Consider the following 144,179-nt stretch of genomic DNA (forward strand, 5'->3'; position numbering starts at 1 on the left):
ATGTTGCGGAGGTGAAGTCTACAAGTTTTTGACAATGATTGGATTTGGGGCTGAAAGGACTGGTCAGAGTCCAGGATTACACCTCGTACCCTGGCATGAGGGGAGGGATTGATGGTTGCATAGCTAGTTTTGATGGAAAAGTCATGGAGGGGGGCATGGGCGGGAGGGGGAAAATTACGAGCTCAGTTTTAGGGCCCTTTCACACGGGCGCTCCGTATGTCCGCAAATAATCCTATTTTTTTGCGGATGATATACGGACATAATGTATGTCAATGGCATTGCGGATGTCAGCGGATGACCATCCGCTGACATCCGATTTTCTTCCTTTCAGTTCTGTTCCGTTTTTTGGAACGGAACAGAACCCTATTTTTGTTCCGTTGAAAAAACGGAAAGGAAGCAAAATCGAATGTCAGCGGTGTCATCCGCTGACATCCGCAATGCCCATAGACTTACATTATGTCCGTATATCATCCGCAAACGGATGGGATGATATGCGGACATACGGAGCGGATGACACAAATGTCATCCGCTCCGTGAAAAAAAAAAAAAAGCACTGGAGCGGATCGCAATGCGGTCCGCTCCGTGTGAAAGAGCCCTTAGAGAGATTTAGTTTGAGGAAGTGGTGTGACATCCATGTTGATATGTCAGTAAGTAAGTCCACTATCACTGAACCTCCATCTGCCGCTTCTCACTGGGGCACAGTGTACTCCCTTTAGGGGTGCCCCAGGGGAACTGGCTCCCGCCCTTTTTTGGATATTGGTCCTTACAAACCTTTTACCTTTATATGTTGTTTTACCAGCATTGCAATCACCTGTTGACCCATTCTACATCCTTAAGGCCCATTTCACACAGGCGGACCGTTCAGATCCGCCTGTCTGTTTGTTTGGCGGATCTGAACGGTCCCCCCATGCATTCCTATGAGGGATCGGATGTCAGCGGAGACATGTCCACTGACATCCGATCCGATCAGTCAAATCTGGACGGATGGAAACCCTATTTTCCATCCGTCCAGCAGATCGGATCAGATGGGAACGGACCCATCCGATTCCCCCATAGAGATGTACACAGTGCGCAGGGGATCGGCGGATCGATCCCCCGCTGAGATAAACAGAGACCGTCCAACGGACGGACAGTGTGAAAGAGCCCTAACTTGTTACACCAAAACTGTGATCTCTTCGTTCTTAGAGTATTGATTCATGTGTAACCTTGCTGTTTGATAGCCTTGTATTTGAAAATTATTTTTTGTTATCTTTTTTGCAAACTCAATAAAAACTATTTAACATAAAAATGCGCAAAAACAAACATGGACCCCTGCTTGTAATGGATGTTCGGAAGAGTTTTACACATAAATTGCAGTCTCCTCCTGAAGCATGAAAACGTATGATGTATAAAAACACACTGATCATCGCACCATGGAGCAGCGCTAGTGTGCACGTCACTGAAGGAAGAGCAGACATTCCGTGTTATTACTAATCCTCTTCTATATATACTTCCAGAGACGAGATCTGACCCCTCCCCTATCTCCGCCCACTGCCAACTCTTCACTGCCTCATTCAGTCCAGCGACTACTGAGTGGGAGAGGAAGGAGAGCGGAGAGGGAGGAGACAGAGGGAGGGAGGAGATAGAGAGAGGGAGGGAGGGGACGGAGAGCGGAGAGGGAGGGCACAGAGGAAGGAGAGGGAGGGGACGGAGAGCGGAGAGGGAGGAGACAGAGGAAGGAGAGGGAGGAGACAGAGGAAGGAGAGGGAGGGGACAGAGGAAGGAGTGGGAGGGGACAGAGGAAGGAGAGGAAGAGCACGGGGAGGGACAACGGAACAGAAGCCTGAATGAGAGCATCTGAGGTCGGAGTGGGGCCGGCAGGGGGCGGGGCCATAGTCCGCCCAGTATCATCAGTTCATAGAGTACATTCAAACGATAGTCCGCCGTACGTCAGAGCCACGCCCACACCACTCCTGACCCGCCCTGTTCCCTGGACAGTACCGTACCTGGCAGAGTGCGGTGTGAGCGGAGAGCGGGATGTCTCCGGCGGTCAGGTCTCCGGTATGGCTCCCCGGTGGTTATCAGAGAGTCGCTCGCAGTGCCGGTAAGTGAAGCGGCAACACCCGGGGACTGGAAAACTTCTCCGGGCACCCTGCAGAGATGACTTACCTGTGTGTCCCCCCCTCCTCCATCTACTATGGAGACTTCTCTCCTCATTACAGGGGACACCCGCCACATGACTCCCCATATTACTGCTTACCTTTTCTTTTGGCGTTTCCCCCTCTTTTTTTCACCTGTGATCTGCCCAGGAACACACCTCCTGTATTAGAGGAGCTCTGGAGGAGTGAGAACAGGAGGCACAGCAGGCGGCAGCATTGTCTATGGGGGGGGGGGGGTTAGATGTATTAGCAGATTTAAATACACTAACAAAGCCAATCTCCAGCTCACAGTTTATAAGCAGTTACAGCAAACTGTTTTTTCCTTTTGGGATAATGGTCTTACTTGAGTTAATAAAAGCTGATCATTGTAAGCGCCCCTGTCAGTTGTGTGTGGTTTGTTTTGTCTCTGTAAACTGATACATTCTAATAGAGAGCGTGAGCTTTTGAAAAGCAACAGACTTGCTGACTGGATCACCAGATGGAGAAAAAATAAAAAAGACAAAAAAAAAAGGAATGTGGCCATCAGATCTAAGATTTGGTTAGCTGCAATCTAATAAACGTTTGCTTTTTGTGCCCTCTGTATGGGCTCTGTGTGCCCCCTGTATGGGCTCTGTGTGCCCCCTGCATGGGCTCTGTGTGCCCCCTGCATGGGCTCTGTGTGCCCCCTGCATGGGCTCTGTGTGCCCCCTGTATGGGCTCTGTGTGCCCTCTGTATGGGCTCTGTTTGGGCTCTGTGTGCCCTCTGTATGGGCTCTGTATGGGCTCTGTGTGCCCCCTGTATGGGCTCTGTGTGCCCTCTGTATGGGTTCTGTATGGGCTCTGTGTGCCCCCTGTATGGGCTCTGTGTGCCCCCTGTATGGGCTCTGTGTGCCCTCTGTATGGGTTCTGTATGGGCTCTGTGTGCCCCCTGTATGGGCTCTGTGTGCCCCCTGTATGGGCTCTGTGTGCCCCCTGTATGGGCTCTGTGTGCCCCCTGTATGGGCTCTGTGTGCCCTCTGTATGGGTTCTGTATGGGCTCTGTGTGCCCCCTGTATGGGCTCTGTGTGCCCCCTGTATGGGCTCTGTGTGCCCCCTGTATGGGCTCTGTGTGCCCCCTGTATGGGCTCTGTGTGCCCCCTGTATGGGCTCTGTGTGCCCCCTGTATGGGCTCTGTGTGCCCCCTGTATGGGCTCTGTGTGCCCCCTGTATGGGCTCTGTTTGGGCTCTGTGTGCCCTCTGTATGGGCTCTATATGGGCTCTGTGTGCCCTCTGTATGGGCTCTGCGTGCCCTCTGTATGGGCTCTGCGTGCCCTCTGTATGGGCTCTGTATGGGCTCTGCATGCCCTCTGTATGGGCTCTGTAGAGGTGGTGGTGGTGCAGTGCTTCTCCTGTGTATGGTGATTGGTGGTGATGGGCACTCTCACACATCATGTGATCTCTCTCCTGTCATCAGATTTGGGGCTGTATGTCCGGAGATCTTCTTATTACTAGTAAGGGCTCTTCCACGTTGATGTGCTTTTTCATTTTGGATAGAGCAAGGGTGGATTATAACAAATGTCAGATATTTTTTTCTTTTGCTATCTGTGTCCCATTGTAGAGATTTCCCTTTACTTCCTGTCCAATAGCCAAACAGGAAGTGAGAGGAAATCCCTGCAAATTAAGAGAATTCTTTGAACGGGTATACAATGTACGGTTAAAAGCAAACACACACATCATAGGTTGAACTGGATGGACTGATGTCTTTTTTCAACCTGACTAACTATGTAACTATGAAGACCCCCAGAAATAGTGTCCCCATTGGAAGTCCCCCTCTATTACTTTTTTGGGGACAACCCAAAGTTTGGCACTTTCTTTACTTTACCTTTCAATGATAATGGTAAACAGGACAAATAGAGTGAATCTCTGTGACGGGGGACAGGCAGCAATAAAAGCTGCCAGGGGTTCTAATCCATCTCCACTCTATCCAAAACTACAAAAAAAGGTTTTGTCTTTAGTTATACTTTATTGGGGAATTGTTTTCATGCACTTTTGTCACCCTGGAAAAACACGGCAAAGAGCACCAATGTTAAAGGGGCGCTGATATTTATCATGCCCCCCCCACCCCATATACCCACTTGCCCTCCAGAAGAGTTGTACTTGTCTATCTGCAGTCTTGTCTTCTCTACATTTATTCAAAGTCCAGAATTTATAACTTCTACGCTGGCAGGAAAAAAAAAAAGGGGGCAGAAAGCTGAAGTGATACTCTGCAGAGCTCTGAGAGCTGATTGGAGGGAAGGGACACACCCTCTCCCCCTTCGCACAGCTTTTAGGAGCAGAGCGAGGCTGTCAACCACAGGCTGTGTGTTGGGGCTCCCTCCCATGTCACCTTTTTTTCTCTCTTGGTGTCTGGAAAACTTGTCAGAGGCTTTTATGCTGATAGCAGAGGAATGAGGCAGCAGACAGAAATGACACTTGGTATTCTTAATAGAGACAAGTACACACTACACAAGGATATGCTTTGTTCATATTTCATGCCTGATGTTTATAACCACTTAAGGACCCGGCTTGCCTTATTTCTGACACTTGTTGTTTACAAGTTAAAATCAGTATTTTTTGCTAGAAAATTACTTAGAACCCCCAAAACATTATATATATATATATATATATATATATATATATATATATATATATATATATATATATATATATATATATATAATATTTTTTTTAGCAGAGACCCTAGAGAATAAAATGGAGATCGTTGCAATATTTTATGTCACACCGCATTTACGTAGCGGTCTTACTAACGCAATTCTTTGGGGAAAAAATACACTATTTTGAATTAAAAAAATAAAAAGCAGTAAAGAGAGCCCAATTTTTTTTACTATAATGTGAAAGATAATGTTACGCTGAGTAAATTGATACCCAACATGTCGTGCTTCAAAATTGTACGCGCTCATGGAATGACGACAAACATTGATACTTTAAAATCTCCATAGGCGACGTTTAAAAATTTGTACAGGTTAAAATTCATTACAACAGGGCTTGACAAATTTTCCTGAAATCTAGGAGCCAGCTAAAAAAGTTAGGAGCCAGTTTTTTTTTTTTTTAAACTAACAACCAAGCTTTATTTAATAAAACGGATACTAAATTTACACATAAATACGACTAGAACCCCACTCTCCTCTAGCGCAATTGGATGAAAACAGACTGTCTGTCTCTTTCCATCCGATGCCATCTGATCCGATCCACGGGATGGATAGAAAATAGAACCACCATCCGTCTGCTTTTGGCGGACAGGATCAGATGGCCGCAGATTACTGCTCCATAGAGGAGAATGAAGGGTCCGATCAGGTCTGCCTGAAAAACTGACAGGCGGACCTGATCAGACAGCCCGTGTGAAAGGGGCCTTCGGCTGTGGCATGGCGATGAGGAGAAAAAAAAAAAATAATAATAATAATATTATATATATATATATATATATATATATATATATATATATATATATATATATATATATATATATATATATATATATATATATATATATATATAATTATTATTTTTTTAATAATAATAATTGGAAAAAAAATATATTTTTTTTAATAATTAAAAAAAAAAAAAAAAAATATTATTTAGTTTTTACATTTAAAAAATAAATTAATAATAAATAACCACACTCCCTGTCAAAGGTAACTAACTGGACAGGGAGATGGCATTGTGAACAAACAGGCAGTGGAAACAGTAATTACAACAGTCATTACTCCCGGCCACCACAAGAGGGCGCCAGTTCCCCATTGGAGGCCTCTCATCTCAAGTAGGCCGAAAAGCCGGGGGCCTCAATTTTCGGACGGCCCGGAAGTCCGTGCACTCCGTGCGCGGAAGTCCGTGCAAAAACGACAGGACACCTTCTGCAGGCCACCCCAGGCGCCAGGTCGCTAATTCTAGTCGCAAATGCGACCTGGCGCCCGGGTTTTGTCGAGGCCTGCATTACAATGTATATTTTCCCAAAAAACTGCATTTGAAACTTCTGCGCAAATACAGTGTGACATAAAAGATTGCAACGATCGCCATTTTATTCTCCAAGGTCTCTTGGAAAAAAAAAAAAAAATATATATAATGTATATATACACACATATATACATACAGTGGGGATCGAAAGTTTGGGCAATTTGTATTAATGTGCATAAAGAAGCCAAGGAAAAATCTCCAAAAGGCATCAAATTACAGATTAGACATTCTTATAATATAAAATTTCATAAGTCTTTTGATAGTAAACCACAATCTGAAGAGGGTCTTGTTCGTGCTGATATAAGGATCACCACAAGATATCACCACCAGTGCTGGGAATATGGCCAAAAAACGCACTCACCGGAAAGCCATGCCTAACCACTCTCATGGAATAGGCTGAAAAGGCATAGATAAATCAAACAACTTCCTCCCGGTAATGTTGGCCGATTATTGTTTCGATTAATCGACTTGGGACAGCTTTCTTCAAGTGTTTCTCCCTCATTCGTCTGCATGGGAAAGAAAAAAAATCGGTGTGCAAAATGGTGCAGAATCACACGCAGATATTGTCTCTCACCAGCTCCGCGTGTGACACCAGCCAGCAAGGTGAAAAATCCTGGGTACAGTCAGTGTTCAGAGCAAGACAAAAGCCCGGTCTCCTGGTAACTCCCACCTCCGCCAACTCCGCGCACCCTTGCCTGACTGCACCACAACCAGGGAGCAGGTTGGCATCCGATTTGCGTCCTTTCAGTTCTGTTTCGTTTGTTTGGAACAGAGACAATTGAGTACTGTCCGTGATACTTTTTTTATTTGCACTAACATACAATTTTTCAGGACAAGCTTTCGGGCTATGTCCCCTTCTTCAAGATCCAAGCAGTACTGTTCAGGATGTGGGTGCTTATTGGGATGCTGCATAGACACAGCTGCTGGTCCCAATTAGACAGATGTGTGGATGCGTGTCTCCAAAGAGTTTGCATTCAGGGACCCACACCTGCATGGCTGTCAGATTGGGACCAGTGGCTGTGGCTGTGCAGCTGCTGCATCCCAAAACACATCAGTGGGACTGCCTGCATGCAGATGCATGGAACACCTGTGCATCCTTTGCGGGTAATGGCAGCCCTTTGCATGGGTGTACGGATAGGTATGTCTCTGTTGATGAGGCCTAGGGCATTGAAGGGATCATAACCCTAACTTGTGAGCATGAAGAGTTTTTATTGCAGAAGAGACAGCCAGGCAGAAGATGTTGGCTCTGGTAAGGAAGCTTGCAGATGTTGCATTGCTGGAAAGGAGGTGAGCATAGGAGGGGTTAGTTCCTTTAATTGATATACACCTATACTCTTTCCTTTGTTCTGACATAGAGGCACTTGGCTTTTATACACCTGTACTGCCTTTTGTCATGGACTGAAACTCAAGCAGTATCTGTTCTTACTTTCAGCATGGAAATATGTATTTAACCACTTCTGCACTGAAAGGGTTTGCCCCCCCCCCCCCCCCCAAATAGAGCTTTCTTTTGGTGGTATTTGATCACCACTTGGTTTTTATATTTTGCGCTATAAAGGAAAAAAAGACTGAATATTTAGAAAAAAAAAATGCATATATATTTTTTTACTTTCTGCTATAAAACATATCCAATAAAAAATTAATAAAATCAAATTTCTTCATAATTGAAGGCAATATGCATTCTGCTACATATTCCCAATAAGCTTATAGTGATTGGTTTGTGCGAAAGTTATAGCATCCCAAAACTATATGGTGTGTGTGTATACTGGAATTTTTATTTCTCTTTCGTTCATTGACGGACGCAGCTCCTGATCTTCATAACAATTGGGTTATACTGCCCCCTACAGGAGTGAGACACTAGGCAGTAAAAGAATCTGGCTACGCCTATGGGCAGTCCCAGGGGGTATACTCCCTCTACTTCTATAGGTACTTTTTTTTCTGCCTAGTCAGGAGTAAGGACTTAGTTCCTTGCTGGGATCTCTGGTCCTGGCAGTTTTTTCCTTTTTAGATATAATATTTTTCTCCTGGATTTTCTTTTTCCTGTGAGATCTACAATGCCGGACTGGGCTGGATAATCTAGATCCAGTGGTCATCCCAGACTGGCCAGCGAGCGCATGCAGACCTCAGCTCCACGCTGGGTAAGCCACGACTTAACCCCACTGGAAGGGGGCTGGCCTGCGAGTTAAACGCCTCGCGGGGTTGCATATGACCGGGTCTCTTATCGCAGCACAGCCGGTGTAACATTAGAAAAGCATACCTCATGAAAATTCCATACCCACGTCACTTCCTGTCAGAAACGTAATGGAACAGCTGAGGAGCTTACAAGTGCGCATGCTCACAGCTCCGGATACGTCATTGAACAGCTGAGGAGCTTACAAGTGCGCATGCTGCGGCGGTTACATTAAAACAGCTCAGCTGCAACAGGAGTCATCTCCGCTCCTACCCCTGTCACTTCCCTGATCTCGGCTACTAAATGTAAAAGCGGCGGGTGTATGAAATCTAAATGACGGAGATCTCGGCTCCGTGATTTATATTTTCATAGACCCGCTGCCGCTTTTACTTTTAGTAGCCGAGATCAGGGAAGTGACAGGGGTAGGAGCGGAGATGACTCCTGTTGCAGCTGAGCTGTTTTAATGTAACCGCCGCAGGCGGTGTAACGTTACAACACACTACCGTGAACATTCCATACCCTCCGAGCATGCGCACTTGTAAGCTCCTCAGCTGTTCAATGACGTAGGTGCACCGGAAGTGACGAGGGTATGGAATTTTTACGGGTATGGTTTTTTCACAGAACACCGGCTGTGTGTGTCCCCTTCCCGGAAGTGCTGGATCATGTAGTAGTTACGTGATCCAGTGCAGGTGAGCCGCTCTGCCACCGTATTCCTATGTAAGGCATTAAGCAAGCTGGTAAAGCACAATTCCCATCCAAAACATTTCATTTTGGCTAGAGAGGGGAAAGATTAAAGCTTGTGCTTATTGTTGTCTGTGTCATTGCTGAATGTATCTAAAGATATAATAAATTGCCGCTTACTGGTCCTCCGGTGTGGTGGCTGCATTCGTTTTCTGTTTTCAGACTAAAGTATTTTCTCTACAATCTGAAAATGTTCTGTCAGTCTTGCTAGGAATACAGCGTCCTTGTCATTTACGCTCCTCTCACACTTGTACGATTTGTCCTGCGATTTTGGACATCAGTCGCATGACAAGTTGCACCCTATTCTTTCCAATGGCTCCTTTCAAAGGTGCGACTTAGAAAAGGTGGCTGTACTACTTTGGTGCGACTTTTTATGTAACTTAGATCCATTAAGTGTAAATTCTTTTTAAAGTCAAACGGAAAGTCGCTTAAGGCCCCTTTCACACTTGTGCAACTTGTCCTGCGACTTGTGACTGCAAAGTCGCATGCCAAGTTGTACTCCATGATTTCTAATGAGTGCCATTCATATCTGTGCAACTTCAATGTAGGCCCTGCACTACTTTGGTCCGACTTTAATGTATTTTGATGTCCATAGACATAGCCATTGCTTTAGGACTTTTAGGCTGCGCAAGTGTAAAAAAGGGGCCTAAATGCTGGTACACACATATGCGATTTTAGACATCGCATGTAATTCGCAGTGTACTGCTCTGCAAATCACATGCGATGTCTGTGCGTTGTGAATTCAGCCATACAGATTGTATGGCTGAATTTGCATTGTATTCGGACCAAAGTCTCACAGGACGCTTTTTTTGGTCCGCACCAGAATCGGATCGCATGGGTGTTCACACCCATGCTATCCAAATTATGTCTGAATTGACAGCTCGCACTGCGATATAGGAACTGATCTTGGGGTGTCGTTAACTTTCTACTGACACACCCAGCTATTCCCATATGGCAGTGTGAACAGTCTGGGAGTCAAGTGCGATGCATGCGGGAATTCGCAGGGTTCCCACATTGCATATGTGTGCATCGGGACTAAAAGTCGCACTGGAACTCTGGCGACTTTGGAGACGCATTAACCACTTGCCGACCGCTCACATTGAGCGTACTGCGGCAAAGTGGTTCGTTATCGTCCAGCAACGTAGACCTACGTCGCTGGACCCCTCCCCTTTGTGGGCGGCGCACGCGTGCCGCCGGCCGGAGGTTGGCTCCCGCTGTATTCAGTCACAGCGGGAGTCGGGCCAGGGGAGGAGCGGCTGCGATCACTGCCGCTCTTCCCCGATCGCCGGGGATCAAGTCACCAAGTGACAGACAGGGACAGATTACAGGATTCAGCATAGCTGCACCTGCGATCTGTGCCTGTGTCACACAGTCCCCTCCCCCCACACACACGTCAGTAAGCACCAGGCATACATTAACCCCTTGATCACCAATAAAAGTTAACCCCTTCCCTGCCAGTGTAATTTTTACAGTAACATTGCATATTTATAGCACTGATTACTGTAGTAATGTCACTGGTACCCACAAAAGTGTCAAAAATGTCAGTCAAGGGTCCAATCTGTCCGCCGCAATGTCGCAGTCCCGCAAAAAAAATCCCAGATTTTCCGCCATTACTAGTTAAAAAAAAAAAAAAAAATAAACAATAAAAATTACATAAATTTCCCGTAGTTAGTAGCTGCGATAACTTTTGCGCAAACCAATCAAAATACGCTTATTGCGATATTTTTGGTAAAAAAAAAAAAAAAAAATGTAGCAGAAAACAAATTGGCCTAAAATGTTAAAATTAGATTTTTTACATTTTTTTGGGGAATTTTCATATAAAAAAATGTGAAAAATATTGTTATTTTTTCAAAATTGTCGCTCTTTTTTTTTTTGTTTATAGCGCAAAAAGTAAAAATCGCACAGGTGATCAAATACCACCAGAATAAAGCTCTATTTTGTGGGAAAACAAAGGACATCAATTTAATTTGGGTACAGCGTCGCACGACCGTGCAATTGTCCGTTAAAATAACGAAGTGCCGAATCGGAAAATATGGCCTGGTCAGGAATGGGGTAAAACCTTCCGGTCTTAAAGCGGTTAAACGCTCATTGAGAATTTTTTTTTGTCAAAGACATGTAGCTAAATACATTTTGGCCTAAATATATGACAAAAATTGAATATATTGGATATTTTTTAACTGTCAAAGTAGAAAAATATTGTTATTTTTCAAAATTGTCGCTTTTTTTTATTAATATCGCAAAAAATGAAAAGCGCAGAGGTGGTCAAATACCACCAAAAGAAAGCTCTGTTTGTGGGGAAAAAAAGGACGTTAATTTAGTTTGGGTACGGCATCGCATGACCGCGCAATTGTCAGTTAAATTCGCACAGCGCCGAATCGCAAAAAGTGGCCTGGACGTAAAGCAGGAAAATCCTCCGGCGGTAAAGTGGTTAATGTGAATGGAGTCTTACTGTGAGCTGAAGAAAAAGCACAAACGCGTTTATCCTAATTTTGTAAACCTCTAATCCCATCAAATCGCCATGTAATAGAGATGAACATTCAAAGAAGTCCAGCCTGTGTGACCACTTCCATAAATACAGAGAAATGACTGGAAGTGTGAGATTTACAGGATTACCCAATGAAAATCGCAATTGCAGCCATCACATCTAAGGACTGGTAGGCGGCAGTGTATTACATATTTTTATTCTTGGGTGTAGCTGCACTTAGATGAGAAGTTTATAACAATCTACTAATCCCTGGAACCAGTTACACAAATAGGATATCTTATACAAAGATAAAAGCGATCTTTAAACATGCCCTTTAGACTCTGCATACCAGGGTGCTTTTCTCTATCCGACAACCTCCTGGAGAGGAGCTAAAGTATTTTTTATTTTTCATGTTCTTGTTCAGTATTGTTTTCCCTGATGGTAAGGATTTGCCTGTTTGAAAACAATACTTTATCTGCAGTTCCTAAACAATAAAAAACGCATGCCACACTTTTGGCAGCCGGACACCATGTCAGTTTGCCCAGGCACATGAAGCTCGGGAGCGGTGTGACTTAATTTTCATAAAATAATAATTTATGGTAATATGTGCCTTTTTTTGATTCACAAAAAGGAAAAAACAAAATATTTTACTACTGATCACTATCCTTACATTTTGTCAACTGCATGCGGTTATCAGAACAGTCTTTTGTCAATAATGGTCCTTTAACCGCTTGTCAGCCAGCATGTTTAAAATTCCTTTCTACCGCCTCCTTTTGTAAACAGTGTTGTCTGCTATAACAACCGGGAATGCGTTATTTTTTTTTTTTTTAAACCCCCATCTACCAGCCCGTTGTCTAGACACTATTATTAAAATGATTGCTGCTAGTTTGAGTCCCGTGCCAAGTGTCTGCACTGCTGCTTACGAAACACAGGAGGTTGCTCACCTTCGGTGCGAGCGACATTCTTTGGAACGCTTTACAGCTACTTAAAGAGGAAGTAAACCCTCCCCAAAAAAATGAAAGAAAGAAAGAAAGAAAGAAAAAAATAAACCCTGTAAGGCAAAGGCATAATGAGCTAGTAGGCATCGCATACTAGCTTATTATGAAATACTTACCTTAGAACGAAGCCCCCGCAGTGCCGCCCGCTCAGCGACAGGATGGCTGACATGTTCGGCTGTCCTGGTTCGCGTCCTCTGGCCATCTGATTGGCCGGAGGCGCGATTACATCACTCCCGCGTGGGAGCCGCCGTTCACGGCACAGGGCTCTGAAGGAACGGCACGGGTGGCTGTTCCTTCAGAGGGCATGCGCCGATAACTTCATCGGCTGAGTAGATACCTCCTAATCGGTGCAAGTTTAGGAGATTATTTTCAGTAAGGTAAGCCTTATTAAAGGTTTACCTATAGGTACACATTCCAGGAGAGGGTTTACAACCTCTTTAAAGTAGAACGATAGGCGAAATGTTTTTGTCATTTTGGATAGAGTATAGGAGGATTATATAACCCCTGTCAGTATTTTATTTTTCGCCATCTGTGTCCCATTGTGGAGATTTCCCTTCACTTCCTGTCCTATAGCCAAACAGGAAGTGAGTGGAAATCCCTGCAAATTAGGGGAATTTCTTGGGGACCCCTAGGTCCCCAGAACTAGTGTCTCCATTGGAAGATTTCCCCTCTATTCCTTTTCTGGGTACAACCCAATATTTTGGGATTTTCTTTTACTTTCAATGATAATGGTAAACAAGACAAATAGGGTAAATCTCCGTAACGGGGGCACAGACCGCAATAAAAACGGATGGGGTTTCTAATCCCTCTCCACTCTATCCATAACTAAAAAAAAAAAAAAGTTTTTACTTTAGAGCCCTTTTAACACTGAGAAGTTTTTCAAGCGCTTTTGCGTTTAAAAAAAAAAGCGCCTGAAAAAGTTAGTTAGACTTTTAAAGAATGCAAAGTGTTCTCTGATGAGGTGGAGACTGTGATGTCACCGCCCTGCCTCTCCACCTCCTCTAATCAGAGAAAGCTTTGCGTTCAGTCAGTGCAAATTGTTCCCTGAATAGTGCCGTGCAGAGCGCAACCTCCTGTGTTCACAGTACAGCAGGGCAGGTGCTTGGCACGGGACTCAGAAGCTAGTGGAGATCGCTGTAGTAGCGTTGCCTGTACTGGAACATCCAGTCAGAACGAGGGAGCTCCCACCTGGCCGTTTATATACAATGGCCGTGTGGGAGGAGGTTAAAGGCCTCATTTCTATTTGAATGATGGGCTTTACCAAAAAGCTGTGATTTAGTTTTGATTGTCCACAGCACATTCTTCCAAAATGGTTTTGGCAAAGTCTTTGGTTTTGATTTTTTTTTTTCTCTTTCTTCTTCGTCCAGGGAAATTAGGCACAGTGCCATGGGCTGTGAACTTCTTGACAGTTGAAGAGACAAGAACTCACTGCTCAAGGTGGTGTAATTGCCTGATGACTCACACCGGTGCATGCCCCGGCTCTGTGGAAACTTGATAAAGGAAAAGGAATTGGCAGCACTCCAGGTTGAGTCAAAATCCAGATTTATTGACTGGACATCCAAATATGACAATCGTGACAAGGTAGACGCGTTTCACACACTGACTGTGTGCTTAATGATTTGGATGTCCAGTCAATAAATCTGGATTTTGACTCAACCTGGAGTGCTGCCAATTCCTTTTCCTTTATCAACTTCTTGACAATGTTGTGCACAGTGGACTCAGGAACATTAAGATCTCTGGAGATGGACTTGTAACTTAAAGCGGAGTTCCGGCCACAAAATCGATTTTGGGCCATCCGCTTGCTAAGGGGAACCTGAAAGAGAAATGGATAGTGACGATTTTTTTTTTTTTGGTCACTTACCTTATTATAGAAAAAATATACTCGCCTTCCTTCCACTTCCTCCCTCTGCGGGCGCGGCCCGCGCCGTCGCCTCCAGTTTGTGATGATTCCTGGGAGCTGAACGTCATTGCTCCCAGGAATCAATGCGCCTGCCCCGCTCGTCACTTCCGGTGCAGGCGCGGCATTCACTGCTAAACTGCTTCATGGATGCCGTGCCTGCACCGGAAGTGACGAGCGGGGCCGGTGCAGTGCATTGTGGGACTCCGACATCACAGAAGAGGACACGAAGAGGGACGCTGTGGCTTCAGCTGCCCACACCTGAGATGGCAGCGCTGGAGAAGAAATTTTCAAGGTAAGTATTTCTTCTTACAGGTAAGTGCGACCTCAAATTGACCCCCGAGGCCGGAACTCCGCTTTAAGATTGTCCATGCTTTTCCACAATTGTTCTGAAATCCTTAGACCATTCTATGCTGCTCTTTCTCTTCCCCATGCTCCGTGTGGACAGACATTTTAACTGGTTGGCGGTATGATTTCTATACTGTGAGTTTAATTACAAACTATAGGATCATCACAAACTTGGAATGCAATTATTTCTTACAGTTTTGTGAAGGTGACTATAATATTGTCAAGTCTATTTTTGGAGTTTTGCGTAGAATGTGTCAGATTTGGCTTCTTTTTGCCCCACTTTTTTGTGTCCTACCAATACAAAGAAAAGGAATAAACATGAGAATGCCTAAACCTTTGTAATTGCAACAGTTTTCTGGGTGCAATGGTGCATTACCTGATAGAAATGCAGGGTTGGCTATATTTTTGGCCTTGACTGCATTTTTCTGCTCCACGAGTCACGCGTTTGCATACAAATACAAAAGTACAAATACTTTGGGCCCGGGAGCACAGGGATTTGCATACAACTGCAGCCGGGTGCCAATATTTTTGGCCATGACTATATATTGTCCTCCGTACTGATATGAATGAGCCCTTAGGCTGGATTGCACAGTTCCATGTGGGTTGAAGTGCATGTGGTAATGCAGTACATGTGTAGGTGTAAACGGGCCCACTCACACTAGAGGGCTGAGAACTCACATGTTACCCAACATACACCTTCCCTTCTCACTTCTGTTGCAGTGCATTGCAATACACTACTGTGCGCTGCACTGCTAAAAATTCTGCATTCACAATTTTTTCTCATTTGTGGTGTGTTGGGCAGCCCATTTAAATTAATTTCGGAGGAGCACTACGCAGAAGGGCATAGATGTAAACCAACTACATAGAAAAGAATAGGATTTTTACTTGAATGATTTGCCTAAAGCATAGGCGGAACTTTCCTGACTAGTCTAAGTTTAGGCTGCAGGAAATGTGTTTGCTAAACACGTCAAGAGGGTTTGGTGTTCATCGGTGTGCCGATCTATACGCTCCCTGAATGTAATCTCATACAGTACATGCTCAGGCTAAATATTTTGAATAGTTGATGGTATGCCACCATACTACGCCAGTGAACTTTACCAGTGTGTGATGGCTTTCTAGCTTTGTTTGGTGATGCCATTGTCCTGCTTGTCACCGGGTCACTTGATTCTGTCGGAATATTTGGCGTAGGTTTGGTCTTCTCCTCCCACAATCTCACAATGCTTTGTCTAGCTCTGTCACTCTTTCTGCTTCATGTGTTTCCTGTGCTGGAGGCTGTCATGGCCCTCGTGATGAGAGGCTGAACTCGCTCTTCGTTTACAGTCATATGTCCTGATCTATGTACAGTCAGTAGGTTCAAATAGCAACTCCTAACGTACTTCTGAGGCATCAGTAACTATAATCTGGCTGATAAACATACGGTATCTATGAAGTCTTCTACAAGTCTTTGGACATTTATAAACCACTTAAAGCAACTTGAAAGGAGACCAGGAGGTTCACTGCTGGTCAAATGCACCTGTCAAATAATGTAAAATGATCTCAGAACTGTCAAATGTAAAATGATCTCAGAAGCATCTCAACTGGTGTCATAAACACAGGCCCCAATTCTGTTCATGTCCACAATTATTAAAGAGGAGGTCCATCCCCCCCCCCCCCCCCCACACAAAAAAAATTAAAAGTCAGCAACTACAAAGCTCAGGGAGCAGAGAATCTGCAATGCATGGAATAAAGCAGGGATTTTCTTTACTTTTTCAATACGTTTTTTTTTAGAGAAGCGAATACAGGACATGAATGTATGGAACTTTGCTTTATTTTTATTGATTTAATGCTTATGCGATTTCTTCTTTTAAGCAAATATCACATACAGGTGTATTCTATATTTGCTTTCACAGGCAGAATAACTTCACCTTTCTGATCACCAGCATATTTTACTCAACTCAATTATTTACAGTATCACAAAAGTGAGTACACCCCTCCCATTTTTGTAAATATTTTATTATATCTTTTCATGTGACAACACTGAAGAAATTACACTTTGCTACAATGTAAAGTAGTGAGTGTACAGCTTGTATAACAGTGTAAGTCTGCTGTCCCCTCAAAATAGCTCAACACACAGCCATTAATGTCTAAACAGCTGGCAACAAAAGTAAGTACACCCCTAAGGGAAAATGCCTAAATTTGGACCCAATTATCCATTTTCCCTCCCTGGTGTCATGTGACTCGTTAGTGTTACAAGGTGTCAGGTGTGAATAGGGAGCAGGTGTGTTAAATTTGGTGTTATCACTCTCTCTCTCATACTGGGAGGAGAAGACCAAACCCACGCCAAATATTCCGACAGAATCAAGTTACCCGGTGACAAGCAGGACAAGGGCATCACCAAACACAGCTAGAAAGCCATCACACACTGGTAAAGTTCATTGTTGTAGTATGCTGGCATACCATCAACTGTTCAAAATATTTAGCCTGAGCATGTACTGTATGAGATTACATTCAGGGAGCGTATAGATCGGCACACCGATGAACACCAAACCCTTTTGTTCAACATGGCACCTCATGGCAAAGAACTCTGAGGATCTGATAAAAAGAATTGTTGCTCTACATAAAGATGGCCTAGGCTATAAGAAGTTTGCCAAGACCCTGAAACTGAGCTGCAGTACAGTGGCTGAGACCATACAGCGTTTTAACAGGACAGGTTCCACCCAGAACAGGCCTCACCATGGTGACCAAAGAAGTTGAGTGCACGTGCTCAGCGTCATATCTAGAGGTCGTCTTTGGGAAATGGATGTACAGTGCTTTGCGAAAGTATTCGCCCCCCTTGAACTTTGCGACCTTTTGCCACATTTCAGGCTTCAAACATAAAGATATAAAACTGTAATTTTTTGTGAAGAGTCAACAACAAGTGGGACACAATCATGAAGTGGAACAAAATGTATTGGATATTTCAAACTTTTTTAACAAAAAACTGAAAAATAGGGCGTGCAAAATTATTCAGCCCCCTTAAGTTAATACTTTGTAGAGCCATCTTTTGCTGCGATTACAGCTGTAAGTTGCTTGGGGTATGTCTCTATCAGTTTTGCACATCGAGAGACTGAAATTTTTGCCCATTCCTCCTTGCAAAACAGCTCGAGCTCAGTGAGGTTGGATGGAGAGCATTTGTGAACAGCAGTTTTCAGTTCTTTCCACAGATTCTCGATTGGATTCAGGTCTGGACTTTGACTTGGCCATTCTAACACCTGGATATGTTTATTTGTGAACCATTCCATTGTAGATTTTGCTTTATGTTTTGGATCATTGTCTTGTTGGAAGACAAATCTCCGTCCCAGTCTCAGGTCTTTTGCAGACTCCATCAGATTTTCTTCCAGAATGGTCCTGTATTTGACTCCATCCATCTTCCCACCAATTTTAACCATCTTCCCTGCCCCTGCTGAAGAAAAGCAGGCCCAAACCATGATGCTGCTACCACCATGTTTAACAGTGAGGATGGTGTGTTCAGGGTGATGAGCACTGTTGCTTTTACGCCAAACATAACGTTTTGCATTGTTGTCAAAAAGTTTGATTTTGGTTTCATCTGACCAGAGCACTTTCTTCCACATGTTTGTGTCTCCCAGGTGGCTTGTGGCAAACTTTAAACGACACTTTTTATGGATATCTTTTAAGAAATGGCTTTCTTCTTGCCACTCTTCCATAAAGGCCAGATTTGTGCAGTATACGACTGATTGTTGTCCTATGGACAGAGTCTCCCACCTCAGCTGTAGATCTCTGCAGTTCATCCAGAGTGATCATGGGCCTCTTGGCTGCATCTCCGATCAGTCTTCTCCTTGTATGAGCTGAAAGTTTAGAGGGACGGCCAGGTCTTCGTAGATTTGCAGTGGTCTGATACTCCCATTTCAATATTATGGCTTGCACAGTGCTCCTTGAGATGTTTAAAGCTTGGGAAATCTTTTTGTATCCAAATCCGGCTATAAACTTCTCCACAACAGTATCTCGGACCTGCCTGGTGTGTTCCTTGTTCTTCATGATGCTCTCTGCGCTTTAAACGGACCTCTGAGACTATCACAGTACAGGTGCATTTATACGGAGACTTGATTACACACAGGTGGATTCTATTTATCATCATTAGTCATTTAGGTCAACATTGGATCATTCAGAGATCCTCACTGAACTTCTGGAGAGCGTTTGCTGCACTGAAAGTAAAGGGGCTGAATAATTTTGCACGCCCAATTTTTCTGTTTTTTTTATTTGTTAACAAAGTTTAAAATATCCAATAAATTTCGTTCCACTTCATGATTGTGTCACACTTGTTGATTCTTCACAAAAAAATTACAGTTTTATATCTTTATGTTTGAAGCCTGAAATGTGGCAAAAGGTCGCAAAGTTCAAGGGGGCCGAATACTTTCGCAAGGCACTGTGTGTGTGTGTGTGATATATATATGTGTATGTATGTATGTGTGTGTGTGTGTGTGTGTGTGTGTGTGTGGCACCCTAACAGCAGGGTTGTGATTCTCTAGGTAGAGTGTCAGGGCTTCCTGATGTGCCTGCTGAGGGGAGAAGTGTCCCCACTGGCTCCTGTGAGAGGCTTCTCATAGGGCATTGTGGGAAGACCAATCAGGGGACACATCCCAGCTTGTAACTACCCCAGAAGGCGGATTATGCTGCAAAGGGTTCTGGGAGTGGGTATAAGTATGGAGGGAAGTGCGTGACACAATGTCTTTGGCAGTAGCAGAGTCCCAGGAAGGAGAGTGCGGCTGTCTCTCCTCCTGTCTGAGGAAGGTGGATGTCTCGGGGTGTCGCCTGAGTGTCCAGAGAGAGAGCCGAGTTGAGCTGTGGGGATCCAGTGTGCCTGCAGAGAGAGAGAGGGGTCCAGTCCCAGGAAAGCCTACACAGGTCGTGAGTACTGCGCATTGCCCCTGGGGGTCTGCCTGAAGTTAGAGGGGACAACTCCGGAAGAGATTCTGGGATCCAATGTCAACTAGCTGTAAAAGGTGTACATAGTCAGTGGACCCTGAAGAGTTCAAGGTTAAAGGGGACACCTGTAGTTGGGCCCTGAAGTGTGCAGAGTGTGTCAGTTAAAGCTACAGCCATACAGGATTCTACATCATACTGCCTCAAGCCAAGCAGGGCGAAGGAAAGTATTCAGTGACTTTTACAGTAAAACAGGGCCAGAGGTACTACAGTTCTTAGACCTGGATCTTCTGGACTACAAGTCGAGGATTCAGCATTTTCATTGTTCTACTTAGCGAGCGTTGGCTGGCGCCGGTTGGTGTCAAGGAAGCACCAATGGGCATTTTTCAGAAGCAAAGTCCCAAGTGTAATGAGTTGGAGCCTAAAGGAGTATCCCACTCATTCCCTTCTCCCATCCCCTTAAATTAAATAACAAAACCACAAACAAAGATGCCGGAGTTGTCACTGCTTCAGTTCTCACACCCAGGGTCGCAGCCCACATGGCCTGGAGAGGTTGCTGGTACTGATGGCAGACCCACATCAGGCCATAGGCCTGGAAAACTTGAGAGATATATATATATATATATATATATATATATATATATATATATATATATATATATATATATCCTAAAAATAATAAATGAAAATAGGTATACAATATATTGCTTTATTCCAACAATTGGAAATGAAACACTTGAGATCTAACTCCATGTTCAACCCAGAAAGGCTCATGGTTCCCAAACGATGGATCCACTGTGTTTCGTTTTGGGAAATGGCCCTTTTTAAATTTCCTCCCTTGCAGCGGGGCGCAACCCTGTCTATCCCATTAAAACTCAAACAGTAGGATCTTTCCCATGATGAAATGATTACATAGGCTACGATTTCTATAGCCCTTTATGTTATTTATGTGTTCTCTAAGCCTAACTCCCAGCTTTCTAGTTTTTCGGCCCACATATTGGAGCCCTCAGGGACAGGCTAGGAGATATTGGACATGCGTGGTTTGACATGTGATACATTTTTTTTTTTTTTTTTTAAAGGACTCCCCACGTGAATGTGATTCAAAATGTGTGGTTTTTCTCTTTCTAAATATAGAAGTTCTACAAATCATACATTTGCCACAACTATAAAATCCCACATTATGAGCTAATTTCAAACTTATTGTTGGGGGCTTAGTATAAATTAACTGTGGTCTATCTGGCAAAACTTTCCGTAGTTCTACATCCTTTAACAATATCGGCCAATGCTGTTTGATAATTTTCTCTATCTGTTTATATTGTCGGGTAAAGCCTGTCATAGAAGCAACTCCAAAATCTTTTTTAAACAAAGCCTCTCTATTCATATCGCCTACTGTTCTTTTAACTTGCTCTAAATCTTTAACCCCATAGCCCTTCTCACAAAACCTTTCCATCAAAATATTTGTCTGCATATCATAATCATCCCTTTTATTACAATTCTGTCTTACACTCATCATCTGGCTTTTGGGGATGGCTCCCAACCATCTGGGGTGATGGCAACTCCCCAAAGGGATAGATCCTTTCCTATCAACTTCCTTTAAAAAGGGTTTTGGTTAAAAGTTGATTATTCCATTTGTATACTACAAGGTCCAAAAAATTATGTTCTAAATCAAAAGTTGCTGAAAATGAAATGCCATATCTATATCTATTATCACTAATTACATTATTGTAGAAAAGATTCCTGTGACCCCCCCCCCCCCAAACCTCCCCATTTGTAAAACCTCAATTGTGGGATGCTATTATCAAATATGGCATGGCTTCCTTCTGCCAATGACTCATGAAAAGGTTCACCACTGATGGGGCATATTTGGCACCCATGGCCACTCCTTTCTTCTATCTAAAGAATTTCTTCTCATGCCAAAAGAAGTTGTGGCTCATGGCCAAATCTATTAATTTCAGTAGGAACTCTTTTTGTTTTGTTTTAATATTGGTGCCATTTAAGGCTCACTATACTGCATCAATTGCATGTTGTTGAATGTTGCTGTATAGGGAATTTGACATATTTTTTACATATACATACATCTACAAACTATGGTGTGTATATACTGAAATTTACGCAATCTATGAGGCTATACTGGTAATGGTGGTGATCAGCGACTTATAGTGGGACTGTGATAGTGTGATGGCCAATCTGGCACTAACAGAGATGCACAAACTGACACTGGCCTTTAATAGTGACACCAATACAGTGATGAGATATGATACTATGCACTGTATTAATGACATTGGCTGGAAAGGGGTTAACAATAAGGACTTGCTGTGTGCCCAACAATGTGTGTAATATGTGTTTTGCTTTTACTAACAGATCTGGCTGCTTTTGCTTTCTGCTTTGCAGGGAGAAGAAACTGCTAAATCACTGATCTGTGTACAGACAGAGCCCTGTGTGTTAGTAAACACAGGACTCAGCCTCGGTTCACACTAGGGCGACCTGTGAGGCGACCTGGTCGCCTCACAGGTCGCCGCAGGTCGCCTCCCATAGGGAAGCTGCGGACCCCTTCTAATAGGAGCGACACAAGTCGCTCCGACCTAGAAAAAGGGTCCGGAGCTTCTTTGGGGCGACCAGGAGGCGACCGCCATAGACTTCAATGTTATGAAGTCCGTGGTGGCCGCTCTCTCGGAGGTCGCCCCTGAAAGTAGCGTCGCGCTAGTGTGAACCGGCGCTCAATGCTGTGTGTGGCTAAAGCCGATCAGCAGGTCTCAGCCATAAATCATTGGCCACGACCTTCTGACAAAATCCCTCTGTAGCCAGTGACAGCGCAGGTTATCAGTGGGCACACCCATGCGTGCCCCTAACTTGGAACAGGCTGGATCATGTACATGTATGTGCCCCTGCTGCCCTTCAGTAAATTTATTGTGAACAGGCGGCAAGCAGTTAAAGTGACGCCAACTTAAAACGTCAACCATAAATCCAATCTTTATGTAAGAAGATTGCATGTTGGTGAGAATCCTTCATGCAGTTTCTGAAATGGTTCTAACTATCTTGTCCCTGCAGTGCCCCTTTTTATTAATTGCTTCTTCTGACTCACAGATGTTAAAATGATATGATTCTTGGAATTGCCTCAGAAATGTTCCACAAGCCCAGATTGGAATGTGACTGATGGATTGGCAACCACAGATAATACCACAGTGAGAGAAGGATCTTCACTTGATGCTGCCAGTCTAAGCAGAATTGGACAGTAATTGCTGTGTCTGTAGGATCATTGAGGTCTTTGCAGACTCCGCTGCTGCGTGGTCGGATTGCACTAACCAGTATTGCTTCCTCAATATAATTCCCTAGCAGTGTCTGTTTGTGTTACAAATTATGTGTATCTATATTCAAATCTGCATAAGTAAACATAGCAGCTAGTAACGTCTTTTCACGTAGCATCACCTGCTGAAGCTGTAAAGAATTTGCATTCATTGCGTAGAAAAGGAAATCTAAAGTTCCGTGTTTTACTCTTAACTTCAGTACAAAAATGTTTCAAATACTTGTCATTGTCAAAAGCTGAATTTTTCCTGTTTTATAGATTTTGATTTATCCCCCCCCCCCCCCAAGCTGGCCTTTTTTTCTTTTTCCCAGTAATGCTAATAATCTTCCAGAATATTGTTATGCTTCTTCCCCAAAGACTTTAAGGCTGGGTTCACAACATAAATGCGAAATGGATGCGTTTTTAACTACTTCCATTTGGGATAACATGCGAGTGTAACCAGCTTTCAGTGGAGCTGGTTCACACATGTCTGGGGCGGTTGCGGTGCAGTTTTAAAAAGGGTCCTGTGCGTTTTTGGGTTTGGTTCAGGTGCGAATTCAGGAAAAAAATTGCACATGAATCGTTGAACAGAAACGCACAGGACACCAGACTGCAAACCGCAAATATGTGAACCCAACCTTTACTTGGTTTTTATACAGCCCTTGGGGCACTTTTGACACCAACAATGAGGCATAATTCATGCTACTGACATCAACAATGGAGGACTATTTCTCCCACTGACACCAATAATTGGGCACCTTTCCTCCCTCGGGCACAAATGACAGGGCACCATTCCTACCCCTAATACCAAAGATGGGGAACGGTTTACTCCCACTGGTGCCAGGACAATTACTACTCAGTCACAGTCCAGCCCTCCCCCCTCCCCCCCCCCCCCCCAAAAGTCTGAAGCACAGTACACTGGCGCTTTGTTTAGAACGTGTGAAAAAGGTGTTTAACCACTTCAATACAGGGCACTTTCCTCCCTTCCTGCACAGGCCAATTTTCCCCTTTTAGCGCTGTTGCATTTTGAATGACAATTGCGCGGTCATGCAACACTGTACCTACACCAAATTTATGTCATTTTCCCCCCACAAATAGAGCTTTCTTTTGGTGGTATTTGATCACCTCTGGTTTTTTCCTTTTTGCTAAACAAATAAAAAAAGACCAAAAAGTTTGAAAAAAAAAAAAAAGTTTTTTTGTTTTGTTATACAATTTTGTAAATAAATACGTTTTTTCCTGCACTGACGGGGTGGCACTGATGGGGTGGCACTGATAGGTAGCACTGATATGCAGCATTTGTGGGCCCTGATAGGCGGCATTGATGGGCACTGATAGGTGGCACTGACGGGCACTGATAGGTGGCACTGATGGGCACTGATAGGCGGCACTGGTGGGCATTGATGGGTGGCACTGAGCGCGGCACTAATGGGCACTGATAGGCGGCACTGGTGGGCAATAATGGGCACTGGTGGGCGACACACAAATCTGGCAATGATGGGCACTTGTGGGCAGCACTGATAGGGAGGGCACTGGCGGGCAGCACTGATGGGGAGGGCAATGGGGGGCTCCCTGAGCCCTTATTGCCATCCCTGGTGGCCATGGTGGGAACCCCTGGGGTCATGGGTGGGCATCCCCCCCGAGGGTCTGCACTGGTAATCAATGATCTGATTACCAGTGCCGAATGTCAGGGGAGCCGCCGATCGGCGCTCCTTTACTCATGCCTGTCAGCACGAACTAAGAAAAGCCGATCAACAGCTGTTCCTGTTTACTATGTGACCAGCCGTGATTGGACACGGCTGATCACATGGTAAAGAGCCTACGTCAGAGGCTCTTCCCCGATATCGGAGATGCAGGGTGTCCGGCTGACACCTCGCATGACCGATTGCCGCTCTGCGCGCCCCCATATGACGTCCGGTCAGGATAATACAACCACATTCCCGCCGTCAGTCTGTTATAGGGTGGGCGGGAAGTGGTTAAAGGCTCATTTACATCTGCGTCCCTCTCTGAAGAGAGCAGTGATCTGCGACTGGCAGTCATTCAGGAAGCAATGCTGCCACCTCCTGAATGCTTCTTTTCTTAGTGTGACAGCCAAACTGGCTTCTTGAATAGGAATACCGCGCCACAGCTGCAAGCCTAATGTTTGGCTCGCTGTTGCGGCACAACCTCATTCCCATAAAGGGGTTGTACCGCTGTTCCGCGCCTACAGCAGGGCTGCAAAGGCTGCTCTTCACAGAGCTGTAGCCACGGGTGAGCAGAGATATAGTTATGTCCTCTCTCACCGCCCACCCCCCCCCCCCCCCACGTGTGGAAGTTTACCCGCTTGATGGCCGCCGGGGAGAGGCTGCCAGAAGTAGTGTAAGTAGTAACAAGCTGCATTTGGGTGGCAGGTGACAAAATATAAAATAAAAATAACAGTGCAAACACTCAAGGCCAATTACAAAACACCTCCAAATAAGCTAATAAATGAAAATAGTGCAGCGCAAGAATCATTCATATTTTAAAAAACATATAAATCTTATAAAAAATATATGAGAAAATCCAAAATGTCCATAAAAAGTTCATAAAAAAGGTCCCCGATGGTGCAAAGTGGTGTCTCTACATTGAACATATGGGTGTCCTAATGTGCAGCACCTCCACCATACAGACAGATGGCCGCTCACCTTAGGACCATGACCGCCTGAACCAGCAGGACAGTCAAACAAGCATTCCCATGAAGGGATCTACTAGTCTCCCAATGGTTAGAGTTAATCCACAACTGCCAATGGAATCGTGGATAGCGATATAAAAGCAAATGGAATTTAGTGCTCTCTGTTATTTATTCATTTATTCAGTAAATGTAAAATCATTGAAAATTCTGGCACTTGTCACAAGTGCAGAAACGAGTGCTCTGTGTATATGCATATACGATAAGATGGCCATGGGTAACGTCATGCGTGGCTCAGTCCCCAGTATGCGTTACATCCTAGACAGGCAAGTGACACGCTGCATTTGGGTGGCAGGTGTCTGTGGCAAGTGAAATGCCGCATCTGGGTGGCAGGTGACGATGATGTACAGAATATCGGCACCTGTGAACTATCGGCCTGAAAGGTGGTCAAAAATCAGTCTCGGCCCTGAAAACCATATCGGTTGACCCCTAGTCAGAATGGCAGTCTGCCTATGCAAACAAGGCAGAATGCCATTCTGTCAGTGCAGAAGGCATGGATCCTGTGTTCCTGTAAAGCAGGGACACGGATCCATGCCTTCCACCAGTAAAAGCACCCCCCCCACTACACTGAAACACCAGCTAGGAACACATTTAACCCTTTGATCGCCCCTGATATTAACCCCTTCCCAGCTAGTGACAGTGCATGTTTTTAGCACTGATCGCTGTATTAGTGTCACTGGTTCCCAATAAAGTGTCAGTTGTCCGATTTTGTCCGCTGCAATATCGCAGTCCTGCTATAAGTTGCTGATCGTAAAAAGTAGTAAAAATAAATAAAATAAATAAAAATTCCATAAATATATCCCATAGTTTGTAAACACTTTAACTTTTGTGCAAACTAATTAATATATGCTTATTGGGATTTTTTACCAACAATATGTAGCGGAATACATATTGGTCTAAAATAATGAAGAAATTTTTTTACATTTTTTTTATTGGATAGGTTTTAGAGCAGAAAGAGAAAATGTCTTTTTTGTTTATAGCGCAAAATCTAAAACGCTAAGGTGATCAAATACCACCAAAAGAAAGCTTTTTGTAGGGGGGGGGGAATAAAAAGGACATACATTTTATTTGGGTACAGTGTCGCATGACTGCACAATTTTCAAAGTAACGCAGTGCCGTGTCGCAAAAAATGGCCTGGTCAGAAAATCTTCAGGAGGTCAAGTGGTTAAACCTTCTGCATTCAGAACCATATTAACCGGTTGCCGACCGCTGCAAGTACATATACTGCGGCGGTCAGCCCCGTGCAGGCAAAGTGACGTACCGGTACCGCACTCCCGCCCCCCGCTCACTCTGATCCCCGCGCGCGTGACCGGTGGACCCGATGCCTGCCGGTCACTCGCGATCGTCAGTTACAGAGGGAGAAAGGCAGGCGGCTAGTGTAAGCAAAGCCGCCTGTCACTCTCCCTTGTGTAACAGCAGAGATCATACGGTCCTGCTATGTAGGATCGTATGTCTCTGTAGTTACATCAAAAGCCACGCCCCTTTACAGTAAGAAGCACGCCCCTAGGGGCACACTTAACCCCTGGTTGTCTAATAAAGGTAACCCCTTCCCTGCCAGTGTAATTTTTACAGTAACAGTGCATATGTATAGCACTGATTACTGTAGTAATGTCACTGGTACCCCCAAAAGTGTCAAAAATGTCAGTCAAGGGTCCGATCTGTCCGCCGCAATGTCGCAGTCCCGCAAAAAATCGCAGATCGCCGCCATTACTCGTTAAAACAAACAAAAAAAAACAAAAATGACAAAAATCTTTCCCTTAGTAAACGCAATAACATTTGCGCAAACCAATCAAAATACGCTTTTTGTGTTTTTGTTTTTTTTTCCAAAGATATGTAGCAGAAAAATGTTTTTGATTTTTACCTTTTTTTTTTTTTGGGAATTTCATATAAAAAAATGTGAAAAATATTATTTTTGCAAAATTGTCGCTCTTTTTTTGTTTATACCGCGTGATCAAAAAATCGCACAGGTGATCAAATACCACCAAAAGAAAGCTCTTTGTGGGGAAAAAAAAACGTCAATTTCATTTGGGTACAGCGTCGCACGACCGCGCAATTGTCCGTTAAAGTCACGCAGTGCCGAATCTCAAAATACCCCCTGGTCAGGAAGGGGGTAAAATCTTCCGGGGCTTAAGTGGTTAAGGAGGCTGAAACACTGGTCCTTCTTGGAGGAAATTCTACTCCTGGCCTTGGCCTGTGTTGAAGAGGAGGTTCTGCCTGTCTGTTGCTCTGCTCACACTTTTATGTGAATTGGGTGTGGATTTCCCCGCATCCAATTCGCATGGAAGGAGAGCATGGGCATCCGCAGAACTTTTTTCAGGGGGACATCATTTTAAGGTCACCCATGCTCCGCCCCTTTTCAACAATGTAAGGAAGGGGAGCGGCTTAGTCATTCTACTCATTTTGAGTATTTTTTTTTAAAGAGCAAACAGCAGCATTTATTTTTAAAGCATTTATTAACCTAAAAAAAAAAAAGCATGTTATACAGCACAGTGCTTTGCTGTGTAATTTGTCCTCTTCTATCACCTAAAATACCTGGCTGATCCTGCCTGGCTATGTCCTCCCCGCTATAAAATGACCACGGTATACCATGGCTGCTGAGACCTGACACTGTGCTCAGTTTATGTGCCTCCATCATCCTCATCCCTCCTTTCGTCCTTTTGTCCTCTCTCCCCCCTCTCTCCCGGCCTGTCTGCTCTGCTCCTGTGTCAATGCCCCCCCCCCCTTCTCTCCTGCTGCTGTAGTTTCATTTAAAGTTTCATATCCTGTCTACAGTCTGTTTAATAATCCTTTGTGGCCGTGTCTGTGTTCTATAAAAATAAGCCATTCTTTACAAGTTTTCAGAGCGCCACTCACCACTCATGTGACCCGCTGCCTCTATCCTCCTCTCCCGACTGACATCAGTCAGGAATCCTCTTCCCCGCCCCTGCAGGCAGCTGTCAGACGGGGAGAGGAGAGAGCCGATGGGTCACGTGGGCGGCCCTCTGAAAACTGGTAAAGAACAGCTTATTTTTTTAAAACGCCTACACAGACACACAGGATTGTTAAACAGACCAGGCAGGATGGTATAAAGTGGCTTAACAACCACTTGAAAGGGGAAGTTGAGATTCCAGGGGGGGCATTGCCCCCCCCCCCCCCCGCTTGCCCCTACCTGCGGACGCCCATACAGGAGAGTGTAGGTTGCTCTCAATGGAGCCGGTTCACACACCCCTGGGGCGGCCGCGATCCACCCTGTAAAAGGGTCCTGTGTGTCATTGGCTCCGCTTCAGGTCCGAATTCAGGCAAAAATTTGGACCTGATTCACACCTGAAACCAAGAACAGGGATGCACCGTACCCCTGCTGCGAGTCGTGGGCGCATCTAGTGTGAACCCAGCCTGGAGCCAGCTCATATGACCAAATTCTTGATCATTTGGTTATGTGAGAAGCACTGAAGGGAATCTGGAGCACCATTTTCTCAAAGTATTCATATATAGTGATTGAAAAAAATATTTGATCCCCTGCTGATTTTGTACGTTTGCACACTAACAAAGAAATGATCAGTCTATAATTTTAATGGTTGGTTTATTTTAACAGTGAGAGACATAATACCAACAACAGAAATCCAGAAAAAATGCATTTAAAGTTATAAATTAATTTGCATTTTAATGAAAGAAAGAAAAGTATTTTATCCCCTATCAATCAGCAAGATTTCTGGCTCCCAGGTGTCTTCTCTACAGGTAACAAGCTGAGATTAGGAGTACTCTCCCGGTTCACACTGGGGCAGCTTGTCAGGCAACTTAGCCGCCTAAGGCTGGCCATACACTATACAATTTTCTTGTTCAACTTTCCTTTAGATTTACCAAAACCATGTAATATAGGGTCAAACCTAAACATTTTCAATTTGTATGCAGTCAGGCAGGCCCTTGCACTACGTCGTTTAAGGTAAATCTAAAGGAAATTGAATAAGAAAATTGTATAGTGTATGGCCAGCCTAACAAGTCATGCTCCATTTAGTGCAATGGAACCGTTCTTATCGGAGCAACTCAAGTCGCTCCGACTTATAAAAAGGTTCCTGCACTACTTTAGGGGCGACTTGCATTGACTTGTATTAGAGAAGTCATTTGCAAGCCACGCTGAAGTCGGGCGACTTTGAAGCCGTCCCAGTGTGAACCGAGCCTTAAAGCTAGTGCTCCTAATCTCAGCTTGTTACCTGTAGAAAAGACACCTGTCCACAGAGGCAATCAATCAGATTCCAAGCTCTCTACCATGGATAAGACAAAAGAGCTGTCCAAGGATGTCGGGGGCAAAATTGTAGACCTACACAAGGCTGGAATGGGCTATAAGACAATCGCCAAGCAGCTTGGTGAGAGGGTGACAACAGTTGGTGCGATTATTTGCAAATGGAAGAAACACAAAATAACTGTCAAATCTCCCTCAGTCTGGGGCTCCATGCAAGATCTCACCTTGTGGAGTTTTAATGATCATGAGAACGGTGAGGAATCAGCCTAAAACTACATGGGATAATTTTGTCAATGATCTCAAGGCAGCTGGGACCATAATCACCAGGAAAACAATTGGTAACACACTACGCTGTGAAGGACAAATCCTGCAGCGCCTGCACGGTTCCCCTACTCAAAGCACATGTACAGGCCCGTCTGAAGTTTTCTAATGAACATCTGAATGATTCGGGGGAGAACTTGGTGAAAGTGTTCTGCTCAGATGAGACCAAAATCTAGATCTTTGGCATCAACTTGACTCACTGTGTTTGGAGGAGGAGGAATGCTGCCTGTGACCCCAAGAACACCATCTCCAACATCAAACAGGGTGGTAAAAAATTATGCTTTGGGGGTTTGCATTTGAAAATGGGTCGTGGATGGGTATTCCAGCATGACAGTGACCCAAAATGCACTGCCAAGACAATAAAGGAGTTGCTCAAGAAGCACATTAAGGTCCTGGAGTGGCTTAGCCAGTCTCCAGACCTTAAACCCAGAGAAAATATGTAGAGGGAGTTGAAGGTTTGGGTTACCAAACAGCAGCAGCCTCGACACCTTAATTACTTGGAGAGGATCTGCAAAGAGTGGTACAAAAATCCCTCCTGAGATGTGTGCAAACCTGGTGGCCAAATACAAGAAATGTCTGACCTCTGTGATTGCCAACAAGGGTTTTGCCACCAAGTGCTAAGTCAGGGCTCGACAAACCCCGGGCGCCAGGTCGCATTGGCGACTAGAATTAGCGACCTGGCGCCTGGGATGCACTGCAGGAGGTGTCCCTTCTGCTCCTCCTACCCCCTCCCCGAGTGCGCGGACTACCGCGCCATCCGATAATTGAGGCCGCGGCTTTTCGGCCTTATTCAGTGAAAGACACTTCCAACAGGGGACTGGCGCCCTCTTGTGGTGGCTGGGAGTTTGACAAGCAGTCACTAATGGCTCTATTTCCCCTGCCTCTTCCCAAGAGGAGATGAGACTAATGTTTTTGCAGGCTTCATCTCCCTGTCCACTTACCTTTGCTTAAAGGTAAGTGGACAGGGAGTGTGGTTATTATTCATTTATGTTTTAAATTATTAAAAAAAAAAAAAAAAAAAAAATACATTATTTTATATATATATAGTATGTATAATTTTATTTTTTATTTTTTTCATCATCGCCATGCCACAGCCACACAGCCGAAGGCCCCTTTCACATAGGCTGTCTGATCAGGTCCGCCTGTCAGTTTTTCAGGCAGACCTGATCGGACCCTTCAGTCTGCTCTATGGAGCAGTAATATGCCGCCATCTGATCCTGTCCACCAAAAACAGACGGATGGTGGTTCTATTTTCTATCCATCCCATGGATCGGATCAGATGGCATCGGATGGAAACAGACAGACAGTCTGTTTCCATCCGATTGCCCTATAGAGAGTCAGGTTCTAGTCGTCTTTATGTGTAAATTTAGTATGTTATGTTTTTGAAAATAAAGCTTGGTTGTAAGTAAAAAAAAAAAAAAAAAAAAAAACTGGCTCCTAGCTTTTTTCGCTGGCTCCTAGATTTCAGGCAAATTTGTCAAGCCCTGTAGTCATGGGAAGGGGTTCAAATACCTATTTCACTCATTAAAATGCAAATTGATTCATAACTTTTATGAAATGCGTTTTTCTGGAAATGTTATTCCGTCTCTCACTGTTAAAATAAACCAACCATTAACATTATAGACTGATCATTTCTTTGTCAGTGTGCAAACATACAAAAACCAGCAGGGGATCAAATACTTTTTTTCCTTACTGTAGGCGGGGGTAATTATTATACATTGGTAATACCAGTACTCTGAGCATCTGTCGCTTGGGTGACAAATGGGCCACAGCAAAACCAAACTCTTTGAGAGTTACATTCAGTGCCTGTTCACATATATGTGATACGGTAACCCTGCAAATCCACGCATTGCATTCAAATCGCAGGCAGTTCACACTACCGTATGCGAATCGCTGGGGGTGTCAATACAAAGTTAATGACACCCCCAGATCAGTTTCGCATATCGCAGTGCAAACTGTCAATTCGGACATTAATCGGATCGCATAGATGTGAACCACCATGCGATCCGATTCTGCTGTGTACCCAAAAATGGGTCCTGTGCGTGTTGTGTCCGAATCCCATCTCAGTCATACAATCTACAAGCAGTCTACAAACACTACACACCAAAAGAGCTCCTTTATTGGCTAAACATTTTTGTGTTTTTTAAAGTAACACTCCATTTTTTTTCCTTCTTACAGCATATAAAATTGCTAGACATACCTTTTTGTAATTTAATATTATTTCAATATTGTTGTATGTTATATATAGGTTTCCCCATTATTCGGCTTGTGGTCCCTTTTAAAGGGGGTGATTTTTAAGGCATTGCTACACTGCGCCTCCTTATTGCATTAAATCTATTTGATGGACTGCTATTATAGATTGGTCCTCTTGTTTAACATGTGGTAATTGTATGTTTTTTAGAAAATATAGTTAAAATGTGTGAATTTTTTTTCAATGTGTTGACTACGTTTATTTGTACTTTTTTTTTTTGTTTTAAAGTCCTAAGCTCTCATTTGCTTTTGAAAGCGTTGCTTTTTGTCCTGTGTCCTATGTACCTGGGATGTGGTGGCCTTAGGACTTGCCCCAACCAATCCATTCTTGTTCCTGTGATTTGAAGGCAGTTTTGGAGCCTCCAAGGATGATTCGGAGGCTTAACCCACCTTCAAGGGCGCCCTAAAAATGAAGAGGAAACATCCAGCAGGTGTCTGTGAGGTGGCGTGTGAGGCAGAACACACTCCCACACAGGTGACAGGAGGGTGGACTTCTGTGACTGAGACCCTGCTAAGCAGCTGGTGACCTGGCTTTTGAACCCCTGAAGCAGGCAATAAAGTAACCCTGCTAAAGAGCAAGTTTTTACAGGCAGTGAGCGGAGTTTTGACTTTCGTACCAGGAGTTTGAACAGTTTTGTTTTCCGTCTGACTGTTTAATCTTTTTATTCTCTGATTCAACCCTTCTTTTACTGTCCCCAATCCATCTGCTGATAGCACAGAGCCCCAGGAGGCACTCTGCATGTGCTCAGTTTGCTGTGTATTACTAGAGTGTTTTTTTGGGAGGGTGCATGTGATCAGCACAGGGCCAATCAGTACTGTCCAGTCAGAGGGTCAGGAGTCATGCAGCCTCATAGGACAGTCAGAGTAGAATGAAAACTCCTACAAGCTTTACCGGACACTGAACGAAGTCACATGACTGTTATATATTGCTGATGAGAAAAGGTATTCAGCAGTTTATATTTACTAAAATAATTGCATTTCCATGTTGTGTGTACTGTGGGAAACCAGATATATTGAATGCAGAGTCCTGGGTTTAGTAACACCTTAGGGCCTCGTTCACACCTGTGTGTTTTAGGCCCTGTTCACACCTGAGCATTTTTCAGCTCATAAATCGCTCATCTCTGAGGTCTCAAAATGCCCAACAAGCAAAATCCTATTCATTTTAATGGCCTTTTTTCACATATGAGCGTTTTGTTGTCTGAACAAAATGCCTGAAGCTCAAAGTACATGAACTTTTTTTTTTTTTTTGCTCGATGGCAATGCCTGCCTCCAAACACCTGCAAAAAATGCCTGAAAATGATACGCTCGGCTGTGAATGGAGCCTTTATCCGCTTTTCAGTGCAGTGCAAACCTATTTTATATAGAGTTCAAATATAATGACTCCACATCTGTGCAATCTGTTTTACAGAGGATTTAAACATGCCATGGGTATATGTGAAATGACACCCCAAAATACATTCTACTGATTCTCCTGAGTACAAGGATACCACATGTGTGAGACATTTTGGGAGCCTAGCTGTGTAGGGGACCCCGAAAACCAATCACTGCCTTCCAACTTTTCTAAGGGCGTTTCGGATGTGTCAAGATGGCACAACCCCCCCCCCCCCCCTCCCAAATTAGCCCATTTTGGAAAGTAGACACTCCAAACTATTTGCTGAGGGGTATGTTGAGTCCATAGAGTATTTTATATTTTGCCAGAAGTTTTGGAAAAATGAAAATTTTTTATTTTTTTTTTTTCACAAAGTTGTCACTTAAATTGTTGATTTTACTCCTCACTACTTATCACAGTTTCGGAGGCCATAAAATGCCAAAATAACACAAAAGCCCCCCAAATAATCCCTTTTGGGAAAGTAGACATCTCAAGGTATTTACTAAGAGGCATGGCAAGTATTTTGCAGCTGTCATTTTGTTTTGGAAAATGAAGAAAGAAAAGAAAAATGTTTATTTTATTTTTTTTCGTTTTTCATTATTCAAAACTATGTGACAAAAAAGCAAGATCTGCAAAATACTCAACATGCCTCTCAGCAAATAGTTTAGGGTGTCTACTTTCTGAGAAGGGGTCATTTGGGGGGGGGGGGTTTGTGCTATCTTGGCATTTCATGGCCTTCGAAACTTTGATAGGTAGTGAGGAGTGAAATCAACAATTTACGCCCTTAGAAAGCCTGAAGGCGGTAATTGGTTTTCGGGGTCCTGTACACGGCTAGACTGCCAAAAAGTCTAGCAAATGTGGTATCCCCAAACTCAGGAGAAGCAGCAGAATGTATTTTGGGGTGTCATTCCACATATACCCATCCGCATGGTGGTGGCATCACTGTATTAGTGAGACTTCTTATCCTAAATAGTTTTCAAAGATGCATATCTACATATCCCTACTTATGCTGGACACCAGCGGTTTCTTTGCTTTATGGTCACAGACGGGCATTATCAATTTGTGGCGTTGCCCTTTGGTATCGCCTCCGCTCCCAAAGTGTTTACCAAGGTCTTAGCATCAGTATTGGCATTGCTGCGCCAGCGGGGGGATTGCGGTACTGGGGTACCTAGACGATCTCCTGTTGAGAGCGGACTCTCCTTCAGTCTTGTTGGGGGATCTGGCGGTCACTGTCAGAACTCTGCAGGATTTTGGTTGGAACATCAATTTCAAGAAATCTGCACTGACAACTGTCTTGCGACTGGATTATCTGGTCTTGACTCTGGATTCAGCCTTGGTCAAGGTGTTTGTTCCCCCAGACAAGCTGCAAAAGTTTCAGGAGGCGATTGGGATTTTGTTGCCGAACAATCTGTACTCCCTTTGAGTTTGTATGCGGACCTTGGGTATGATCCGAGGCAGTACCGTTTTCTCAGTTCCATATCAGACCTTTGCAAAGGGAGATTCTTGTCCTATGGAACAAGGATCCAAAGTCCTTGTACTCTGATTCGGTTAAGCCATAACACAAGGTCTGCTCTGTTGTGGGGATTCAGTCTCCAGCACTATGCCAGGGCAAGTCTTTCCTGCCGTTGATTTGGACGGTGGTGACCACAGATGCCAGCCTATCAGGCTGGAGCAGGGTGCTGGGGAAGCTCCGTGCCGAGGGTACCAGGACGATGGAAGAGTTGAAACTACTGATAAATGTTCTCGAGCTCAGAGCATTAAAGCTTTGTCTGAGCCATTGGACTAGTCTGCAAGATTGTCTGGTTCGGATTCAGTCAGACAACGCCATGTCTGTGGCTTACATCACCAGGGGGGCACCAAGAGCGTCTTGGCAGCCAAAGAGGTGGCCGAGAATCTGGCCTGGGCGGAAATTTTTTTTTCCAGCCCTCTCTGCTGTACACATTCCAGATGTGGAGACCTGGCAAGCAGATTGCCTGAGTCGTCAATTGTATCAAGGGGAGTGGTCCTTGCACCCGGAGGTGTTTTTATCTCCTGTGTGTTCAGTGGGGGACTCCCAAGGTCGATCAGTTTGCTCCTGGCCTCAACAAGAAGGTTCAGAGATTTGTAGCCAGGTCTTGAGATCCTGGGGCCAACGCCACAGACGCTCTGGTGGTTCCTTGGGGTCAGTATCGGCTAATTTATGCCTTTTCTCCCTTGAAACTCCTGCCAAGGCTTCTCCTTAGGATAGAGGTGGAAGGCATTCCGGTCATCCTCGCCGGTCTTGGTACGCGGACCTGATAAGGTTGGTTCCCGACGCTCCTTGGAGACTTCCTCTCGGGAAGATCTGCTATCCCTTGGCCCTATCCTCCATTCCTGCTTTACAGTCGCTGGCTTTAACGGCATGGCTGTTGAAAGCCAGGTGTTGAGAGATAGAGGTCTTTCTGACTTTGTGATTCCTATGCTGTTAAAGGCTAGACAGTTGACTACTAGGAAGATATATCAGCGTACATGGAAATCGTATATTTCATGGTGTGAATCACTGAAGGTGAACCCTTGCTTGTTTTCAGTAGCTAGGGTCTTGGTCTTTCTGCAGAAAGGAGTTTAACAGCGGTTGGCTTTGGGCACTATCAAAGCAAAGTGTCGGCTTTGACTATATATTTCCAATGCCTGTTAGCTAAGCATGCTTTGATTCGTACCTTTTTATACAGGGAATGCGCCATATGGCTCCTCCGAGAAGGTCCCTGCTACCTCCGTGGGACCTCAATCTGGTATTATCTGTTCTTTGCAAGCCTCCTTTTGAGAACATTCGGGAGATTTCTCTGCTTTCTTTGCCCCAGAAGGTTGCCTTCTTGGTGGCTATTACTTCCGCTCGCAGAGTATCTGAACTGGTGGCGTTGTCCTTCCGCTCACCTTATCTGGTGATACACAGAGATAAAGGGGTACTTTGACCTAATCAGTAATTTCTTCCTAAGGTTGTTTCTGATTTTCATCTGAATGAAGACATTGTGTTGCCTTCACTCTGCCCTAAGCCCAAACATTCTAAGGAATTTGCATTGCACTCTTTGGCTGTGGTTCGGGCGATCAGGTTCTACCTGGAGACCACTGAGTCTTTTCGAAAATCAGACGCTCTTTTTACCCTTACCGAAGGTTCTCGTAAGGGATTGGCTGCGTCTGCGGTGACCATATCCAGATGGATCAGGCAGATGGTAGTTCAGGCTTATTCACTGAAGGATCAGGTTCCTCCTTTCCTGGTAAAGGCTCATTCTACGAGAGCAATGAGTGCCTCTTGGGCTTTTCGCCATCAGGCGTCAATGCTGCAAGTCTGCAAGGCGGTAACTTGGTAGTCTGTGAATACGTTTACACAATTCTACAAAGTAGATGTGTTGGCATCTTGGGATCCTTCTTTTGGCCGCAAGGTTTTGCAGGCTGCTGTTTAAAGAGAGCTGTTTTTTTTTTTTTTTTTTTTCTTTGAGGGTGTATTGTGTTTTCAGGGTGAGCTCCAGTTGTTCCTGGTTGAGCTCTATGTTGGCTAAGTTTAGCCTTTGGGGAGTTATGTTTCCGTTTGCGTTGTCTTCCCACCCCTTATGAATATACTGCTTTGGGACATCCCTATAGTCTCTGACTAGATGGAGCTGCGTCTGTCGAGGAACTATAGAGAAAACTGGATTTTTGTAAGAACTTACCATAAAATCCTTTTCTCTGAAGTTCGACAGACGCAGCACCCACCCCTCTCCTTCTGAGTGAATGGGGTCTTATCTATTCTAAACACTGCTTGCAACTAAACTGTTTGCTAGCAGGGTGTGTGGGGTTATGCCTGCAGGGACAGCCCCCATTAGGTTTGGTTAAGATTTTGTCCTGCCTGGTGCCTATTCCTGATAGGAGGAGCATAACCCTATAGTCTCTGAGTAGATGGAGCTGCGTCTGCCGTAAAGGATTTTAGGGTAAATTCTTATAGAAAAAAAAAAAAAAAATCCAGTTTTTCCGAAACTTGTGGCAAAATATAAAATATTCAATGGAGTGTCTACTTTCCAAAATGAGGTCATTTTGGGGGGGGGGGGGTAAACCGTCCTGGCATTTTATGCCAAGTATAAGAAGCTTATGCCACACATCACCCATTTTTCTAACCACTTGAAGACCTAGCCCTTTTTGATACTTAATTTTTTTCATGTAAAAAAAAACTTTTTTGTGCTAGAAAATTACTTTGAACCACAAACCTTTATATATTTTTTGAAAGCAGAGGCCCTACAGATTAAAATGGTGGGTGTTGCAATTTTTTTTTTTTCACACAATATTTTTGCAGCGATTTTACAAACGCAATTTTTTTGGAAAAAAACACATTTCTTTAATTTTAATGCACAAAAATGCACTATATTGCCCAAATGTTTAATAACATATATAAAAGATGATCTTCTGCCGAGTACATAGATACCAAACACGACATGCTTTAAAATTGCGCACGCCTGTGCAGTGGCAATAAACTAATTACATTTTTAAAAGCTTTTACAGGTTACAGGCGGTCCCCGGGTTACGAACACAATAGGGACTGTAGGTTTTTTCTTAAGTCGAATTTGTTTGCAAGTCGGAACATGTACTTTTTTAAGTGTAACTCCAGCCCAAAAAATTCATAAGGATCCAGACAGCAGTACAAACCTCATTGTGGCTCTAACCCCACACCATACAGTACTGTACTAGCCAAAACTAAAAGGCTAAAAGAGACCCAGAAGGATAGTTACATTCAACATAGCTAGAAGTACAAGTACAATACAGTGGTCCTGCTCCCAATACAGAGTAATGTAATCTCACCAGTTTCCAGACAGTTCCACCAGCTTCTGCCTGTGCAGTGGGTTGCTTCTGGGCAATCAATACATGCAGTACATGCAGCGTGCATTGTGGCCGGCACTAAGATGGATGCTATCCAGCACAGGAGCGAGAAGAAGCCGGAAGAAGCCAGCAGTGACGTCAAGCGGGCGCCGCCACCGTTCGTAAGTAGGAGTCGTTCGTCACGCCCCCGTTCGTAAGTAGGAGTCATTCGTCACGGGGCCCCGTTCGTAAGTAGGAGTCGTTCGCAACTCGGATGTTCGTAAGTCGGGGACTGCCTGTACCACTTTAGATTTACAGAGGAGGTCTACTGCTAGAATCACTGCCCTCGATCTGACATTCCCAGTGATGCCTCGCATGCATGGTGCAACTGCTGTTTTCATATGACACGAGCACGGGGGGACAGGAGTGCTTTAATCTTTTTTTTTTTTTTAATAAATTTTGCCTTTTTATTTTTACACTGTCCCTTTCATTTTTTTATTTATATTTTTTTATTATTTTAAGTGTAATCACAGGGAATGTTAACATCCCCTATGATAGCAATAGGTAGTGACAGGTACTCTTTTTGGAAACATTTGAGGTCTGTTAGATTTTAGATCTCTCCTCTGCCCTTAAAGCATCTGATCACACCAAGAATGGTGTGATAAGATGCGTTCCCGATTTTCCCAATGGCGCTTTTTATATCCAGGAAAACCGAAGTCATGAAATGCTCGTAGCTTCCGGTTTCTTAGGCATTAGAGAGGTTTGGAGCCATTCTGGTCTCTGATCAGCTCTATGGTCAGCTGGCGGAACCACCAGCTGCATTCTCGGGTTCCCCAGTGGGACAGGAGAGCCCGAGAAACCATGGAAGGTGGGGGTGGGGGACATCCCCATCCATTCCCACTGCTTGTAAAAGCAGTCTAGCCACTAATTAGTTGCTAGGATTGCTTTTACATGGAAGCTGGCTGCTGGCTGAAAAAAACAATACCAAGATGAGGTCTAAACCTGCAGGCATAATTCCGGTATAACCACTCAAAAGTCCAGCAACATACCAGTCAGTACATTGCTGGTCCTTGTTGGGCATATATTATAATGTTCTTTTTTTCATGCAGCAGGTGGACTGAACGAAAAAAGAGAACCTAACAGATTCCTCCATTCCAATCGATCGATTAGTGGTATACCCACCATTAGAATACCGCCCTGCATCCACCCACTTCTAATGATTGGCATACACTGTTCTTTTTTTTTTTCGGGCTGAACAAAAAAAAAAAGAACAAACGGATTCCTCCATTCTCGATCGATGTCAATGAAGAAAGCTCTGCCAAGAAAAGTGAAAAAAAATATATGCTGAAGCATAGGGGAGATCCACCCCATCCCCTATGCTTCGTCATATATGCTTTTTTTTTTTTTTTTTTTTTTAACTGTGGTGGTGAAAACGCCTCCTACAGCGATGGAGTCACAGATTTATGTATCATAATAGCAAACCCTGTTGCTCTGAAAATAAATTGGTGCTGCAGCTGAATGGCGTACCTTCAAAGCAAACAGTTAATGATAAAACACAGTATCAATTAAACATTGCCTTAGTCTGTGCCAAAAATAGTAAAAAAAATATGGTGAAGTATAGGGGCAATCTGCCCCTATGTCCACCCCTGCCCCTATGCTTCGCTATATTTGCTCTTTTTTTTTAATCACCCCCTTCAGCACTGGAGTCGCTGAGTTTAGGTATTGCTAGAGCAAACCAGGTTGCTGTCACCATATGCAAATCAGTGCTGCAGTTGAGTGGCGTACCTGCAAAGAAAACAATGGTTAACAATAAAACACAGTAATAGGCTTGTGACGGTATCAGATTTTCATGCTGTGATTAATTGATTAAGGTTTTGCCACGGTATACGCTATTATCACGGTATTCTATTATTAAATTTAAATTATTAAATTTCTACCTCACTTCAATTTCATTGCTGAATTTAGGGGCTTTGGTTCACTTATGCACATTATTATATAGTCAGTCAGTACAGACTCTGTGAACCAGGCCTAAAATAGGTCATCAAGCAGTGTCTGGCCTAACTGGTGATAACTGGTCCTGGCGCTCGGCTCCGATCCGATGGCCTGGTCATTAAGAGGGCAAATCCTTGTGGTCAAGAAGTGGTTAAACCTGAAGGAGGTGTTGTTTATAAATTACTTTACTATTGCTTTAGGCCTGGTTCACATGTATGCGGGTTGGCGGTTCACATGTATGCGGGTTGGCGGCCCACATTTGCACAGACATAGCAGCCCATTGATTTGAACGGGCTGCTATGCCCTCATTTTCCGCAGAAAAAAGGTGCATGCAGCATTTTTTTAAAATTCAGTGGCCTTGAAATCCATCCTGCTTTTGCACCATGCGACTAACCTGCAGTTCCTGCTCTGGCAAGCTTTCTGCATTTTTTGTATACGTGGGCACGGCATTTAAAAACAGTTTGCGTGTGCAGCAACGGCAGGTAAGTCGCATGGTGCAAAAGAAGGATGGATTTCATGGCCACTGCATTTTTTTAAATTCTGCATGCACCTTTTTTCAGCTGAAAACGCAGGCATAGCAGCTCAAGCCCATTCACATCAATGGGCTGCTATGCCTATGCAAATGTGGGCCCCCAACCCGCATACATGTGAACCAGGCCTAAAGCAATAGTAAAGTCATTAATAGATAAAAACACCGGTCCTCCTGCAGGTTTAACCAATTAATGACTTTACTATTGCTTTAGGCCTGGTTCACATGTATGCGGGTTGGGGGCCCACATTTGCACAGGCATAGCAGCCCATTGATGTGAATGGGCTTGAGCTGCTATGCCTGCTTTTTCAGCTGAAAAAAGGTGCATGCAGAATTTAAAAAAATGCAGTGGCCATGAAATCCATCCTTCTTTTGCACCATGCGACTTACCTGCCGTTGCTGCACACGCAAACTGTTTTTAAATGCCGTGCCCACGTATACAAAAAATGCAGAAAGCTTGCCAGAGCAGGAACTGCAGGTTAGTCGCATGGTGCAAAAGCAGGATGGATTTCAAGGCCATTGAATTTTAAAAAAATGCTGCATGCACCTTTTTTCTGCGGAAAATGAGGGCATAGCAGCCCGTTCAAACCAAAGGGCTGCTATGCCTGTGCAAATGTGGGCCGCCAACCCGCATACATGTGAACCAGGCCTAAAGCAATAGTAAAGTCATTAATAGATAAAAACACCGGTCCTCCTGCAGGTTTAACCACTTCTGGATCGCAAGGATTTGCCCCTTTAAAGACCAGGCCATCGGATCAGAGCGCCAGGACCAGTCATCACCAGGTAGGCCAGACACTGCTTGATGGCTATATAATAATGTAATGTGGGCTGCTATGCGTGTGTGTGTGTGTGTGTATATATATATATATATATATATATATTAGAGCTGCACGATTCTGGCCAAAATGAGAATCACGATTTTTTAGCTTGGAATAAAGATCACGATTCTCTGTGTAACAAAAAAAAAATTGGGATAACTTTACTGTTACGTTTTTTTTTTTTTTTATTCATTAAAGTCTATTAATTGCGTTTGAAAGACTGCTGCGCAAATACAGTGTGACATAAAATATTACAACAATCACCATTTTTTTCTGTAGGGTCTCTGCTAAAAAATTATATAAAATGTTTGGGGGTTCTAAGTACTTTTCTAGCAAAAAAAAAACTGATTTTAACTTGCAAGCAACAAGTGGCAGAAAAAGATCCAGTCTTTAAGAGGTTAAACTTCCTTTCTCCCTGTCAGAGGGAAGGAAAAGATACAATGTAATCATTTTTGTTTATAGTTACTGGGAGACTTAATGCTGAAAGGCTTAGCTGTGTGAGTGAATGAGTCATCCAACTCACTGAAATGTATCAATTCACAAGTCAGACCCAGGAGCAGAGAAACTCGGTATTTTAAAAATGCCACAATAACAATACCGTGGCTATGCAATACCGCGATATATCGAATTACCGAAAACCGGCATATGTCTACACAGTAACAGTACAGTAAAACCGTAAAATAACTTGCCTGCAAAGCAAACAATAAAAAAAGTAACAATAAAACGTTAGAGTATAGCAGAAAATACAGTAAAACAGTAGGAAGAATAAAACGACAGAAGAATAAAACGACAACTATTTTTGGCTTTTTTTATTTATTTACTTTTTTTTTTAAAATGTTTTTTTTTATTGCGCTTTTATTTTCAATTGTAAAACGTTCCAGGTTAGAGTCTCTAAAAATGCGATAGCTATCTAACATCTTTTGAGACCCTGTGTGTAAGTGTGACCTAGACTGTGCCGTGCTGTACCCTATATGAATAATCCACTAGTGTGTGGTACCAGGTTCGCCAGGACAGGAGGGACAAAAATGACGGGTTTTACGCCTATATCCGCGCTTGCTACAGACACTGCATCTTTTTTGGCGTGTTCTTTGGGTAGGGGTACTCAGGAGGACATCCGGAAAATGACTCTCATGCAGCCGTCTCACTGCATCTTGATCGGGAAGTTGGGCCACAGCACCTCCTGGATACAGAAGGGCTGTGATCTCTTCCTGGAATTTTAGGAAGAATCTAGTTCATCCAGACGCTTTGTATAACACATAAGCGTTGATAAGAGCCAATTGAAATAAGTACACAGACACTTTTTTGTACCAGCATCTGGTCTTACGGGCAATTAAGTACCTTCATCTGGTCGATGAAGTCCACCCCTCCCATTTTATGGTTGTAGTTGTGGACACAGATGGGCTTCGCAAAAAAACACCAGTGACCGTAGTAATTTGTACGGCCGTGTCTGGGTGAATTTCCGCAGTGAAGTTCTGTTTATCCCTCCACTTCACTGCGAGCAATTCATTGCACCTCAAGCAGGCTGTCTCCCCCTGACTAATTAGGGTGTTTACAAGCCGTTTGGGGAAGCCCGGCGATTAGATCACATGCACCAATTCCTAATTGAAAGAGGTGTCTAAAAAGTGGCATACATCACATGGACTCGCCACATCACCAAGTCTTACTGCAGTGCTGGTATGTTTAGGACCTGGGTGTACTAGGCCCCTGGTGCTTGCCAGCTCACCAGAAGGTTGATCAACACTAGTACCGACACTCTGCTGCATACAAGAACAATGCTGTTGTTGCACCTCAACAACAGAACAGGGGTTGGGTAAGCCTGACCTTAGCATGGACCACTCCATCCTCAGAGCTATTTGTCAGCATGCTGCTGCTGTTTACAGGTTCATATATACTGAGCCTGATTCTGACCATGAGGCTTCCCCATCACTCTCATGGTCATAGGTCATGCTCCGTATCCTGTAGGCTTCCTCACTAGTGTACCTCTGACTTGACATTTTGGCCAATAAATTTAAAGGTACCTAGTGTGACTCATAGGTAAAAAAGCACCTGGTTGTCAAGGACTGTTTGAACCGCTACAAAAAAAACTGCTAGTGCTAGCAGAGATCAGGCCTGACTCTGCTAACGCTGCGGTTTTGTGTGTTGTGTACAGATGCACAGAAATTTGGGCGGCCGAAAATAGTGTTTTCGGCATTTTGCTGATTGAGAGTAAAAGGTGCCGATAATGGCGCAGAAAACGCAAGTAATTTTGCTGCCATTTTTACCACAATTTTACTGTGCTTATGGTGTGTTTTTTCATAGGTCATTTGACTCAAAAACATAAGATGGGTGCGGTATTGATGCGTTCTTACTGCATTTTCAATGCATGTCTGCGGGGTGGTGCGTTTTTGGTGTGTTTTTTTTAACTGACCAAGAACGCAGCAAGCAGGATTTTTAACACCAACGGAACCACAATAGACCAGTGTGAAGATATACATAGAATTTAAAGGGATGCATTTTCTTAAACTTTCTTGCGCTAAAGCTGCCGATAATGGCAAACAATACATTTTATATTCATTTTAAATTCATGATATGGTTTAAAAAATCGAATATAATACTATAATTTTATTAAAAAATATATATATTTTTTAAAACTGTCAGTTTCGGCCAAGTGCATCCAGAATGTTCTGTTTTGGCACCAAAATTTCCATTCGCCAAAACCTCCATTCGGTAAACCTCTGACAGGTATTCTAATCCCTCTGCACTCTAGCCAAATATAAAAAAATACTTTAAGACAGGGCTTTAACAATTTGCCCTGACTCTAGGAGCCAGCAAAAAAAAGTTAGTAGTCATTTTTTTAAACTAAAAAATTATATGGGAGGAACATGTTGCATGTTCCCGAAGGTGAACTTAACCTTTAACCGTTTCACACCCAGAGTTGTTTTTGCATTTTTTGCACACGTTTAAAAAATCCTTTTAGGTCCGAAGATTACATAAACCCCCCATACATGTATTTTCGGAAAGCCAACACCCTAGAGAATAAAATAGTTATAGTTCTAATTTAAGTCACATGATATTACCGCAAAGGTAAATAAACACATTAAAAGTAGATTTTAGGGGGCACAAAAACACAATTAATTACCCAATTTTTTGGTAAAATATAAAAGCACCAAGTAAATAGATACCCAAAATATGTCAGAACCCTATATTTTTCTTACGTCCTCTGACAGTCGCCGCCCATTCATACAGTCTTCACGGTTGGGTATTTGCCTTCTCCGCAGGAGCAAGCTAGGCAGTAATTTTGTTAATACAACAAACATTAACATATAGACACACCCACAGGGGGACGTCCCTCTGGCTTATATCCTCCAGCCAGTACCACTCTAATCCAATTATTTGCTGCCTAAATTCAGGAGTAGGCTAGGTTTTCCCTGCTGGGACCTAGTGTCTCAGTATTTTTTCTTGTTTTATTTCTGAAAAGTGTTTTTTTTATTTAATAGCTTTTTATTTTTTCTCACCTACGCTAGTTAGTCAGAATTTAGAGGACTACAAGCATCAGCAGAACTGGGCCTCATACTGGTTAATATAGAACCATATGGAGTCCCAGTCTGCCATCGAGTGTTGCAGGCTTTTGGTACGCCCAGGCCTCGCAACGACAGTGCCCCTAGAAGCGGCGACGAGCCTGCAAAGTTTTTCTATCTTCGCTGTGATGTCTCAACGTCGGAACGCCCAGCGTTGCTAGCATCCTTCCTGGCTGACGGCACCCCCACCCAGGTGGGAGGTGTCCCGTGTCTAAGCGGTGCCCACGTTTGCGGTATGGTGAGTACTACTACCCCTCTGTCCCTGGGAACAGGTTTTTGAGGGGGTATTGAATGGGCCCACTCTGGAGATGGCGGTACATGTAAAGTTTGCTTTAATATCCCTCTCATGGCCGTGGGATGGCCCCCTGTGTCTTACCTTCCCTGTCCCTGCAGGGACGCTCCTGCGGTGCAGGCTCTGCTATGGGGCAGAGATCCTTACCAGGTGGGACAGGCATCCTAAGTCTTGGAAAGAAGGATTTCTCTAAGCCACCAGGTGAGATCGGATCTTTTGTGGTGGCTCCAGTCACCGATTCTGACACAAGGCAAGTCCTTACGGCCGTTATTGTGGACGGGGCTCTCCACGAATGCCAGCCTGTCGGGCTGGGGTGGAGTTCTGGGCACGAGTTGTGTCCAGGGGACGTGGTCGTGGGAGGAGTTTTCCCTACCGATAAATGTCCTGAAGCTCCGGGCAATCAAGCTCTGTTTGTTCCGTTGGTCGGCTCAGATTCAGGGCTGCCCTGTAGGAGTGCAGACGGACAACGCCACAGCGGTGGCGTACATCAATCATCAGGGGGGCACCTAGAGTGCCTGGGCGGCCAGATGGCCGAGATTCTGTCTTGGGCCGGATCGCACATTCCGGCGATTTCGGCTATCCACATTCCAGGTGTGGAAAACTGGCAGGCATACCCTTGACCAGGGGGAATGGTCCTTACACCCGGAGGTGTTTCACCTTCTGTGTATCCGGTGGGGGTCTCCGGACGTGGATCTGTTCTCATCCCGTCTCAACAAAAAAGTGGAAAGGTTCGTGGCTCGATCTCGCGATCCTCTGGTGCACGCCTCGGACGTGTTAGTGGTGCCGTGGCATCGGTATCGGCTGATATATGCCTTTCCACCGATTCAAATGTTGTCCAGGTTCCTCCGCAGGTTAGCCTCAAGACGGATGCTGGTGATTCTGGTAGCAACAGACTGGCCGCGTCGGTCTTGGTACGCGGACATTATGCAGATGGTTGTCGAGCCTCCCTGGCGGCTTCCACTAAGAAACGATCTTCTGTCTCAGGGACCGATCTTCCATCCTGCTTTACAGTCGCTGGCTTTGACAGCTTGGCTGTTGAAAGCCAAGTCTTGAGAAACAGGGGTACCCTGTCGGCTGCCATTCCTACCTTGCTAAAAGCTAGAAAAGCTTCCTCTGGAAAGATTTATCATCGCACCTGGAGGGCATATTTTGCCTGGTGTGAGTCACAAGGTCTTCATCCCCACTCCTTTTCAGTGGTGAGGGTTTTGGCCTTCCTACAGACTAAGGTGGATCAGCGCCTGGTGCTGACCACGATCAAAGGCCAATTGGATCAGACAGACGACTGTGCAGGCCTATTCGATGAAGGGTCGGGTTCCTCCCGGTAAGTGCCTCTTGGGCTAAGCCCACCAGGTGTCGGTGGCTCGGGTGTGCAAAACGGCGACCTGGTCGTCTGTACACACCTTTTCTAAGTTTTACAAACTTGATGTGTTGGCATCGTCGGATGCTTCTTTTGGCTGCAAGGTTTTAAGTGCGGCAGTGGTTTAAAGAGATATGCTATTTTTTTAATGTCTCTTAGTCATGGGGTTTATTTCATTTTTTCCCTGGGTTAGCTCCTGTTGAGCTTTACTTACCCCACTGGTTCAGTTCAGTTTTTTTCTCTGACCTGGGTGCTACGTTGCCTATTTTAAGGTTGTGTCTTCCCTCCCCTCACATCTACACTGCTTTGGGACGTCCCAATCGCGAAGACTGTATCAATGGGCGGCGACTGTCAGAGGACTCAGGAATTTTACGGTAAGATTTTACAAAAATTCTATTTTTCCATAGACGACACTTTAACAGCCCCCCTTAGGTCATCAGTTTGGCGTTTACGAAGAAGGTCTGGAGCTAGAATTATTGCTCTCATTCCGGCATGTGTGGCGATATGTAACTATTGCAATTGACGTTTTCAGGCATAGGTGCATTTGAACATTCGTACATGTGGGGGTTGGGGAGGAGGAGAAATTTTGTGTGCTTGGGTGTTTTTCATTTTTTACATTAAAATGTGTTACTGACAAAACTTCTGGGCAGCCTGGCGCCTGGGGGTTTGTCAAGCCCTGCTTTTATGGTATAAAAAAAAAAAAAACTTTACAACCGCTTTAAACTTCTTTTTTTTTTTTTTTTTAGATTTTTTGTTTGTGGAACGGTTTAGGATGCAGTCTAATCTTGTAATGACACCCTCTACTCTGTATGCAGAAACTGTAGATATCTATATTTCTGCTGGGAACTGATAACCTTCAGCGCAGATACTGTAAAAGCAGATCTAAAAATCTCAAGTACCTATAAGCTAATATGCTTATGTTCGTTTTATGTACTTTTTGGTTTCCAAATTTTATGGAAAATATTAAGTACAGAAAATATAAATATTAGCAACAGCAATTTTTTTTTTACCTTCAAAGGACCTCATGCCAAACCTTAACTTTGGGTCGTATGCTCATTTGCCCATGGTTGGGAAAAAGTAACCTTTTTAAAAATATACACAAAGTAAAAGTTAACACACAGCAAAGGATATCCAAAGTGCTATAAGTCATAAAGTAGAAGAAAAGGCATCACAATGCAGCACCAGTTAAATGTTTCTCCCCCTTTGCTCTGGTCCTCCCTGTATACATTTTGGTTAAATACTGTCTTATTGTTTTTTTTTTTCTCTCCCTCTCCCTTTCCCTCCCCTCCCCCTCCCCCATTCTATTCTAACTGCTCAACAGTTCTGGGTGCTCTTTGTCAAATTTTTCTAGTTCAAGATGCGCCAAACATTTTCAATTGGTGAAAGGTCTGGGCTGCAGGCAGGCTAGTTAAGCACCTGGACTCGTCTGCTATGAAGCCATGCTGTTGTCATAGATGCAGTATGCGGTTTAGCATTGTCCTACTGAAATATGCAAGGCCATCCCTGAAAAAGTCTGTCATCTGGATAGGAGCATATGCTGCTCTAAAAACCTGGATATGTTTCTCAGCATTGATGGCGCCTTTCCAGATGTGCAAGCTGCCCATTCTAAATGCAGTAATCAGAGATGCAGGCTTTTTCAACTGAGCGCTAATAACCACTCGCAAGGCCCCTTTCATCTTAAGTTCAGAGGATACGGCATCCTTGTTGCCATAAAATGTAAAATTTAAATTTGTCTGATCATAGAGCAGTTTGCCACTTTGCAACAGACCATTTTAAATGAGCTTTGGCCAAGAGAAGACAGTGATGTTTCTGCATCATGTACAGATATGGCTTCTTCTTTGCATGATGTTTTCACGCAGTGATTTTTGGAAGTATTCCTGAGCCCATGCAATGATGTCCATCATAGAATCCTCCCAGTTTTTATTTTATTTATTACAGGTTTTTTTTATAGCGCCGACAATTAATGCAGAGCTGTACAAATATATTGTACATTCACATCAGTCCCTGCCCTCAAGGAGCTTACAATTGAAGGTCCTTATCTCACATTCATACATACACATACTAGGGACAATTTAGATAGGAGCCAATTAACCTACCAGCATGTCTACCCTAGTGCTGCTAGGCGGAGATGCTAACCACTTAGCTACTGTGCAATGCCATCTGAGTGCCCGAAGATCACAGGCTTCCAATATTGCATTTCGGCCTTGTCCCTGGGCCTTGTGCACAGGTTTTTTTCCCGTTCTTGGAATCTTTCGACGATATTATGTACTGTTAATGATATATTTAAAGACTTTGCAATTTAACATTTTTCAGAAATTGTTCGACAATTTTTAGACACAGCTTTTCATAGATGGTGAACCTCTGCCCATCTTTACTTCTGAGACACTCTGACTCTCTAAGATGCTAAGATGATACCCAAATCATGTTATTGACCTGTTGCCAATTAAGCTAATAAGTTGCAAACTGTTCTTCCATATCGTCCTTGTTAGTGGCAGCTTTTTATTTGCCCTGTCCAAACTTTTTTCATACGTGTTGCTGCTATCAATTTCAAAATGACCTTATTTTCTTCCTAAAACAGTACATGTTCTCCGTTTTTAAAATTTGATATGTTTTTTATATTGTGAATAAAATATGAATTTGAGATTTACAAATTGTTGCATTCTGTTTTTCTGTAGATTTTACACAGCGTCCCAACTTTTGTGGAATTGGGGCTGTACATTCCAAAGAAGACTGCAAGCAGGCCAGGTAGGTTTCTTTTATGGCAAAAGTCACATTAGGGTAGATTTACTAAAACTTTCACTCAGAATCTGGTGCAACTGTGCATGGTAGCCAATCAACTTCTGACTTCAGCTTGATCATTTAAGCTTTGACAATAAGACCTGGAAGCTGATTGGTTTCTATGGAGAAGTGAGCCGGATTTTGCTCTCTCCAGCTTTAGTAAATAAACCGCACTGTGCTTCTCTTATGCATAAAAGAGCCTGCCTGCTCGCAGTTTATGACAACGGTGAATCGGACAAACCACAAACGTTCTTTGCAGAAGAATCTTCCCATGTCTGTAAGTTTTTTTAGATGACTGTGATTGATTCTCCTCCTAAGAAAGTTCACATACAAGGCTTTATAATTAGATCCTCCTTTTTTTTGCTTTTCTAAAGCTTTTAGTGTGTGCTGTGCCAAATTCTGGGATACCATGACCTGTGTGACCTGCTTCTTGCCAGCTGGAGCACTGAGGGCAGTAGACTTTTGTCCCTGTAGCAAGTGCACAAAAGGCTGTAAAAATCCACAAACGTTTTATTGCTAACCTTGGAAAACAAGAGTTGTATAATGTCATTTTCTCTCTCCTGTACCTAGTTGGCTTCTGTCATTTTAAAGCTGGTTTCAAAACAAAATCGATTTTGGGCCACCCGCTTGCTTTAGGTCACCTGAAAAACAAATGGATAATTACGATTTTTTTTTTTGGTTTACTTACCTTGTTATTGAAGAAAATATACTCGCCTTTCTTCCACTCCCTCCTTTTGCGGGCGCGGCCCACGCCGTCACTTCCTCCTTGCATTGATTCCTGGGAGCTGAACGTCATAGCTCCCAGGAATCAATGCGCCTGCACCGGCCCTGCTCGTCACTTCCGGTGCGGGCACGTCATTCCCTGCTAAACAGCTTCTGGGCATGCCCAGAAGCTGTGGAGGGATGATGTGCCTGCATCGGAGGTGACGAGCGGGGCCGGTGCAGGCGCATTCTGGGAGAAGAGGACACGGAAGAGGATCGCGCTGGCTTCAGCTGCCCACATCTGAGATGGCAGCGCTGGAGAAGAAATTTTCAAGGTAAGTATTTCTTCTAAAAGGTAAGTGCGACCCGGGACAGTTCAGAGGCTATCCATTGTGGAATGTACTAGCCCTGACTGTCCTCGGGGTATTTTTATCTAAATTTCACCCCCGAGGCTGGAACGCCACTTTAATGTGGAGATTTCATATTTATAAACATCTGTAAACTTGGAAGCTGGGCCAGATGACTGGGGGAGTTCACAAATGTCAGATGCTTGGAAGTAAAGGACCACCAACACAAACAAACGCCAACTGCTAAAGCGCTCATTGCTTTCAAGTGGCATCCTAAAGATCCAACCTTCAAGATCATTGCATAAACATGAAGGATCGCGTGATTAGCGTATAGTGCTGTCAGTCCCCCTCCCTGTCTGTGCAGGATATGATAAGGGCTGATATCAAAACAAATTCAGATACTTGCAGTAGTTGTATGCTAAAAATATATGCAAATTTAAAGGAAACTGCATTCAATTTTAATTTTTTTTGTGCTTTCTGTAGGGAGGGTTCAAAACGATGTCAGTGTTGTTGTTGCCGTTTCCCTGCAAGGGAGATTCCATCTCTTTCACTCTGATAATTTCCTTTCTGCTGAAAAAAGTTTTTTATTAATCATTTTTTGTGTCTCCCTTGTGGAATAGACTCCTTTCTTCCTGTCCAAGTAACAGATGGACAGGAAATGAGAAAAATGTCCCCGTAACGCTATTTCACTAAATTTAAAACCATCATAATCTGGCATCTGGTTTTAAGCAGCAGTCTTATGGGAATCTTATTATGGATCTAAAAAAAAAAGATTCTAATTTATTGAAATTTGCTGATAATGAGGGAGTAAGGGGAAAAAGGTATTGTATAGGTGATGCTTTTTACTCCATACAGGATGCATGCTTCAGCCTGATAAATCAGCTGCTTGGAAAAGAAGTAGTCATTAGGACAGAGCTATATGTGGCACATACTGGACGCCCTTTTCCCGTTGCAGTATGTGGCCTTTCCTGATGGTTCATTGACTTTCTAAGGGGGAACGTTATCTGGATGATATATTACGTGAACAAGAAATTCTGTGAAAATATTACAGGAAGTTACAATTTGTGATAACAGTGCAATCACAAATTTCCCATGCATGCTTATAATTGGTGTTCAAGTATTTATTACCTTTTCAGCATGTCATGGCAGTATGGAATAGAAAATGTTGTGCGATTTATTGTCTGATTCACATGCATTTTCCCCCATCACTGCTGTGTGGCTTATCATAGTGACATTAGCATGAATTCACACAGCAGCAGTGCGGGAAACCCACTGCACTGCAAATTGCACTGCATTCCTGTTCAAATTGCAGGTGATTCTTTGCTGTGCGATTTGAGCCTAATTTTGTATAGGTTAAAACCACACCGCAAAGATATCGTACTCTGTATCAGCGAGTACTTGACCAAAAGTAGCCATACTCGCCTGTAAAAAAAAAAAAAAAACAGCACAACTCTTATGAATATAAAATCCTTATTTACAAGCTGACATTTCAAGGCTAAATTCTTTTTTTTTTTTCAGAAAAATAAATAGGTGAACTAGCTCGCAGCACCCTTCCCAATCCTCTGATCCCAGCAGGACCTCTCTATTACAATCAACTTCTCCTGCCGCCTACCCAAGCTGGTGTAGCACTCTGCACAATTGAAAATTTGAGACCCAGAAGAGCTTCTCATTGGTCAGTGTGGTCAGGTGACTGTGCCCACCAATTATCGCTCCCCTTTGCTTGCACTGTGATGCTACACAGCCTCATTGGGTGGGGAGTGGGAGAAGGTGCTCATATTGTATAGGTGCAGTGGGGACTCAGGGATTGGGGAGGGCGCTGTGAGCTACTTCACCTTTTCATTTTTGTGGAACGGTAACCTTCACCTTTAATTCAGGTTGCACAGATCGTTGGATTTGCAGGACATTATGGGTTTTCTCCAGGAAGGCACAGCTGTAGCTCTTTGTTTTCAGGCTGTTTCCCTCTAATTAAAGCACTGTATGGAGATCCACAGACCAGGGAGAGAGACTGGAACAGAGGATGAGGAATGAGTTTGTACTCTAAAGCTGGCTACACAATGTTCCCATTTCAGCCAGTTCCTGATGAACTGGGACAAGGACGCAGTGCGTCATGGATTGCTAATTTTGCTGTTGTCTATTAGTCTTTTGCTCTGAGCTGTCAATCATCCAGCTGGATCCTCCCTGCCAAGCTCACTGCACAGTCCAATCTATGGGCGGGGCTAGGGTGCAGCTGTGCATAGAAACCAATCAGCTTCCAGGTTCTATTGTCAAAACTTAATTGAACAAGCTGATGTTGGACGCTGATTGGCTACCATGTTACAGATTTTGCACTCATTAGTTCTAGTAGTCCCATTGCATCCTTTTCTGTGTGTGCTAGAGGGACACCTCCATACCCCTGCCCAGATTTTTGACTAACTTTTCTGTGCAGCCTGTGGCCCTCTATTGGCTCTCTTTTTGGAGACATCAATTTTAATTTATGGGGGTACACAATAGAAACACTGCTGTGTGTTTCAAAATTTTGTTCCCAATTATACCCTCTTTATTTTAAAGCGGAGTTCCACCTGGCTTCAGCTGCCCACACCTGAGATGGCAGCGCTGGAGAAGAAATTTTCAAGGTAAGTATTTCTTTTAAAAGGTAAGTGAACCAAGGGACAGTTCAGAGGCTATCATTGCTGAAATGCACTAGCCCTGACTGTCCCGGGGGTATTTTTATCTAAATTTTATTTTTCAGGCCAGAACTCCGCTTTAAAGTGGAGTTCCACCCTAATTTAATACTTACCTCCATCTTCTTGCTCCGGGTCACCTGAAAAAGAAATGGATAATCGCATATTTTTTTTTTTTTTTTACTTGCCTCGTAACGAAGAAAAAATACTTACCTTACTTCCTTCTTCCTCCTTCCTCGGCCGCGGCCCGTCGTCACTTCCTGGCTCTGCAATGATTCCTGGGAGCTGAACGTCATAGCTCCCAGGAATCATTGCGCCTGCACCGGACCCGACGTCAGTTCCGGGTCGCGCGCGTCATCCCCTTCTAAACAGCTTCTGGGCATGCCGCGCGCGACCCGGAAGTGACGTCGGGGCCGGCGCAGAGCATCGTGGGACCAAAGAAGGCGGAAGAAGAAGACGCCGAAGGGGATCTCACTGGCTTCAAGCTGCCCACATCTGAGATGGCAGCGCTGGACAAGACGTTTTCAAGGTAAGTATTTGTCCTAACAGGTAAGTGCAACCCGGGACAGATCAGAGGCTAGCCATTGTGGAATGTACTAGCCCTGACTGTCCCGGGGGTATTAAAAAAAAAAAAAAAAAAATCCAGGGTGGAACTCCTGGTTTTTAAGTATGTTCTGTTCTCATCATCAGCAATTTGTAAACAATTCCCCAGGAATGTAATTAAAACTGGTTTTGTGTAAACCAACTTTTAATGTGTATTTGCATACAGTTTACCTCACAGTTTGTTATATTTATATTCTATTTTAAGCTACAAGAAGGCTTACCGATGACAGTTGGTTTTCTGTACAGAGTCAGCGTTGTCTTAGGATAATACCATGGATACGCAAAGCTTGTAATTCTTCCATTTTGCTAAGCTTCAGAAGTCCTTGCTTACATGTCTGTGAATTTCCCCCCAAAAATTACTTTTTTAGAGTCCATTCACACAGCCGCGACTTGTGAGGCAACTTGTGTGCCCTCAAGTCGCCCCAAGTCGCTTGACATAACAAAAGCAATGTTAATCAATGAATGCCGTCTTAATTTGCACTACTGAAGTCGCTCCGACTTCTGAAAAGGGTCCTGTACTACTTTGAGTCGACTTGTATACGACTTGTCCCATAGACTTCAATGGGAGTCGCCTCCTTATCTTATTTGAAGCGACTTGTGATCCGACTTTCCATTAAAATGGTCCTGAACCAGAAAAAAAGATAATTTTTCTTAGAATTTTTAGTAGCACAGGCATATGGCTTCTCTCCACCTGGGCGCTTTTGTTGCAGGCATTTATCGGGCATTTTTTGAGGCAGTCATGACTTTTTTTGGATTTAGTGTCTGGGGGGTCTAAAAAGTGTACCTGTGAAGTTTCATCTCTGTAGCATGTCCAGAACCAGAAAAGATGCCCAAAAAATGCCCGATAAATGCCTGCAACAAAAACGCCCAGGTGGAGCGGAGCCATATGCCTGTGCTACTAAAATTCAAAGAAAAATGATCTTTTTTTCTGGTTCTGGACATGCTACAGAGCTGAAACTTCACAGGTACAACTTTTAGACCCCACAGACACTAAATCCAAAGAAATCTCATTTTTTTTTTTTTTCAATAAATTTTTTAATAATTGGCTCTCTATCAAAAACAACAATTTTTAAGAACTTTTTTTGTGTGATTGAGCAGAATCATATTCTGATTGGCCAAATACAAAGTATTATATGCGCAAAGTCGCGCTGAAGTCGCACTAACAAGTCGCCCCTTATGAGGCGACTTTTTGGTCGCGGCAGTGTGAATGGGGTCTAAGTCTCACTGTTTTTTTTTTTTTTTTTCCCCTTATCTTTTTGTTTATTTTTGGGGGAGGTTGGCGACATTTGTATAATGTAAATAAATGACAGCATTGACAAAGAAAGATTAGCAGAAGGGGCCACCCCATATTATATTCCCTCACCTGTGTCCTTGGACTGCAACCCTGTGGCTCTCCCTCCACTTGATTTATCTCCCTAGTCTTTATGACCTTGTTGTGGTTTATGTAAAGGTTGTGATGTGGCTAATGCTGTTTCTTGCTTATACATGTTCTGCAGAAGAGATAACTTCCAGCAAATAGCTAAAGTTTATTTCCTCTCAAGTTTGACTTGCCTGTTTGTACCTATTGCCATAAGGCCCTGTTCACACCTGAGCGTTTTCAGCTTGTAAAACGCTCATCTCTGAAGTCTCAAAACGCCCAACAAGCATAATTCTGTTCATTTCATGGGCCCCTGTTCACATATGAGCATTTTGCCACCTGAAGCAAAACGCCTGAAGCTCAAAAAATTACATGAGCTTCTTTTTTGGCAGATTACAAGCGTTTTTGTTAGATATCAATGCCTGCTTCCAAACACCTGCAAAAAACGCCTGAATAAAGCCTGAAAAAACGCCTGAAAAGTATACGCTCAGGTGCGAATGGAGCCTAAAGATATGAAATGCAATGACAATCTTACTAATATCATAAAGAGTTCAACAAGATTGAATAAATTTACACAATACGAGGATAATCTGCTGTGTATATATGCTAACCTCAAACTTTGATTTAGGACTCAGTGGGCCTTTTAAAAATGTAGGTTGCTAAATAATCCAAAATGTCTGTTTTAAAGATTTTTTTTTTAAATGGTTTTGAAACAATGAAGAGCCGATGGTTAAAGTGGAACCCCCATGTTTTTCCCCCTCTTACTTTTTTGGCTGGTGTTTTGCACAATTCACATTTGCACCTCGTCAAGGAATGCCTGAACGATTATTTAGTCAGCTAAATCGATCAAATCACAGTGCCTCCAATACAAGAACAATATGTTTTTTTGGTGTAGCAGTATTAGAATGTAAACTTCTAACTTCAGAGATGGCATGATTTCAAAATCGCATATTAATGATATACATAATTCCCACACAATAAACTATTATTTGGGTATGGTAACATTATAACACACACATTTTCCTAACAATATTGATTCCATGTACACAAACAAAATATTATAATATTAAAGCAGAGTTCCACTCATTTTTGTGTTTGTTAAAATTCAGCAGCTACAAAAAGTGTAGCTGCTAACTTATTAAATACACACTCACCTGTCACATGGTCTAGTGATGCGGCCACCTGAAGCCTCACTGCCCTCCCTCTCCTCTCCGCAGCACCGGCATTGCAAGTGTGGCCACCCGGCTGTGACAGCTTGCGGCTTCTAATCCGCGTAGCGCTTCTCTATTGGTCGAGCAATGTTCTGTGACCTCTGATGTGTCCCACAAGGTTGCAAAGAGGGAGGGGGAGAGAACTTCTGCTTGAGGCGCCTAGGTGGTGTGAGCGGAAGTGGGAGCAGGTTCCTGTCAAAACTAGGTATCTGTCCCCCCCCAAAAAAGTGACATGCCAATGGTGGCATATTTAGGGGAGAGGAGTGCTTAAACCAGATGTTTCCCTTTTGGGTGGAGCTCCACTTTAAAGTGAATGTAAGCCCCATTCATGAAATTTGACATGGGCCCATATATCTGTAGTGTTTACTTGTCTCTCTCCAAAGCCCTAAGTGCCGTGTCTTTCTGCTGCTCCATTCCTCTGTTATCAGCATAATAACTTCTGACAAGTTCTCAGACACAGGAGATATAAGCAGCTGGAAATTTGTGTCTGGGTGGGTGCATAGAGATTGATTAGCAGAGAGCTGGTCTATTCGCAGCACAACTCTGCATGTATGTTCCTTCCTCTGCCTATGTGGAGGGCGGGTACCTTTCCTCCAATCAGCTATCTCACAGTGTATGCCAAGACTCCACACCCAGTGCTAAAACAGGAAGAAAAAATTCTAACACAATGTTAATTTCTAAAAAGTGTTGAAAGCTGAAGACGACAGATATACAAATCCTGATGGGGAATACAATATTGTTTATTCCCCTACACCTGGGAAAACATACCATGTGTCTTCACAATACACAATTATGAGACCTGGAAGTCCTTGTAAACATTGGTCAGTTTGTCTCTGGTTGGTGCTGTGTGAGTGAGCACCAGAAACTCCATTGTCCAGAGATTTTGTTCTGTACACAAGCTTGTTTACAGGACAAATTGATTCAGCTTCTGCCTTTTCTAGTCGAACAGCAATGAAGACATTTGTCTCTGAGCTTACTTGGAATCTGTCTCATACAGACCAAATTTTAAAATGGCACATAGCTTGTGGAATTTGGGAAGTTTATCAAATTATTCTTCAGAATTTCCAACTGAGCGATATGCCAGAAAGAGACATCAGAATCGTCACTGTTGTCACTTTCTGTACCTGATGACGAATTTTCCTACGAATCGCTAACGCTCTGTTCTCCAAGTAACTCAGTTTCGCTGTCGCGGTTTTCCAGTTCGTCTAAAAGCGCTTTTGCGCAAAACGAACACTTTTTGGATGCCATGGTCGTTCTCAATTTTCCATGCTCAAAGAGCTGGAAAAGCACAGGCAGGGCACTGGAAAAGTCACCAGGTGAAATCCTGTGGTGGTGAAATCCTGTTTTTTTTTTTTTTTTTCTTTACAGTGGAGAGGTTTAAACCATAGGCAGCGTTTTACCATACAGTAGGTGTGGGAAACTTTCCAACAACAACAAAGCAAACCGAAATAAAAACACTGAGTAGAGGAAGTCTAAGAGCCCATTCACACTAGAGCGACTTGTGAGGCGACTTGTGTGCCCTCAAGTCGCCCCAAGTCGCTTGACATAACAAAAGCAATGTTAATCAATCAGTGCCATCTTAATTGGCACTACTGAAGTCGCTCCGACTTCAGAAAAGGGTCCTGTACTACTTTGAGGCGACTTGTGATCCGACTTGTCCCATATACTTTAATGGGAGTTGCCTCCTTATCTTAATTGAAGCGATTTATGATCCGACGTGTGATCCGACTTTCCATAAAAATGGTCCTGAACAAGAAAAAAGAGCATTTTTCTTATAATTTTTATTAGCACATGAATATGTCTTCTTTCCACCTGGCCGTTTTTCTTGCAGGCATTTATCGGGCATTTTTGGAGGCAGGCATGACTTTTTTTGGATTTAGTGTCTGGGGGGTCCAAAAAGTGTCCATATGAAGTTTCATCTCTGTAGCATGTCCAGAACCAGAAAAAAAAGAGCATTTTTCTTATAATTATTAATACAGCAGTGTGGCGGCTTCTCTACACCTTGCACTTTTTATTGCTGGCATTTATCGGGCATTTTTTTGGCGTCTCTGGAGGCAGGCATGTCTTTTTTGGATTTAGTGTCTGGGGTGTCAAAAAAGTGTCCCTGTGAAGTTTCATCTCTATAGCATGTCCAGAACCAGAAAAAAAAAAAAGCATTTTTCTTAGAATTATAAATACAGCAGTGTGGGTTCAGTGGGTTCTGGACATGCTACAGAGCTGAAACTTCACAGGTACACTTTCTTGACACCCCAGACACTAAATCCAAAAAAAGTCATGCCTGCCTCCAGAGACGCCAAAAAAATGCCCGATAAATGCCAGCAATAAAAAGTGCAAGGTGTAGAGAAGCCGCCACACTGCTGTATTAATGCTACAGAGATGAAACTTCACAGGGACACTTTTTGGACCCCCCCAGACACTAAATCCAAAAAAAGTCATGCCTGCCTCCAAAAATGACCGATAAATGTCTGCAAGAAAAACGGCCAGGTGGAGAGAAGACATATTCCTGTTCTAATAAAAATTATAAGAAAAATGCTCTTTTTTTCTGGTTCTGGACATGTACACAGGTACACTTTTTAGACCCCCCAGACCCTAATCCAAAGAAATCTAATTTTTTTTTTTTTTTTTTCAATAATTTTTTCAATAATTGGCTCTCTATCAAAAACGACAATTTTTAAGAACTTTTTTTTGTGTGATTGAGCATGACCCAGAACCATCATATTCTGATTGGCCAAATACAAAGTCGTCTATCATATAAGTCGCGTAATAAAATTCACAAGTTGCGCTAAAGTCGCGCTAGAAGTCGCCCCTTATGAGGCGACTTAGAGGTCGCGGCAGTGTGAACCGGCTCTAAAACCTCTGTGAGATTTGTGTTTTGGTTTACCTGTTGCAAATTTCCCCATATTTTCTGTTTGGTAAAAGCTTTGCCATCTGGACCAGTAGTTAAAGAAAAAAGTTTTGGTTTATAATATATTTTAAATTGTAATAGTAGATTCTGTATTCAGGATAATATCTAACTTCATGTATCAAGCTTTTGACTTTCTCCTTGTTTTTATATTGGAAAGGTGTGATCATGGTTGTGTGAATTTTTAAAAAACCAACATACAGTATCTCACAAAAGTGAGTACACCCCTCACATTTTTATAAATATTTTATCTTTTCATGTGACAACACTAAGCCCCCGTTCACACTGGGGCGACCTGTCAGGCGACCTGGTCGCCTAACAGGTCGCCTTCCATAGAGAAGCTGCGGACCCATTCTAATAGGAGCGACATAAGTCGCTCCGACTTAGAAAAAGGGTCCGGAGCTTCTTTGGGGCGACCTGCATAGACTTCAATGTTATGAAGTCCGTGCCGGACGCTCCGAGGTCGCGGTGCGAGCAGCGCGCTGCGACCTATGAGGTCGCCCCGGCAAGTAGCCTCGCCCCAGTGTGAACGGGGCCTAAAGAAATGACACTTTGCTACAATGTAAAGTAGTTAGTGTACAGCTTTTATAACAGTGTAAATTTGCTGTCTCCTCAAAATAACTCAACACACAGCCATTAATGTCTAAACCGCTGGCAACAAAGGCCCTATGTGAAAATGTCCAAATTGGGCCCAAAGTGTCTATTTTTTGTGGCCACCATTTTTTTCCAGCACTGCCTTAACCCTCTTGGGCATGGAGTTCACCAGAGCTTCACAGGTTCCCACTGGAGTCCTCCACCTTCTGTTTGAGGATGCCCCACAGATGCTCAACAGGGTTTAGATCTGGAGACATGCTTGGCCAGTCCATCACCTTTACCCTCAGCTTCTTTAGAAAGGCAATGTTCGTCTTGGAGGTGTGTTTGGGGTGGTTATGTTGGAATACTGCCCTGCGGCCCAGTCTCTGAAGGGAGAGGGGATCATGCTCTCCTTCATTATGTCACAGTACATGTTGGCATTCATGGTTCCATCAATGAACTGTAGCTCCCCAGTGCCGGCAGCACTCATGCAGCCCCAGGCCATGACACTTCCACCACTGTGCTTGACTGTAGGCAAGACATACTTGTCTTTGTACTCCTTAACCTGGATGCCGCCACACACACTTGACACCATCTGAACCAAAAAAGTTTCTTGGCCTCATCAGACCACAGGACATGGTTCCAGTAATCCATGTCCTTAGTCTGCTTGTCTTCAGAAAACTGTTTGTGGACTTTCTTGTGCATCATCTTCAAAAAAGGCTTCCTTCTGGGATGACCGCCATGCAGACCAATTTGATGCAGTGTGCGGTGTATGTTCTGAGCACTGACAGGCTGACCCCCCCACCCCTTCAACCTCTGCAGCAATGCTGGCAGCACTCATACCTCTATTTCCCAAAGACACCCTCTGGATTAGATGCTGAGCACGTGCACTTTACTTATTTGGTCGTCCATGGCGAGGCCTGTTCTGTTAATCCTCTGTATGGTCTTGGCCACTGTGCTGCAGCTCAGTTTCAGGGTCTTGGCAATTTTATAGCCTAGGCCATCTTTATGTAGAGCGACAATTCTTTTTTTCAGATCCTCAGAGAGTTCTTTGCCATGAGGTGCCATGTTGAACTTCCAGTGACCAGTATGAGAGAGTGAGGGCAATAAAACCAAATTTAACACACCTGCTCTCCATTCACACCTGAGGCCTTGTAACACTAACGAGTCACATGACCCAGGGGAGGCAAAAAAGCTAATTGGGCCCAATTTGGACATTTTCACATAGGGTGTACTCACTTTTGTTGCCAGCGGTTCAGACATTAATGGCTGTGTGTTGAGTTATTGTGAGAGAACAGCAAATTTACACTGTTATACCAGCTGTACACTCCCTACTTTACATTGTAGCAAAGTGTCATTTCTTCAGTGTTGTCACATGAAAATATATAATAAAAGATTTACAAAAATGTGAGAGGTGTACTCACTTTTGTGAGATACTGTATGTGGTTTAAAGAAGAATTAAAGTCTCCCTGAGAAAATGCCATAGCAGTAATTTGTCAATAAACTAACCAGAGTCATTTGTAAATCGGCATCAAATAAGCTGAAAGCTTACTTGTTAGCAACCATTGTCTCTGTTTAATTAGTATTTGCAGATAGGTATAAGCTGGCCATAGACGGAGCATTTTTCCTTCCTGCAGGAAAACAGCTCAATTCCCCCATCAACACAGTTTTGATGGGGGAATCCCTCCCGGGAAATCATTGTGTTCATCCGGCGAGGACAGCTTCCGCCCCGCCGTTCCCCGCCGGGAGAGCACAGATTATTGCTAGCGGCTACAATAGCCTCTAGCAATAATCGCATGTAAAATCCGACAGGCTGGTTGTACCTAAGTTGATTGATTGATCGATCAATCAATTTGGGTACAGTCAGCTTACCCATACATGGTTTGAATCTTGGTCAGTCCCTGCTGAACCGGCCGAGATTCCAACTATGGCTGACTCAAGTGTGTAGAACTGTTATGGTTACTGAGAGAGTATTTTAATACACAAGAATTTTTAGGGCCTGTTTACACTATTGCTTTGCATTAATGCTTCGCAATATACATTCCATGCGTTGTAGTGACATACGTTTTAAATAGCACCCCAACATATTAAAGCACTGCAAATGCATTGCAGCTCACCAAAATGCACTGCAACACACCATACAAATATTGTGGCATGTATGATTTTCAGGACATTTTGGTGCATTGGCAGCTTATTCGTTTCTATAGACTTCCTCAACATGTGACAGAATGCATGCTTTTGCATATGTGTTTGTGTTTCCAAAGGGTAATTGTAGCTACCTTTTTTTTTTTTTTTTTTTTTTTTTTTTTTTTGGTAGGAAATTTTAACATGACTGCAGGGTTAATGCAATTGTATTCTATTAAGTAGCAATGTTGGTTACGTTTTATTATGCCACAATAAAAATGAGGTGTGGATCGATGTGCAGGCTAGGTCCATGTTTTTATCCCTTTTTAATGGTTTAAACGATCTCACTTTTTCTGACTAACCTATATAGAAAAGATCTGAGCTTCGGAGGACTGGGATAACATATATACTGTATTATCACATGCACAAGGGATCCTTAAACGTACTTGCCCAAGAAACGGGGTTCAAACTCTACACCAAATGGTACAGAACACCTGAATTGCTACACAGGTTTTCGGCAACCAACTCTCCCAATTGCTGGAGATGTGGCTTGCATAGAGGCTCCCTTCTGCATATATGGTGGGAGTGTCCCCTCATCCAGCCATTCTGGGTGGAGGTACACTCCATAATTCCCCGCATCACCACCTACACACCTGACTTTACCCCGGCGCAATATTTGCTTCACCACACCTCTTTATCCTTTTCCAGCTACAAAAAAAATGCCTTACTTTACACCTCATAAACGCAGCCAGGATGTGTGTACCCTGCCACTGGTTGTCCACCACCCCTCCCACAGTCGCCCCAATGGTTAAGTCGAGTGAAAAGAGTTGCGGGGATGGAAGACATTGTCGCCCAGGCCAAAGACACCACTGACAAATACTATAAATCATGGGCACCTTGGATACATTTCACGACCCTACCAGAATTTCAGAATCTTAGTGCTGCCCCATAACCTGACACCATCACCTGACGCTCCCTTCCCTAAGTCGGTATTTGGCATTCTCCCCTCAGGGTTAGCTGCTACAATTTGCTATACTTCACTCTCGGCTCCTCTGTAACCCTCTATTCCTTCACACCCTTTCTCCCCCCCCCCCCCCCCAGTTCTCCCTCCCTTCCCCCTCTTCCCTCTCCCTTCTCCTCCCCCTCCTCCCTCTCCCTGCCCCTCCTTGACAGACCCGTATCGCCTATGGGCCGCTGCTCTCTTCCCTGCTGGCCAGTTTTTGTCGATCTGCCCTAGCTTGGCTACTATACCTGACTGGTGGCTGCCCCCTGTGTTCGGTCACAGCAAGTTCCCCGTTGGGGGTGTCGGTACACAGGTGGCTATCTGATTCTCTGATGTATTAATTTGCTTTAATAATGTTTCAATAAAATGTTTTGAAAGAAAAAAAAGAAAAGATCTGAGTACTTATCTATTTGAATGTGTTTCAGTTTGGTTATGTGAACCTGCAGCATCGGCTCCCCTGTTTCAGTCAGTGGCTGCTGCAGGGAAGAGGAGGGAGCCCTAGCAATGGCTGAGCTATAAGTGACGCTGTGGTTTCTGGAATTCAGAGCAGTTGTCAAGAGCTTCCTTACATAGAAATGCAGGATCACATTACTGGGCTGGAACAGATAAATAATTGTATACAGATTTTTTTTTTTTTTTTTTTTTTTTTTACACAGGTGGGGGGTGGGGGGGGGGGGGGTTAAGTAATATTTTTAAAAACAAATATAATTAGTTTTCTTCCACTTTAATTACTGGTTCATATTTTGATTGTTGATGTATCTCTTCTGCAGACATCTCCCCATCTTTGAAACCTGTGGTGGCAGCAAGCACAAGTGACGCAGGGAATAATAGCGGCGGGGGGGGTCATCCGGAATATGTTGCCTTTATCTTGGTCCCCATTTTTTTCATCATGGGTCTGCTGGGGGTTCTGCTCTGTCACATTCTCAAGAAGAAAGGATATCGCTGCACTACAGCAGAACCTGAAGAAGAAAAAATATCAGCAGAAAAGATGGGTAAGACACTTTAATCTGCATAGCAATCCCCTGGCCTAGGATGCATTTATCGTCTGCATTATTTTGCTAATGAATACTTTACATTGCCGTGTCTTGTTTTGGCTGCTGACAGGTTAGGTCTTGAAAGGAATCCCACATTTCTCTTTTCTATTTTTTGCATACCCGTTAATGTTTTCCTTTTCTGTTAAGAGTTCAAATACCTTGCATGGTGTGCAATTTCTGCACATTATTTGTCAAATTTTTGTCCTTAGCAGTGCTAGTTAGAATGGTAGTGGGCAGCGTACTTAAGCTGCAATGCACCACATTGCATGTGTGCGTTTTTATTTGCTATTGAAATGCCTTGCCAGCCCATCTAGGGCCAATTCACACTATGTGGGGTGATTTACAGACATTTTATCACATCGTAAAATGTCTGTCACCGCGGGGACACACAGGAAACCATTCTTTCCTATGTGTCCCATTCACACTGCTACACAGCCTAGCGCACCAGCCTGAATCTCTCACGGCAGTGTCAGGCAGCGCAGTGCATTGTGCCGCCTAACATGTAGTGAATGAAGTGTATGCTTTGTACACTTGAGATAAATCTGGTACAAGAAAAAAAAAAATGGGGATGATGCAGTGCGCTGATTCATGCACCACACTGCCGTAACCAGCTATCAACACAGGGTGGCCGGAGTGCCGAATCTCTCCGACTGCTCTGCGATTTCAAGTGATTGTAAAGTCTCCTTGTTATTTAAAAAAAAAAAACATCTTATACTTACCTCCTCTGTCCAGTTGTTTTTCACAGGGCAGCCTGGAACCTCCTTTTTGGGTCCCTTTTTTCTGCTCCTGGCCCCTCCCTCCTGTCGAGTTCCCCCCACAGCAAGAACCTTGCTATGGGGGCCCCTGAGCCCAGCTGCAGCTCCGTAGTCCATCGAAATACGGAGCTGGTGTTTGGCCCTGCCCCCTCTCTTTCCTGATTGACTTAACTGACTTTGACTGCAGCGGGAGCCAATGGCACCACTGCTGTCTCAGCCAATCAGGAGGGAGAGTCCCGGATGGCTGAGGGACTCGTGGACTTTAGGGGGTGCTGCGGCGGCTGCTACCCAGAGATAGTTTTATCTTAATGTATAGAATGCATTTAGATAAAAAAAACCTTTACAACTCCTTTAAAAGCGTTGGAGTGAAAAATGGCCCTCCAAATAAATTAGCTGCTTTGTACAAATATAAATATTGCAACACATTAAATTTGAACTGCACCCGTCTTGATAGCAACCTCCTGTAATCCTTTGTTCAGGAGCACCCGGACTGGGGATGAAGGAGTGGCATTCTGAGATGGACGAGCCTTGATTGCTTTTTACAATGCTGTAAGACCTTGTTTAGATGGTTTTCAGCTTCCTGAGAACAGCGTACACCGCAAACTTTAATGAAGCTTTTAGCAGGCTTTTGGCAAGCTTTGAGCAGCTTTATTGAAGCCTTTAAAGAACTCTTCACTTTGGGAAGTTTGAACACAGATTTAGGCCCCTTTCACACTGTAGAGTCCGTCGGCGGACTCCGTTTATCTCAGCTGAGCAGGCGGATGGCTGCTCTGTCTCCCCGCTGTGTGCGGAGACAGAGCTGTCAGTTGGGTCCCCGCTGTTCTCTATGGGGGAATCGGATGGGAACGAACCATCTGTCCATTCTCATCCGATCCGCTGGAAGAATGGAAAATAGGGTTTCCATCTGTCCAGATTTGATGGATCGGATGTCAGCGGACATGTCCCTGCTGACATCCGATGCCCCATAGAGATGCATGGGGCATCCATTCAGATCAGCCTAAAAAAACTGACAGATCTGAACGGTCCGCCAGTGTGAAAGGGGCCTTAGGCTGAATTCACACTGAAGAAACAGTTGCCCAGAGATATAAACTGCAGCGGTTTACCTCTCCTGCAACTGTACGAATCCAACTGCGGTAGGGAGCAGTGTGGTGTGCGATTCTGTGCGTCACACAGCTCCCTTCTTTTTTGGCGAAACATTATGTGAATTGCACCAAAGTGACACGATATTGTGCTGTACAGAGTCATGTGATCCTGTATGGTGCACTGTGATCAAATTCAGCATGTCTGTATTTTAACTAAGCTTGCTGTAGCACGGGTTGCCTTGCAGTGTGAATAGGACACACACATTTGTTTGGTGTGTCTCCTAGTAGTGATGGGCATTTGACTGTGCGTTAACACTCTATTCACTGCACATTGTGTGAATTAGCCCTTAGTGTGACTCCCGCTCTCACCTTTAAACAAGTTGCTAGCAGACTTTTAATAAGCAGTGTTGAAGCACTGACGCCTCTTGGCAGCAAAGTGACATCCAGCACTTCCATTCAGATCTGTGTTAACATTCACAGGCTGGAACTTGATGATACTTTAAAGTGGAAGAAAACTCCCCCACCCAACGTTACTGCATTTAAAGCATTTTATAATTACATGTAGGTGGCTTTAAAAGTATTACAAACTGCCCTGTTTAGGAGATATCGCTGATGTTTGTGTCCGTGACGTCACTCCGCATACGCGCGTTTTGTCCTTCACTTATGGTACACTCAGCAAGACAACAGTCTGTGCATCTATATGCCGTCTCTCTGATAGCATAGCTCCACCGCATTACAATCTCGTGAGATTTTAGTTTTCTTGAAGCACCCCATGTGACCAGCTACATCACAAGGGGTGTGAACAATGACATTTATGGTTAACACAGGGATGATATTTACATGTGTACTCTTATTGGTTTGCCAGGCTTTGTCGCCAAGGTAACAGTATATTAAAATGAGGCTTGATTAAACTTTACTGAGCATGCACGAGATTCTGGCTTTGATAGAGCGGAAAGGCTGGAATCGGAAGGCAACCACAAACATGGCGCTGGCTTGAGCCGGAACAGTTAAAAAAGAAACCATGCTGCACAAACAAGTAAGAAAGATCCCATAATGCTAATTCATATCCTGATGAGTTTAGACATGTTATACATAGTGGGCATATGATTACTGGGAATATTTCTTCAGAGTTTACTTCCCCTTTAAAGGCTTGTTAACCCCAAGCATTCAAAAGGCGATCCTTCCACCTCCTGATCTTTCATTTTATTTTCTTTTATTCTTTAAATGTAATGGACATTTCATATGTGAATACAATGCTGCAAGCCAAGCATTTGGCTTATGACTGCGGCGTGGCCCCGTTCACTTGAATGTATGGCATTTGATAACATACTGCCTACCGCATGCAGCAAGGTGAAAGGTTTGCTGGAAAACAAAGCATTGCGGCCGGCGGCAGCATGTGTACAGCCCTGCGTGACTGCGTGCTCTCTTTTTAGATGGGTGGTCGAGGGGAGGTAAAACCGCAGCTTAGGCACCCATAACGGTATATGCATTGAATTTGTTTTTGAACAGCATGTGGCTTGCCGACTAATAAAAAATCTTGTTTGGTGACTGCAGCCTGGGATTACTTATTAATCTAAATGATTTTAAGACCTAAAGTCCCTCAGTGTGTTTAGCTACAGGTCATTTTTTGTGACCAGAACACCAGCAATGATCACATCACATGCTCCAGTTCGGTCTGTAAAAACAGGAAAAACAAACTTTCACTGAGCATTTATAAATGATCCGTCACTGGTTAGCTGAAAGCTGATGGAAATTAGATTAACTGCTGCTGAAAGAATACTGGAATTTTTCCCCTAACAGTCTTTCACATCTCCCCTGCAGGTACATTCTGCTGTATTGTGGTGACTGTCATTTATTTTACTTTAAAATATTAACTTACTTTCTCTTCATCAGAGATGCAAGATGAAGCTGCAGACACCACTAATGACACCGTTGGACACATTGTGAGCTACATCATGAAAAATCAAGGTATGCGTCCCCTATTACACAATGATAGTGCAGAAATAGTCTAGCTTCTTGCACTAATTATTGTATTGTTTATTAAAAGTTTACCATCGTAAGCACCCTGGGGCAGTGTTATATGGTTCATCCCAAGCACTGTAACGGAAATGTTTGCAGGACAGCTTGGTCTACATGTAACTGGAAAATAAAATCAATGTAAAGGAATGTGAAATAAAAAAGGAATTCATATACTGACCACTAGCCACAGTAGTTTTGCAAAATATGTGTAAAGTTTGTATATATATATATATATATATATATATATATATATATATATATATATATAATATATATATATATATATATATATATTCTTGAGGAAGGGACAACATTTCACCTCATTAAAACTGGCCGTAGATGGATTGACGTTCCTCTGGTTTAGAAGGTACTGGCTGAATTTCCATCTTGTGTAGCCATTTGTTTGACAGACATGGATGGAGAATGTTGGAAAACGTTTGTCGATCAACAGCTGTAGCGAATGGCAACTAAGTGCGTTCTCAGAATACAATGTCCCAGTTTTGGGGATTCTTCCATCTACCACAGCCTGAATTAAAAAAAAAAAACATATCTATGGCCAGTTTTAAGCCAGGTACACACTATTCGTTTTTGGTTGAACGAAAAATAATTGTTGGATCCAGGCAGAGCTGGTATACTACGTGATGTAAGTATAGCGATCTCCTCTGCTGAGCTAATGTGTCCTGAGAGGGAGATGCCCCCGGCTACCCCTGTCCTGCCCCGCCAGAACACTCCGATCAGTGCTTTCTGCCGTTGGCTGAGAGTGCAGATTGGGAGGTGGTTGACTGTGGGTATACGTACAACAGAAGCCGGCCAAAAAGTACGACAAACACACGGGCTGAATGTTGGCCTTTTTTTTTTTTTTTTACCTTTCGTCTTGGGACACATGGGCAACAGCTTTTCAGAAGGCTTCCTCACAGCCTGTTTTAACTATGAAAAGGCCAAACCGCCATTCACTTGAATGGCTCGCGTTCAACTGCTGTACCACCTGCCCAACTTGAAATGGGGTTTAAAGGATAAGTTCACCTTTGGCAACATGATACACCTGTTTTTATGGTGGAACATGTAACATGTTCCCCATCCTGCAGCTGCTCTACAATCCCCACACACTCTGTGACAGCAGGCGGGGGTTCTTCTCCCCGTACCTGCGGTCAGTATTTAAAAAAATTGCAGCAATGTGGGGCTCTGCCCACACAACCGTGCCATTGATTCAGAGTTCTGTAAATGAATGAACTAAAAGTAGTGACAGCCTTTGCAAATGTTGTCTTTTAGTTCTCAATGAACTACCACGGCTCTGTTGAGCCTTACGATTTACGAGCAGACAGCTTACACTGACAGTCTGCAGGAGTCCTGTATGACACCCGTGACCTGCTGATTGTGGGTGTAAGCTTTCAAGGCTCCTAAAAAATAAATGAATCCTAAAATGCTAATTTTTTTTTACCTGCAAAAAATTTGCATTTATTTATTTTTTTTACATTTTTTTTTTTTTAAAGTGAACTTATCTGGTTATTGTTACTGCCGTGTGTACAGCATTGAGCAGCTGCATGTCTTCTTTGGAGGAGGTGGGCGATGGAGGTGCATTAAACCAATAACTCAACCATCTATTTTTACCACCCCCATGGCTGCCAGTGTGGCAGAGCTCTAAATGTGCAGTCTCTACTTCTGCTTTAGAAGAATTAAGCAGTGACTCTGCTTTCCTGCTCCTCCTTTTCTCTGTCGCTCATTGACAGACGTAGTCTTCTTGATTCACAAGAACTGGGTTATGCTGCCCTTTACAGGAGTAGGACTAGGCAGAAAGAAAAAACGTTCTGGCTCCACCCTAGGGGCAGTCCCAGAGGGTATATCCTCTTCCTGTCTGCTACAGAGAATCAGTTTTTTTCTGTCTAGTCAGGAGTAAGGACCTAAGTTCCTTGCTGGGATCTTTTTGGTCCTGGCAAGATTTTTTCTTTAGAAAAAATATTTTTTAGGTAGTTTTCTCCAGTGTTTTTTTCCTGTGAGATCTTCAAGCAAAAACGCCGGACTGGGCGACACTAGTGGTCACCCCAGCCGGCCTACGAGCGCGCGCAGACCATTGCATTGCGCTTGGTCGGCCGCGACACATTCAAGTAAGTATGCGGGGCCGGGCGACGGGCTGGATGTTGAGATCCAGTGGTCACCCCGGTTTCTGCCTACGAGCGCGTGCAGACCAGAGCTCCGCGCTGGGTCGGCCGCGACGGAGTCCCATTGGAGGGACTGACCTTGCGAGTTAAAAGTCTCGCTTGGACGCCAGGAACCACAGAGTCGAGGCGTCCGGAGTGGTCCACAACCCCCCACCCCGGTGGAGAGGGTATTGTGAAGAGAGGGTGCCTGTCGGTTCGGTATGGTGAGTAAACGTTCCCTTTTTTCCTCGTTATGAGGCAGTATGAATTATGGGCCCCTCCATACATGGTCAGTATATATCTGACACTAAAAGTCCCCCTTGTAAATACAGTATGTGTTTGGTGGGAAGTGGACTTGGTTTGAGAGCTAACACTCTACCCCAGCAGACTGTAGTATTACAGCAGACATAGGAGGTATAATCCTACCTTAATTGTAGTGTACCTCCTGCAGATCGATAAACCGCCACTTAGCAGAGATGCAGGTGGATTTGCTGGGAAAAACGATTTCGGCGGTCCGCCGCCATTTTGCCGTAGACCAGGTGCATGTATGTCCTCAGGTCACGCCGGCCGCCATGTTTTTGGAGTCTATTGTCTCCTGTATGGACGCGGCCATGTTTGATGAGCCCAGCTACCTCGTGGAGAGCTGGGAACGCCGGAAGGCGTACACAGGGGGCGGAGCCACGTCCTTCTACCCGGGAAAACGAACACAGCTCTTTCCAGTCTGTAAAAGACAGACGCTGACTGCAGTTGGTTGGAAACTTCTCTGCATCGGGTGGTGAGCCTTGGGGGTCCCTCTCTCTCTCTGTGGGGATCGAGAAGCAGGTACTCTGAGGGGCGCTATTGCGCTAGGGGGAGACACATAAAAAAAAAAAAAAAGAGGTATTTTTTTATAAAAAAAAAAAAAAAAAAATAAATACATTTTTTTGTTTTTTCTGGCAGAGGTGTCCTGAATTAACATGGACCCTGCCACTCATGTATCTCCACCGGATCCCCTCGAGGTGTCTGCAGGATCCTCCAGCACCCCACTGATGGTTGAATCATTGTCAGCTATTATGGAAACTTTTGTGTCCCGGGTGGAAGTGGCTTGTCATTGACAGGGCGCAAGAAAGCGACCCCCGCCTAACCCCTTATTATCTGAAACTTCGGATTCAGACTCTGAGCTTATTTCTGCAGTTGCAGGTACTTCATCTGGGATTGGTGTCTCGGGTACTGTCTCTTCAGACAGTGAGGAGGATGTTTCGGCATCAGCCATAGCCCGAGAGGAAGCGTTGGTAAACGCACTCATTGTATCTGTTCAAGAAACCTTAAGATTACAGGGTATTCCGTCGGAAATAGCTGAAATTGAAATCCCTTTTGGGACTAAAAAACGCATGAAAATGGCGAAGGTTTTTCCATTGCCCAAATGTTTTTGGCAATCCAATCAAAGAGGAATGGAGTCTGCCAAAACGCACCTCTGCTATTTCTAAACGCATTAACTGGCGTTATCCGTTGAGGAAACCCTAATTAAGAAATGGACAGAACCACCTGTGGTGGATTCACCAATTGCTAGATTGAATAAAGCCACGGTTATTCCTTTAGAAGACGCTCCGTCTTTTAAAGATCCAGTGGATCGCAAGATAGAAGCTATGTCTCGCACCTTGTTTTCCTTGATTGGATCAGCTTTCAGACCAATAATTGCTATTGGTCTGGTTTCGCAGACTGTAACTGAATGGACCAAGTGGTTACGCCGGGACTTAGAAGAGGTCCCTCAGGCGGTATCAGATTTGTTGGAACAAATGATACAGGGGTTACAGTTTGTGTGTGATGCGGCGTTAGACGCCACTCCATTATTGGCGCGAGCATCAGTTTCAGCAGTGGTTCTCAGGCGTACACTGTGGCTAAAAGGTTGGTTAGCCGACCAAGGTTCCAAAAAAGCATTAGCTAATATCCCCTTTTTAGGAGAGCGTCTATTTGGAGCCAACTTAGATGAGATCATTAAGGATCTCACGGGTGGAAAGAGCACCTTTTTACCGCAAGATGTTAAGGGTAAAGGAACTCGTCAAAGACGAGGGCCTTCTTTCTCTGCTCACAAAAAAGTTTTTTCGTCCCGCAGGTGAAAAAATTAAGTCCTCCAAAGCTCCTTCAGGAGGCTTCAGGGGACGTTGGTCGGGCAAGCAAAAGCCCGCCCCCTCCAGACCTGAAGATAAATCGTCCAAAGCCTGAAGGTGCGCCCCCACCCATAATTGGGGTGGGGGGACGTCTTCGCCGGTTCCCGGATCCATGGCTTTCCAGAATCCCGGACAAGTAGGTTTGCGAAGTCATAAGGTCAGGGTATAAGATCGAGTTTCGATCTCTCCCACCGGCGCGATTCTTCCCTTCCAATATCCGACTATCCCCGGATCGTTTAGAAGATCTGCGGAGAGCAGTCACGGATTTACTACAACAAGGAGTGGTAGTCCACGTTCCTTGGACAGAACGTTTTCAAGGGTTTTATTCAAACCTATTTACAATACCCAGGAAAGAGGGCAAAGTGCGTCCAATTCTGGACTTAAGGGCACTCAATTCCTTTCTCGACATAAGGAAATTCAAGATGGAATCCATTCGCACACTAGCAGCCTTCCTGCATCCAGGGGATGTCCTAGCGTCCATAGACATCAAGGACGCCTATCTTCACATTCCCATTTTTTGCAGGATATCAGCGGTTTCTACGCTTTTCCGTAGAAGAGAACCACTATCAGTTTGTGGCGTTACCTTTCGGTTTCGCCACGGCTCCTCGGGTCTTCACGAAGGTGTTGGCCCCAATGTTGGCACTACTGCGCCAAAGAGGCATATCGATTCTAGGTTACCTAGACGATCTCCTGCTTCATGCAGAGTCTCCTCAGACCCTGCTACAAAACATAGAAATTACTATAATTTCTTTACAGGAATTCGGGTGGCTGGTGAACCAGCAAAAGTCATTTCTGGTTCCCACCCAGAGGCTCGAATATCTGGGTCTAATTCTAGACACAGTCAGGACAAGAGTTTTCCTTCCGGTAGGGAAACTCCGAAAGATTCAATCAGCAGTCCAGTTGTTACTATCCAACAGCTGGTCTTCCCTTCGGACTTGCATGAGGGTTCTGGGGTTGATGGTGGCTTCCTTCGAAGCAGTCCCATTTGCCCAGTCCCATACCCGAATTCTTCAGCAAGAGATTCTTCTCAGATGGAATCGGAATCCGGAGTCCCTGGACTATCGGATCCAATTGAGCAAACAGACCAGAGAGTCTCTGGTCTGGTGGCTTCGGTCTCCGATGCTCAGCCAGGGAAAGTCATTTCTGCCAATATATTGGACGATAGTGACCACGGATGCCAGCCTATCCGGATGGGGAGGAATTCTCGGTCAGTTATCCGTTCAGGGACTTTGGTCCCCGGAAGAATCCAGGTTACCGATAAATGTATTGGAACTGAGAGCGATCAGACTTTGTCTGATTCACTGGACCGAGCAGCTCCAGGGCAGCCCGGTTCGGATCCAGTTGGTCAACGCCATGGCCGTGGCTTATGTCAATCACCAGGGGGGCACCAAGAGTGTCTGAGCAGCCAAAGAAGTGGCTTGCATTCTTCGCTGGGCGGAACGATTTGTTCCAGCTATCTCTGCGGTGTTCATTCCGGGGGTGGAAAATTGGCAGGCAGATTATCTCAGCCGTCAGACTCCGGATCAGGGGGAATGGTCCCTCCATCCAGAAGTTTTCCACCAGTTGTGCCTACGTTGGGGCACCCCGGATGTGGATCTGTTGGCATCACGATTCAACAGAAAAGTACAGAGATTCGTGGCTCGCTCCCGCGATCCTCTAGCAAAGACCGCAGACGCACTGGTCACCCCGTGGGGGCAATACCAGCTAATGTATGCCTTCCCTCCTCTTGGGTTACTGCCAAGACTTCTTCGCAGGATAGAGGAGGAAGGAATTCCAGTAATCCTGGCAGCTCCGGACTGGCCTCGTCGAGCTTGATACGCCGACTTGGTCAGACTGGTGGCGGACGTCCCGTGGAGACTTCCTCTCAGGGAGGATCTACTGTCTCAGGGACCGATCTTCCATCCTGCTTTACGATCGCTGGTTTTAAACGGCCTGGTTATTGAGACCCAGGTGCTGAAGGACAAGGGATTGTCAGCTTCAATTATTCCTACTCTAGTTAAAACAAGGAAAGCGACTTCCAGAAAGATTATCATCGTACATGGAAGTCTTATATTGTGTGGTGTGAATCCCTTGGGTTCCATCTACATCTTTATTCGGTAGCCCGAATATTGGCTTTTCTGCAACAGGGAGTTGAGCAGAAGCTGGCCTTGAGTGTTATCAAGGGTCTGGTTTCAGCATTTGCTATCTTCTTTCAGAAGCCTTTGTCTACTCATTCCTTGGTGCGGAATTTCATCCAGGGGGTGCGACACCTGGCTCCGCCAGTGCACGCGCCGTTACCATCCTGGGATCTTAATTTGGTGCTGTCGGTTCTTCAGACACCTCCCTTTGAAAATATCAGGGAGATTCCCTTGCTTACTTTATCCCAGAAGGTGGTCTTCTTGGTGGCTATCACTTCTGCACGCAGGGTGTCAGAACTGGCTGCATTATCCTGTTGTTCCCCAGATCTGGTGGTTCATAGGGATAAGGTTGTTCTTCATCCGAATCCATCCTTCCTTCCTAAGGTGGTTTCAAAGTTTCATTGAATGAGGACAGTGTATTGTCCTTCCTATGTCCTTAGCCCAATCATCCTCGAGAATTTGCATGGCATTCCTTGGATGTAGTTCGGGCGATCAGGATATATTTGAATACTACGGATTCAATTTGTAAGACGGATTCACAGTTTGTGATCACGGATGGCCCTAAGAAGGGGTTGCCTGTTCTGCTGCGACCATCTTTAGATGGATCAGACAGACGGTGGTATAGGCTTATTTTATCTAAGGGTCGGGATCCCCCGTTCCCTGTTAAGGCGCATTCTACTCGGGCGCTTAGAGTTTCCTGGACCCTCCGCCATCAGGCGTCAGTGGTTCAGGTTTTCAAGGCGACTGTTTAGTCGTCGGTTCATACCTTTACAATATTGTATAAGGTTTATGTGATGGCATCGTCAGATGCCTCTTCTGGCCGCAAGGTTCCTGCAGGCCACTGTTTGAGGAGACTGTTGATCTACCTCGAGGATTTGTGGGGTAGGTCTCATCTGTTTACTCGATGAGTCCTTTGATACTTCTGGTGGGCTCCGGTTGGGCCTTCTAGTTTTGGATTTTGATTTCGGTCAATCCCACCCCTCATTTGTGGCACTGCTTCTGGATGTCCCAGTTCTTGTGAATCAAGAAGACTACGTCTGTCAATGAGCGACAGAGAAAATCGGATTTTTGTAAGATCTTACCGTAAAATCCTTTTCTCTTAAGCTCATTGACAGACTTAGTACCCGCCCCTCTATCATTGAGTTGGGTTGGGTTAAATTCTCTGTTGCTGCTTTGGGACAGAACTGATTCTCTGTAGCAGACAGGAAGAGGATATACCCTCTGGGACTGCCCCTAGGGTGGAGCCAGAACGTTTTTTCTTTCTGCCTAGTCCTACTCCTGTAGAGGGCAGCATAACCCAGTTCTTGTGAACCAAGAAGACTACGTCTGTCAATGAGCTTAAGAGAAAAGGATTTTACGGTAAGATCTTACAAAAATCCGATTTTTTTCAGTGCAAATCTGTGATTAAGATCTCCCAAAACGTAGGACCATAAATAAGGCCATAACCATCTTGTTCTCACCCCTAATTCAACAGTTCAGGATAATGTTAGTGTATGTAAATACAAACAATGGATTTCTCTTATTTATTTAATTTTGCTGTGGTAATCATACAACTGAGCTTGTTTTAATCCAGTGAGCTTGTGAGTTTTTCCACGGGCATTGTAATCCGCCATGCCCAGTTCGGTGGACTACAGAATGCCTACCTTCTAAAAATTAGGGGGGGGTTCTATAGTTCTGACAGATTTTCACAAGTAAACGTCACCTTGTTTAATTGTTTTGTTCAGGAGATATGCCTGTCTGGGTATCGTAAAGGTGATTTATCTCATCTTAGTAGTTAGTAAGCATCGTTGCGATTTGTATTCCCTGATATACTCTACAGAGGGAGCATTTTGCAAATCTGTATATGGAGTGCTGTAGTTACAAATAGAAGGCAAGTAGTTTAGCCCCATTGACATTTGAGCGTTTTGTAGCTCAAAGCTACAAAAAGCTCAACATTAAAAATACTATTGTTTTAAATCATGCCTGGTCACAGCTGAATGCTCAGGCACTTGACGCTAAAGTGCAGGAGGTAATTTTTAAGCAGATTTGGGTGTTTTTGGCCCAATAGACTTCAATAGGAGTGCCTGGAGAAAAAAAGTGAAAAAAATTGAGATTTTCAGCTGCTCTTGTAGGGCTGGGCAAAAAATCGATTAAATCGATAAATCGATTTTTTAGTGTAAAACGATTTTTTTTTTCAAACTCGAGTTTTTTGCCACTATAGTTTTTTACATAGCGCGATATGAGCCAGCTCCCGCCCCACGTAACCATAGACAGTACACACACACTAGAGGTCACTCAGGGGCCCCCATGGCCTGCATGCGGGACACTTACCTGTACAGGCGGGCCGCCCTGTGCACCAGCCAGCTCCTAGTCCGCTGCACACCGCACAGCCAGGCCGGGAACCGGCCACAACACACTGAGAACTCCCCAGTAACCGGACCGCTGCCGCTGCCATCTCTGCTCAGAGTCTACGAGGAACGAGCCAATCAGCGGCCACCGCCAGGCCTGGATGTGACGTCAGCTGCCAGGAGAGGAAGCGGGCGGTGCGTCTGAGGGGAGGCGGGGTTATACCTGTACAGGGGCTGTGATAGGTACAGACAGAGACTAGCCACACCTGTCCAGACATAGAGCCAGACACAGATCCTCTTGAATGGTGGAAGCTGCATCAGCCCAACTTTCCAAGGCTAAGCTTACTGGCTAAAAAATATATCTTTCTATTCCAGCCACTAGTGCCCCCTCAGAGAGGGTATTTAATGTGGGTGGGGGAATAGTTACCTGCAACTGGGCCTGCATTAAGCCAGAGGTTGTGGACAGGCTCGTCTTTCTTGCAAAAAATGTTTAGAATGAGCATGCACTATGTTAAAGAGATCTAACAAGCACGTGTTTTGTTGTTATAGATAAAAGTTTACATTTGTTCACTCTTTGAGCAGGCTATATGTCTGCCACAAGCATGTTTCATTTTTTATATTCACAGTTCACACTATACTGAGAAGAGTTTATTTTGTTAATTGTAATGTTATATGTTACAAAATTTGTAATTATCAGATTTGTTGAACAGCAAATTTAAGCTACTGTGAAGTTGTTGCACTTTTGCTTAAACCTGGGTTAAAGCTTGAAATTGTTGAATGACAGAGCCTCATTTACTTTTTGTTTTGGTATTCTATGCATTTTAACTCTTGAGGACAATCATAGCAATAAAGTTGCACTTTTGACACTATATCTGATGTCTGCAGTCATTTTTTAAGTGCATTGAAAAAAAAAAATCGAATCGAAACTCTAATTTTTCTTTAAAAATCGAAGATTTTTTTTTTAGGCAAAATCGCCCAGACCTATGCTCTTGTGGTAAAAGTCTGTGTGTCCAAAAAATGCAAAATCTAACCCAAAAAGCCCCTGTACAACAAATCGTGCCGAAAATGCCCATAGAAGCAGAAAAAAAAATTGAATACGCTGCTCTTGTGTGAATATAGTCTTTAAGTTGGATAAAAAATTACTTTCAGGTAAAAGTTTGTAATAAACGAATGTGTTTACAATTAAACTGTCTTTTTTATAAATGGAAATCAAGCGTCAGAATATTGTCAGAGACGTAGCCCATTTTCCCTGTAGGACCCCAGAGATTGCCAGGCATCCGGGTACTCAGCTCTCACATCTTTAACTTTTTTCTTGTCTTTGCAGCTAATGCTGATATTCTGAGAGCCATGGTCGCAGACAACTCGGCAGTAGGAGACAACAGCGTGTTTGACCCAGAGACGTAAGCCTAAAGTTAAAGCTAGGTTCACACTGTTGCAATCAGGTTTTGATCTGACTTTTAGTGTGTGATTATGTGAAGCAACTTGGATGTGGTTTGCATATTTTATGGGGCCAGAATTGTGGTGGAATCGCACCAAAGTAGCACTGGACCCTTTTCCAAAATCCACGCTGCATTGATGTGAACTGGCACCATTGAAAACAATGTGATTTCCATTGCCATGCGATTGTGTGTGGCTCAAGTCGCAACTGAAATCGCACTAGTGTGAACCAGACCTAAGACAGTCAGCCAAATATACTTCTTATTGGGAAAATATGCTTGTACACTTGTACATTTGTTTTTATATGGCCTTTTCTAATAATGGAATAATGGGGCTACAACAGAAGCTATTCTTTATTTTAAAGAGGACAGTCTTTGATGTAAGTAATTCCCAATGATCTTATCGTTTTAACACATTAAAAAGGACTAGTTCCTGAAAGCGGAGTTCCACCCATGTTTTAAACTTTATAGAAATTGTTGGCATTCCTCAATTAAAAACAGCATTGCCGACTTTTTTTTTTTCTCCCTTAATCGGCTTACCTTGTTGCTAGGGGGTAAGCAATTTTCTTCCTCCTTCGGCGCCGCGGCGAGATGCGTCACTTCCTGCGGCGCACAGGCTCCTGCGAGATGTGCATCATCATTCCCAGGAGTCTGTGGGGAGGAAAATTTTAATACAGAGCGGACAGCTGACTGGGAGGATGCGTGGACGTAGTTGCTGCAGCGTCATCGGGTCTATACAGGGGGTGGGGCGGATGGGAGAGCTGAGAGGAGTCGGGACGGAGGTCGATGAAAGTTGTAAGAGCGGAGTGAAAATTGTAAGAGTGGAGTGCTGACTGAGAGGAGGTGGGATGGAGGTGCGGCCGTGTCAGTAATGCAGGACTTCTAGCCATTAAAACTGTCTCCTTCTGATCAAATATATGTATATATTAATATTAACCTCCTTAGCTGTATTCTCGAGTGTGGCTCGGGTTGGGGTTTCACTGCCATAAGCGGTAACCCCGAGCCACACTGGTGCTACTGCCAGGGAGCATCACTGGATCCCTGTAGAGGTTACTTACCTTGTCCCCGGGATCCTGCGATGTGTCCCTGCAGCATACGGCGGCCGGATCTTCCGCCCGATGCTTGTGAGCCCCGGCTTCCATCTCCTGCAACGTGACGCTCGCAGGGGGGTGGAACCGGCGGCAAATCCAAATGGTAAAACACACAAACACACTGATTTCATTATAAAATAAATTGCCATTAGTTTGCCCCCCCCCCCCCCCCCCAGCGCCCTTGCCTGCAGTTTTACTGTAATATATATATAATATATATATTTATTATTATTATACAGGATTTATATAGCGCCAACAGTTTGAGCAGCGCTTTACAATTTGAGGGAAGACAATACAGTTACAATACAGTTCAAAACAGGAGGAACTAGATTGCCCTGCTCATTAGAGCTTACAATCTAGAAGGGAGGGTCAAGTGAAACAAAAGACAATAACCGTGGGGGATGGGTTGATGGAGAAAATGGAGGTACATTTGTTAGGGGTTGGTAGGATAGGCTTCTTTTGAAAAGGAGGGTTTTCAGAGATCGCCTAAAAGCTAATAGAGTGGGAGATAATCGCACAGATAAGTGTAAGGAGTTCCATAGGACTGGAGAGGCTCTGGAAAAGTCCTGGAGGTGAGCATGAGAGGAGGTGACAAGGGGGCTAGATAGCAGGAGGTTTTGAGAGGAACGAAGAGAGCGATTAGGTTGGTATTTTGAGACGAGGCTGGTGATGTAGCTGGGGGCTAAGCTGTGGATTGCTTTGTAAGATGTTGTTAGTATTTTGAATTTAATTCGTTGGGTGAGCGGAAGCCAATGGAGGGCTTGATAGAGAGGAGCAGCGGACACTGAGCGATTGGTAAGGTGGATGAGCCTGTTTAGAGGTATGCCAACGAGAAGGGAATTGCAGTAGTCGAGGCGCGAGATAACCAGGGAGTGAACTAGGAGTTTTGTTGTGTCTTTGGTTAGAAAGGGGCGTATTTTGAGATGTTGCGGAGGCTGAGGCGGCAAGATTTGGAAAGCGATTGAATGTGGGGTTTGAACTAGAGTTCAGAGTCCAGGACAACACCTAAGAGCTTGGCATGCGGGGGTGGGCTGATAGTAATGCCATCGATATTGACAGAGAAATCAGGGGAAGAGGCACGTGGTGGAGGAAAAATGATAAGCTTGGTTTTGGATGGATTGAGTTTGAGGAAGTGGTGAGAAATCCAGACCGATATGTCTGATAGTAAATTAGTGATACATGAGGAGACTGAGGGAGGGAGCTGAGGGGCGGATAGATTTGGATATCGTCAGCGTAGAGATGGTATTGGAAGCCGTGGGAGGCTATCAACTGACCCAGAGAGGAGGTGTAGATTGAAAATAGTAGGGGTCTAAGAATCTCAGAGCCTTGTTGACCCCAACAGAGAAGGGAAGAGGAGAGGAGGAAGTAGAATTGTATGCAACGCTAAAGGTGCGCTTGGTTAAGTAGGAAGATAACCAGTGAAGAGTACAGTCACGGAGACGAAAGGCATGGAGTTTTTTTGAGGAGGAGGGGATGGTCAACCGTATCAAAGGCAGCAGAAAGGTCCAGAAGTAGGAGTACGGAATAGTGTCCATTGGTTTTGGCCGTTAGTAGATCGTTTGTCAGTTTTAGGAGAGCAGTTTCAGTGGAGTGTTGAGGCCGAAATCCAGACTGAAGGGGATCAAGGAGTCTATTCTCGGCAAGGTGGTCTCACAGTCGTTTGTAGACTAGACGTTCGAGGAGTTTGGATGAAAAGGGGAGCAAGGAAATAGGACGTAGGTTGTTCAGATCGGTTGGGTCCAATGAGGGCTTTTTAAGAATGGGGCTAACTAGTGCATGTTTTAGAGAGTTGGGGAAGATGCCAGAAGAGAGGGAGAGATTGAAGTTGTGGGTTAGAGAGCATAGAATAGGGCCAGAAGGTGAACGTAGCATTCGTGAGGGAACAGGATCCAGAGGGCAGTTGGTTAAGTGGATGTTAGCAAGTAGTTTAGCAACCTCATCTGTAGTGGTGGGGTTGAATGAGGGAAGTAATGATCGCACCTGTGGTCATGAAGCATAAGGCATGGAAGGTATCTGAACAGCAATGATCTCCTTACGAATTGTATCAATCTTCTGTTTGAAGTGGTAGGCAATCTCCTGGGCAGTGAGTGAGTTGGTGGGAGGTGGTAGTGGAGGAAGGAGTAGAGAGTTAAAGGTATCGAAGAGTTGCCGGGGGCGTGATGACAGGCTGTTAATGAGAGTGATAAAATAGGTCTGTTTGGCAGTGTGGAGATTGGAATTGTATTTTTGGAGGGCAGATTTATATTGGTTGAAATGCTTCTGAGACCGAGTCTTACGCCATGGGCGCTCAAGAGCACGGCTATGCTTTTTCAGACTTCTAGTGTTATCGGTTTGCCAAGGTTGAAGGGGTCGGGGCCTGATTCGGTGTGTGGTGAGGGGGGCCAGTGTGTCCAGGGAGGCTAAGAGTGAAGCGTTGTAGACAGAAGTGGCTAGGTTGGTGCAGGACAGGGGTGCGATTGTGTCATAGAGGTGGTCGGTAGCAGAGTAGAGAAGAGAAGGGTTGGGATGGCGTAGGTTTCTGCGGGTAACTGTAAGGTAGCTGGAGGGAGAGGAGGTGGAGGAGAGGGAGAGTGTGAAACGAATAAGGTAGTGATCAGAGTGAGGGAGAGGATTGTTTGAAAGGTTGTGCGGAGTGCATAGGTGGGAGAAAACAAGGTCAAGGATATTGCCTTCAGAGTGAGTAGAAGCATGTATCCATTGCTTCAGGTCAAAGGAGGAGGTTAGACTGAGCAGTTTGGAAGTGGCAGGAGTGTTAGTATTAATAGGGATGTTGAAGTCGCCGAGAATGATTGTGGGGATTTCGGAAGAGAGAAAGTAAGGTAGCCAGGCAGAGAAGTCGTCAAGAAAGGTCGATACTGGTCCAGAGGGGCGGAAGATCACAGCTATCCTTAGAGAAATGGGGGAGAAAAGACGAACGCAGTGTACCTCAAATGAGGAGAGGGAGGTGGCTGAAGTACCTGAAAGGTGCTATGTGGGGCTAGAAGGATCCCGACACCCCCTCCCTTGCGTCCACATATATATAAGCTGTGGGGTGGAGAAGAGGGGTGAAGCAGAGGGAGTTTAAGGATAGAAGACAGGGCTGTCAGAAGAAGTGGTAGAGAGGTCACCTGCAGTCTGTGGTGTATATCTCCGCCTTTACTGTGTTCATACACTTTGTGCATTCTCTGAAGTGCAAAAATCAGAAGTGCGTCCCACTTAGAGAAATCGCCCCTACTTTGAGAAGAGAGCCCCCAGAAAGTAAACGTTTCCCCCCTTCACATGTGCCTTCCCCAAGTGATGTTCTAATTTTATACTCTTAGACCTGGGGTGGGGGCTTATCCAATTAAAGCGGAGTTCCGGCCACAGAAAAAAAATTTCAATGAACATACCCCCGGGACAGTCGGGGCTAGTACATTCCACAATGGCTAGCCTCTGATCTGTCCCGGTTTGCACTTACCTTTTAGAAGAAATACTTACTTTTAAAATTTCTTCTCCTGCGCTGCCATCTCAGGTGTGGGCAGCTTGAAGCCAGCGCGATCCTCTTCTGCGTCCTCTTCGGTCCCACGATGCACTGCGCCGGCCCTGCCGTCACTTCCGGGTCTGCAGCGTCCTCCCTGCACAGCTTCTGGGCATGCCCAGAAGCTGTTTAGCAAGGTTTGACGCGCCTACACTGGAACTGACGTCGGGGCGGTGCAGGCGCATTGATTCATACCAGTACTCGGGTACTCTGATGATAGGTACTCGGGTACTCTGATGACGGGTACTCTGATGACGGGTACTCGGGTACTCTGATGACAGGTACTCGGGTACTCTGATGACAGGTACTCGGGTACTCTGATGACAGGTACTCTGGTACTTTGAGTACCCGTCACCGGAGTACCCGAGTACCTGTCACCTACCCATCAGAGTACCCGAGTACCTGTCGCCTACCCATCAGAGTACCCGAGTACCTTCCACCTGCTCATCAGAGTACCTGACACCTGAAGTACCCGAGTACTTGCCACCTGCTCATCAGTACCCATCACTACTCATCAGTACCCATCAGTACCTATCACCATCAGTACTGATCATCCGTACCCATCAGTACAGTATCAGTATCACCTATCCGTATCAGTACTACTCATCAGTACCTATCACCTGCCTGTCACCTGCCCATCAGAGTACCTGAGTACCTGTCACCTGCCTATCGGAGTTCTCGAGTACCTGCCACTTGCTCATCAGTACCAGAGTACCTGTCGCCTGCCCAGCAAAGTACCTGAGTACCTGTCACCCTTCATACAGCCACCATGTCTAAGTCCAAAAAGGTTTATATACGTCCTCCGTTTAAACCTAAATACCGGTGTTATGGCAGCAGATAGCTGCCATAACCCTGGTATTTTTTTAAACGGTGGACGGTTGGCTTTCCGATAACGGTGGTCCCAGCGGCGGATTCGCCGCGGGATCACCCTTCCGGGGTGGTGGAAGAGGTGCCCCCCCCCCCCCCCCGCCGCATTCTGGTCCTTTTCCCCGCTTACCGGACCCACCGGCAGCGGGGAAAACGATCCGGTCCCAGATCCTCACAGACAGGATGTCGAGTGAGGGCAAGCTTGCCCTCACTCGACTCTATGGTCTTGGAGGACCGGAGCTACGGCAAACGTCGTTGCCTAGCAACCAGTTTAAAGGTCCCTTTTTTTTTTTTTTTTTTTTTTTTCATTTTATTTAATTTTTTTATTTTTTATTTTTTTATTTTTTCTATCTTTTAGTGTACTTGTGAGATCTGAGGACTTTTTGACCCCAGATCTCACAAAAAAGAGGTCCTGTCGTGCCTTTTTCTATTACAAGTAATGTTTACATTTCTTGTAATAGAAATAAAAATGATCAATTTTTTTTTTAAAAAAAACAGTGTAAAAATAAAAAATATTAAATAAAATAAATAGAAAAAAAAACAAAAAAAAACAAATTAAAGCGCCCTGTCCCCGCGAGCTCGCGCGCAGAAGCGAACGCATAAGGAAACCCCTCCCACATATGTAAACAGTGTTCAAACTACACATGCGAGGTATCGTCGCGATCGTTGGAGCAAGTGCAATAATTTGAGCCCTAGACCTTCTCTGTAACTCTAAGATAGCAACCTGTAGAAATTTTTAAAGTGTCGCCTATGGGGATTTTTAAGTACCAAAGTTTGTCACCATTCTGTGAGCGTGCGCAATTTTGAAGCATGACATGTTGGGTATCTACTCGGCGTAACATTATCTTTCACATTATGGAAAACAATTGGGCTAACTTTACTGGTTTCTTATTTTTTAATTCAAAAAAGTGAATTTTTTCTCAAAAAATTGCGTTTGGAAGACCGCTGCGCAAATACAGTGTGATAAAAAATATTGCAATCTCCATTTTATTCTCTAGGGTTTCTGCTAAAAAAAAAAAAAAAAAGTTATGGGGTTCTAAGTAGTTTTCTAGCAAAAACAACTGATTTTAGCTTGTAAACACCAAATGTCAAAAATAGGCCTAGGCAAGTGGCTAGGATGCTTGATGATGCTCCTTGGATGTTGGGCCCCTCTATATGGCTAGGCTGTGAAAAAGTCTCACACATGTGGTATTGCCATACTCAGGAGGAGTGGCAGAATGTATTTTGGGGTGTCATTTTTGCTATGTACATGCTATGTGTAAGGAATATCCTATAAATTGACAACTTTGTGTAAAAAAAAAAAAAAAAAAAAAAAAGTTTTTATTTTTTTCCCACATTTTCCAAAAACTTGTGGAAAAAAATGACATGTTCAAAGGACCCATAATGCCTCATAGAATATACGTTGGAGTGTTTGCTTTCCAAAATAGGGTCATTTTGTGGACTTTTTCATTGTATTGGTGCTCTAGGGCCTTGAAAAGTGTGATAGGTAGTAAGAAAGTTTTATGTGTATTTATGCTCCTAAAACGCCTTATGGTGCTACTTGGACGTGGAGTCTCTTTTTGTGGCCAGGCTGTGTAAAAGTCTCACACATCTGGTATCACCATACTCAGAAGGAGTAGCAGAATGAATTTTGGGGTGTCATTTTTGCTGTGTACATGCTATGTGTTAGAAATAGCTTATAAATTGACAACATTTGGGAAAAAAAAGAAGAAAAAATTTTTTTCTTAATTTTCCCAAGAATTGTGGGAAAAAATTATAACTTCAAAAAACTCACCATGCCTCTTACTAAATACCTTGGACTGTCTACTTTACAAAAAGGGGTAATTTGGGGGGTATTTGTACTGTTCTGACATTTCAGGGCCTCAAGAAAGGAGATAGGCCATCAGTACATCTGGTGTGATCAATTTTCAGTAATTGGTACCATAGCTTCTAGACTCAATAACTTTCACACAGACTAAATAATATACACTAATTTGGGTTAATTTTACCAGAGATATGTAGCAGTATAAATTTTGGCCCAAATGTATGAAGAAAAATACATTTTTTGCAAAATTGTATAATGGAAACTAAAAAAAATTGTTTTTTTTTGCAAAATTTTTGCTCTTTTTTTGCTTATATCACGAAAAAAAAACCCCAGTTGTGATCAAATACCACCAAAAGAAAGCTCTATTTGTGTGAAAAAAAAATGATAAAAATTTTGTTTGGTTACAGTGTAGCATGACTGAGCAATTGTCATTCAAAGTGTGAGAGTGCTGAAAGCTGAAAATTGGTCTGGGCAGGAAGGGGGTCTAACTGCTCTGTATGGAAGCGGTTAAAATCTTAAATTTTTCAACACAAACTTCTAATATTATTTCATTGACCACCTTTTTCTGTATATGTTTAAAAGATGAAAAAAAAAATGCCTATAGTTACTATTTATACACTCCACCCCCCCCCCCCCCCAAAAAAAAAATCTAAAACAAAGTACATTGTGGGGTTATTTTTAATTTGTATTGGTAAAGCATGTGATCCTAATTTCTGTTTTTTTTCTTTCCTGCTGCTGTTCTTTGGATATTTTGGTGAGTTTCTTTTTCTGGGATTTAGGAATGGGAAACTTGGCACTGAAGAAAAACTGTGAGCTAGACTGAAACTTCTTATCGGTTGTATCTTGGATAGTTTTCTAGGGGATGGCGTACCTGTGAAAGAAAAATTTGACTATTCCTAACCATTGCAGCTGAAAAATGCTGCTCCGTTCCTGAGGAATCTGCACCTGTATTCCCTGGGAAACAGACATCCTCAGAAGAGTCAATGTTTCGGGTGCCGTGCAGCTCTCAATGTTCTCTTGCTGACCGGTGTCATTACAGGATTGACCAGAAGATCACCACTCACTGACATGTTAGTTTCCCGGCACACTTTGGGGGAAGGTTACAGAAGACAAAGCATACAAACAAAATAAAATATTTAAAATTAAAATAAAAAATGGGATAAAATGTATGTAGAAACACTACCCAAGTACTCTTCTGTTCTTGGAGCTTGAACAAAAGTAGAGTAAGTCAGCAACTTTCGGAACCCAAACATTTTGAGAATTATTGAACTTTGAAAAGCAGACTTGATATTTTTTTAATCTAGTGTAGTTGCTGGCTCCCAACCGTTTCCAGCCAGATGCAGACTTGGGGTGCTTTTGGAGCATTGTATATGCTAGAGAAGATGAAAAGGACAAGGCCGCATAGTGGACAACAGCTTAAAGAGGAAGTAAACCCTTCTCTGACACTTTTACCTATAGGTAAGCCTATGATAAGGCTTACCTATAGGTACTGTAAATATATCCTAAACCTGCACCGTTTAGGAGATATTTACCTTACATGCAGCCAGTGACGTCACTGGCGCATGCGCTCTGAAGGAACGGCCGCTGGTGCCGTTCTTTCAGAGTCCCGTGCCGTGACCGTCGGCTCCCGCGTGCGCGGGAGTGACGTCGCCGCGGCTCCGGCCAATCAGATGGCTGGATGCCACGATCCCGGAAGACAGGCGACTGGACATGTCACCCGTCATACAGGTAAGTGGGCGCATGGCGGGGGCTCGTTCTAAGGTAAGTATTTCATAATGAGCTAGTATGCGGTGCATACTAGCTCATTATGTGTTTCTCTTTCAGGTTGCGAAAAAAAAAAAATCTATGGGTTTACAACCTCTTTAAAGTGTATATCTAAAGGCAAAACATTTTTCAGTTTTAAATAGAATGGGGAAGGGTTGGACCACCCACCATGTTTTTACATGACATGGGTTGGACCACGGATACCAGATCTAAAAGTGAGAGAAAATGCAAACACTTTTTGGCTTTCATCAAAGCAGGAATAGAGGCAACGTCTTTTTTTAGACAGGTGTCATTTTTAGGATTTCTCTCACATTGGAGAGATTTACTCAATCTTTCTGTTGTGTCTACAGCATAAGAAGTAGAAGGACATCTCCTTACTGGGACAGAGATGGCTAAAAACTTGATGGGGGTTTTAACCATTACCAAATTTAAAATGGGGGAATAAGTTCAGCATGAGATAGAATACCCAGTTTACGGCCGCAGGTTACGACCAGATTTCCTGCTACAGGGTGGCAGCTTTGCACAGAATCGCGAACATATATGTGATTCTGCACTTCCGCATAGGGGGCGCGCGCTGCTGGCACCCTGCAGCAGAAGCCAATCAGCTGGTGTCGGCCAATGGATGACCACTGGCATCCACTGATTGTCAAGGAGAGACAGGATGGAGCTCTGCATATGTAAACAATGCAGAGCTCCGTCCTGTCAGCAGGCATGTGGTGAATTTTGTTTCCCTGCAAATTGGGGAATAAAATCCAGCACATCGCTTAATAAAAACACCACACTGTGTACACACAAACACTGGTTCAGCACACATTTAACCCTTTGATCACCCTGGATGTTTACACTTTCCCAGCCAGTGTCATTCGTACAGTAACCATGCATATTTCTCTATCGCTCATTGACAGACGTAGTCTTCTTGATTCTCAAGAGCTGGGTTATGTTGTCTCCGCAGGAGTAGGACTAGGCAGAAAGACAAAACGTTCTGGCTCCACCTTAGGGGCAGTCCCTGAGGGTATATCCTCCCTCTCTCTGCTACAGGGAATCAGTTTTTTTCTGTCTAGTCAGGAGTAAGGACCTAAGTTCCTTGCTGGGATCTTTTGGTCCTGGCAAGACTTTTTTCTTTAAGAAAAAGACATTTTTTAGGTAGTTTTTCTCCAGTGTTTTTCCTGTGAGATCTTCAAGCAAAAATGCCGGACTGGGCGACACTTGTGGTCACCCCAGCCGGCCTACGAGCGCGCGCAGACCATGGCATTGCGCTTGGTCGGCCGCGACACATTCAAGTAAGTATGCGGGGCCGGGCGACGGGCTGGATGTTGAGATCCAGTGGTCACCCCGGTTTTCTGCCTACGAGCGCGTGCAGACCAGAGCTCCGCGCTGGGTCGGCCGCGACGGAGTCCCAGTGGAGGGACTGACCTTGCGAGTTAAAAGTCTCGCTTGGACGCCAGGAACCAGAGAGTCGAGGCGTCCGGAGTGGTCCACAAACCCCCACCCCGGTGGAGAGGGTATTGTGAAGAGAGGGTGCCTGTCGGTTCGGTATGGTGAGTAAACGTTCCCTTTTTTTCCTCGTTATGAGGCAGTATGTATTATGGGCCCCTCCATATATGGTCAGTATATATCTGATACTTACAAGTCCCCCTTGTAATACAGCATGTGTTTGTGGGAAGTGGACTTGGTTTGAGAGCTAACACTCTACCCAGCAGACTGTAACATTACAGCAGACATAGGAGGTATAATCCTACCTTATTTGTAGGGTATCTCCTGTAGATCCATATATCGCCTCTTAGCAGAGATGCAGGTGGATGTGCTGGGAAAACGATTTCGGCGGTCCGCCGCCATTTTGCCGTAGACCAAGTGCATGTATGTCCTCAGGTCACGCCGGCCGCCATGTTTTTGGAGTCTTATGTCTCTTCTATGGGGGCGGCCATGTTTTGTGAGCCCAGCTACCTCGTGGAGAGCTGGGAACGCCAGAAGGCGTACACAGGGGGCGGAGCCACGTCCTTCTACCCGGGAAAAAGCAACAGCTCCTTCCAGTCTGTGTAAGACAGACGCTGACTGCAGTTGGTTGGAAACTGCACTGCATCGGTTGGTGAGCCTTGGGGGTCCCTCTCTCTCTCTGTGGGATCGAGAAGCAGGTACTCTGAGAGGCGCTATTGCGCTAGGCGGAGACACACAAAAAAAAAAAAAAAAAAAAGTTTTTTTTGTTTTGCTGGCAAAGGTGTCCTGAATTAACATGGACCCTGCCACTCATGTATCTCCACCGGATCCCCTCGAGGGGTCTGCGGGATCCTCCAGCACCCCACTGACAATTGAATCATTGTCAGCTATTATGGAAACTTTTGTGTCCCGGGTGGAAGTAGCTTGTCAGGGACAGGGCGCAAGAAAGCGACCCCCGCCTAACCCCTTATTATCTGAAACCTCGGATTCAGACTCTGAGCCTATTTCTGCAGTTGCAGGTACTTCATCTGGGATTGGTGTCTCGGGCCCTGTCTCTTCAGACAGCGAGGAGGATGTTTCGGCATCAGCCATAGCCCGAGAGGAAGCGTTGGTAAACGCACTCATTGTATCTGTTCAAGAAACCTTAAGGTTACAGGGTATTCCATCGGAAATAGCTGAAACTGAAATCCCTTTTGGGACTAAAAAACGCATCAAAGTGGCGAAGGTTTTTCCATTGCCCAAATGTTTTGGCAATTCAATCGAAGAAGAATGGCGTCTGCCAAAACGCACTTTTACTATTTCTAAACGCATTGACAGGCGTTATCCGTTTGAGGAAACCCTCATTAAGAAATGGACAGAACCACCTGTGGTGGATTCACCAATTGCTAGATTGAATAAAGCCACGGTTATTCCTCTAGAAGACGCTCCGTCTTTTAAAGATCCAGTGGACCGCAAGATAGAAGCTATGTCTCGCACCATGTTTTCCTTGATTGGATCAGCTTTCAGACCTATAATAGCTATTGGTCTGGTTTCGCAGGCTGTAACTGAATGGACCAAGTGGTTACGCCGGGACTTAGAAGAGGTCCCTCAGGCGGTATCAGATTTGTTGGAACAAATGATACAGGGGTTACAGTTTGTGTGTGATGCGGCGTTAGACGCCACTCCATTATTGGCGCGAGCATCAGTCTCAGCAGTGGTTCTATGGCGTACACTGTGGCTAAAAGGTTGGTTAGCCGACCAAGGTTCCAAAAAAGCATTGGCTAATATCCCCTTTTTAGGAGAGCGTCTATTTGGAGCCAACTTAGATGAGATCATTAAGGATCTCACGGGTGGAAAGAGCACCTTTTTACCGCAAAATTTTAAAGGTAAAGGAACTCGTCAAAGACGAGGGCCTTCTTTTTCTGCTCACAAGAGGTTTTTTCGTCCCGCGGGTGAAAAAACTAAGTCCTCCAAAGCTCCTGCAGGAGGCGTCAGGGGTCGTTGGTCGGGCAAGCAAAAGCCCGCCCCCTCCAGACCTGAAGATAAACCGTCCAAAGCCTGAAGGTGCGCCCCCACCTATAACTGGGGTGGGGGGACGTCTTCGCCGGTTCCCGGATCCATGGCTTTCCAGAATCCCGGATAAATGGGTTTGCGAAGTCATAAGGTCAGGGTACAAGATCGAGTTTCGATCTCTCCCACCGGCGCGATTCTTCCCTTCCAATATCCAACTATCCTCAGATCGTTTAGAAGATCTGCGGAGAGCAGTCACAGATTTACTACAACAAGGAGTGGTAGTCCACGTTCCTTGGACAGAACGGTTTCAAGGGTTTTATTCAAACCTATTTACAATACCCAGGAAAGAGGGCAAAGTGCGTCCAATTCTGGACTTAAGAGCACTCAATTCTTTTGTCAACATAAGAAGATTCAGAATGGAGTCCATTCGCACAGTAGCAGCCTTCCTGCATCCAGGGGATGTCCTAGCGTCCATAGACATCAAGGACGCCTATCTTCACATTCCCATTTTCGCAGGACATCAGCGGTTTCTACGCTTTTCCGTAGAAGAGAACCACTATCAGTTTGTGGCGTTACCTTTCGGTCTCGCCACGGCTCCGCGGGTCTTCACAAAGGTGTTGGCCCCAATGTTGGCACTTCTGCGCCAAAGAGGCATATCGATCCTTGGTTACCTAGACGATCTTCTGCTTCATGCAGAGTCTCCTCAGACCTTGCTACAAAACATAGAAATTACTATGATTTCTTTACAGGAATTCGGGTGGCTGGTGAACCAGCAAAAGTCATTTCTGGTTCCCACCCAGAGGCTCGAATATCTGGGTCTAATTCTAGACACAGTCAGGACAAGAGTTTTTTTCTTCCGGTAGGGAAACTCCGAAAGATTCAATCAGCAGTCCAGTTGTTACTGTCCAACAGCTGGTCTTCCCTTCGGACTTGCATGAGGGTTCTGGGGTTGATGGTGGCTTCGTTCGAAGCAGTCCCATTTGCCCAGTCCCATACCCGAATTCTTCAGCAAGAGATTCTTCTCAGATGGAATCGGAATCCGGAATCCCTGGACAATCAGATCCGATTGAGCAAACAGACCAGAGAGTCTCTGGTCTGGTGGCTTCGGTCTCCGATGCTCAGCCAGGGAAAGTCATTTCTGCCAATATATTGGACGATAGTGACCACGGATGCCAGTCTATCCGGATGGGGAGGAATTCTCGGTCAGTTATCTGTCCAGGGACTTTGGTCCCTGGAAGAATCCAGGTTACCGATAAATGTATTGGAACTGAGAGCGATCAGACTTTGTCTGATTCACTGGACCGAGCAGCTCCAGGGCAGCCCGGTTCGGATCCAGTCGGACAATGCCACGGCCGTGGCTTATGTCAATCACCAGGGGGGCACCAAGAGTGTCCGAGCGGCCAAAGAAGTGGCTTGCATTCTTCGCTGGGCGGAACGATTTGTTCCAGCAATCTCTGCGGTGTTCATTCCGGGGGTGGAGAATTGGCAGGCAGATTATCTCAGCCGTCAGACTCTGGATCAGGGGGAATGGTCCCTCCATCCAGATGTTTTCCACCAGTTGTGCCTACGGTGGGGCACCCCGGATGTGGATCTGTTGGCATCACGATTCAACAGGAAAGTTCAGAGATTCGTGGCTCGCTCCCGCGATCCTCTAGCAGAAACCGCAGACGCACTGATCGCCCCGTGGGGGCAATACCAGCTAATGTATGCCTTCCCTCCTCTCGCGTTACTGCCAAGACTTCTTCGCAGGATAGCAAAAATTAGGGGGTCCCCCTAGGGTGTGGGACTTTAACGGCAAACACACTTCCACAGATATGTAAAAGTAAAAATATTTTTATTAACAAGTTTAAAATAGATCTCAATGGATCAGAGGTATTACATAAATGATATAGAAAACAACAAAGGAGGTATGGTAACACAAATAATTTGAAAGAAATAATGATGCATATACTCAAAGGTATATGTTGGTTTCTTGAAGGAAATCCTCCCACCCGACGCGTTTCAGGCACGCAGGCCTTTCTTCAGGGGTCTGGGAAGTGGGGAGGTTTTGTGATTTCCTGCATAACATAGTAGATATTGTATAAATTGATTGCATAAAAAATTATGTCAGTTTCAGTATATTTCAAATATTAAATGTTATACCTGTAGAAGAAATCTGGATATAAAAGTTTCGTACCTGTAGTTTGCTGGAAATGTGACAAGAGAGTCACTGCTGATAAGAGTAAGAGAAAAGAGGGGTTCCGCTGTGCTGAGTGCCGAAGTATGCACCCCTGGGTCCCTGAGGGTGTGAATCTTCACCAATGTGGCTCCAGCGAGGATGCCTAAGGGGAGGCTGCACGTGTCTCTGTGTGAACGTATATGTAGGAGAATAAAATTATTTGAAGATGTATTTACAAGGGATGACTGATCTGCTCTTAGGGTAGGTGTAGAAGTAAGGGGAGAGGTACCTTGTAATAAATGTATTGACGCTTCTGGTTGAAGAGGATGTGCCTGTTGTGTTGAAGATCACGGGGTAGGGGATGTTGTAAGTTGGTAGAGTCCGCTGAAAAATATATATTATATATATATATATATATACACATATGTGTGTCCTGTTATATGTTGAGGTTGGCTCGTACAGCATTCTATCAAGGAGAGTGTTTGTTTAATACTCATACCTTAGTCTATTTGTTACGTAAAGATTTCCTGACCAGGAGTCATATTGCTGCTTCTCAGTAATTAGCAGAATTTTGTTGTCCCTAGATAAATGTTGGAATTTTAAGGCACGTCAGGTTTAAAAGATAGGATGTAACAAGTATTCATAATTATAAATACTGATTTAAATATACCTAAATAGAGTGAGTCAATCCATGTTTAGGTTCTCTCCTCTAGGTTGTTTGAGAGGTGCATCTGGGAACCAGAGAATGGCATATAAGTTACACATAGTGGGCAAGTAAAGGGTGAAAGGGTGGAGATAAACTAAAATACATTAGATCCAGCTGGTGAATTACCTGGTGATGTTGCAATAGCAAGAGTTATTCAGGAGTCGATTGCCCTGTAAGGTGCCTAAAATGACATGTTTTATCCCCATTAGGATTAACCAGTAGTAAAATGGTAGAAGTAGCTTATAGGGGGGTCCCCGGTGGTTACCTTGTATGTGGCAGGTTGTGTGTGCAGTCCTCGGCGGCGGATGCTGTGTCTGGCATCCGCCGCCGTTTAAATGCCCATGAAGGACGCCGGAGCATGCGCAGTGCGAGCCGCGTGCACGCTTCGGCGTCATCTGTGCAGCCAATGGCATCCCCCGCCGATGGAACGCAGGACACGCCCCCGGATGCGGAAGTGCGGCCTGCGTTTCAACGGCACCGACGCAGTAATTGGTCCCCAAACTGCGGGCGGGGCCAGTGGATTCGGCCGTCATCCGCAGGAGGGGCCAAGGAGCGGGGGGGCCCGTAACATGGTCACGTCTCCCCCCGGGTGCGCCGGGTGGGGTCACAAGGGAAAGATCAGCCCCAGGGGATGGAAGAAAAGAAGAAGGGGGCGGGGTCGGCTGCCGCACATAGGATTCCCTGTTAGAAAAAGAGAAGGAGCATAGTGTGTGGAAAAATGCCTGGAAAATAGTTGGAAGATAGGGTAGGATAGGGTAGTTGGTGAAGAATGCTTTAGTTTGTTAAAGACATTTATCAATAATACAGACATAATATATTGGATACTTCAAAATGAGATATAGCATTATGTCAAAGTTAATAAATAAACATTATAACTGTATATATGAGGGATGTATGTTTAACATAGCTTGTTACTAGTTGAATAGTATTAGAAAGACGTTAATATTGAGTATTGAAATAGATAGAATATGTCTTCAATAGTCCTTGTATATAAAGTTGTTTCCACATTACATATGCACATATGTCTATATTACGTAGTACATAGGTATGAATAATGAAATAAATAAATAAAGAAGAGGATTATGATGTAAAACCTGGGAACAGGAACCTCTAATGGTCTGGGAACGTCAGATCTAATTGGTGAAAACAGAGCAATAGACAATCCGTTTGAAAAATTCATATTGAGATGCATTACATTAGTACATATAGAGAGAGATATATATGATTAGATGAATAGTTATGGTGAGATCAGGGGAAAAAAAAAAAAAAAAAAAAAAAAAAAAGGGGAAAGAAGAATGGCATGTAAGGTGAATGGGATTATTTTTCCCAGCCTCCAGAGGAGAACCCTTCCAAAAAGGGTCGGAAGCTGAGAGAGTCATTGAGGCCTGGGGGCGAGGTGGCGTTGAGTTCTACTATCCAACGTGTTTCACGTTGTAGGAGTATTTTGTTCCAGTCACCCCCTCTTTTATTTGGGTGTATTCTATCTAGAATTATGAATTGAATAGCCGGGAAGTGGCCGTGGTGAAAGTCTCTTACATGTCTGCCTAAAGGGAGATCAGGGTTTGCCGTCTTCATGCTTATAATGTGTCGGTAAGCTCTGTTGTGAAACTCAAGTTTGGTTTTGCCTACATAATACCCACCGCAAGGGCATAGTAGTAAATATACTACCCCGGTGGTTTTACAATTGGCGTAGTGACGTGGTTGGTATTTTTTACCGTTAGGTAGAACAATGTTGGGGGTTACGCACATATATTGACAATATGGACATCCACCACAACGGAAGGTTCCTGGTCTTTTGCAGGGGTCTCGTCTGGGTTCACCTGTGTATTCGCTGTGGACTAGCATGTCCTTCAAAGATTTTGTTTTTCTAAAGGTAATTGCTGGATATTGTTGTATATGTTGGTTGAGGGTGGGATCGATTGTCAAGAGATGCCAATATTTGTTAATAATTTTCTTGACAGTGGCATGCTGTTTAGTGTATTTGGTGATGATTCGGATAGTGTCTGTTTTCTTTGTTGTTGCTTTCTTAGGTAATTTAGGGAATAGTAGATCTGCTCTATTTTTTGCAGCGGCACGTTTGAAGGCTCTCTTTAAACATGTGTTGGAGTATCCCCGTTTACGGAGTCTCTCTCTGAGTTTGTTAGCTTCGATTTGGAATGTTTCATTCTTTGAGCAGTTGCGACGAATTCTGAGGTACTGGCTGTAGGGAATAGATTTGAGAAGAGGGGCTGGGTGTGAGCTGGTGGCATGTAAAATGGTGTTCCCAGCAGTGGGTTTCCGGTATATTGAGCTAGTGAGTAGGCCTTCTGTGTTTTTTTTTTTTTTTTTTTTTTTTTTTTTTTTTTCGCAGGATAGAGGAGGAAGGAATTCCAGTAATTCTGGTAGCTCCGGACTGGCCTCGTCGAGCTTGGTACGCCGACGTGGTCAGACTGGTGGCGGACGTCCCGTGGAGACTTCCTCTCAGGGAGGACCTACTGTCTCAGGGACCGATCTTCCATCCTGCTTTACGATCGCTGGCTTTAACGGCCTGGCTATTGAGACCCAGGTGCTGAAGGACAAAGGTTTGTCAGCTTCAGTTATTCCTACTCTAGTTGAAGCAAGGAAAGCGACTTCCAGAAAGATTTATCATCGCACATGGAAGTCCTACATTGCATGGTGTGAACCTTTGGGGTTCCGTCCTCGGTCTTATTCGATTAGTCGAATATTGGCTTTTCTGCAACAAGGGGTTGAGCAGAAACTGGCCTTGAGTACTATCAAGGGTCAGGTCTCAGCATTAGCTATCTTCTTTCAGAAGCCTTTGGCTACTCATTCCTTGGTGCGGAATTTCATCCAGGGGGTGCGACATCTGGCTCCGCCAGTGCACGCGCCGTTACCCCCCTGGGATCTTAATTTAGTGTTGTCGGTTCTTCAGAAACCTCCCTTTGAAGATATTAGGGAGATTCCTCTACCTACGTTGTCCCAGAAGGTGGCCTTCTTGGTGGCTATTACTTCTGCACGCAGGGTGTCAGAACTGGCCGCATTATCTTGTCGTTCACCATATCTGGTGGTTCATAGAGATAAGGTGGTTCTTCGTCCGAATCCATCCTTCCTACCAAAAGTGGTTTCAGAATTTCATCTGAATGAAGAAATTGTGTTACCTTCCCTGTGTCCTAAGCCCAGTCATCCACGAGAGTTTGCTTTACACTCCTTGGATGTGGTCCGGGCGATCAGGGTATACTTGAAAACGACAGACTCGTTTCGCAAGACGGATTCACTTTTTGTGATCCCAGATGGACCCAAAAAGGGGTTGCCTGCATCTGCCACGACCATTTCCAGATGGATCAGACAGACGGTAGTACAGGCTTATTCTATTAAGGGTCGGGAGCCCCCGTTCCCTGTTAAGGCGCACTCCACTCGGGCACTTAGTGCGTCATGGGCCTTTCGCCATCAGGCGTCAGTGGTCCAGGTGTGCAAGGCGGCTACCTGGTCGTCGGTGCATACCTTTACTAAACATTATAAAGTTGATGTAATGGCATCGTCTGATGCCTCGTTTGGCCGCAAGGTTTTGCAGGCCGCAATTTGAGGAGACCAGTGGTCTACCTCGAGGGTTTTTCCGTTGGAAAATGTTTTCTTTAGTCTCATTCTTTGTTTATAATGAGCCTTTAAAACTTCTAGTTTGGCACCGGTTGGGCCTTCTAGATTGGATTTGATTTTGTCAATCCCACCCCTCATTTGTGGCACTGCTGCTGGATGTCCCAGCTCTTGAGAATCAAGAAGACTACGTCTGTCAATGAGCGATAGAGAAAAATGGATTTTTGTAAGATCTTACCGTAAAATCCTTTTCTCTTAAGCTCATTGACAGACGTAGTACCCGCCCCTCTATCATTGAGTTGGGTTGGGTTAAATTCTCTGTTACTGCTTTAGAACAGAACTGATTCCCTGTAGCAGAGAGAGGGAGGATATACCCTCAGGGACTGCCCCTAAGGTGGAGCCAGAACGTTTTGTCTTTCTGCCTAGTCCTACTCCTGCAGAGACAACATAACCCAGCTCTTGAGAATCAAGAAGACTACGTCTGTCAATGAGCTTAAGAGAAAAGGATTTTACGGTAAGATCTTACAAAAATCCATTTTTTTAGCACTGATCACTGTAGAAGTGTCACTGGTTACAACAAAGTGTCAGATTGTCCACCTCAATATTGCTGGTCCGCTATAAGTCGTTAATTGCCGCCACTACTAGTATTAAAAAAAAAAAAAAAAAAATCCAGTATATATACCGTATGCCATAGTTTGTAGACGTTTTAACTTTTGCACAAATCAATCAATATAAACTTATTGGGATTTTTTTTAGTAAAAATTTTGTAGCAGAATAAATGTTTGAAGAAATTAGGAAATTAGATTTTTTATTTTACATTTTTTTATTTATTTTTTATTAGATATGTTTTATAGCAGAAAGTAAAAAATATTGTTTTAGTTGAAAAATTGTCTTTTTTTGTTTATAGCCCAAAAAAATAAAGACAGTGGTGATCAAATACCACCAAAAGAAAACTCTGTGGGAAAAAATTATATCAATTTTATTTATGTACAGTGTTGCATGACCACGCAATTGTCAGTTAAATTAATGCAGTGCCATATTAAAAAAAAAATGGCCTGGTCATGCAAGGGGGTAAATCTTCCGGTCAAAAAAAAAAAAATGAATGCTTGGGAAGTGGCAATAAAGGTATTCCTATTTACATAGGTTTGGTTCCCTACATAGTATTAGTTTGCTTTAACGTATTTGCATTTGTATAGCCTGGTCAGCATTGGAGCACAGCTGCCCTCTTGAGGGTATTTGTATATATGCAGGAATATTTGGAAATGGAGAATCACATAATCCTTACAGTAAGACTGATTTAATTTGGAGTTGACAAAATGTTCACAAAAGTGCAGATTTACTTCAGTTATTCAATAATTTTTCAGGTGATATTAAAAAAAAAAAAACAGGAATTTGCTTTTCACATGAGTAGAGAAATAAATTAATCTTTTTACTTTTTTTGAGTGGGCATTTTGTAGATTGCCTAGGGAGGAAGCGGTTATACCAAGATCATGACTGTGGCTGCAGCTACGATCCGGGTATTGATTTTTACAGCCAGCTTTTAGGTAAAAGTGATACGAGTGACTTTACAGCTGTCTAATCATTTTTGCAGGGCATGGAAGGGCCCCCTTCCTCCCACCTGCCCCCCTTCCTGGTCTCTTTCGTGCCACCAGGGAGCCCAGTTCTGTTACAAGTCCGTTCTCCGATTTTTCTCTGTGATGAATGAAGCTGAAGGATTTTTTTATTTTCTGGTTTTGGTTCTGTGTACCAGCTAGGGAAGCACCTGATGAAACCGATCTGTGTTTGATCAAATGCTTTGAAGGGTAGAGGAGGGATCAGGGGGTCTAATAGACCCCAGATTTCTCAATAAACAATACTTGTCACTGTTCAAGCACACCCATCCCCCCCCCCCCCATCCTTGCGTGCAAATGCAAAGACACACATGGGTCCGTCACGCATATGTAAACAGTGACTGCACCTTACATGTGAGGTATCGCCATGAACAGCAGAGTGAGAGACCTAATGCTAGCACCAAAGCTTATGTTTAACTCTATAGTGACAATCTGTGAAGGCTTTTAAAGTGTCCTCTTTGGACAATTTTAGGTAGCGTAGTTTGTCACCATTTCACAGGTGTGGGCAATTTTAAATCTGGACATGTTTGATATCCATTTACTCGGTGCAACTTTTTTTTTTTTATATTTTACAAAGAAATTGGTATTCTATTGGAATTGTGTGGACTAGAATTGTGTATTTATTCAGAAAATTTTGCGCATGGTAAATGGCTGTGCAAATACCATTTGACATAAAAAATTTCAATAGCCACCATTTTATTCTTCAGAGCCGCTACTTTCTATGAATATATAATGTTTTGAGGTTCTAAGTAATTTTCTTGCAAAAAGTGCTGATCACAAGTATGTGAAAAATCTCAGAATTGCCCCGGTAGGCAAAAAAAAAAAATAGTTTGGCCTTTTTTACATTTTACAGGCCTTTTTTACATTTTACAGACATACATTTAGACCAGATCAGATTCTTACAAAGCCACCTTTAAAAATGATTCCTGTCCGTCTTTTATAATGATTCAAGAGACAGAATTCTATTGAGTAAATTTTAATTCCCAAGAACTGTTCTAATTTGTCACTATATTAATGCCGCTTTGAACTGTATGCCCTGTTGCGAAATCTGCAATGTTGGTGAACACCTAGGAAAGAATGGTTAAAGAGGATGTAAACCTGCAAAAAATAAATAAAAAAAAACCTGAAAGACAAAGGCATAATGACCTAGTATGCACTGGATACTAGCTCATTATAAAATACCTTCGAGAGAAGCCCCCCGCAGTGCCACTCGCTCACCGCTGACACGGCCGACATGTTCACCTGTCTTCCTTCCGGGTCGCGCCCTCCAGCCATCTGATTGGCCAGAGCCACAATGACGTCACTCCCGTGTGCATGGTAGCCGCCGTTCACGGCACAGGGCTCTGAAGGAACGGCACGGGTGGCCATTCCTTTCGAGCGCATGCGCCAGTGATGTCACTGGCTGCATGCAAAGTAAATATCTCCTAAACGGTACATGTTTAGGAGATATTTAAAGCACCTATAGGTAAGCCTTATCATAGGCCTACCTATAGTTACAAGTTACAGAGGTAGCTCTGCTTCCTCTTTAAAGCAGAGTTCCACCCAAAAGTGGAACTTCCGCTAATTTGCTTACACCCCCCACATGTGGTACCTTTCAGGGGGGAAGGGGGAATGGGTACCTGTGTTTGACAAGCACCCTTCCCCACTTCCGGGGAGACAGCGCCGCGGCACTGTCCCTCGGAAGTTTGCCCCCCCCCCCCCTCCTTCCCCCGCCGCCGAGCCAATCCGAATGCGCAGCGCGCAAGGCTTCACTGCCGGGTTCCCTTACCGGCAATGCCGGCGGCAGCACGTGGTGGAAACCATGGCTGTGATGCCGACATCGCTGGACTCCAGGGCAGGTAAGAGTCCTAATATAAAAAGTCAGCTACAGTATGTGTAGCTGCTAACTTTTAATTTTTGGAGGGGGAGGCTGGAACATTATATATTTAATATATATTAATATTTATGTACAGTAGCTTACAAATGATTTGTGATACAATTAACTGGAAAAGTACAATAGCTTAAAGAGGATGTCTGTCTACATGTTTAACTTTAATGTTGCCTTGGATAAGATTCTTGGGAAAATGGAGGTGACTTACTGTATAAGAGATTGCCTTTAGCTAGGGATGCTGATATTTTTGTTGGTAAGAGCAGTGCTTTTTTTCAGCGGGAACGCGGGGGAACGCAGTTCCGGCACCTCCAGCACTGACTGTATGTAATGGCAAGGGGTTCAAGGTCTATTAATGCTAGCTGCTGGGGGGATCTATTGTTGCTGGAGGAGATCTACTTTTGTAGGGTTTTAGATGGGCGTCTACTGTTGCTCAGGAGGTCTATTGTTGTTGATGGGGGGTCTACTGTTCCTAGGGGTCAGTTGTTGCTGGGAGGGATCTAGTGATGCTTGCTGCAGGGAAATCTGTTGTTGCTGCTGGGGGTCTATTGTTGCTAGGGGAGGGGGTATTTTGTTGTGAGTGATACATTGTTGCTGGGGGAGGGTCTATTGTTGCTGGCTGCTGAGGAGTATATTATTGCTGGCTGCAGGGAGAGCTGTTATTGCTGCTGGAGATCTTTTGTTGCTGGGGGAGGGGGGTATTTCCTTCCGGGTGGTTCATTGTTGCTGAGGGGATCTATTGTTGCTGGCGCATGTGATCTTCTTTACTGTTTTTCTTGCTATTATTAACAAATTACTTAGTACCACAATTGTTACATGGTTCTGTATTCTCTAAAAGTATTTAGGAGGTGGAACTAAGGAATGGTGCAGGAGGTGGGTAGGGGGGGCAGAGACAAGGGGTGACTCGAAAAGGGGAGTTCATGCACCTATTGTCTGAGGAAAAAAAAGCCCTGGGTAAGAGTAAGGCAGACAAAACCATCTAACAGCCATGTGTACAGCATATGATTCCATGTTTATAGATCATATAATCCATGTTTGACAGGCTGCAAGGTTGTTGATGATAGGCCTTATTTACAGTACAGTCCATTCTGATTCAGTTTTTAAGCACCCTTCTACATTCTTATTATCTGTCTTGGGGGGGATATTCTGTTATTTCATGAAGATCCATTCCTTGCCTTGAAGCAACGCAAAAATAAAACATTTCAGATTAGCTGAGAAATTTTCAGTTAAGTAGTATTTGTTCAAAAAGAGCAACAAGGAAACGTACAAATACTATACAGTTTTTAACTCTGATTTCCATTTCTGTTTTATAATTTTTTTTTTTTGTAGACCTACAACACCAAATACTCCTGTAAGTCCTACAAGCCCGACTTCACCTCTCGGAACACCTACTAAACACTCTTGTCATCTTCACACTATTGGAGGAGTGGCAGATAAAAACGTATGCAGCCGATGCGCCCAGAAACGTTGGAACCCATTTAAGACACCACAGAAACATAAAGAGTCAAGAAAGACTCGGCCATCTGTCACTGTTCTGTCGGTGGGAAGGTAACGTTGCCATATTCTATGCAGTGTTCAGTATCTGTATTTTTTCCGTAAAATTTTTGGTTTCTCTATCGTCCATCGACAGACGCAGTCTCCTCTTCATGAGCTGAGTGGGTTATGCTGCCACCTGCAGGAGTAGTGTATGCAGTACGTTAGTACAAAACTTTTATTGGGTGGCAGGGTAACTTTGGGATTGCTGATTCCTGTTGTGGATCCTTAAGGCCTCCATAGTGTCGGTCCCTGGCCGCATGACAAACCGTGAGCGCTGCCATCCTAAGTGTGGGCAATGTAGTTTTTTTTTTCCCCATAGACTTGTATGGGGCAGCCATTTTCCCTGAGCTTCCTGTTGAACTGTATGGGCATCCATGTTTGTGTAGCCTTTTGTGCTGCACTGAGCAGCGTGACCTTTCATTCAGGCGAGATCACTTCCTGTGTTCTTTTTTCTGCTGCTGGCCGAGATCACTTCCTGTTTCTTTCTGCATGCTGCTAGAACGATCAGGAGGACGTTTTTCTCTGAGGTGGTACAGTACTGGGGTCCCCGCGGACATATCCCTGCACGCTCTGCTGTTAGTATAGTTTAAAGGGGATCTCTGCAGACCGCTGTGATTGATGGTGGGAACCACGATCGGCGCTTCTTAAAGCGTCAGTACTCTGTTTTTTTTTTGCAGCTTGCACTATGAAGTCCCAATCTGTGCAATCACTCTCAGACCCACGCTTTACGACTCCCGGACAGTCCGAATCGCAGTCACTGTCCACGATTTCAGCAGCTCTGGAAAGCCTGGCGACAAAAGTTGATTTAGTCATGGAAAGGTTGATAGCCAAAAATGACTGCTGCCTTCTCCATCTATGGAGGTGTCCTCTGATTTAGAGGCTGATGAGGGGGGCGGACGCCCCCCTTCCTGAGGGGTTGCTGTCCTTGCATTCAGATGGTGAAGAGGATCTGTTCTCTTCAGCTGCAGCGTGGGAACGTGCTTTAGTGGAAGCCCGGATTATTTCAGTACGGGACACTTAAAAATTGGCTGTTGAGCCCACGCTGGCAGGGACGTGGGTGGCTTTTGACTCTGAGGTCTCAGAAAGCTAGTAAGGTTTTCCCTTGTCCCGACACTTTTCACGATATTGTGAATGACCAATGGCAGCGCGTTAAGCACGTGTTAGTGGTGCCAAAACGCTTTAAACGCAGGTATCCTTTTGCTGAAAAGGTCTCCAACCGTTGGACGGTGTCACCTAAAGTGGACCATCCTGTCTCCAGATGAAACAAATCTACCCTTGTGCCTGTGGAAGATTCCCCGGTCTTTATTGGACGGTGGTCACCACGGACGCTAGCCTGTCAGGCTGGGGTGGAGTGCTAGGGAAGCTCGGTGCCCAGGGGACTTGGGCGATGGAAGAGTCTTCCTTGCCGATCAATATTCTGGAGCTGAGAGGGTTCAAGCTCTGCCTGCTTCACTGGACGAGTCGGCTACACGGCTCTCCGGTACGGATACAGTCGGACAATGCCATGGCCGTGGCTTACATCAATCATCAAGGGGGCACCAAGAGTTTCCTGGCAGCTAAGGAAGTGGCTGAGATTCTGGTTTAGGCAGAACACCATGTTCCGGCTCTGTCTGCAGTCCACATTCCGTTTGTGGAGAATTGGAAAGCGAATTACCTGAGTCGTCAGATGTTGGATCAAGGAGAATGGTCCCTTCATCCAGGAGTGTTTCATTTCTTATGTGCCCAGTGGGGGACTCCGGAGGTGGATCTGTTTGTGTCTCGCCTCAACAGGAAAGTTCAGCGGTTTGTGGCCAGGTCTCGGGATCCTCTGGCCGACGCCACAGACTCTCTGGTGGCACCTATCGTCTGATCTATGCCTTCCCTCCGCTCGTGCTCCTGCCAAGGTTTCTTCACCGTGTGGCAAATGGAAGGCATTCCAGTCGTTCTGGTGGCACCAGACTGGCCTCTGCAGTCTTGGTATGCAGACCTGGTAAAAATGGTCGTAGACCCTCCATGGAGACTCTGTGGGAAGATCTACTGTCTCAAGGACCAATCTTCCACCCTGCTTTACGGTCGCTGGCTTTAACGGCTTGGCTGTTGAAAGCAAAGTGTTGAGGGATCGAGGTCTCCCTGACTTGGTGATTCCTACCCTTTTGAAGGCTAGGAAGTCAACTTCCAGGAAGATCTATCATTGCACGTGGAAATCATACGTTTCATGGTGTGAATCGCTGTAGCTGCACATTCGCTTATTTTCTGTAGCTGGGGTTTTGGCCTTTATCCAAAAAAGGCGTTGAGCAGCGGTTGGCGTTGGGTACTATCAAGGTCCAGGTGTAGGCCTTGGCTATTTATTTCTAACGTCCATTGGCTACTAATGCCTTAATTCGTACTTTTATTCAGGGGGTGGTGCATCTGGCTCCCCCAAGGAGATCCCCGTTGCCACCGTGGGATCTCGATCTGGTTTTGTCTGTTCTTGAAAAGCCTCTTTTTGAGAATATTAGGGAGATTTCTCTGCTTTCTTTGTTGCAGAAGGTTGCATTCCTAGTGGCTATTACTTTTGCTCGCAGTCTCGGAGTTGGCGGCGCTGTCCTGTCGTTCGCCTTATTTGGTGGTTCACAGGGATAAAGTGGTCTTCCGACCTAATCAGTCTTTTCTCCCTAAGGTGGTGTCAGATTTTCATCTTGATGAAGACATTGTATTTCCTTCCTTATGTCCTAAGCCTAAGCATCCCAAGGAATTTGCTTTGCACTCTCTGGATGTGGTTCGGGCAGTAAGAGTTTAGCTGACAGTCACTGAGTCCTTTAGGAAGTCGGACTCTCTCTTTCTCCTTCCGGACAGTCCTCGCAAAGGTTTGGGTGTGTCCGCTGCGACCATTTCTAGATGGATCAGGCAGACGGTTGTTCAGGCTTATTCGCTCAAGGGTCAGGTTCCTCCTTTCCTTATGAAGGCTCATTCTACTAGAGCGCTGAGTGCCTCTTGGGCTTTTCACCATCAGGCCTCAGTCATACAAGTTTATAAGGCAGCGACTTGGTAATCTGTGCACACCTTTCCCAAATTTTACAAGGTCGATTTGTTGGGTTCTTCGGATGCCTCTTTTAGCCGCAAGGTTTTGCAGGCTGCTGTTTTATAAGAGAATGTTTTTTTTCTTATTCTCTTAGGGGTCTTTTACCTGGGTGAGCTCTTGTTGTTTTGGTTGAGCTTCATGTTACCCAGTTGGCTAGGTTTGACCTTTGGAGTTTACGTTACTTTCTGGTTGCGTTTTTCCCACCCCTCATGCCTATACTGCTTAGGGACGTCCCACACAGCTCATGAAGATGAGGCTGCGTCTGTCAATGGACGATGGAGAAATTAAGATTTTTGTAAGATCTTACCATAAAATCTTTTTCTCTGATGTCCATTGACAGACGCAGCACCCGCCCCTCTGCATTGGGGATGGTTTTATTGTCTTCACTGCTTGCAACTAAACTGATGTGCTTGGCTGTGTCTGTGAGGGTTATGTCTGGAGGGACAGCCTCGCGGGTGTGTATATGTTAAAATTTTGTACGAACATAGTGCCTAGACTACTCCTGCAGGTGGCAGCATAACCCACACAGCTCATGAAGATGAGGCTGCGACTGTCAATGGACATCAGAGAAAAAGATTTTACTGTAAGATCTTACAAAAATCGTATTTTTTCCGTACATTTTTTGGTATTTTTTAGTCAACATTGTGTAGTAGTTGTGTTTGTTGGCAGACTTGAGTGTGCCATTCATTCAGAGAGCTGTGCGATTATGACTCCCATGCACATACGCGGGAGTGAAGTCATCGCAGCCTTTTTATTCAAACGACCAAAGCTTGTGGATCTGGATGGAAGCCCTGTTAGTGGTGACAGCTTGCCACTGGAGGAATCTGCTTTACAGTTTGTCTGTCATAATGTGCTAGTATGCAATGCACACTACTAGCACATGATGACATTAACCTGCAGGGGTTTCGAGACTTTACCACTGCTTAAAAAATTTAAATTTTACCTTTACAACCACTTTAAGGCTTTGTGCAGCCAGTGCTTGGGCAGTTCTTGAGTTTAAGACAAAGTCTTTGCACGTGGTCACTACAGTGCCTTGCGAAAGTATTCGGCCCCCTTGAACTTTTCGACCTTTTGCCACATTTCAGGCTTCCAACATAAAGATATAAAACTGGAAGTTTTTTGTGAAGAATCAACAACAAGTGGGACACAATCATGAAGTGGAACGAAATTTATTGGATATTTCAAACTTTTTTAACAAATAAAAAAACTGAAAAATTGGGAGTGCAAAATTATTCAGCCCCCTTAAGTTAATAATTTGTAGCGCCACCTTTTGCTGCGATGGGGTATGTCTCTATCAGTTTTGCACATCAAGAGACTGAAATTTTTGCCCATTCCTCCTTGCAAAACAGCTCGAGCTCAGTGAGGTTGGATGGAGAGCATTTGTGAATGGCAGTTTTCAGTTCTTTCCACAGATTCTCAATTGGATTCAGGTCTGGACTTTGACTTGGCCATTCTAACACCTGGATATGTTTATTTGTGAACCATTCCATTGTAGATTTTGCTTTATGTTTTGGATCATTGTCTTGTTGGAAGACAAATCTCCGTCCCAGTCTCAGGTCTTTTGCAGACTCCATCAGGTTTTCTTCCAGAATGGTCCTGTATTTGGCTCCATCCATCTTCCCATCAATTTTAACCATCTTCCCTGTCCCTGCTGAAGAAAAGCAGGCCCAAACATGATGCTGCCACCACCATGTTTGACAGTGGGGATGGTGTGTTCAGGGTGATGAGCTGTGTTGCTCTTACGCCAAACATAACGTTTTGCTTTGTTGCCAAAAAGTTGATTTTGGTTTCATCTGACCAGAGCACCTTCGTTTGGTGTGTCTCCCAGGTGGCTTGTGGCAAACTTTAAACAACACTTTTTATTGATATCTTTAAGAAATGGCTTTCTTCTTGCCACTCTTCCATAAAGGCCAGATTTGTGCAGTATATCACTGATTGTTGTCCTATGGACAGAGTCTCCCACCTCAGCTGTAGATCTCTGCAGTTCACCCAGAGTGATCATGGGCCTCTTGGCTGCATCTCTGATCAGTCTTCTCCTTGTATGAGCTGAAAGTTTAGAGGGACGGCCAGGTCTTCGTAGATTTGCAGTGGTCTGATACTCCTTCCATTTCAATATTATCGCTTGCACAGTGCTCCTTGTTTAAAGCTTGGATGTTTAAAGCTTGGAAATCTTTTTGTATCCAAATCCAGCTTTAAACTTCTCCACAACAGTATCTCGGACCTGCCTGGAGTGTTCCTTGTTCTTCATGATGCTCTCTGCGCTTTAAACGGTCCTCTGAGACTATCACAGTGCAGGGACATTTATACGGAGACTTGATTACACACAGGTGGATTTTATTTACACACAGGTGGATTCTTTTTATCATCATTAGTCATTTAGGTCAACATTGGTTCATTCAGAGATCCTCACTGAACTTCTGGAGAGAGTTTGCTGCACTGAAAGTAAAGGGGCTGAATAATTTTGCACGCCCAATTTTTCACTTTTTTATTTGTTAACAAAGTTTGAAATATCCAATAAATTTCATTCCACTTCATGATTGTGTCCCACTTCTTGTTGTTGATTCTTCACAAAAAATTACAATTTTATATCTTTGTCTGAAGCCTGAAATGTGGCAAAAAGTCAAAGTTCAAGGGGGCAGAATACTTTCGCAAGGCACTGTATTTACATGAATATTGTTAATCATACATATTATCCCTTGATGAGCCGTGGTATTTGGAAATCCCCCCTATACTTAAAATGTTACTCCAGACAATTTTTTTTTTTTTTTGAGTTGCGAAACGTTTCAATCTGTCTGGTTTCTGACGATGTATGCATCCCCGTTGATTACACCTTACTTTTGGTTTCAGTGAACATTATTTGGAGGACAGAAAGTAATAGGGAATTTTCTTCTCAATGGTAGTGAAGAAGGAAAAATAAACCTGACAGAGGTTCTGACCCTTCCCCATGCTTCATTTTTTTGATTTTCAGATTCAGAGTCACAAAAGTGGAGTCGAAGTCCAAAGAACGGAAGCGTTTAATGTCTGGGACTGAAGCACCAAAGGATGAAGTTCCTGCCACACCAGTTAGTGTAGATACTCGGCAAAGAAATGGCCCAGAGGTAAGCTGACCTAAAGGATGCTTCTGTGCGAAATATATACTGTATTGCTTTGACAAAATTTCTGCACTTTCAAATATAAAATGTGTCTGATGATTGCTGTGCAAGGTAATACAGGAGGATACAAATTAGGTACTTATACTGGTTACATTTAAAAATGTACTTTTCTCATTCATTGAGGAACACAGGAATTCAGATACAGTCTGGTTATAAGCCACCTATAGAAGGTTTGGTAAACGGAAAAGCTGCTTTACAATCCTTCCTCTAGCTTGTGTTTGGACATGTTGGAGGTTTGATGAGAACAGCTTAATAAGATGTTCTTAGAAGGAAGGTGATTTTTTTTTTTTTTGCTTTCGCTTTAGTTCGTTGAGGGACACAGCTCCTGATATTCATAACCATTGGGTTATACTGCCCCCTACAGGAGTAGGACACTAGGGAGAAAATAATTCTGGCTACACCCATGGGCGGTCCCAGGGGGTATACTCCCTCTCTCTGCTATTTTTCTGCCTAGTCAAGAGTAAGGACCTATCACCTTGCTGGGATCTTTGGCCCTGGCAAACCTTTTATAGACAGAAAATTTTTATTCTCCCGTATTTTTTCCTGTGAGATCTATGATCAACTACCGAACTGGGCAACAGATTGTATAATCTAGATCCAGTGGTCACCCCAGTCTGGCCAGCAAGCGCACATAAACCTCAGCTCCGCGCTAGGTCGGCCACGATAAGCCCCATTGGACGGGGGCTTGCCTGCGAGTTAAATGCCTTCCCAAGGTCGCATACGACCAGGTCTCGGCCTGAGTCGCAGCGTTCCTCCTGGCTGACAGCCCCCCCCCATTTAGATGGAGAGGGGTTCTGTCTGAAGCAGTGCCCGCCTGGTTTGTGGTATGGTGAGTAGTTGTCCCCCCCTCTCCCTCTGGAGGGTTTTGGGGTGGTCGAACCCCGGGTTTCCCCCTTTCCGCAGGAATCCCCCTTTGCCAAGTCCCTCCATCCTGCCCCTCCTACGCTGGGGTTATTTTGGTTGTCTGGCCACTTTCCTGGGGCAGGGCGCTAACTGGGAATGGGGGCCGTGGGGTGCGCCGCCATCCACCGGATGATCGATTGTGCTGGGGGGGAGGGGGATGTACCTGGTGGGGGCTCCTACCAGGGCCCCCCATCCTGCCTGGATCTGTCCTTGACGCCTAGTCTCCCTCCTATGTCCCTGTAAGCCTCATGTTGCCGCGCAGGATCGCCATTTTGTTGTAATGTGTGTTTCTATACACGGCGGCCATTTTTGTGTAGTCTGGCGTCCATTTTCTTTTAGTTTTGCCATTGGAAATAGCGGCAGCCCTGACAGTGAAGCCCTGTGGGTAGCGATTTTGGTGCTGGGAGCCCCTTCTCATTCCCTGGAGCTGACTTCTGGATCATTTTACTTACCTGATCGTCGCAGGTGTGGTGCAGATTCTCCTCGGGGCTGCAGGTGCCTGTTTCTGTGGGTGGTGAGTCTGGTGGGGTCAACTCCCTCTCTGCTGAAGATCGCTTGGTGCTTTGTGCCTGGCGACTGGGTGGTGCTGCTAGAACGGTGGGGGTTGTCCCTTAGCGTTTTACACTTTGTGGGGTCCTGCTGGTGACTCATGGAGTATTTGGAGCACATTTCCACACCTGATCCCCTCTCTGATGTTGCGCGGCCCTCTGTGTCCCAACCATCCATCAATGCACTGACCACAGTTCTGGAGTCCCTTGTGTCCCGGGTGGAGTTGGCTTGCGGGCGACGGGCTAACAAAATGCGCCCCCGCCTTCCCCTGCCACATCTGTTTTATCAGATCCTGAATCTGATTCGGCCACTGCGGACGTGGGTCACCCTGCTGGGTCTGCAACCATGCGCCAGGAATCATATGATAGTGAGGATGATTTCTCCACGTCTGTGACTGTGCACGAAAAGGCGCTTTTGGATGCACTATCTGTGCGTGAGACCCTAAAGACTGAGGACATATCTGAAGCTGCGATGGAGATGCAGGTGCCCTTTGGCATTCACAAGCCATCCAAAGCGGCTAAGGTGTTTCATTTCCCTGCCTATTTTGACAGAATTGTCGCTAAAGAGTGGGAACGACCAAAGCGCCCCCGTGGGGTCCCTAAGCGCTAACCCTATGAGGAGTACCTTCTTAAGAAGTGGACTGTGCCTACCGGTGGTGGACCCTCCAGTTTCCAGAATAAACAAGGCAACCATGATTCTGGTTGTAGAGCCCCATGGCCTTTAAGGATCTGGCTGACCAGAAGGCGGAGGCTGTGACCTGCACTATGTACACTCTGGCTGGTTTAGCAATTAGGCCAATATTCACCAATGCCCTAGTGTCACGAACTCTGACCCAGTGGGCTAAGCTCCTACACCATGACCTGGAGGGGGAATAGCTCCCCCCTGCTTTTGCTGAGTGGCGGACCAGCTGGTCCAGGGGCTGCAGTTTATCTGTGATGCCTCTTTGCATGCGGCTCCCCTGATGGTTCTCCTCTGTTTTGGCAGTGGTCCTTCGGTGTGTTTTTTGGCTCAAGTGCTGGTTTGCGGATCAGACTTCAACAAAGGCCTTGACTGATCTTCCTTTACAAGGAGATCATCTGTTTGGAGCTACCCTGGAAGACCTCATTAAAGTGCTCACGTGGGGGAAGAGTACTTCCGCTGGCTACTAAGGGCAAGGAATAGGGTTGAGCGGACACCTAGATGTCCGTGTTCGACGGGTTCGGCCGAACTTTAAAAAAAAGTCCGGGTCCGTGTCCCGGACTTTTACCGAACTTTTCCCGGACACCGAACCCCATTGAAGTCAATGGGGACCCGAACTTTCAGGCACTAAAATGGCTCTAAAACACCAAAGGAAAGGGCTAGAGTGCTGCAAATGGCAGCAAAACGTAATTAAGAGCATGGCAAGTGCTCTGCAAACAAATGTGGATAGGGAAATAACTTAAAACAACAAAAAAAAACAGAAAAATAAAACAATGTTCTTCTTCATCTCTGAAGGACGAGGCCCATATGGAGTAGGAGGGAGGTTGAGGTGGTGGTGGATGTGGCGGTGACATAGGCGTGCGCACAGGGTGTGCTGGGTGTGCCTGGGCACACCCTAATCACCTAGGGCACATAGCATTGCCAGTGAGGAGATGGGAAAGATCTCCCTGGGACCTGCTCTGCTCTATTTCTCCTTGCCTACAGGTACATGGCCCCGATACATTACTCTCCCTGCTGGCAAACACATGCATGTGTATTTCAACTTTGGGGTGCACACCTTAATGCAATAGGCTGCGCACACCTATGGGCGGTGTAGGTGGAAGCGGCGGTGGAGGAGGACCAGGGCCGGATTAACAGCATCATGGGCTTGGTGCTGAGGATTTTGAAGGGCCTTAAGGGCCGTGCCTTGCCATGCACCCAGAGGAGGAAGGGTGCAGCCATGAATGCCTAATTCAACATGGGATGCTGTCTCTGAAGCCCATAAACACATCCATGCATCGCCAACTGTCCCTCCTTGTCCGGCCTTCACGCTGTGTGGGGAGGTTCTGAGGGTGCTGCCTGGGGAAGCGAGCATAGAAGCCAGACTTCTGTGTTTACAAGTGACAGAAGAGCGGTAACAGTGAATATGGCCAACCCGGGGCCTATATAAAAGGTAGGGGCCTGGAGCTGCAGCTCCAATAGCCCCTACATTAATCTGGCCCTGAGGAGGAGGACGAGGTAGCCAACACTGCTTCTTTTCAAAAATTTTAAATGAGGGTACACCCCAAAAGAGTGAGAAAGAGCAAAAATGGAACAATGGGTGGGTAAGGTCGGTATCCATTGCTATTCTGCATAAGGTACGGAAAAGTCCCGTGGGATCCATGCCTGGTTCATTTTAATGAACGTGAGCTTGTCCACATTGTCTCTGGACAGGCGGCTGCGCTTGTCTGTTATAACGCCCCCAGCCGTGCTAAATACCCGTTCAGATAATACACTGGCTGCAGGGCACGCCAGCACCTCCAAGGCGTAAAGGGCAAGCTCAGGCCATGTGCCCAATTTGGAGACCCAGAAGTTGAAGGGGGCAGACCCGTCATTCACTACATGTAGGCGTGTGCACACATACTGCTCCACCATGTTGGTAAAATGCTGCCTCCTGCTAAGACGTTCCATCTGAGCTGCTGGTGCTGCTGTTTGTTGTGGCGTGCTGACAAAGCTTTTCCACATTTCGGCCATGCTAACCCTGCCTTCTGAGGTGCTGGCGGTGCCCTGGTTGCGTTGGCGACCTCCTCCTCCTCCTCCTCTGCCTTGTGCTTCCACTGTGGCCCCGCTGTCAGATGGGAATGCCAGCAGCATGGCGTCTACCAGCGTGCGCTTGTACTCGCGCATCTTGCGATCGCGCTCCAGTGAGTGAATTAAGGACGGTACGTTGTCCTTGTAACGGGGATCCAGCAGCGTGGCCACCCAGTAATCAGCACAAGTTAGAATGTGGGCAACTCGGCGGTCGTTGTGGAGACACTGCAGCATGTAATCGCTCATGTGTGCCAGGCTGCCCAGAGGCAACGAAAGGCTGTCCTCTGTGGGAGGTGTATCGTCCGTGTCCTCTGTATCCCCCCAGCCACGCACCAGTGATGGCCATGAGCTGGCCTGGGTGCCACCCTGCTGTGAACATGGTTCCATCTCCTCCTCCAGCTCCTCCTCCTCCTCATCCTCCTCATCCTCCAGAACTGTGCCCCTGCTGGACAATTGCGTCCCTGGCGTTTGCGTGTGCAGGAACCCACCCTCGGAGCCCCTTGCGAATGACTGCCCTGAAAGCCTTGGAAATGTTACCTCTTCATCCTCCTCCTCCTCATCCTGTGCCACATCCTCTTCCATCATCGCCCGAATTGTTTTTTCAAGGAGGCATAGAAGTGGGATAGTTAAGCTGAGAACGGCGTCATTGCCACTGGCCATGTTGGTGGAGTACTCAAAACAGCGCAACAAGGCACACAGGTCTCGCATGGAGGCCCAGTTAAATTAAATAGCGGAATAGAAAATATGATCCAAAAAAAGTGTATGTATATCACACGTACACAACCACACTGGGCCCCAATTACTATTGTTTGTACCCCTAAAAGGCTAGATGAGGAGTAGGGGGAGTATGGAACAGGCAGCACCCTCAAACCTTCAGAAGTATGAGATGAACCCCAACAACTTGGAAAGGTGGATCTCTCTCACACGTACCAACACAGACTATCCCCCAATTTAACTGATCCCCAAAGGTTTTTGATTAAATAGCGGAATAGAAAATATGATCCAAAAAAAGTGTATGTATATCACACGTACACAACCACACTAGGCCCCAATTACTATTGTTTGTACCCCTAAAAGGCTAGATGAGGAGTAGGGGGGGTATGGAACAGGCAGCACCCTCAAACCTTCAGAAGTATGAGATGAACCCCAACAACTTGGAAAGGTGGATCTCTCTCACACGTACCAACACAGACTATCCCCCAATTTAACTGATCCCCAAAGGTTTTTGATTAAATAGCGGAATAGAAAATATGATCCAAAAAAAGTGTATGTATATCACACGTACACAACCACACTAGGCCCCAATTACTATTGTTTGTACCCCTAAAAGGCTAGATGAGGAGTAGGGGGAGTATGGAACAGGCAGCACCCTCAAATCTTCAGAAGTATGAGATTGTGTTCACTGTACCCCACAAAGATTGAGTTCACTGCACCCCACAATGATTGTGTTCACTGCACCCCACAAAGATTGTGTTCACTGCACCTCACAAAGATTCTGTTCACTGTACCCCACAAAGATTGTGTTCACTGCACCCTAAAAGGATGTTGTTCACTGCACCCCACAAAGATTGTGTTCACTGCACCCTAAAAGGATGTTGTTCACTGCACCCCAAAAGGATGTTGTTCACTGCACCCCAAAAAGATTGTGTTCACTGTACCCCCCCAAAGATTGTGTTCACTGCACCCCACAAAGATTGTGTTCACTGCACCCCAAAAAGATTGTGTTCACTGTACCCCCCAAAGATTGTGTTCACTGCACCCCAAAAAGATTGTGTTCACTGTACCCCCCAAAGATTGTGTTCACTGCACCCCACAAAGATTCTGTTCACTGTACCCCACAAAGATTGTGTTCACTGCACCCCAAAAAGATTGTGTTCACTGTACCCCCCCAAAGATTGTGTTCACTGCACCCCACAAAGATTCTGTTCACTGTACCCCACAAAGATTGTGTTCACTGCACCCCAAAAAGATTGTGTTCACTGCACCCCAAAAAGGATGTTGTTCACTGCACCCCAAAAAGGATGTTGTTCACTCCACCCCAAAAAGATTGTGTTCACTGCACCCCACAAAGATTGTGTTCACTGCACCCCAAAAAGATTGTGTTCACTGCACCCCAAAAATGATTTTGTTCACTGCACCCCAAAAAGGATTTTGTTCACTGCACCCCAAAAAGGATGTTGTTCACTCCACCCCAAAAAGATTGTGTTCACTGCACCTCAAAAAGATTGTGTTCACTGCACCCCACAAAGGATTTTGTTCACTGCACCCCAAAAAGATTGTGTTCACTGCACCCCAAAAAGATTGTGTTCACTGCACCCCACAAAGGATTGTGTTCACTGCACCCCACAAAGATTGTGTTCACTGCACACCAAAAAGGATTGTGTTCACTGCACCCCAAAAAGATTTTGTTCACTGCACCCCAAAAAGATTGTGTTCACTGCAGCCCAAAAAGATTGTGTTCACTGCAGCCCAAAAAGATTGTGTTCACTGCAGCCCAAAAAGATTGTGTTCACTGCAGCTCACACACAGAAAAATGGATGTGGATCACTGACACCTGCCTATCTCCAATCCCACACCACACAGCAATATCGATTGTAGTTTGTAGAACACAGTTTCCCTAAAATTCAGCAGACTCTGTCCCTAACAGGATTGAGAAGAGATCGTAGATCAGGATTGAGTGCAGATTCACCCCACCCCCCACACAGCAATATCGATTGTAGTTTGTAGAAGACACTGACCCTATAATTCAGCAGACTCTATCCCTAAAATGCCTACAACTCGCCCTGCCTAAACACTCCGACCTGTCCCTCAATTCTATCCGGACACAAATGTTTTTTTCCTGCCTATCTTTCCCTAATCAGCAGCCAGCACATTGATGTGTGCTCTGTCCCTTAGCTAAGCAGCAGAATGACGCTGCTGCGGCGGCTGCCTCGAACTTATAAAGACTTGGTCACATGCTTCAGACGGCCAATCACAGCTACTAAGACATTTGCAGGCATGGCTGGGATGGCTTAAGGCACACCAGTTAAACGATTGTTGATTGGCTGTTGAAAGCCCGCCATGAAAAGAGCGCCAAAGCATGCAAAACCCGGAAATAAAACGACCGAACACGGATTTTTACCCGAACATACAGTAAAGTGTCCGTGTCCGTGTTCGGGTAAAAAAAATCCAATTATTCGGTACGAACACGAATAATACAGTCCGTGTTCGCTCAACACTAGCAAGGAACCGTAGACGTGGGCCTTCCTTCTCAGCTCATAAGTTTTTTCGTCCCTTAGGGTCGATTGACAAGGTCTCAAAGCCTTTCAAGGTCTGGCAAGCCAAGATCAGGCTTCTCCAGACCCATGGACAAGGCTACTTCTGCATGAAGGTGCGCCCTCACCCGTATCGGGGGATGGGGGGACGTCTTTGCTGGTTTCCAGACCCTTGGACTTTTCCCAGGTGCAAGACAAGTGAGTCCATGAAGTAATTCAGTCTGGATACAAGATCAAGTTTTGCTCTTGTCCCCCGGCAAGGTTTTTTTCCTTCGAACTTGCGCCTGTCCCCAGACCGCTCACAGGGCCTGTGTGGGGCGGTACAAGACCTGTTCCTTAAAGGGGTGATTGTCCTGGTTCCAACTTCGGAAAGTTTTCAGGGTTTTTACTCAAACCAGTTCCCAGGAAGCAAGTGTGTCCAATCCTGGACCTCAAGGCGTTAACTGCTTTGTGTGGGTACAGAAGTTTAGAATGGAGTCCATTCGAACAGCGGTGGCATCCCTGCATCAGGGGGGATTTCCTCGCCTCTAGCGATATCAAGGATGCTTACCGCTTACCTTCACATTCCAATATGTGCCAGTCACCAGCATTTTCTCCACTTTGCTGTGGGAGAGGAGCATTATCATTTTGTGGCGTTACCCTTTTCTCTCGCATCTGCTCCTCGGGTCTTCATAAAAGTGTTAGTAGACAGATTACGTCCCTCACCGCGCCAGGAAGTCAGACACCAGTCAAGGGAACAAGCAGGCAGTGGAGGGCAAGCCTATTGGAATTGGTCCCGTCACTATGGTCCCTCTCTGTTGTGTGACAAGGACGCGGTGAGACAGTAAGGTTATCCATCCAGACTGCCATCCATAAGCCTTTTAAGTTGTGATTTTTTAGTTTTTGTACGTTTTTGGCTAATTAAACCTGTTTTTTTTTTTTTTACATCACCCACCGTGGATCCTCCTGCCTTTCATTGTATGGCTATTTAAGACTCTTTAACCAATTGGGGTTTCCTTTACCTACAAGCCTGTCTTCAATCGCTCTTTTGTTCGTTGTGGGTTTTTGGCCATTGGCTCTCCTTCCCATGGAGGCTATCTAAAGTAGCTATAGACCATTCAGGCTGTACTATTTCACCACTATCTCCTCAGAGAGTGCAAGATCTTCTTTTGTGGGTTTTATCCTGTCGTTCACCTTATTTGGTGATTCACAGGGATAAGATGGTTCTTCCCCCCTGTCTGTCGTTCCTTCCAAAGGTGGTCTCTGATTTTTATTTTAATGAAGACATTGTCTTACTTTCCCTCTATCCCAGGCCTAAACATCCGAAGGATATTGCCTTGCATGCCTTTGTTGTGGTCCGGGCAATTGAGTTGTATCTGGCAGCTACAGGGTCTTTCAGCAAGTCCGACTCTGTGCTCACAGATGGACCTCGAAAAGGGTTATCCGCTTCTTCTGCAACCATTTCCAGAGGGATCAGACACAGGTGGTTCAGGCCTATTCCATCAGGGGTCAGGTTCCTCTGTTCCATGTCAAGGCGCACTCTACTAGGGCGCTTAGTGCCTCCTGGGCTTTCAGTTATCAGGCATCAGTGATGCAGGGCGGCCACCTGGTCATTGGTGCACACTTTGACAAAGTTTTATTAAGTGGATGTGTTGGCATCTGCAGATGCTTCTTTTGGCCCGCAAGGTTTTGACGGCTGCTGTTTAAGAGGACCTGATCCTCTTTGAGGGTGTTTTTTTTTTCAGGTGGGCTCCAGTTGTTTGAGCTCCTGTTGCCTGATTGGCTAATGTTTAGCCTTGGGAATTTTTTTGTTGTTCCCACCCCTCATGTTTAACACTGCTTTGGGAAGTCCCAATGGTTATGAATATCAGGAGCTGTGTCTGTCAATGATCGGAAAAGAAAATGGGATTTTTACCGTACCGTAAAAGGGGGCAGTATAACCCAATGGTTATGAATATCAGGAGCCGTGTCCGTCAATGCACATCAGAGAAATGGATTTTACGGTAAGTCAAAAATCCAATTTTTTCCTGCATGATTATGAATCTTTTGGTGGACCAGGGCAGATGGGAAGATTCCTCTACCCATGTTCTGTGCTCACAATGTGGCATATCCTGCAGAGTTCCTCTGTCAGGTCCCAGAGACAACTCCCAAATGTTTTCAGTTTTTTGTTAAATCTTCATTTTCTTCTGATGCCACCTTTCACCAGACTCGAGGAGCCATGTACACTTATCTCTGCCTACCCTTTTAGGGGTGCCTCTTTTGAACGTTACCCCTTTCAGTCAGACTGACTTCGGGAGATTGTATTATTGACTTCTGTACAGGTCTTCATGGTTACTTGAGAATCTTCATGGTCTATGCTCTGCTCTGATTTTACAGTCTTCATAAATTCTGTCTAATGAAATTGGTTGCCTGATAGGCAACCTCCTTCTCTTCATATAATTTTCTCTCCGTGAATCCTAAGGATTTGGAGTGTGGGCCCTTCTGTTTAGAGCAGCTAGTCTTTTCTTGCAGACCTGTTTTTGTCCAAGGCTAGGGACCTGTTCTCCTGTGGTCTTGCACCAGTGATTGTCCTGTTGATCATATTATGTTGTATCTGGTAGTTATGATGATCCACCTGTTTTTTGGTAGATTTTTTTGTTCACAGCCTCTTGCTGGTTCAGGTTCTCTCTTTTTTTTTTTAATAGTTTCTGGTGCTGATCAGTGCTGGTGTGGACAGGAGGGGTGGGGGTACAGCCAGGTGGACAGGAGGGTGGGGGTGCATCCAGGTGGACAGGAGAGGTGGGGGTGCAGCCAGGTGGACAGGAGAGGTGGGGGTGCAGCCAGGTGGACAGGAGAGGGAGGTTCTTACCTTGGGGGATATCATTACTGGCACTTTTTTTCCGGCTCCCTCCAAGTGTCAGGCAGCAGTCTGTGTCGCCTGTCCCAAGATCGGTAGATGGGGTCTCCTATTGGCTGTGAGTCACAGCTCACGCAGGGGAGACCTTCTTCCCCATGACAGATCAGCTGATATCCGGGTTCCGGCCGTCATTAACTAAATAGGCGGCCGGCCGCAGAGAAGCTGTGTGAGCAGGGAAGAAGGCTGCAGGAGCAGCTTAGCTTTAGGATCCATCAGCAGTCAGGACAAGTGACCCGGCGTGCACCCTGGGTGGATCGATCCTGTCTGTCTCCGCCCACAATGCCGCCCGCCTTGCTCCTCCAATGGCTGCACATTGCCCAGAGAGCTGACAGGGCTGCTGGACATCGATACACACATATCGCTCAGATCCCGGAGATGGAGGAGAGGAGGCCGATTGAGTGACTGCAAATCTCCTATTCCTCCTCAGTGTGTGATCACCGCTGAAGAGCCCTGGCTGCGCCCTAGGCGGCCTTGCGCCCTAGGCGGCTGCCTTGTTCGCCTAGCGGGAGCGCCGGCTCTGATGGTCAAAAATCTTGATATCTCTGCACTTCTGTCAGATAATGAAGCACTTCGCCCAGAAAATTGTTGTTATTACAAATGTTTAGGCATTCTCATGTTTATTTCTTTTGTTTGTATTGGTATGACATAAAAAAAAAGTGGACAAACAAAAAGCCAAATCTGACACATTCCATGCAAAATTCCAAAAATGGACTGGACAAAATTATTGGCACCATCAATGTAATATTTGGTAGCGCACACCCCTTGAAAAAAATAACAAAGCAATCGCTTCCTGTAACCATCAATGAGTTTCTTACACCTCTCTACTGGAATTTTGGACCAGACTTTCTTTCTGCTCCAGGTCTCTGTTTGGAAGGGTTCCTTTTCCCAACTGCTGTTTTGAAATCTGTCCACAGGTGCTCATTAGGATTTAGATCTGGACTCATTGCTGGCCAGTTTAGCACTCTCCAGCGCTTTGTCTTAAACCGGGTAATTTTGACGTGTGGGTTGGGTCATTGTCCTGCTGTAAGACCCATGACCTCTGACAGAGACCCAGGTTTCTGACACTGGGCTCTACACTGCACCCCAGATTTGTATGGTAATCTTCAGATTTAATAATGCCATGCCCACAGTTAAGACATCCAGTGCCTGAAGCAGCAAATCACCCAAAATATCAGGGAACCGCCACCATATTTGACTGTAGGGAATGTATTCTTTTCTTTAAAGGCCTCATTTCCGTTTCTGAAAACAGTGGAATGATGGGCTTTACCAAAAAGCTGTAATTTTGTTTTCTGTCCACACCCCATTCTTCCAAAAGGATTTTGGCTTCCTCAGGTAAGTTTTGGCAAACTTTGGTAATTTTTTCTCTTTCGTCCATGTCCAGGGAGATTGGCTACAGTGCCATGGGCTTTAAACTTTTTGACAATTTTTCATGCAGTGGGCACAGGAACATTAATGTGTTTCTAAACCCAGGACCCTGCATTTACTATATCTGGTCTCTCACAGTACACAGAATATCAGCAGTTAGAGCAGTCTTGTGACTTCTATCAGTGTCCAGCCAAGCACTGGTTAAGGCTTGTAGGAGGAGTTTTCAGGCTGTGCTATGAGACTACAAGACCCCTGACCCTCTATCTGGACAGTGCTAATTGGCCCTGTGCTGATCACATGCACCCTCCCAAGAAAAAATCAACCCTCTCTAGCAATACACACCAAACTGAGCATGTGCAGCCTGACTCCATAGACTCTGTGTTATCAGGAAATTATCAGGGGTTAGTGGAAGGAGGGGGAGGGTGAGAGAAGCCATGATCAAAAAGCCTTTTTACACAATGCAGAGGATTAACCCCTTTAGGTTCCATAGTAAGTATAACAAGCATTCTTTACTGCAAATACAGACTGATTTTACTTTTGTGGGTTTAGTAACACTGTAGTATCTCTTGAGCTGGACTTGTAACCTTGAGATTGTCCATGCTTTTCCACAATGTTTGATCTCAGAACCTCAGACAATTATTTGCTGCTCTTTCTCTTCTCCGTGCTGTGTGTGGCACATAGAGACACACTACAGAAGAGTTGAGTAAATTTTTTCACCTTTTAAACTGGTTGCCAGTGTGATCTCTATATTTTCAGCACCTGTTAATTGATACAGGTGAGTTTAATTACAAATTGCAGGAGCATTACAAACTTGGAATGCAATTATTTCATGCATTTTTGAGAAGGTGCCTATAATTTTGTCTAGTCCACATTTGGAGTTTTGCGTGGAATGAGTCCCATTTGGCTTTTTGTTTTTCCGCTTTTTTTTTTATCATACTGAAACAAACAAAATAAATAACTAAACTTGAGAATGCCTAAACATTTGTAATTGCAACAGTTTTCAGGGCCAAATGGTGCATTATCTGACACATTCAGACCCGGTTCACACTACTGCGTGTGCCGGGTTCGCATGTCATGTCGGAGCCCACTGCTCCGACATGACATGCGATCAGCTGTGCGGTGCGAGTTTAGCCATACAGTTTGTATGGCTAAATTCGCACCGCACCCGCAGCAAAGACGCACAGGAGGCATTTTTGCTGCCGCATCAGGATCGGATCGCACAGCGGTTCACACTTGTGCGATCCGATCCTGTGCGAACTGCACGATCGCACTGCGATATGCGATCAAACTGGGGGTGTCGTTAAGATTACATTGACACCCCCAGCGGATCGCATATGGCAGTGTGAACTGCCGGGGGTGCGTGTGCGATGCGGGAACAGGCTGCGAATTCGCAGCCTTCCCGCATCGCAATAGTGTGAACCGAGCCTCAAGGTTGCCAATATTTTTGTAATGACAGTGTCTGTGGCATCTCTGATTTTGGTTATAGGACATACGAAGGGTGTGCAGTGACAGGCAGTGCATAGTGTTCACTGGCAGAGAGCCACTTAAGACAAAGTGAAATAACACTTTCAGCTCAGTATCCAGTAACCCTGACAGTCATTTTGAATTTTTTTTCAAATTGTTGCAGTCTGTGAAGCTCAGCAAAAAAAAAAAACCTGTTTCCATAGGGAACCATTTTCGACAAATGCTTTGACTAAGGGAGGCTTGTGGATTAAATGAATAGCAATTCAAATTTTCTTCTACAAATAACCTCAATTGATACTAAAGTAGATTTATATTATATATATATATATATAATATATAATATATATATATATATATATATATATATATATATATACACACACACACACACACACACACACCTGATTCCAAAAAAGTTGAGACACTGTACAAATTGTGAGTAAAAAAGGAGTGGACTAATTTACAAATCTCAAACTTATATTTTATTCACAATATAATATAGATAACATATCAAATGTTGAAAGTGAGACATTTTGAAATGTCATGCCAAATATTGGCTCATTTTGGATTTCATGAGAGCTACACATTCCAAAAAAGTTGGGACAGGTAGCAATAAGAGGCCGGAAAAGTTAAATGTACATATAAGGAACAGCTGGAGGACCAATTTGCAACTTTATTAGGTCAATTGGCAACATTATTGGGTATAAAAAAAAAGCCTCTCAGAGTGGTATTGTCTCTCAGAAGTCAAGATGGGCAGAGGATCACCAATTCCCCCAATGTTTGGGTTAGGTATCTATTAACTTTGCACATCTAGACTTTGCAATTATTACCCACTCTTCTTTGCAGAATTGCATAAGTTCAATTACATTTTATGATGACCATTTGTGGATTGCAGTCTTCAAGTCATTCCACAGATTTTCAATGTAGTTTAAGTCTGGGATCTGACTAGTCCAAGCAAGGACACTCACCTTTTTCTCCTTCACCCACTGTGTGGTCATTTTAGTTGTGACCTTTGGGTGGTTGTCATGTTGGAAAGTAAACCAACTTCCCAATGGCAACTTTCCGGCAGAGGGGCTGGATAATCTAGATCCAGTGGTCACCCCAGTCTGGCCAGTGAGCGCGTGCAGACCTCAGCTCCTCACTAGGTCGGCCGCAACATAGCCCCACCGGACAGGGTCTGGCCTGCAAATTAAACACCTCACAAGGTCACATACTTTTTTTTTTTTTCCTGCGTTGCAGCATTCCTCCTGGCTTCATTCTCCAGCGCCTCAACAGGGCAAATCCTTTCTCCCCTTCTATTGGACAGTGGTCACCATGGATGCCAGCCTGTCAAGGTGGTGAGTTGTCCTAGACTGGAACTCTGCTCAGGGGGTCTGGACACTGGAAGAGTCCAGACTACCCATCAATGCCCTGGAACGCCGAGCGATCAGACTGTGTCTGGATCATTTAACAGATTGTCTTCAGGGGTATCCAGTCCAAATTTAATCGGACAACGCCACGGCCGTGGCTTATGTCAGCCACCAGGGTGGCACAAGAAGTGTCTTGGCGGCTCTCAAGGTAGCCGGCATTCTACGGTGAGCAGAACGTTTCGTTCCTGCCCTCTCCACCATACACATTCCGGGGGTAGAAAACTGGCAGGCAGATTATCTCAGTCGGCAGGCGTTGGAGTTGTCATTAGTTGTGTCTCCGGTGGGGCACCCCCAATGTGGATCTGTTGGCGTCTTGGCTCAACAGAAAAGTGCAGAGGTTTGTGGCATGATCATGGGATTCTCTGGCAGAAGCCAGAGATGTGCTGGTGGCCCCGGGGAGCCAGTATCGTCTGATTTATGCCTTCCCTCTTCTCATGCTTCTGCCGAGACTCTTGCGCATGCGAGGCAGCAGGGATTCTGGTTATTTTAGTGACTCTGGACTGGCCTCGCCGGTCTTGATACGCCGAACTGGTGCCACTGGTCGCCGACATCCCTTGGAGAGTATCTCTCAGGGAGGATCTGCTGTCCCAAGGTTTGATCTTCCATCCTGCTTTACATTTGCTGGCGTTAACGGCTTGGCTGTTGAACACCAGGTGCTGAAGGATAGGGGTTTACCTGGGTCGGCGATTCCAACACTGGAAGTCTACCTCCTAAGGAAGATCTACCATCCTACGTGGAAAACGTACATTTCGTGGTGTGAGTCTCTTGGTGCTCACTCTTGCTCTTTGTCGGTGGCTCGGGTGTTTACCTTCCTTCAATGGGGGGTTGAGCAGAAATTGGCTTTGAGTACCATCAAGGGCCAGGTGTCGGCTTTGGCGGTCTTTTTTTAACAACCTTTGGCCATGCACTCCGTGGTGCGTGCCTTTCTTCAGGGGGTTCGACACTTGGCTCTTCCAGTGCGGTCTCCATTACCACCTTGGGACCCTTGGACAACGTCTTCTGTGATGAAACACGTTGGGTCGCGACGTGCTGACCGCGTACAGTGTCCCTGAAGGATGGGCGAATGAAGTGCCGGCCGGCATCTTGAGTTTTTATGCATTGATTTTACCGAACTTCTGTAAGTGCAACCTTTATATTTCTACAATAAACTTTAAAAGAGCTTATACCAGTGTTTCTGAACCCCGGTCCTCAGGGCACACTAACAGGCCAGATTTTAAGTATGACCTTGGGGAGATGCAGACTAGAATACTGCAGTCACTAAGCAGCAAATTATATCACCTGTGATATATTTCAGTTTTCTTGCATACCTGGCCTGTTAGTGTGCCCTGAGGACCGGAGTTGAGAAACACTGGCTTATATTATGGCGGGTTTCGGTCTTTCATGGATATTGATATTCATGTAAGTGCAGTGGTGGATGTACATCTTTTCATCTATATAGATCGCATCTAGTTTCCTCTACAATAGAGGCCCTAGTGGGGTACACCACAGGCATTCTGACCTTCAGAGGTCTCTGATACGGTAAGAGGCCATCTCATTTGGTGGAGGATTTTTCACTTTGGGTGACGACAGCCATTTGCACAAATGAAGGAGAAATACCACTGCTAATATATATTTTTTCACTTCACTGGTGTCCTGGTTAAAGGAAATTGACTTTTTTCCTTTTTATTTTTTCTATTTTTATGCATTTATGTTTTGATTTATTATCCTAAGGAAATTGCTTTGCATGCCCTGAATGTGGTTCCTAAGATTAAGAAGATCAGGAGCTGTGTCCATCAATGAACGAAAGAGAAAATGGGATTTCTCTTACGTCCTCCGACAGTCGCCGCCACTTCATAATCTTCACTAATGGGGTAATTGACCTTTGCTCCGCAGGAGTAGCTAGGCAACAAGATTTGTTAATATCAAAGCTTTTAGCATATCACACCCCTAGGGGGTGGTCCCCTCAGTCAATACCTCCCTGCTTCCAGCATTCTCAACTCAGTTTTCAATTGCCTAGCTTAGGAGTAGCTGGCTGTGCCTGTGCTGGGGCTTTCAGTCTCAGCCTTCTATCCTCTTTTTGATTTTATTTCAAGTGTTTTTTCTCTTTCTTTTACTTAGCTGTTTTTTTCTCAGCATTAGTTTAGTTTTCTTCGGATGAAGATGATCATGTGGAGCTGGGTCTCGGTCTGGCCACCCTGGATCCCAGGGCTGAGAGCCAGGGGTTTCCCCAGCCTGCCATCGAGCGTTCAGCTCAGGTTTCCTGACATATTCAACGACCCATCCCTGTTCGCTGCAGGGATGCTGCCTGTGAGGTGGCTACCTCACCGGACGCCATTTGCGGTTTCGCACCGCAGTCCACTGCGTCTTGGCTGCGACACTCCCTGTCCTCAGTACAGCGGTTTGGTCGTTAGAGAAGGCTCCCCACGCCATACGGACTGGTAAGTAAATTTCTATGTGGGGACCTGTCTGTTTGGGTGTCAGTCTGTGACTGTGTGACCCTGCATGTCTGTGTAAGTGCTGAGCTCCCTGTCAGATTCCTGTGTGGAATAGCTGCCTTTCTGTGGGCTGCGGGGGGGGGGGGGGGCTCTCCCGCTCTGCTGTGTGAGATGTATGGGGCAGACTGGGCTCAGACATGCTATGCGGCGGCCGCTGATGCGGCCCGCCATTTTTCTCGGCAAACTGTGGTGACCGGCCCTGTGTGTTACAGCGCGGTGTTTTGGCGCCAAACGCCGCCATTTTGGCGGCGATCGCTTCTGCAAGCACATGTCGGCGCCATTTTCTTATTGCCTTGATTCCCTCAGCCGAGCGGCCATGTTTGTGAAGCCTTCATAGGCTATATAGGGAGGTCAGTCATTGCATCACTTCCTTTTTCACTGGAACAGCGATCGGTGGCAGCAGCTGTGTGTTCTTTCCAGGTTTTTGCCTTCCTTATCCTGTATTCCTTGCTCAGTGCTCCTTATCCCTGCGGTACATACAGTAGTGTGCGGTGGGCTGCGCTCGCCGCGGTCTTAAAGGGGCAGTACTTTATTTTCAGTTGATACTGGGGCATGGATTCTCAGGATTGCAAGTTTCCTCCCACCTTGGTGGGGGGCCAAGGGGCTGCTGCATCCCCCGAGGGGGCTGATCTGGCTGCTGTTGTAGCTAACTTGGCTTCTCAGGTGCAGATGCTAATGGCTGATCGATCCGCAAAACGGCCCAGGTTATCTATTTCCTCTGATTCAGAGGGCGATGGGGCTGCTATGGCTGGAGTGCCCTTCTCAGGGTCTCGTTCATCTCTGGACCTTGTGGGGTCTGAGGGGGAGGCTGAGGTAGAAGGAGTTGATACTTCTCCCCCCGGCTCGCCTGAAGAGCTTGCACTCATGGATGAGTTGATTACTTCTATCAAGGAAACACTGCATCTGCAGGATGAACCGTGTCCTCCTGCTTTGATGTCCTCTTATGGGACGAAAAGGAAACGCAAATCAGCGCAGGTTTTTCCCTGCCCTGCGGAATTTCAGCGCGCTGTTGATGAGCAATGGCGCAATTTAAAGAAGCCCTTTACTGTGCCAAGTAAGTTCAAGCTGCGTTATCCATTTACACCCACCACTGATGAGCGTTGGTGTGTGCCGCCTCAGGTGGATCATGCGGTGGCAGTTTTGAATAAATCTACTGCGATTCCTGCTGAAGATACCCCGGTGTTCTGGGACCATACGGACAGAAGATTGGAGTCTCTGGCCCGTCATACTTATACGGTTGCTGGTTCTATGCTGAAGCCTATTTTTGCTTCCATTATGGCAGCCCAAGCTATTGCAGATTGGACGCAGGTGCTCAGGCGCACCCTGGTGGCTGACTCTGCTCCGCCGACAACGTTGGCTATGGTAGATCAAATTCATCAGGGTGTCATGTATTTGTGCGATGCGGACTTGGATTTAGTCCCTTTGGCTGCGCGCCTCTCCAGTGTAGCGGTGTTGAACCGTCGCCTGATATGGCTGAAATGTTGGTCGGTTGACCAATCTTCTCGCAAGGCTCTAACTAATCTTCCCTACGCGGGATCTTGCCTTTTTGGCGAGTCTTTGGATTCTCTGATAAAGGGAATTTCCGGGGGTAAGAGCACTCTCTTACCCCAAACTCACAAGAATAAGTTTGTTCGCGGTAAGAAGAATACCTCGTTTAGGCCCTCTCAGGGGTCCTTTCGTGCCTTTCGGTCACAATACAAGGGCAAGCCCTTCAAGGGCCAAGGCTCCCAGAAGAAGCCGTGGGCGGGTAAGCAGAAGTCCGGCCAGTCCGGGTCAGCTGCCCATACTAATTCGGCCTGAAGGGGCGCCCTCACCCGGTTCTGGGGTGGGGGGACGTTTGCTCGGTTTTCTTCAACCCTGGCTGGCCCGCATTCGGGACAGGTGGGTTCAGGAAATCGTTCAATCTGGATACAAGATCGAGTTTCTCTCTCGGCCGGCGAGCAGATTTTTTTCCCTCAAATCTTCAGCTGTCTCCGGAGCGTTTGCAGGACCTGCACCTGGCGGTGCGGGATCTGCGGGCCCAGGGAGTGGTGGTTCCGGTGCCTCATCGGGACAGGTTTCGAGGGTTCTACTCCAATCTGTTCACTGTGCCCAGAAAGGAGGGCAAAGTGCGTCCGATTCTGGACTTGAAAGCTTTGAACCGCTTTGTGCGGGTTCGCAAGTTCCGCATGGAATCCCTGCGCTCAGTGGTGGCTGCCCTGAGTCCGGGGGAATTCATGGCCTCCATCGATCTGAAGGATGCGTACCTTCACATCCCCATTTTCGAGGGTCACCAGAGGTACCTTTGATTCGCCATTGCGGAGGATCATTACCAATTCGTGGCGTTACCCTTCGGTCTCGCTTCGGCTCCGCGGGTTTTCACCAAGGTGCTTGCGCCGGTCCTGGCTTTGAGAGCCCAGGGCGTCTCTGTCTTGGGATATCTGGACGATATCTTGCTTCGGTCTGCGACCAGTCAGGGCCTGGTGAACGACCTGTCCACCACGATGCAGGCTCTGCAGGAGTTTGGTTGGACGATAAATTTTCCAAAATCGACGTTGTGTCCGTCGGTTCGTCTTCCCTACCTGGGGATGATCCTGGACTCTGCTCAAGCGAAGGTCTTCCTGCCGGAAGACAAGCTCCGGACACTTCAGGACGAGGTCAGGTCCCTCAGGGACACTCAGTGCTCGTCCCTCCGGACATGTATGAGATGTCTAGGTCTAATGGTCTCGACTTTCGAGGCGATTCCCTTCGCCCACTTTCACACGCGGGGTCTTCAGGCGGAGATCTTGGCCAAGTGGGACGGGCGTCCACAATCTCTGGATCTGCAGCTTTCGTTGAGCCGCCACACCCGAAGGGGTCTTTTGTGGTGGCTCCAGTCCCCGGCGGTGTCGGGGGGCAAGTCCTTTCGTCCCTTGTCGTGGACGGTGATCACCACGGATGCCAGCCTGTCGGGCTGGGGTGGTGTTCTGGGCGTTCTCTCCGCCCAGGGAACTTGGTCGGAGGAGGAATCCTCTCTTCCGATCAACATTCTGGAATTGCGAGCGATAAAACTTTGCCTTCTGCATTGGTCGGAACGGCTTCAGGGCCGTCCGGTTCGGGTTCAGACTGACAATGCCACAGCGGTGGCCTACATCAACCATCAAGGGGGCACCAGGAGTGCCCGTGCTGCTCGGGAAGTAAACAGCATTCTGTCGTGGGCCGAGACGCACGTCCCGGCGATAACGGCTGTACACATTCCGGGGGTGGAGAACTGGCAGGCGGACTATCTGAGTCGCCAGACCCTGGACCAGGGGGAATGGTCCCTTCACCCGGATGTCTTCCAGATGTTGTGCGAGAAGTGGGGTCTTCCGGATGTGGACCTGTTCGCATCTCGTCTGAACAACAGGGTGGAAAGGTTCGTGGCAAGGACGCGCGATCCTCGGGCAGACGCCTCAGACACGTTAGTGGCGCCCTGGCATCAGTATCGTCTGATGTATGCCTTTCCACCGATTCAGCTGCTGTCCAGGCTGCTTCGCAGATTGGCCTCGGAAACCGCACGAGGTGATTCTGGTGGCACCGGACTGGCCTCGCCGGTCTTGGTACGCAGACCTCGTAAATCTGGCAGTCGACGCTCCGTGGCGTCTGCCGCTTCGGGACGACCTTCCGTCTCAAGGGCCGATATTCCATCCTGCTTTACAGTCGCTGGCTTTAACGGCCTGGCTGTTGAAAGCCAGGTCCTGAAGGATAGGGGTCTCTCCCCTGAGGTCATTCCCACTTTGATCAAGGCTAGAAAAGCCTCTTCGGGAAAAATTTACTACCGTACTTGGAAAGCGTACTTTGCCTGGTGTGAGTCCAGGGGGTATTCCCCTCGCTCATACTCGGTGTCGAGAGTATTGGCTTTCCTCCAAACTGGAGTGGACCAGCGTTTGGCGCTGGCCACAATTAAGGGTCAGATTTCTGCGCTGGCCGTTCTTTTTCAGCGCCCAGTGGCGTCTAATTCATTGATTAGCACCTTTGTTCAGGGGGTGCGACATTTGGCCCCTCCTAGGAGGGTACCTTTGCCTCCATGGGACTTGAACTTGGTTCTGTCCGTGTTACAACGGGCTCCCTTTGAAAAGATCAGGGAGATCTCGTTGTCTCTGTTATCCAAAAAGGTGTCGGAGCTGGCGGCTTTGTCCTGCAGCTCTCCCTACTTGGTGATTCACTTGGATAAGGTGGTCTTGTGACCTAACCCATCTTTTCTTCCGAAACAGATCTAGGAGTTTCACCAGAATGAGGACATTGTCTTGCCTTCGCTTTGCGCGAAGCCTAAGCATCCGAAGGAGGTGGCTTTGCATGCCTTGGATGTTGTTCGGGCGATCAGGGTTTACCTGTCATCGACTAAGTCCTTTCGCAAGTCGGATTCCCTATTCGTCCTTCCAGAGGGACCTCGGAAGGGCATGGCGGCGTCGGCTGCTACCATCGCCAAATGGATCAGACAGACGATTGTGCAAGCCTATGCTTTGAGGGGGAAGGTTCCTCCTTTCCCTGTGAAGGCGCACTCTACCAGATCTCTGAGTACGTCTTGGGCCTATCGTCATCAGGATTCTGTGGCCCAGGTGTGTAAGGCGGCGACTTGGTCGTCCGTTCACACCTTCTCGAAATTTTACAAAGTGGATGTTCAGGCATCGGCAGATGCTGCCTTTGGCCGTAAAGTTCTTAGTGCGGCAGTGCCTTAGGGTCCTTTGTTTGGGCCCTTGGCTGTTGGGGTGTTTTTACCCCTGGGTTACTTGTTCTTCCTGGGTTGTTGCTCCTGTTGAGCACGTTTTCCTGTTGCCAGGTTGGTTCTCTTACTTTGGTAAGGTTCCTTTCTCTGATGTGGGTACTGCGTTGCTTTATGCGCGGCTGCGTTTTTTCCCACCCCTCATGTCTACACTGCTTTGGGACGTCCCCATTAGTGAAGATTATGAAGTGGTGGCGACTGTCGGCGGACGTAAGAGAAAACGGAATTTTTGTAAAATCTTACCGTAAAATTCCTTTCTCTGAGTCCTCCGACAGTCGCCGCCCCCGCCCCTCTTTTGGGGTTTGTTTATGTACTCTAGTGCTATGCTACTGAAACTGAGTTGAGAATGCTGGAAGCAGGGAGGTATTGACTGAGGGGACCACCCCCTAGGGGTGTGATATGCTAAAAGCTTTGATATTAACAAATCTTGTTGCCTAGCTACTCCTGCGGAACAAAGGTCAATTACCCCATTAGTGAAGATTATGAAGTGGCGGCGACTGTCGGAGGACTCAGAGAAAGGAATTTTATGGTAAGATTTTACAAAAATTCCGTTTTTTGACTTGCTGTAAAATCCATTTCTCTGATGTTCATTGGCAGACCCAACACCCACTCATCTGTGGAGTTGTAATTCTTCTGACACTGCTTGTAACAAAATGGAGTACCTATAGCCAAGAGGGGGGATTATACCACCTGGCATAGTCAGTCTTTTTTCTGCCTAGTGCCCTACTCCTTTGGGGGAAGTATAACCAATGGTTAAGAAGAATCAGGAGCTGCGCCCATTAATGAACATCAGAGAAATGGATTTTAAGTCAAAATCACCTTTTTATTGGCCTCCACACCAAACGATATGTCTTGACAGAAATCCTATACATCAAAATAATACCATTCCTACAGTAAAGCATGGCGGTGGTAAAATATCCAGTTATCTCTGCAGCAGGGACTGGAACACTTATCAGGATAGAAGAAAAATGGATGAAGCAAAATACCATCAAGTTCTTGAGGCAAATCTGCTGCCCTCTTCCAGAAAGTTGACAGTGACCCAAAGCACACAGCAAAAATGACCACACATTGGTTGAAGGAGAAAGTGAATGTTGTTGCATGGCCTAGAGAGCCCGTACTTAAACCTAGAGCTGCATGATTCTGGATAAAATGAGAATCACAATTTTTTTGCTTAGAATAAAGATCACGATTCTCAGGATAAAATAATCTTTTACAGTATACAAAAAAGTGGGCTAACGTTACTGTTTTTAGTTTTTTAATTCATTAAAGTGTATTTTTTTCCCCAAAAAACTGCTTTTAAAAGACGTCTGTGCAAATACAGTGTGACATAAAAGATTGCAACAATCGCCATTTTATTCTCTAGGGTCTCTTCTAAAAAAAATATATATAATGTTTGGGGGGTTCTAAAGTAATTTTCTAGCAAAAAATACTGATTTTTAACTTGTAAGCAACAAGTGTCAGAAAAAGGGTTAGTCTTTAAGACCCCTTTCACACTAGCGCGACTTGTCAGGCGACTTGGTCGCCTGACAAGTCGCGGTGGGTCGCCTGCCATTGATTAGCATAGGAGCGACACAAGTCGCTCCGACTTAGAAAAATGGTCCTGTACTACTTTGGGGCGACCTGGAGGCGACTTTCATTGACTTCAATCATATTAAGTCCGTGCATGTCGCGCTGAGGTCGCGGTGCACGCTGTCACCGCGACTTCACAGGTCGCCCCAGCAAGTCGTGTCGCCCCTGTGTGAATGGGCTCTAAGAGGTAAACTGCCCTCACTTACAGATGGAAGTTCATTCCTTTGATTTAAAAGAATGAAATGATACATTGTGTTTTATAGTTACCTGGCAGCCTTAGCAATGTTGATAAACATTTGCCAGAAGGCCTTTTTTTTATCTTTTTTATACAGCTGTGAGTGATCAAAGAACAGCTCTGTAAGAATCAAGGACATGCTGTTTTAGGATTGTGGGGGGGGGGGGGGTGAATCGAGATTGCGATTTTTATTTTTAACGATTAATTGAGCAGCTCTATTTAGACCCCATTGAAAATCTGAGGAATTACTTGAAGACTGCAGTCCACAAACGGTCACCATCAAATTTAACTGAAATGAAGCAGTTCTGCAAAGAAGAGTGGGTGTTATTTAAAATAAGAGGGTATACTTAACTGCTCGGAGCAATCCTCTACCTCTTCTTTGGAAGTCCCCTCTGGCTCTGTTTGCTCCTTCTTTCTCTGGGTGGCCCCTTAGCAAGCAATGTACTAATGGGGCACCAGTGCAGGCGTGCTCCTGATCCAGGCTGTATGGGTCCATAGACGCACACCGGGCCTATAAGTCACCCCCCCACTCCCTCCTCACAGAAGTTTCACTGACAGCAGCAGAACCCTATAGAAGGAATGAGATCAGTGCTGCAGCTGGGACAATGCTAGATTGATTACAGAACTCTGGTAAGTGTTTAGGTATTGGTGAGGGGGGGCTGGGGGAAACCTAGCTTACTTGGTGGTGTTGGTGCTCAGACTGTGAGACTAACTGTGTAGATTATATTATGTTCGGTGTCTGATTTAATCTTCTAGACAAATGAAAATTCTGATTTGGGTTTTTTTTTTTTTTTTTTTTTTTTCCAGAATCAAAGCACAGTGGCCACTTGACGTTCAATGGGTAAAACTACATTTTTTTTTTTTTTTTTTTTTTTACTGTTTTTTTTATAATATGCATAGAACGTGTTGTCCAGGTTGAGTAGAAGAGACATAGAGGAAACCCTGGTACCTTCTCATATAATTACCTAAAAATGATCCCTCCTGCTGATTTAGTATTACATTTATTTTTTCCTCCAGACTTTTCCTCCTGTGTTTGGATTCATTATGTACACTATGCATTTTTTTTTTTTTTTTGAAGAAACGTGCCGCCATTCTTTGTTACACAGAGAATAAAAATTGCGTGCATGTAAAGCTACTTAGCCTAGGTTCACACTCCTGCGGGTACTGTATTCGGCATTTGCTTGGGCACAGCAGCCTATTAATTTGTGGCTACGGTAAACACAGGAAAATGTATTTGACCCCTTTTTAATGCAATCTAACAAACGGAACCGCATGATGCTTTGGCACAATGTGGTTTTGCGCATCTGAAAACGCTCTGCATTTTCCGATGCGTGGGGGAGCCATTACCAACTAATGGCTCACCTACATGTCTGCTAAAGAGTCGAGCAGTTTGCCTGCGGGTCAGGAAATGCATGCGATAATGCATGGTTTCTCGACCTGCATAAATGTGAACATAGGCTAAATGTGTATATAGAAACTGCAACCTGGACCTTTACAGTGTTTTCTTATCCCAAGAGCCCTGAAACTTGTGTGCCTTAGTTATGCAAATATCAAATTCATTTAGTATTTTAATGCACTCCTCAAGACCTCGCTGCTGTTATCTAACACTACCCATCACATTGAATGTCCAATAACAAGACACAGATGGTGGTAGAGGGAGGTGTGAAGTGCAAACTTCAAATTCAAAGTCAGTATATCATAACAATGCAATGATGCTTAGACATACAGTGAGGGGAAAAAAGTATTTGATCCCCAGCTGATTTTGTATGTTTGCCCTCTGACAAAGAAATGATCAGTCTTTAATTTTAATGGTAGGTTTATTTTTATGGTGAGAGACAGGCAGAATAACATCAAAAAAAAAATATAGAAAAATGCATTTAGAAAAAGTCATAAATTGATTTACATTTTAGTGAGTGAAAAAAGTAATTGACCCCATTCGCAAAACATGACTTAGTACTTGGTGGCAAAACCCTTGTTGGCAATCAGAGGTCAGATGTTTCTTGTAGTTGGCCACCAGGTTTGCACACATATTAAGAGGGATTTTGTTCCTCTCCTCATTGTAGATCCTCTCCAAGTCATTAGGGTTTTAAAGCTGATGTTTGGTAAATTGAACCTTCCGCTCCCTCCAAATATTTTATATGGGATTAAGGTCTAGAGACTAGGCCACTCCAGGACCTTAATGTGCTTCTTCTTGAGCCACTCCTTTGTTGCCTTGGCCATGTGTTTTGGGTCATAGTCATGCTGGAATACCCATCCACATCCGATTTTTAATGCACTGGCTGAGGGAAGGAGGTTCTCACCCAAGATTTGACGGTACATGGCCCCGTCCATCATCAATTTGATACGGTGCAGTTGTCCTGTCCCCTTAGCAGAAAAACACCCGCAAAGGATAATGTTTCCACCTCCATGTTTGAAGGTGGGGATGGTGTTCTTGGGGTCATAGGCAACATTCCTCCTCTAAACCTGTTGAGTTTATGCCAAAGAGCTCGATTTTAATCTCATCTGACCATAACACTTTCACCCAGTTCTCCTCCTGAATCATTCAGATGTTCATTAGAAAACTTCAGACGGGCCTGTACATGTGCTTTCTTGAGCAGGGGGACCTAGCGAGCGCTTCAGGATTTCAGTCCTTCACAGCGTAGTGTGGTACCAATTGTTTTCTTGGTGACTATGGTCCCAGCTGCCTTGAGATCATTGACATGATTCTCCCGTGTAGTTTTAGGCTGATTCTTCACCATGCTCATGATCATTGAAACTCCACGAGGTGAGATCTTACATGGAGGCCGACATTTATTTTGTGTTTCTTCCATTTGGGAATAATCGCATCAACTGTCACCCTCTCACCAAGCTGCTTGGAGATGGTCTTGTAGCCAATTCCAGCCTTGTGTAGGTCTACAATTTTGTCCCTGACATCCTTGGACAGCTCTTTGGTCTTAGCCATGGTGGAGAGATTGGAATCTGATTGATTGCTTCTGTGGACAGGTGTCTTTTATACAGATAACAAGCTGAAATTAGGAGCACTCCCTTTAAGAGAGTCCTCCTAATCTCAGCTCGTTACCTGTATAGAAGACACCTGGGAGCCAGAAATCCAGCTGATTGATAGGGGATCAAATACTTATTTCACTCATTAAAATGCAAATCAATTTATAACTTTTTTGGGAAAAATGTATTACTAGTGGCTATAGCAGCTGCTAGCCGTAATCACATGTAATATCTGACAGGCTGGTTGTACCCAAACTGATCAATCAATTTGATAAACATGGGTACATTCAGCCTGCCCATATGTGATTCGAAACTTGGCCTTTTCTTGCTATGGCCGACTTAAGGGTTAGAAGTTCTATGAGCATTTTTTTTTTGTTCACGTTAGATATTCCTTCTCAGTCTATCCCAAAGAAAGTGTTTTGGATGGAGATACACTTTGAAGTGTAAAAGCAGTTTTTGAAGCATCCTCTGTGTCCTTTTAGAACGCTATAGTCAGATATCCAGGATAGCCGATTCCATTTACAAGAACAATATGTAGTTTATTTTATGCTTTTGTCCCTCTCCCTCATATTTCTTGTCTAAATAAACTCATCCTTGGATCGCTCTTGCTATCCTTGCTTCTGTTGTACTTTTTTATATTATGTCAGCAGAATGTTGGTGTCCTTCCATCTGTGAAATGAATTGACATGCTTTCTTTCTGCTCTGTTTAATCCAACTGGTCCCACAGGCCCCTGGTATTTTGGCCATTTCACACTTCCCTACTAAGAACCATCAGAGTTTACAGCATGTTAATAACACAGCAGGGTAACCAGGTCTGCAATCTAATAAAGAACCTTATTCCCAACATGTGAAGCTGCTTTCTGCTAGTCTTAGTTGTTGCACACGAGACAGATAAAAATCAGTGGTTTAAATATAAAACTCTCCCTGTAGTAATACAAATGTACAATGCTTTATTGTAATGTAATACATTACTGTATGTGTTTCTCCCCTAAGCCTCTCCAATATCATACAACAGAGGGACATTATGTAAATGATGCTGATTGCAGATCAACAAAAATGTCAGCACGCTGTTTATAAGCCAGTGATCTCCACTGCACACTGTATATAAGCCAAAGGCAGCTAGTTCCACGAGAAAAGTGAGAATGAAAACGAAGAGGAAAGTTTCTGCCCATCCTTTATTTTTCCAGAACAAAATGAAATAGGATTGTGAAGAATGAGCAACTTCACTTTTTTTCACATTTATTTTTCTTTCTTTTCCTTCATAAATAGTTCTTTAAATTAAGAACTTTTAAATTACACAATGTATATAAATCAAAACCGAGATCCTCTAAAATATGTATATATATATATATATATATATAATACTGTTGCTTCTGCCACAGACCTCATTTGTGAGCACCATGCCTAAGTGGAGGATGGGTCTTGGAACAGAGTAAAGACAGCCGTAAATGGTTCAAAACATCTATTGATTTGGGTACAACCAGCTTATCGGCTATTTAAACGTGATTATTGCCAGCGGCTGGAGCCTCTAGCAATAACCACTATGTTCTGGCGACCCTTGATTGCAGCAAATATCTGGTGGTAGTCTGTTCAATCAGCCAACATTCCGTCTGTGTGTACTGCAGCCGGTTCAACAGAAGTGGGCCGAATGTCCAACTTCTGTCAAAGGGGCGTGGCCGAAAAAGGTTTGCCGATTGGCATTCAATGTGCTCTCTCAGCCAATGGCTGAGACCGCTGACTTATGTGTTCTTTGGGGGGGTGGCACAGGCATCCCTCTGTCAGAACACAATAGCTCAGCAGGGGAGCTCGCTGTACTAACATCAGATAGTTAGTACAGCAGCTCCTCTCAAGCTCTTTAGTTTTTTTTTTTCGTTCAGCCCACTGGGTTGAACAAATAAAACTGCCAGTGTGTACCAGGCTTAAGACCCTTTTTTTTGCCTTTCTAGTAGTCAAGAAAGGGGTGGGGGTGAGCTCCGGTCCCCGCTCGTTAGCTGGTGAGCCAGTGCGTGTGACCGGCGGCTCTGATGGCTGCCGGCCACTCGAGATCTTCTGCAGCTGAGAGAGAAGGACAGATGGCTGATGTAAACACAGCCGTCTGTCATTCTCCCTGAAGTGATCACAGAGGTTATGTGATCCTGCTATATAGGATCGCATGTCTCTGCGATTACTTCACAATCGCCGCCCCCGGACAGAATCACGCCCCTAGGGACACATTTACTCCACTGATCACCAGTAATGTTAACCCCTTCCCTGCCAGTATCATTTTACAGTAAAAGTGCATATTTTTAGCACTGATTACTGTAGTAATGTCACTGGTACCCCCAAAAGTGTCAAAAATGTCAGTTAGGGGTCCGATCTGTCCTCTGCGATGTCACAGTCTCGCAAAAAAAATCGCAGATCGCCACCATTACTAGTAAAAAAAACAATAAAAATTACATAAATCCTTCCCATAGTTAGTAAACGCAAAAACTTTTAAAATAAAAGTTATATTTACGCAATAAACCAATCAAAATACACTTTTTTTTTTTACCAAAAATATGTAGCAGAAAAATTGGCTTAAAATGTTAAAAAACATTTCACATTTTCTTTTTTGAGAATTTCATATAAAAGAATGTGAAAAATGTAATTTTTTTCAAAACTGTCACATTTTGTTTATAGCGCAAAAAATAAAAATTGCACAGGTGATCAAATACCACCAAAAGAAAGCTCTATTTGTGGGAAGAAAAAGGACGTCAATTTTGTTTGGGTACATCATCGCACGTCCGCGCAATTGTCCGTTAAAATAACACAGTGTCGAATCGCAAAATAGGGCCTGGTCATTGAGCAGCCAAATCCTTCGGTCCTTAAGTGGTTAAATTGCAGTTAATGTCCTTGTGTAAATGGTCAATGAGTTTTTTTAGCACTCACGTGGATGCCCTGAGCAGGCTAGATACTGAGCCATGGGAAGCCGAAAAGAACTGTCATAAGACCTGCGTAACAAGTTAATGGAACTTTATAAAGTTGGAAAAGGATATAAAAAGATATCCAAAACCTTGAATATGCCATTCAGTACTGTTCAATCACTTATTAAGCAGTGGAAAATTTGGGGATCTCCTGATACCAAGCTGAGGTGAGGTAGACCAAGAAAGATTGAAGCCAAGGTGAGGTAGACCAAGAAAGATTGCAGCCCCAACTGCCAGAAGATTTGTTTAGGATACAAAAAACAAGCCACAGGTAACCTCTGGAGAAATACAGGCTGCTCTGTAAAAAGATGTTGTGGTTGTTTCAAAGAGCGCAATACAATGATACTTGAGCAAAAATTAGTTGCATGGTCGAATTGCAAGAAAGAAGCCTTTACTGCGCCAATGCCACAAAAAAGCTTGGTTACAATATGCCTGACATAATTTTTGACATTCCACAGCTTTTGACACACTGTAATCTGGAGTGACAAAACCAAAATAGAGCTTTATCATCACAAGCACTATGTTTAGGAGAGTGTTCAACAGCGAAAGAATACCATCCCCACTGTGATGCATGATGGTGGCTCATTGTTTTGGGGGTGTGTGAACTCTAAAGACACTGGAAATCTTGTGAAAATTGATGCCAAGATAAACGCACCATGTTAACAGAAGATGCTAGCAGAAAATGTGTAATCTTCTGCACAAAAGCTGTGCATGGGATGCTCTTGGACTTTTCAGCACAACAATAACCATTAGCACAAGGCCAAGTTGACCCTCCAGTGGTCATAGCAGAAAAAGGTGAAGGTTTTGAAGTGGTCATCGCAGTCTCCTGATCTTAAATGTGTGGTTCATGCAAGACCACAAAAGACTGCATGGCCTGGTGGTATTTTGCCAAGAAGAATGGGCAGCTATACCACCTGCAAGAATTTCGGGGCCTCATAGACCACTATTGCAAAAGATGGCACGCTGTCATTGATGCAAAAGGGGACAATACACTGTATTAAGAACTGAGGGGATGCAGACTTTTGAACAGGGGGCATTTCATTTGTTTACTTGTTGCCATGTTTTGTGTTATGATTGTGCCATTATGTTATGACCTACTGTTACAGAATTTGAATCCCATGAGAAATAAAAGAAATCTGTTTTGCCTGATCACTCATGTTTTCTTTAAAAATGGTACATACTGTTACCAATTCTCCAAGGGGATGCAAACTCTTTAGCACAACTGTATTTTACCTCTAGAGTTACTAAAGCCCTGGTGCCCTGTCAAGCACACCTTTGATAATTGTTGTCCTCAGACCTCAGAATTCGATAGATATCCCATCAGAAATTCTTACTCAGTTAAGGAAAAATATCCATTAAATTGACAGTATCTTGTTAAATAGTTTGGTTTACACTTCCTTATCTATTGAGTTCTGCATTCCTCTTATCTTTTTGTAATTTTTTTTTTTCTTCTGAGAATTTGATAGTTCTTGCTGAGGGCAATAGCAAATGTGGCACCAGTCACGGGGATGGTAGGAATACATTGTGGAAACATTTATTTGTGTATATTTAAAAAAAAAAAAAAAAAAAAACCCAGTGAGTTTTAGCAGTCTCAAGAAATTTCTGACTATCTTTTTTGCAAAAAGTCTTGTAATCATTTCTAAAACGTGGCTGTGGTCTCTGACCATTTCCAGTAGTATTCCTGCAGTCTTGTACCATTTACTGAAGTAGTCCAATGGTCTCTGACTGAAAATTATGTGCAGCCCTTTGGTGATGTCTAAGGGCTTCACTTGATGCTTATATCAAGAACGTTGACCACTACTGTCATAAAGGATGTGAGTGAGTCAATCTGCTAACAACAAAACCCACTAATTTATCAGATATGAATAGAATGACTCTTTAACTTGTGATGCTTTTCTTTACTGACTCAAGCATTTTTCCCTTTTGTAGTGTTCTAGTACGTTTGGAAAATACTCAGTCCTCTGCATCCCGAAAACACCAGAAAGGATGGTTTCAGAGAGTATATCTAGCCGGAGATGTCCAGAAGAAATATACAGCTTGTAGCCGGAAACATGGGTCTTCTCTTTTTATCAGTACAAATCATTAATTTTGTTAGCATTTTAGCTGTGCGCTTTTGTAAATTTAAAACTTTTTTTATGTATAAAAGAATCTGTACATTTGTATATTAGTACAACACTAATAATGTTAGCCACCCAAGTGGATTGTTCATAGGAATAGGGGACAGAAACCAGGACCCCCCCCCCCCAGCTATTATTCGTTTGATGTTATTTTGTTATTGATTCTTATTGCCTGTATACTTCACCTTTTGGTTTGTAGAAAATTATATATATATATATATGTATAGTAATACACCCAAAAAGGGTTGCAGAATACAAGCTGATTATATGTGACACAAAAACCTGCTACACCACCAAACAAGTGCTTTTTACTAAGGCCAAGACTGGCTTCTCAAAGAAGTGCAATGAAGCACACTGTTTTTCCTCACCACATAGCTCCAATGACCCTTCCTTTATAGCCGCACTGAGCACATTATGTACCCACAACCTTTCCCCCATCAGCCCAACAATCGCACAACCTTTTTCCAGTAGCTGTACAATGCTACCCCCCTCCCCCCAAAAAAAAAATATTTCTCTAATTTTTATCTCCCAACCACACACGCATTACTTAGACCCTTATTCTACTTGTGTGGCTTCTAGAGGTACAACAAACCACCCTATCATACAAAAATATGAATTGGGGTTTTTACAGCCCTTAATTAAAGTCCACATTTTAAAGATGTCCAGTGGGCAGTTCTCACTAAAACAGGTACCCTTCCCCACTTCTGGGAACGGCGCCGCAGGAAAGTGAGGACCCCTCCTCCTACCCTCCGCCGCCGAGCCAATCCGAATGCCAGTGCGCTTCGCGCATGCGCAGTAGGGACCTGCCCGTAAAGCCGCAAGGCTTCACTACCGTGTTCCCTGAACGGCAATGGCGACGGGAGCACCCGACAAACATCGGCTGCGGTGCTGACATCGCTGGACTCCAGGACAGGTAAGTGTCCTAATATTAAAAGTCAGCAGCTACAGTATGTGTAGCTGCTGACTTTTAATTTTTGGAGGGGGGGGGGCGGAACATAGCTTTAAGGTCTTTGCAGTTGGCCTTTTTTTACTCAGTAGTTCACCAGTACCAAAGAAAAGAATTGTTTGCAGACGCGTCGGTGACAAACATTTTATCCTTTGCACGTGCTAGGAAATGGATACAATTTTGTAAATTAGTTATAACCAGCATAACCACAGAGCATTTGTGAGGGTAGGTATGGAACAAACTTATGATGTGATTATTTTGTATGATATCAACTTTAAAAGTTAATTACAAAAGGTTATAGCAAATCAACCCTGGTTTTCCTGTTTCCTGGCAGATACAAAGGGACACTGGTCTGTAGTGTCTTTATAATGTAATTTGGAGTCAGATTTGCTCATTCTAATCCAAAGGCACCTTTAGCTCGCTCTAAACAAAAAGCTGAATACCTAGGTCACATGTAGAACTGTGTCATTTATAGGTCTTGTACAACAAGTTTTGTCTTGCAGGCCTCATTAGCTATTTGTTTGCTAGGAGCCTTGTTATTAGGCGATGATGCCTGTGTATAGGCATTGCTGTGCCCTTATCATATTAGGCCTTCTGTATTCTTGCCAAGTCTTTGGTCTGTTTGATTTACTAAAACTCTTTTTGGCAAAGGCCACTGCTTGCTGAGAATCCAGTTATTCATCTGGCAGACATGCCTGGCTATGGAGATTGCTGGAATACCACAACATTCCTTTAACTCCAGTGCCACGATTTACTCTAGGAAACTAAGTTGTACTTCAACTTGGTAGATATGAGTAGAGTTTTTGGGCTGTTAGCCACTTTCCTAACCCCATACGTAAATTAAAATTGGCACAATTATGTAAATTACTATTGTCTTTATAATGCTGCAATTTCAGATTCTTGCACTATAAAATAACCTGCAGCCAATGTGATGTTTCAAGGGTCTAGTAACCTGTACTACTTTTCCATCTATGCCTTATTGTCTATGGCTAAGGTGCCTTATAGTGTGACTTCAAAACAAATGTGATTTGTGTTTTTTAAACTTCGTAGGTAATTTATAATAATGGTATGTACTCTCTAAGACCTTTAATGCTCTTAAAAACTAAAGGAAGTATTTTTAATTTTCTAGTCTTAGGATATGCTTGTGACTACAATGCTTTATTTTTTTTGATGCAGATTTTGATTTTACATACTTTTTATAAATTAATTTTTTTTGTACATTCACCGTGACAAAAAAATAAAAACTATTTGTTTGAAAATTGTTTTCATTTGTATATCTAGGTTTGCTCAACGCACATACATTTGAATGTAAATATGTACTTCATTAAATGGCACAAAAAATGCCACAGTGTTTTATGAAAATACTGAAACGCTTAAAATGAAAATGCCATAACTACAGTCTTACACGCCAATGTCAGTTTTGGTGAATGCCGTTTGCTTCCCAATATAGATTTGAGTTGTAGGGAATATGCCAAACACCTGGACATTATAAGCAAGTAGATAACACGCTTGCTCTAATTTAATATAGGAGTTGGGACTCTTCATGAAATAAATAGTGTGAATATTTACTTTGTTTCTCAATCATACAGATGAAATAAGTAAACTGAATACTTGATGAAAATATTCCTGGAATTTATTGTGTAGAGATTTTCAAATCCCTATTGAATCAGCCTGAGGAACTCTATGCAAGCAAGTCCCTAGTGGAAGTCAAACATGGGCCTCTGGTGCTGCAGAACAAAGATGCTAATCCATTTGGCCACTGTTCTGCCATTGCATAACTGACATCCAAATTTCTTTAGTTTGAAATAGATTGTTTAGTGGTTCTTGTGAGCATATTGTACAGACTGGGATTGGGTCTACTGTGTCCCAAGATCATATCTTTGTCAGGTGTCTGTGATAGTGAGCCCTTGTAGTTTGGAGTAATTCGGGGTTCCCCAGGGTGCAGAGTCTAAAGCCGGCCATATACGGTTCAAATCTTGGCCGGTTCAGCTGGAGACCACTTAATGAGTGCAGCGTACAACAACAGGAGACAGAACAGAAAACAAGTTAGGGCGAGCGGCAGCCAAGCAAAGACAGTAAACAGAGCCAGGATTGGTTCATGGGTAGTCAGACAGTATACAGAAGTAGTACGCAGACAATCGTTCAACTGTGAAGTTGCTCAGGCAGCTTGGCCTGCGCTCAGCACGTGTGTATATATAGGGAAGCATACTGAGATGCAACCCAGGAAGTGATAGAATGGAAAATAATATAAAACCCCAGTAGAGCAGGCGACACCCATAGGTGAACAGAGAGGGACAGCAGCACATGTGAAATGGGGTCGTAGATCTAGCAGAATATTGCAGCAAAAAGGTAAGAATTTCACAAACCGAAATCTACAAGTTAGACTGTGACAATCTTGGGGCGATGCCACTTAGCATTCTGACTGGACAGTATAAGAGCAGCAGTATTTTTATTAGGTCATCCCTCTGCTTATTCTGTCATTAAAAGCATTTTGTTATATCTGTTGTATACCTGTTGATCCTGCCGAAAACTTTGCGAGTCAATAAATTCCAGTACACTCATCACATCACACTTATACTGTTACACACACTTATTATAATGTTGTTTCTAGCTATTTATTTGGACTATAAACACCTCTTCGCCTATGTTTTGAGGGGAAGGGGTTCTGCAGGCCTGTACATGCTATATTTTTGCATGAAAATACTTCCTCTCTCTTTCTGACTTAGTGGCTGTGAAGGGAGTCACTTTGGGCGGGGGGCTTGTGGGACCCAGATTTTCTCAGAGAGGTCGGGAAACTCCTTGCCCAGCTTCCCTGGCCCCTCCTATGTGTAAGACACCCTGTGTCTATTAGGGGCACAGGATGACAGAGAACTCCAGTCGGGTCTGCACTAACCAGACTCCCAGTACAACCACACCGGACTCAGCATTTTGTTACCCCAGTTATCATGGGTTCTATATGTGTGGTTTGTGTTGAAAGAATGAAGGGGCTCTTTTGCTTAGGACAGTAATATTTGACACATTGGTGTGACCTTTTTAGGCTGCTTGTGGGAGTTTATCTCATAGGCCATTGCTAGATAGTTTGAGGTGGGGTGGGTTTTTTTTTTTTAATTAAGTGCCTGTATCCCATTGTTCTATTGTTTCTTTCTGCCTTTGGATCAACC

At 44.7% G+C, this 144,179-nt stretch overlaps 1 protein-coding gene across 1 annotated transcript; it reads left to right on the forward strand.

Moving 5' to 3' along the window:
- The first annotated feature begins 1,893 nt into the window (after positions 1-1,893).
- On the forward strand, positions 1,894-108,459 carry RELL1 (RELT like 1). Its single transcript, XM_082252812.1, has 6 exons — positions 1,894-2,083; positions 64,119-64,340; positions 68,113-68,187; positions 78,289-78,364; positions 102,089-102,307; positions 108,304-108,459. The coding sequence occupies exons 1-6, from the start codon at positions 2,017-2,019 to the stop codon at positions 108,440-108,442; spliced, it is 798 nt and encodes a 265-aa protein (XP_082108938.1). The 5' UTR covers positions 1,894-2,016; the 3' UTR covers positions 108,443-108,459.
- The last annotated feature ends 35,720 nt before the right edge of the window (positions 108,460-144,179 follow it).

This window comes from Pelophylax lessonae (genome assembly GCF_965119305.1).
Source record: "Pelophylax lessonae genome assembly, chromosome: 1".
NCBI classification, from domain to species: Eukaryota; Metazoa; Chordata; class Amphibia; order Anura; family Ranidae; genus Pelophylax; species Pelophylax lessonae.

Excerpts from the sequence above, each read along its gene's own strand:
- RELL1 (XM_082252812.1), top strand. The coding sequence starts at position 2,017 with ATGTCTCCGGCGGTCAGGTCTCCGGTATGGCTCCCCGGTGGTTATCAG. Across the intron at positions 2,084-64,118 it reads GAGAGTCGCTCGCAGTGCCG|ACATCTCCCCATCTTTGAAA; the intron begins GTAAGTGAAGCG and ends TCTCTTCTGCAG. Across the intron at positions 68,188-78,288 it reads CTACATCATGAAAAATCAAG|CTAATGCTGATATTCTGAGA; the intron begins GTATGCGTCCCC and ends TTGTCTTTGCAG.